The 142,666-nt window shown below is 40.0% G+C and overlaps 8 protein-coding genes and 1 long non-coding RNA gene across 15 annotated transcripts in view; 2 read left to right on the forward strand and 7 right to left on the reverse strand.

Moving 5' to 3' along the window:
* Positions 1-23,218: 23,218 nt before the first annotated feature.
* On the reverse strand, positions 23,219-25,289 carry org (oogenesis-related gene). The gene is made up of 6 exons (XM_020632158.3): positions 24,970-25,289; positions 24,788-24,859; positions 24,503-24,713; positions 23,800-23,957; positions 23,439-23,543; positions 23,219-23,345 (listed from the first exon to the last, which is right to left on the reverse strand). Exons 1-6 carry the CDS (start codon positions 25,024-25,026, stop codon positions 23,298-23,300), a joined length of 651 nt encoding a protein of 216 aa, XP_020487814.1. The 5' UTR covers positions 25,027-25,289; the 3' UTR covers positions 23,219-23,297.
* Positions 25,290-31,113: 5,824 nt separating this feature from the next.
* Positions 31,114-35,383, forward strand: peak3 (PEAK family member 3). The gene is made up of 4 exons (XM_020632151.3): positions 31,114-31,427; positions 31,738-31,877; positions 32,257-32,807; positions 33,124-35,383. Exons 1-4 carry the CDS (start codon positions 31,375-31,377, stop codon positions 34,165-34,167), a joined length of 1,788 nt encoding a protein of 595 aa, XP_020487807.1. The 5' UTR covers positions 31,114-31,374; the 3' UTR covers positions 34,168-35,383.
* On the reverse strand, positions 35,136-41,238 carry oaz1a (ornithine decarboxylase antizyme 1a). Its single transcript, XM_020632167.3, is given in 6 exon segments — positions 35,136-35,794; positions 37,132-37,217; positions 37,544-37,719; positions 38,261-38,347; positions 38,349-38,415; positions 41,057-41,238. Coding segments are annotated over 6 exon segments (666 nt in total). The 5' UTR covers positions 41,176-41,238; the 3' UTR covers positions 35,136-35,663.
* A 1,326-nt stretch (positions 41,239-42,564) lies between these two features.
* On the forward strand, positions 42,565-45,523 carry LOC109982779 (uncharacterized). Of its 2 annotated transcripts, XR_010666538.1 has the most exons (6): positions 42,565-42,713; positions 42,935-42,980; positions 43,069-43,203; positions 43,478-43,554; positions 44,993-45,180; positions 45,297-45,523. It is a non-coding gene; the product is annotated as an uncharacterized lncRNA (long non-coding RNA). The 2 variants fall into 2 exon arrangements; XR_002277937.2 differs by having other exon boundaries at positions 42,569-42,713; positions 44,993-45,309.
* amh (anti-Mullerian hormone) lies at positions 45,182-51,003 on the reverse strand. Its single transcript, XM_065955938.1, has 6 exons — positions 48,636-51,003; positions 48,181-48,489; positions 47,935-48,101; positions 47,722-47,833; positions 47,021-47,644; positions 45,182-46,003 (listed from the first exon to the last, which is right to left on the reverse strand). The coding sequence occupies exons 1-6, from the start codon at positions 48,730-48,732 to the stop codon at positions 45,597-45,599; spliced, it is 1,716 nt and encodes a 571-aa protein (XP_065812010.1). The 5' UTR covers positions 48,733-51,003; the 3' UTR covers positions 45,182-45,596.
* Positions 51,004-51,149: 146 nt separating this feature from the next.
* Positions 51,150-80,724, reverse strand: dot1l (DOT1-like histone H3K79 methyltransferase). 3 transcript variants are annotated; one of them, XM_065955937.1, is made up of 29 exons: positions 80,089-80,723; positions 72,805-72,848; positions 72,615-72,689; positions 72,254-72,317; positions 71,636-71,864; positions 71,361-71,455; positions 70,883-70,945; positions 70,699-70,754; positions 70,360-70,439; positions 69,255-69,323; positions 69,053-69,159; positions 68,306-68,347; positions 68,115-68,210; positions 67,731-67,950; positions 67,499-67,612; positions 66,188-66,279; positions 65,890-65,991; positions 62,207-62,344; positions 61,814-61,939; positions 61,157-61,590; positions 60,927-61,023; positions 60,672-60,818; positions 60,442-60,484; positions 59,603-60,231; positions 59,116-59,321; positions 58,859-58,932; positions 57,080-57,769; positions 55,486-56,316; positions 51,150-55,350 (listed from the first exon to the last, which is right to left on the reverse strand). In XM_065955937.1, the coding sequence occupies exons 1-28, from the start codon at positions 80,167-80,169 to the stop codon at positions 55,658-55,660; spliced, it is 4,872 nt and encodes a 1,623-aa protein (XP_065812009.1). In that variant the 5' UTR covers positions 80,170-80,723; the 3' UTR covers positions 51,150-55,350; positions 55,486-55,657. The 3 variants fall into 3 exon arrangements, with proteins under 3 accessions (XP_065812009.1, XP_065812008.1, XP_020487719.1); XM_065955936.1 differs by having other exon boundaries at positions 67,731-67,953; positions 80,089-80,722; XM_020632063.3 differs by lacking the exon at positions 55,486-56,316 and having other exon boundaries at positions 67,731-67,953; positions 80,089-80,724.
* A 4,812-nt stretch (positions 80,725-85,536) lies between these two features.
* ell (elongation factor RNA polymerase II) lies at positions 85,537-122,091 on the reverse strand. Its single transcript, XM_020632148.3, has 12 exons — positions 121,925-122,091; positions 105,322-105,366; positions 98,117-98,238; positions 96,496-96,659; positions 93,997-94,247; positions 93,753-93,877; positions 91,552-91,633; positions 89,552-90,167; positions 89,100-89,166; positions 88,373-88,544; positions 88,224-88,268; positions 85,537-88,139 (listed from the first exon to the last, which is right to left on the reverse strand). The coding sequence occupies exons 1-12, from the start codon at positions 122,057-122,059 to the stop codon at positions 88,041-88,043; spliced, it is 1,923 nt and encodes a 640-aa protein (XP_020487804.1). The 5' UTR covers positions 122,060-122,091; the 3' UTR covers positions 85,537-88,040.
* A 913-nt stretch (positions 122,092-123,004) lies between these two features.
* Positions 123,005-131,478, reverse strand: fkbp8 (FKBP prolyl isomerase 8). 3 transcript variants are annotated; one of them, XM_020632156.3, is made up of 9 exons: positions 131,304-131,478; positions 130,546-130,801; positions 130,188-130,357; positions 129,983-130,071; positions 129,547-129,767; positions 129,083-129,255; positions 128,923-129,000; positions 125,259-125,396; positions 123,005-125,006 (listed from the first exon to the last, which is right to left on the reverse strand). In XM_020632156.3, exons 2-9 carry the CDS (start codon positions 130,787-130,789, stop codon positions 124,920-124,922), a joined length of 1,200 nt encoding a protein of 399 aa, XP_020487812.2. In that variant the 5' UTR covers positions 130,790-130,801; positions 131,304-131,478; the 3' UTR covers positions 123,005-124,919. The 3 variants fall into 3 exon arrangements, with proteins under 3 accessions (XP_020487812.2, XP_020487811.2, XP_065812011.1); XM_020632155.3 differs by having other exon boundaries at positions 130,546-130,798; positions 131,304-131,477; XM_065955939.1 differs by lacking the exon at positions 131,304-131,478 and adding an exon at positions 130,986-131,269 and having other exon boundaries at positions 130,546-130,798.
* Positions 131,479-132,269: 791 nt separating this feature from the next.
* Positions 132,270-142,666, reverse strand: part of ssbp4 (single stranded DNA binding protein 4) — an 81,919-nt gene continuing 71,522 nt past the window's right edge. Inside the window, exons 7-17 of one of the 2 annotated variants that reach the window (XM_020632124.3) lie at positions 142,210-142,336; positions 141,904-141,971; positions 140,690-140,754; positions 139,708-139,753; positions 139,570-139,605; positions 139,383-139,437; positions 137,160-137,230; positions 136,956-137,034; positions 136,569-136,597; positions 136,376-136,477; positions 132,270-135,184 (exon numbers count right to left, since the gene is read on the reverse strand). In XM_020632124.3, the coding sequence (XP_020487780.2) occupies positions 135,104-135,184; positions 136,376-136,477; positions 136,569-136,597; positions 136,956-137,034; positions 137,160-137,230; positions 139,383-139,437; positions 139,570-139,605; positions 139,708-139,753; positions 140,690-140,754; positions 141,904-141,971; positions 142,210-142,336 (759 nt within the window). In that variant the 3' untranslated portion in view covers positions 132,270-135,103. Of the gene's footprint in view, positions 135,369-136,375; positions 136,478-136,568; positions 136,598-136,955; positions 137,035-137,159; positions 137,231-139,382; positions 139,438-139,569; positions 139,606-139,707; positions 139,754-140,689; positions 140,755-141,903; positions 141,972-142,209; positions 142,337-142,666 lie in introns of both variants that reach the window. The other variant, XM_020632125.3, reaches the window with a different exon arrangement.

Consider the following 142,666-nt stretch of genomic DNA (forward strand, 5'->3'; position numbering starts at 1 on the left):
AGTAATTATGCCAAAATTCAGAGTGCAGAAAGAAAACTGTTTATGAATATATGAATTTCATTAAGTTTTAGTTTTATTGCAATCCTTTGGTTAAATGGACCCATCTTTGTAAACTGTGGAAACATCTAGATGTGAAAGTGCAGTTGCTTCCATACTCTGGCATGTGACCTTTTTGTCTGCTCAGAAAACACAAGTTTTCAGGTCACCAGGTGTTCAAGCAAAGAGTGTCATTCTCCTGTTTTATCTGAGCAGTTGTTATATTGCAGAAGATTTTTTGATCATTTCTAAAGAAAATGAAGACTCAAGGGTCCAGACTTTCTGCAGTAGCTCTCTGGGGCTTTAAAATAACCTCCTGAGTCTACTAATTTCAGCTATTGTTGCAGGGCCCCCCATTCAACTTGGCTTGTTAGCATGCAAACATTTACTATAAGCACTGAACACCATGGACAAATGAAGCTCACGGGGATGTCGTCAGTTTTGCAAGCATTGTGTCATTAAACAACTTGTACGAACAAAAATATGTATGATGTTGGCACTAGAGGGATATTCAGAGAATTTACAAAGTTTTTTATAATTTATTCTGAGAGCAACTAAAGTGCCTCAGATCTAAAGGCAATCCAGGTTAAAAGCTTATTCAAAACAATTAATGGGAACCTGCTGGTGACTTGCTGCATGGATGTATCTAAAAACAAAAATTAATAAATGCCAGAAAAATGTGATCATAATATGTGATATATGTGTATTCAGTTGGCAACAACATAAATTTTTTCACATTAAAAACCCTGGACAATTTCCATCAAATCAAATCTTGACATAGTCCAAACTGACCCTGAATGAGAGAATGCGTCTCACACACTGTCTGTGTGAGACGCATTCTCACTACTGGAAACAGTCTGTTTCACTTACAGTAATGTGACGTTTGACACCTTATGTGAGATTGTAAGACTAGTACGATTAGCTGGAGTAGACACTACAGTAATGGTGAAATATTTTGCTTTGATATCACCTAATTGAATATAAGGACATTTCTACAATATAAACACAATAATGAAAATCTACAAAGACAACTGAAGCAAGCAGAAAAAAAGAGTTTGAAGCAGGAAACTTAGTGCAATATACAACTTTTAACCAAAATTTCCATACATTTATGTCCACTAGCTTGTTGTGAATGCTCCTGACAATTACCTGCTGATTTCAGGTCCACTGCAGATTAAATACTGTTTAGTGTCTGGATGAAGGGATGTAGCTACTTGGGGTAATCTTTGGACATTTTCAGGAGTGCAGTGCATGTGGGAAAGGGGATATACAGTACTTAAAACACAGAAATCATACTCATTGAGGTATGTGCTACTCCTGCAACAAGAATAATAAGAAAAAAGTTTAAATATTCTATATTTGTAACTAATTTTTCAAAGTTTTTGTAAACAAATCAGAAAATGCAAAAAAAAAAGAAAAGAAGAAAAACCAGGAATAAAATCAAAGCTCATGAAACAGTGACAAGGTGTGCGTGAGGCATCACATTTTTGTGCACCCATGTGTGTTATACCTGCTTTTCATGCACACCAGTGAGTGTTCAAGAGTTTGTCCTGCAGCCAAACAACGAGTTCCGTGCTGAGCCCATCTGGCCTTTGGCTGCTGTTGAAACTGGCAAACAGGCGGCCAACCCATGCTGCAACCATAGGTGGAAATCACGGGGGGGACAGGGGGGGGTCCGGACCCCCCCCAATCCTAGAAAAATAGATAATTGTCCCCCCCAGTAATGCAATCAGAAGAGCAACGAATAATGAATGTGAGTGTGTGTTTGTGTGCATGCGTGTAACTGTGCAGACGTGCAAGCAGAGTGTTAGATCTTCGTCTGTGAAAAAAGGCTGCGTGAGTAATCGTTGCTGCTCAGATCGTCTCCCTGCGCTGGACTCCCTGCGGCTGAGGGGAGCTCAGAGGTGGCACATGTACTTCACCAACAGTGCAGACATATTCAGTCAGTGAGCACATTCATCACGCTGCAAGTGTGAATGCACACAAACACACACGAATACACTGAGAAGCTCACATGCTGTGTGTTTCTGCTGGTGTTGTGAGCTCCCGATTTCTCCTCTGTGCTGTCGCTGGTGCAATTAGAAGGACAAACTGTACACCGTGAGGACAGACATTTAGTGACAATGATCCACTTCTAACACAGTGTGCATGATCCATCCAACTGCATTCTAGAACCATGTGAAAAATCTAATAATTTCAATATGCTAGCAACATGATGCAATCAAATGGTGGCTAAGAACACGTTTCATTAAAGGCTCTGCTAAATTTAACTTTCATCTTTGCCCTGTGGTCATGCTGTCCTCCTCCTTTAACTGCAACGTCTCCTCAATCACATGCCTCTCTGATATGTGTGAAAAGCTTTTTACTTTATTACTTTTCTTCTTAATATGATGTGATGACTTGAAGTGTGAATTTCCATGCTGTAGTCAGGCAGCGGCCGGGTGAGTAATATGCTGGTGCTGCAGCTTTTGCGTGACATGGGATTGTGTGTTAAAGTGTGTTTATGTTTATGCGTGTAAGCCGGACAGTCCCACATCCGCAGGCTCAGACAAAGGTTGGTGACTCACCAGAGCTCAGCGGAAGGAAGAAGAAAAATAAAGTGATATAGAGGAAGCATGGCACTTGATTAGTGGTGACTCTAAGGAGAGGAGAAGAAAATGGGAAGGGAAGACAGGACTGAGGTCTTCAGGGAAACCAAAAACCCAAGGGGGGAGGAGAAGGAGGACAAGGAGGCAAAAAGAAGATGTCTCCTTCTCCCTGCAGATTGATCTTCTGGGAGTGAGGGAAGGATGAAGTAAATAAAGAAGGGAGAGACCAAAAGGGGGAGGCTCAGCAGCACCCACAGAGACTCTTAGGGAAAGAGCAAGAAGGAAGAGAGGAGACAGCTTGCAGGATCTCTGGAGACCCCTCACACACACATTTTTTCTTTGAGATGTGGACAGAAGACCTTATTTGCTTGAGTAAATAGAGAGACAACAGAGTGTGTTTGCGTGTGTATATGCACATGGCACACTTTGTTTTCCTACAACACTGTTTACATAAACAGGAACAGAGACTGTGGGCTTCGAGCAGCTTCTGACATCTTACATTACGTCAAACTACTTAGCAAATCACTGCAGCCGGAACTGAGAAGGTGCTAAGCGTCCACTGGGGAAAAAGCCAAGTGATTAAACTGACTGTCTTGGAAAAATTTTCCTCTAACTTTCTTTGTTGAACATTTTCCTAAAGGTACCCTGTGGAGATTTGAAGTCTAATGGAGCTGTACTGTAAAGCAGCGTTTTGACGAGTGGTTCTCTGAAGGAAGAGAAGTGCATAACAACATGTCGGTTGTTGTAATTTAGGAAAATATTGTGAAGAGAGATCAGAGGCCGGTGTAACAAAGAAAGAAGAAGAAAAGACCAAAACTACTTTCAGGAATGTTTTATGAGGTAGTGTGAATTCAAGGAGCTGCCTCTGTGTGGTCTCTGAAAAGACCAATATTGGTCTCTGTGCTGTTGTGATTGTGATAATGATTTTTCCGCTCTTAAGGGAGGAACATTTTCTCTTCATTAAAAAACTTTCTTAAAGCTTTATAAAGAGCAATGCAAACTTGAAAATAATATTTCATAACTAAGCAGTTAAATATTACTGTAGAGCTACTGTGTGGTGGTTTCTCCAGGAGCAGTTCAATACGTTTACAGTGATCTACTGTAATGAAAAAATATGTGATTTAGGCTGCTACTGTGTAACAAAGTTTATATGCAGCAACTTCATTATTTTTTATTGCTCCATTTTAATTGATTTAGGCAGCCAAAACGTATTTTCTTTCATTAAGTAATAAAAGTATTTTAGCTTCAGTAACACGTTGATGGCGCGCAGCTATGTGTCTAACCTACTTTCTGTTCTTCAGAGATTCTCCCCATCACATCACTTGTCAGCGCTTCAGTCATGCTGAGGGAAAGAAAAACATGTCTAAGGCTTCAAGGGTAAAACCCTGCCTACATGTTTTACTACCACACACATGCAAACACACAGCCAGAGTAACACAAAATGGACCGCTAGCTGCGTGTTTCTAGGTCAGTGTCAGTCCTGTTAAAGTGAGAGGTTGGCGCTGCTCTTGAGAATTGGTCGCAGCCTTTAGTGTTGAGGGTCAACGCTTCCCAAAAGGGATGTGGAATAACTCCCCAACGTTGCCTTGCACACATCACTGCGTCAGAAGAAAAAATCCCAGCAGCCCCATTCCAATGTCAGGGACACACAGGGACATAAAAGACACCCACAGCGACAGCAGTGAGAGAAACCAAGAGAGACACATCTGTGACAGATGCACAAATATACTATTTAATTCTCTCTCACATAATTCTGCGTAGCTGACAGCGGGACGGTGAGCCGAGCCCAACAGATCCAGAGCCATGCAGGCGGCTTCAATGAAATGTGTAAATAATTGATCGTTGCCTGGCAAGAAGAAAGTAGCAGGTGTGTGTGTGTGAATGCAATTCATAGTATATGTCTCAGGCAGCATATGAATTCATTAATTAAGTCAAGGCTTCAGGACAAAACCAAACCCTGTAGATGAGAGTGAATTCCACTGCTAGGCTAGCTAATTAAATCACAGCAATTATTTATAAAAACAGCCATGAAGTAAAATTAATGTTTGATTTTTAAGCAAATGTAGGAAGGGCTATTTGTATGCATTAGAGAGAGCGGGGAAACACAGACATGAACACTTGTTTTCATATTGACGAAAATAACAGGTTTGTGGGTGACAGACACATAAATGAAATAAAACGGTACATAAAACATGGCCGCAGCTCAAGGCTAGTACACAACAGCTGAGATTGTCCATCATGTAAAGCTTTTAGCCCCGAACGAGCTGAGGCAGCAAATGAAGGCGCAGGTGGAAATCAGTCACAGATTTGTGCCTCAATAAAGCTTGGATCAGCAGAAATGAAGAGCAGGAGGCGAAGCAGCTGCAACGGAGGAAGAGGAAGTGACACGCAGTCGTCTGCAGGAATGTTGAGCTCATGGTGGTGACAGAATAAACAGCCTCAGATTGGATTATATATTAATCATGCTCTGTCAATGTCACGTCAAAAACTATTTGTGCAGGGCTTTAAGAGACCAGCAGCTCCAGGTCATCAACATCCTTGTCTCTCTCTCTCTCTCTTACTCATACAGACGGAACATCTCTGAGCACAGAGCTGGGGCATATACGTGTATGAGAGATGACTTAGTTTGTTGCACAGCTATGAAAAAGTGTAATGCAATAAGATACTTTATGTGTTATATCTCACATAAACAATGCACATGCAACTGGGTGTTTATTCCCAAGCTACATGAAACTATTGATCATTTTTAATGAAGGCGGAGCAATTATTTAATCTCACATAGATTTGGAGCTCTTGGGTCCATAAAGCACTGCTGTGTAGAGAGAGGATAACATGTTGTTTATACACAGGGGAAATGACAACAAAACGCTCATTAGTTTTAAATGACGTACCGGGAGCCGAATGTAATAGCTTCTTTCTTTCTTTGACATGCACATTTTGCATGTTTATGGATGACACAATGGTTATTTCGCCAGGGGCAACGCAAGCCTCTATCATTATTACAGCAACAACCTCACATTTTCTACTAAATGGGACTTTAAGCTGCGCAGTCACACTGCTTCTCTCGGCGCACAGTGAGTGACTGTTGAAGTTTGAAGGAGAAAACAGCCTTTCTATTAAATGCAAATCAAGTGTTGTTCAAAGATTCATATTTTCTCCTGGCTTATTTTGCTTCCTCCTGTTTATTGCTCCTATACATCTGGCTCAGTGACCTTACAGGGTTTTAAATTACGTGACATTGAGACAAATTTAAACAAGTCATCGATGCATTGTCGTGTGCACCATCTGCTCTTGCTGTTAGGCACACCTTCCACTGAGATCAACACACATCTCTTCAGTTAAATACACACTATGAATACACTCCCTCTTTTTGAAACCCCCCACAGACTAATTTAATAATACCAGTTGTGAAGAGATACTGATGTAAAGTAAATGTATAAACTAACTTTATAGATAGAAATACAGCAAACGAAGAAGTTTAACTCTCACTTGTTTTGAAATATATTTCATGCTTGGATTTGAGGCTTGGAGTGGCTATTGTCAAGCTCTTTCACCCCCTATTTGAACCTAGTGATACACTGTTTTTGTTTTTCATTACCCCTTTTATCTCTATCTAGAAACGTATCTTTTTTAATTCCTTTGCTTTGTGTTGATTTGTCTCAAACAGTGACCAACAAAGACGATGTACTTCCACAGCCGAAACAATTCATATAAGGAGGAATAGGCCAGAATTTCTAAAAACAATGCAATTTCATACACGCAAAAGTCCAAAACAAAAGCAACAACATAAATGCTCCCCAGATGAAAGAATACAATAGAAAAATGTGGCAAATCCAGCCATTTGGCTAAGTGCTCCAAGTCGGTAGGGTTTGCTCCCTGGAACAGTTTATCATTGACAGGAAAGAGAAGGAGACCAGACTCTGAATTTAAAGCAACAGTATGTAGGAATTGGGTTTGGTGTGCTTTGATGCAACTGCACTATAGTAAAACACAGTGCTGTAATGCCTCCCCTACTCCCCCTGACAGACACTGAGCTTTTATTGACAAGCAGAGGGGCGGTGTTGTGAAAAGCCAAAGACCCATGTTGACTGACAAGGTGCAGTAATATGACTGTACTTTGCACAAATATGACTCTGCAAGTGTCTACAGCCCGTTTTAGAGACAACTTTTGCCGTAAAATGGATTTATTTATATATTTATATGCAAGCCTGAGATGTAGTTTGGATTAGATGAGGTTCTGCACCCTGTAAAGCTGCTAAACATGAGACAATCACACCAGTAACAATACATTCGTACATTAAATTACAACATTACATCGAAATCTTGTAAATGAATAATATCTACAGGGATGTCAGTCAATCTTGTATACTCAGCTTCTTGCTCTTTCACTCTCTTTCTCTTCCTAACTTTATCAGTCAATGTCATCTTCTGTCTCTTAGCGTCAGCCACTGTTTCAAACAGTTAACTGGCTAACTGGCTAGTGCCATAAAGCTGTATGCACTTCTCGCAAGAGAACCACTTCCCCCTGCCCAACTTACGTAGTGCTATAAGCAGGCGACCAGGGTGATCTGAGAACATGGGAGAGATGCTATTCGGCCTGTGGTTGTACTATTAGATCAACTTGGAAACTACTTCTTATTTGGATGGAAAAGTGAAATATTGTTGCTGCGATAGCTAAGTCCCATTTCAGGAGCTGTTTCCTTTTCAGATCACATTTGAAGACCAATTGCATCACAACAGAGCAACAAAGCCTGTCCCATATCAAAGGCTCTTTCAAATGCGGCCAACAAATGCGTCATCCTTTCTTTCCCTGGCCAACGAAGGATCCATCCAGTGCATCCTTCTCTACCCACAAAGCCGAGAACTATTTTTAAATGTAACTGGATTCAACTCAATCAAATAGCTACCAATGCGAAGTTTAAAAACAAAGGGGGGACCTTGAAACTTCCACCGATCTTTAAAATAACATATTAAGTTAGGTGATGTTAGTTTTGGTTGTAAGTTCTGGTGCAGCTGAGGTTGCTAGTTGGCAGAGGTGGCACTTAGAAACCAAAGGTGACAGCAAGTGACGCATCCAAGGAATCCTCTGTAGACCTGAATGTCTCATTTCAGCTCAGCTTGAGCAGTCAACCCAGGCTAGGAATGCTGGGTCCTTCGAAAGGATGCTACTCCCTGAAATGTGACATATTTGACTGTCTACTTTGCAGAGTTGCAGTGGAAACCATTTGTGCTTTGACAGGTCAGTTTCCCCTGTTGGCCATAGTACTATCCTAAATATCTGGACTGCCATATACTGTGAGAACATGTGCATTAGAGGAGTCTTGCTGTTGGTTTGTGCCATAGCTTTGGTTCCCATGTTCATCTCTGTGTGCTCGCCCCCGTGCCAATGAGGCAGCTAATGAGCAATGTGAAGTCCAGCCAAGCGCTCGATCTACTGCCCGCAACATCATGCTAGAGCGAGCCTTGGCCCAAAGCCAGGACTCGAACAAAGTGCCTGTCTGTCACGGCCATCCCGTGTGTGTGAGCATTGTGGCTACAGGCTTTAGGTGGGCTCTCCATCATCCCTTTAAGAGCAGACGATGTGAATAGACACACATGACCTTTGGGAGATGTGTGAGCTTGAATCTGTGTGTTTGGAGAGAATCTGATGTGCTTTAAAGTAAACAACAGCTAACGGGACATGGATCAGTTGTAGTCCTTTGGATCTGGATGTTAGTGCCCTTTAGGTGTGTGTCTGCTTTTTCAGACCGAGCCATCTGTTACAGTCTATGATTTTAATGTATAGTCCTCCCTTACTGTCAACGCTGTAGTCCTACGATATTATCAAGTGACATTATGTGCAGCCATGCAGGTAAAACTAACTGAATTCAATTTAAAGGCTGAACTCAAAGAGTATTTATAGATTTTAGACTCTTGTTTTTAACAGTGACTCTTTAAAATGCAGCTTCTTCCAGGAGGACTACTCAGATAAATCTTCATTGCTTTAAGTACAAACAAGGTCCATTTCAGAGAGGGAGAGTACAGACAAACAGCCCATATTTACTCACCAGGCAGGAGCCTTTGCTCCCATCTTATCAGACAGTAATGACAAAACTGTCTGTAGCTGTCACCCTTTGATGAATCTACCTCTACCGCTTCTCTGTTCTTCTAATCCAATCTCAAATCCACTCTGTCTTTTTTTTCCTTCAATCTTAACAAATGGACTGCTGGATCCACAGTAACGGGAGGGAGACTATAGAGGAAACACAAACGATGTCAGGGTCAGCTATTGATGAATCCCTGAAGGAAGCGAGGCAGAGAGGAAGCCTGAAATACAGAGAGACAGGAAGAAAGAGATATCAGGAGAGAGAAAAATAGCTAGGGGGGAAAACTCAAGTTGGTTGACTCTAAAAAGAAAGCATGGGTCAGAAAAGGTGTGAAAAATGTGATCACAGTTTCAATTTGAAGCTGTCATGAGTAAATAAGGAGTGTGTCGCTGGAAGGCGTACAGGGCAGGATTACTGAGCCCTGCTCTGCTGCAGTTCATTTCCACCTTTACTACACCCCCCCCCCCCCCCCCCCCCCCCCCATAGAGTGAGGGACTTTAAACTGCTTAATGTCAGTGGAGGGAAGGATAAAACAAAAATGTATTTCAATTTTAAATGCATGATGGCGAAAAAAAACTAAATGTTGCTCATTATTAGTAGAATCGTGCATCTTTTCCGCCTGGTGCATGTGGGTTTCTTCATTCAGATAATCAGCTGCAGATGTGATGTGATGTCACCCTCTGCAACCTCTTGGAAAAGACAAAAATAACTTCAACTCCGATGTGAAAAAGTGAAACCAGTGGAACGAGTCAGAGGAGATCATAGGAGTGATATTGAGCAATACGTTATTAAATCATGCCAGTGCTTAGTGAGGGGCAAAGATCGAGGGGGGCGGGGGAGTTCACCAGAAAAGCTGTAAAAGCTCAGGGCTTTCCTCTCAGCACTTTTGTGGCTTATGTTAGAATCGGTTAGTCCAAGCCTTCAAAATGAATGCACATACAAAATCGAACATTAACGTAGTGCTTTCATGCAGCTGTAGGCAATAATTTCTCATGAAGTCTCCTATGAGCTCTCTATCCTGTCTCTTTTAAATACCAATCACAAAGATCTCAGTGTAGTATTAAAATAAAATAAAAATGAAACAAAGAAATGAAAGTTCCAACAGTCCATAAGTATCTTCACCCACATGGGCGATGACAACTAAAGTTTTTTTTTCTGATTGCTGAGAAACATCTTAAAACAGATCTGCTGACAGAACATTGGAGGTTATGCTAAACGCATGCAAATCGAAAGAAATCTCCTATACTCTGCACTTTATTGCAGGTCTTTCTTACAATTCTGGTACTAAATGATAGGTGGTTTAACGTGTCTGTGTGTGTGTGTGTGTGTGTGTGTGTGTGTGTGTGTGTGTGTGTGTGTGTATGTGTGTGTGCGCGTGCGTGTGTGTGTGTGCGCGTGTGTGTGTGTGTGCTGCACATATTTAATGAGGCATCAGATCAGTGAGTTCACACAATAGCCTCCCACGTTCTATGCAGATGGAGGCAGAGTGGAGGATGGTGGGTGGATTAGAAAGCTCTGGGGTTATGTTTCTCTTTCCGTCCGATTTCAGCTGCGCAGACAAGAGAAAACTAAATCACTGCAGATGATACAAGCAAAATGAAGCAGGCAAGATACAATAAAAACCAATTAGATGGACATAAAGGGAGACATTTTCCATGCTCGGGCTTGGCCAAAGTGAAAAGAAATATGGTATCAGTAAGTGTAGATTTCAGAAATTGGATTTTTTTTTTTTAAAGCTTTAAGTAGGGGAAGGGATCATGTTCTTCCCTTTGCCTCTGATGTCCTACTCATAACTATAAAACATACTGCTGCTGCTGATGCGTATAGCTATATTTATATGTAGTACGTCTTGTACAAAAGCAAAATCATCCAGAAACAAACAAAAGAGAACTTGCACCTTCTCATTTGCATACCACACACAGAAGCACCATCCATGAAGAAGCCCTCAGGTGAAAATAACTGTGACCGAGTGATTTTTCTTGCTGACCATCGCTCTGTTTGCCTTTAAGCTTGTTAAGGCTCAGGCCGGGAGAGCAGATTAAGATGGGTGGCCAGTTGAGTTAAGCTGCGGGTTCATATAAACATCACCGCAAAAGTCAGGAAGTGAGAGGGAGATAGAGGGTGCATAGGGGGAGGACAGCGGATTAGGGTGGAAAAAAATGGAAATTCCACCCATGGAAATCAAAAGTTATTTAATCTCCAAAGTCTGAAATGCGACACAGCAGGGTGCCGCAATAAACTAAACCCATCTTGATGAATTAACTAGGGCTAGTTCGGACTGAGATTATATTCAGCACAAAAGGCGACTCGGCTTATTTTTAGAGCTGTCAAATGTTCTCTGCTGTGGTGCCTCCTGGTATGAGGGGAGCGCTCGCTGCCCAGCAGTTCATCATCCTGCTTGCATGCCGCTGGCTACTCTCTTCATGCTTTTTATGTTACGCAAGGAGGCTGAATGCAAGCAGCACATCCACAGTTGCCAGGTTCTGTCACTGCGACTAATGCTTACAAAGCTACTCTGACGCCGCTCTCCATCGCAACATCTCCCTCGCACTCTGAGTCAGATTTTTGAAAAAGAAAACACTAACAAGTCTCTGCTTGCTTGGGATGCTTTTGTGTGTCATACCTCACTTCTGTCCTCATTTCAAATTCAAATGATGAACACTGAGGCTCTTTTATAAAGCTCCATCAGTGTGGGTGCACAGGCAATGAAGAGGCCAAATGTGTTTTTGTCCATCATGGCCTTTCGCAGTTTAATCAATGGCACAGCTGAAAACCCATCTGAGGGATCCAAGTTAGAAACTCTGCAACCAGACAGCCAGTTCAAGGAGAAATAAAAACTTCAATACTGAGGTCTCCAGACACCACTGTTCCCAAAGAAACATGTCACAAAAACAGCACGTCGGTGTAGAAATGTGATTTTCTGTGACCCCTGGCCCTGGCGACTTGTCTCAATCTTGAAGTGAAGGGTGACATTCTGGTTTCATTTCCTGTTGGCTCACCAATCACAAATATCATCAGCACCGACAGGAGCCTGAGGAGGTCTGAGGGTAACATTAATATACCACTAAAATCAATGGCACACAGACACACATTCACACACTTGTGTCCACATGTCAACTTCTATTTTCTTAACTCAAAATCAAGACCATTCCGTTGCAAAAATGATCACGTGTCTTTGTTCACTCTGCAGCCACAAGGGACTTTCACTTGCAAGGAGCCGAATAACTGATAGGAGTCCAAAAAACTAGGATGTACCTTTACCTTGAGTCGGTGTGTACGCATCTGTGTGTGCCTGTGAAGAAGAACACACACACAGAACAAGGGCTGTAGTTAGTCTGTCAGAAAATATGACAAATCTCATAAGGGCCAGTGGGCACATCAAAGACGCATGTTTAGGATTTGACTCTCTTGCTGTGTTTTGTGTTAGTGTGCATGCTCGTGTTTATGTGTGTGTGTGTGTGTTTGTCTGTGTGAATGTGTGGTCTCTCTGTGACTAAGAGGAAGCTTAACATTCACTCTGCATGTTATCACTGCTGTCACTCAGCTGTGCCTGGCACATTCTCAAAAAGCAGCGCAGGACTACAGAGACAGAGCTGCAGGGAAAAACAAAATGACAAACAACACAACAGCACACAGTGAACCACAAAGACCAACACACTGAAACAACCCGAAGCTTTGGGAGACGCAGAGCAACAGCATAATGTGTAATTTCTGTGAGATACATCAGCTCATCTAGCCACAAAAGTGCTGTTTTCATGAGCCAAAATCTAAAGCTCCTGGAAAATCCACTGGCGTAGACATTCAAACTCCCTTCCCGCCAAGGTTACTACAGACCCTCCATCCTTTTTTTCTTCTACATCCTGCAACAAGCAACACAAATACAAACTCTAATTTGCAAAGAGGCTTACACCATGAGAGAAAGATGCAGTGGAAAAAAATATGGGTTAATTGGAGCATATTAGTCCCTTTGCTGCCACAAGCAGTTTGCAGAGGGGACAGAAACTGGCTGATGTGGGAGAATCTGATCCTATTCTAAAAACCTTCTGCTATGATGAAGAGGGGAAAAAAGGAAGTTAGGCCTTTAGAAATGGGGCCAAATTATCATAATCCACAAATCACATCAAAGGAGCAGCTTGTTGCCACACTAGATTTAATCATAAAAGGGAAGGTCAACTTCAAACTGATTTAAACATCAGAGGCAACAAAGACAAACATTCATTTCACACCTCTGGAGTCATGTACAGTACTACTTCCCAGGGTTCCCAGGACCATGTAATTGGTAATAAGGTATTTTAATCCCTACAAACAGATCTATGAGTACAGAATCTGTAGGTGTGCGACAAGATATCATTATTTAAGTGTTCTCGTTTCTGTTTAGAGACCCATTGTAATTCCAGTCATACTAACCAATAATGGCTCTGCTTTAGTTCAGTTCCATGCAGAAAATCCACCCACGTGGGGTACAATAGTGGCAATCCTTATGCAAATGTAACTTTATACTAATCCCTAAAAAAACAGATTTCTTCCCATCTTAAGTGATGTCTCATAACTCAACCGCCTTCCTTGTGTCAAGTTGCTAGGCAACTCGAAACAATACAAGAGGAAGTCTTAGCTCGGATATCAATTCAAGCAAAAAATAATAATAACTTGCTGCAGAAAGCCAACGGAAACACAGCATATCACAGGAAATACCTGAATGATGCAAATTCTGAAACCTACTAAGCTAACTATTTGTGATGGCTAGAAGTTAGTAAGCCCATGTAGCCCTAAAAGTAGCAGCACTAAATGCTAACTCTGCCTGCCCTGGTAACTCTGAGCACCACAGGAGTGATGGTGTTTACACCTCTAAGCACAGGAGTCTCAGAGGTTGAGGTTATCAGGTCCAGGGCAGCAGACAGAAGGTCTGTACCATCCAGGGACAAGAGAGTAGCATGCAATTAATTAATACATTTTTTTTTTTTTAAACTTGTCCTGCGTTCACCTTAGCACAGTCAGATACTTTTAACCCTCTCAGAAATTTAAGATGCATCCACAATCAGGTCCACATTTGACCTGCTTACACCAGACACTCCCCTATGTGTCTGTCTGCTGGATACACATCCAGCTCCCAGAAAAGACCCCTGAGCCTGTGGCAGTGTGAGCTTGCGATCCTATGTATTGGATTTACAGATTTAAACTCCCACATGCTCTTTATCAGTTTAATGTAACAGCCAAGATGTGATCACCTATTAGCTTCCCTCTCTCATAACTATTCAGGGATGTGATTTATTACTGTAATTATTTGTGAAACTAATTTTTTTTTACGGCCGATATCAGATCATTTATTTATTTTATATTCTTCATCTATTTATTTTGGTTTCTATGTGATTTATCATTCATTTTTGTGTATTTTTGCTCTAACCACCACAATGGTTATTCTTCGTTGTAAGGAGTTTATGGGCTTGGTTGGGAGGAGTTAAAAATATATATGTTTATATATTTACTATTTGTAAAAAAGGAAAGACAAATTGAGTATCTTTCAACTGCAAAGTGTACCTTAGGCTTGGAGCCTGGAGGCTTGCCCTCCACCTTAATGAAGGGTACTCAGTTCAGCTGTGGGTGTGACGTCAGACGGAGTTCATTCAGTGTGTGAGTGTGGAGGGTACGATGTGATGAAAGGCCCCTCATAAAGTGCTGTCAACTACCCCTCATACTCCTGGTAAGACAGCTGAGAAGACGATACTTAATTGTTTTAATCACTGAATTTCAAATTCATTTTTTAGACAACTTCTGCCTTCAAAAAATAAAATGCTGTCCGGCACTGATAAACAAGCTACATTAAAGGCTTTTCAATTTGCAAGATACTTGTTACCTTGTTAATTGATTCATTAAAAACACAGGTGTTTTCAATTAATAAGACTGATTAAAGCTCCAGTCAGAGTTACTTTGGTGGAGCAATTTTACCAAATACTATGCAGTAACAGTAATGGTAACAGTATGTTCTTGCACCAGAATAAAACTCTTTCATAAGAGGCATTTTGATTGGCCACGGTAGACAAGAACAGGTGTAACAAATGTTATTAATGATGGCTCAGCTCCATTAGCTATGACAATGAGTCAGCAGGAACGACACCGGATTATTATCCAGCTCACCTGAGTGGAGCTGAGCAGTTTTTAATAGAACTAATTAAACCATGTGCTTTTCCTGCTATGACAGATCAAAGTGTCTGCTTTGAAAAAAATCTACACAAATCACTCGACGAGGGGAAGATCAATCAGGCAGAGCTCATGCATTTTCTTGTACAGAAAAGCAGTTCATTTGAAACACTGCTTACTTCTGCGTAAGTGTTTTTAGACACACAAATCTGTAGTTGAGTGATCTTTGTAAGAAAGAAGCTAGCAGTGTCATTAATCAAGCTAAACATGAAAGCTAAAATCATCCATCCACATGATATGGGAACAGGTAGGTACCCTGTTGACATGGTCAGAGAGAAGCAGCTGCCCTCACATTATTGCTCAAGAAACATGAACGCCAAAGATATCATTCACTTAAAGACATAACAGACACACTAGAGGCACTGCATGGTCACATAAGGCCAAAGAGCACCCTATCTCACTACCCCTAACTCTAAATCTAAATACTATCTGTTTTAAAACAAACCCTTACCTCTGAACTGGAGGTACTCTTTGCAAGAAGAGGAATTTAGATGGTAGGAGCATTTTTGCAAGCAAGAATGCTGCAGTTGAAGGTAACACAAGGCAGGAAGGTGCCGAGTTATTCAAGAGCAATACCTCCTGTCAGTACAGTTTGCATGTGCAGACTGAGTCTTGGATTTGTTTTTTGTTCAGGTATTGAGATTTCAAACAAGTTTAACTTTGAGACCCTTCTCTCTATCTAACCTATGGAACTTTATACTTTTAATAAGTGTCTCATAGTACAGTTTGAATCAAATTCAGACGATTATTGTAAATATTCTGACACATATTATGACACGATAATTTTATAACATATTTTACTATTTCCAAATTGTTTAACCATCATTTTCTTTGTTTTATGTTTAAAAAAAATGTTGATAACATGAAAACAAATGTAGGTGTTGAAAGTGATGAGGCTCCTTGTAAAACACAACTGTTTTGTGAAAACTGCAGAATAATAGACCTCAAAAACTTCACTTCATGCTTTCTGAAAGTGTCCTATTTATATTCAAATATTAAGTATTTCACAGTATTTCAGCAGAGGTTCTCAGATTCTGAAAGCAGCTTAAAGTGCTGCTTAGTATTCATGATTAAGACGAGCTAATTCAAGAACTACAGTAAACCTGTGTGCTGGGCCATTACACTTTGTGGTAGTCACTAGTTAGTACCATTTAATTTTTGGTATTTTACAATATTTATTTTATCTAAAACATTCTTTATACTCCGAATGTTAGAAATGTTGATTCTTTTGTTGCACAGCTCTTGTCCAATTATTTTGTCCAAAACAGCCACATGCTTGGAAGTGCACATTTTAAATCATGGGGGCCTTTGAAAACATTGATGTCAACAGCATGAACACAGATAATAAGGCCAAATCACTAGCTCTCCAGTTTTGATTCTTATGCTTTTAACTTTGTTGTGATAGTATGTTTCAAAAGATAATTAGAATGATTATTCATATCCATAGCAGCTCGCTTAATGGTGGACTGAGCCGACTAGAAGCAGCTAGCAGTTAGTGGTAACTTTTGCAACAAAAATCCATCAAGCTGTTCATCAGTGAACTACATTACTGATGAAATCTGCTATGAAGGTGACAGGAAACAAAGAGAACTCATCCCTTCGATCTATCTTTGAGAGATTTGTAGTTAATCAGGAACCTTCCCATATTCTCAGAGTATGAAGTCTTACCTTTAGGGAGACGTTAGAGCCAGCAGATATAAAAGTAATCGCTTCAAGCTCTCCTTCCACTCAACAGCCATAGCTCTGCTCTCAACAACCAGCTTACTTTAACAGCTTTGAGTGCCTTCTGCTCTTTTTTCGTCTTTTTCTTGGTGTGCAGTTTTATGGATTTGTTTATTCTTTATCTTGTTTTCCCTCACTGATTTTTATATTGTTTTCACCATCATATTTGCCCTTAATTCTTCCTTGTGTCTGAGCTGCTATTGTATATGTGGTACTTGTTGATATTTTATCTTTTTTTTTATTCTTGGGCACATTGGTATTCTTTCACTATTTATTTGTTGCAATTCATAATATGTCATTGAAGAGAGTTGTGTAGTGTTACAGGGCAGGTGCAATATAAGCTAGTCCATGTAACTTTCTCGTCATTAAGAATGTAACTTCTTACTCTGTCAGCGTAGACTGTCTTGTTTTTCTGTGTGTCTCATTTCTGTTTCGCTGTTTGATGGATGTACCGATTGTGATTGCAGCTTTGTGTGGCATGGTTGTCCAAGACAACTTTCCCTCAGGGGGCAATCAAGTTTCTCCTTATCCTTATTACACACAGAGAGTTTTAGCAAAGCAGCTTTTGTGTTTTCAAAAGGAAATCAGAAAATATTTCCACCAAACTCACTAAATTCACTTAATAAAGTTGTGCTATCATAGTTTGAAATGCATATTTTATTACAGTAGTCACTGAGGCTCGGTCACACAGAAAATCTTCCCTCATGCAGCTTCTATTTTTTTTTTGGTATTATTGAACTAAAGAAAAGTTATCAAATTGAGTGCCACATGTTGCTTTTCTCACACACAGCACAGCGGTCACTGAAGTGCGTGTGAGCATATTTCCATGTAAATGTAAAAGATTGAAGCATGAAGCTGGCCAGAGCGCACAGACATGCAAAACTGTTGTGTACAGAATGTAAAGATCTAAGCTTACATACAAATCACTGCACAACTACGGTTACAGGGAACCTCATTAATGTAATGGTTTATTAAACTCGATTACAGATCCCTTACCAAGGAAACCTGTTAAGATTACAACATATTTCATTGACATCATATCATAACAGTTGTGCAAGTAACTATGCAAATAATGCCTTCAAAAACACGTGGCGAGGAGGTTAAAGTTCCAACTTTTTGTTAAGAACAAGGCTATATGTTTGAAAACTGACACCTCAGAGTCTGTCACATCCAGAGCGCTGGATACAGAAAGTGACAGATTTCTGCAGTTGGTGTGAACACAATTAATAAAAGAGAGTCAAAGGTCAGATAAATGAGATGAGAAACCATCCACACAGCAGCTCCCTATTATAAATACAATTGTACAAAGAGGCACATAAAGAGAGTCTCACCATCTCTCTGTTTGCCAGCATGCTTTGGCTTCTCCATGTGTCATACATTGTCTCACTGGTCTCTGGTTTGTGTCTTAGAATAGCATTTTAAATGTGTTTGTGTTAATGTGAAGTCATTTGCTCTATGACATCAGCAAGGCCGTGCACATTTTGCTGAGAGTCAAAGGTGTGAGTGACCTTTGGACAGACAAGGGCATTAACAATCCCCGGTATAGCAGCAGAGCCTTTAAATTCTGCAAGATTGATCAAGGAGCAAGGTGAGACGTAAAAATACACTTGTCCAGATGAGAAGATGAGTAGATGCCCCCGGATGTTCAGGGGAGAAACTTTGAGGATTAAAGCTGGCGTTTGATAGTTCAGTGCATTAGATTTTTATGTCAAACTATAGGGGGATAAAACAGACTTTTAAAAAATGAACAACATTGAAATGTTAATTAATCATCAAGAATCATTTTTACTCCATTCTTTCCTGTTTTGTTTTGACAACTGACTTGATTTTCAGAGACAGCGCCCCGAGGAGGGACTTGCTCATCCACCAACTGTCGGTCCTCCAGTCACTCACATCACTTTGGGCAACATCGACTCCACAAAATCTGATTTCCATTCAGCACTCTTTTACCTTGAAACTATTGTTGGAGCCCTGATTTTCCTCCACATTCAAGTGAATGACTAACTGAGGACTCCACCTGTCTGCTCCGATTTTCATGCCCCTTTTCCTGTTCTACTTCTCTGAAGATGATGGATGCACTTGAAATCTTCAGGGACACCTGGTCGTTAGGCTGGAGGTAAAGCAAATCACATTGCATGACTGTGTTGGGAGAGGGGAAGAGACTGGGCAGCGAAGAAGGGCAGAGCGGATAAGTAACATGCAGGGGAGCGGAGAGTGAGGGCTTTTGTTAGCTGACATTACAGAGTCACATTGTAATGTAGAGGATATAGCCTTCAGGTCTGACGGGAGGGAGAGACCCGAGGAGCAGCCGGCACCTGCTGCCAGTCATTTAAGGTGACAGTAAGCCGTGGTCACCCAGTCCTATTGTTTGCTCTGCAGAGTGTTGAGTCTCTGGGCATGAGAGTGTGTTGGCCAGAGAGCTTTCAGAGCGATCTACACTCTGATTAATACCAGAAGTTCTCAAAAAAACATAGTTAAAAACAAGCTGTGACATCGCCTGCAAGAGCCCAGCATGCCAACTGATCACCTAAACAAATGACTGCATACAGAAATCCATTAACACATAACAAGACCTACACTACATTCACCACACGAGGCAGGCAGCCTATGTGCTATAGCACACCTGGGACTGAGCATGAAATTCATGGCCCCCATCAAGATGCTGTTTTCACCTTGCAGTTGAAAGGCAAAGGCAGAGCTCCTGGTTCCAGCTGGTTTCAAACACCACAGATAGAGGTCGATGCTCTCCATCGCTGCCTCTGCCGAGCAGCCTACCCTTCAAACGTTCAGACAGCTAAAAGAACCCCCAGAGACCAGCAGTTCCTCTTCTTTATACAGCTCTTGCTGCTGTTGCTGCCCTGCCCACAAACACAATCAAGCACTGAAGCTGTGCAGCTTCTCTAAGGTGGCGGTTTTCTTTGTACACAAGCATCAGAGCTGGAAATCATCTCGGGGGGGAAAAGAAAAAGAGGAAGTCAAAGTTTAGTGTCAAAACAACTTCAAGTGTTTTTCAGGAATTCATTTTAAGTAGCTGGGATCATAGAACCACTGCATTATTCTTATTTCTGCTGGGTTATGTCAACTTTGACTGATAAACACAGACACCATACAGAATAGTAGCCCACAAGTAAAGATTTTAATCAAGGTCATAATGCTAAAAGCATGCTTAGGCTGTAATAGGTGTCAACCTTTTTTCCTTCATTTTCCCGCCCACATTTGTAAGGAAAACTTGTACCAAACAACACAGTTGCAGTAAATAGGTACATCAGAACAATAATAAAAATAGGCTTTTTTCTTTTCTTTTTAGATTCTTATCAAAATGGTGTCTGAGTTGGAGCTACCTATAAAAATTGTGTCGAGCAAGGCCATAGCATTCTGACATGGTTTCAAAGTCTCTGAATCCCTGATTATCAAACAGCAGACAGTGTTGACTTTTTGTCTCGCCCATTGACTGAACCCTCTGTCGATAGTGGCCACCTTAAAATCTGGGTCATGTATACGCTACCTTAAGATAAAGATTTATCTTTGAACGTTGAATTGTTTCACTAAACTAGACCAGGTATCTTAAGGAAACCTAACCCACTGACTCTGGATATCATATTGTTTGGCAGCCAGTTGGCATCCTTGCAGGCCCATCAGACAGTGGCAGCTCCATGGCTTTCCATTTGCCAGATGTTCTTGTTTGCACCAGCATTAGTGGTCTCAAGACTTTTTTTCATGACACATTACAAAATGTAAAGGTTGTTGCAAGAATCATAACAAATTCAGGCATAGTGTATCTTTGCACCTCTGTAAGGTGTCTTAATTTCTGTCAGTCCATACCAGAGCAGAGATATACTGTTGATTAATATTCAACATAATTAAATTGAGCTTTTATGATTTACAGTATGCAATCAACAATACAAAAAGAGAGATTTGGATAACTGATACCGAACAACAACGGTGAAGAACAGTTGTCACAAACACACTCAACAATATTTAATAGTTTATTTCCTTAAAACTAAGAAAAATTGTACAACATTCCAGAAAAGGCTTGTTCAAGGATTACTTTACCGGAGCGGATAAATAATATTTTACAACTTTAAAATTCACAATTTGATACCTTCAGCACATTTAATCAAAATGCTCTTAAATCTCAATATTTATCTAAAAAAAAATGTGTTAACAGTCAAATCTATGTTTTAAACTGTGGTCATCCTTTTATGTTAATTGATGTTGTGTTTTTGTATTCTAATGTGTGTTCTTTTTAGTATGTTGCATTATTCAACATGCAGTCAGGTGCCCTTGAAACCAATTTAGTAATTAAAAAAAGAGTCAACTGAAGTATGCTAAATAAATATCATTCTTAGTTTCTCCCAGAAACATATGTCATGATATGCAGATAGTGTATACAGTTATACTCATTCATAGTTTATATGTCTGTGTGTAACTTTCACATGTTCATGCCTCAGGACTACCAGAGACATGTCTTTAAGCAGGTATTATGTTTAAGTATTGACCTTGCATTACTTAGAGTATAATATATATAAGGAAAAATACTTTTTTATAAAGCAGCAGAAAGTCTCAACACTGTATCCTTAATTTCCTATAATGCCATTCAACAGCTTCTCATACCAAGACAATTCTAGACAGTCTGGTAAATTGGAAATTGAAACACAGGTTTTCTGTTTAAATTGGACATCAAGGTTATTTCCTGATGAATGACAAAGCTACTCTGAGCCACAGAAGATATATAACAGTTTTCTTCTTGCTGAGTGATTCTCATGAATTATAAATTGACCTTTAAGAGGTTCATCATTGGAGTTCCCCTTCAAACTTGCTATACTTTAATACTTTCAGGTTATTTATTAAGATAATGAATGCATGACTTCTGCATGCAAATGACACAGAAAGTACCAACTAAACTAAAGACCAACATAAGCTCATCTTTTACCACATACCAGTAGTATGTCCTCAACCAGAGTGGGCGAGTGAGTGCTGACTGATGGAGGAGAAGCAGCAGTTCAGTCATTTACAAGAGTTTCACGTGGCTCTTCTCTGCCGCCTACTCCCTCAAACACAGCTCATGCTCAACAGGAGAGAAAGGCTGAAAGTGTGCAGGTGGACAGAAGGGGCACCGCTGTGTGGGCAGCACAACTTACAATCAACACCATCTCCAGATGCTGGTCATTAGAATGCAAAATGTCAGCAGCTTTCCCTCTCACCTGCAGCAGAGAACCAGTGGGATGGAGAGCTCAGAGATAACACCCATTTTCTGCCTGGATGAACTCATGTCAAACAGCCAAGTCACATGTTTAAATTCAAAAATAGCACTAAATCATCCACTGTCAGGGTGATATAGGTCAAAATCAACAGCCTAAGAATGAATTAGAATGGCCCATATGTAAAGTTTAATCTATTGAGTCATTCATGACAAAATGCAACCTTAAAATGTAACGGTAAAAGGTGCCAGTATAGCTAAGTGGGTGAAGCAGGCTAGAGTACTCGTTGCACTGGTAGCAGGTTTGACTCCCGGTTCTGATGCTGTTTGGAGCACGTCATCCTTTTTGTCTCGAGCTGTCCAATCCAATGAGGCATAAAAGCCCCAAATAATCCCAAGAAAATCAATTTCAAAACACACTGAAAATATCTTAAAATAAACCCTATATGTTCAAAAAGAGCAGATTAACAAGAAATACAGTGTGGTCTGAAGGAAGTATGAGGGCAGGGTTGGCCTTGCATCCATGAACTGAATTTCCCCTTGTGGGATTAATAAAGTATAAATTATAATAATGATGGCTGTAGTTCTCAAAGTGGACAGCCCAGGTTTAACCCTCTGCCCCTTTTCTGCAGGTCCTCCCGAACACTCTCCCTGGTGTTACTCTAGCCACTGTTCAATCCTATAAGCCTTAACACCAAGAATAGATCTTTAAATGTTACAAGAAACACTGATGAACAGCAAAGATGGCAGGTAGATCTAAAATGTATGTGCATTCCGAAAAACCTTTACAAAGAATCAGCTTCAATATTTATGGAACAAGTGTACTGTACTTCAGGCTCAAAGAAAGGTACAATCTGCCACAATGCATTAGGCAGGACAATGTCGATGTTTAAGTCAGGAGACATACTCATGAACGTTACCATGTTGTGCCACAAAATATCAAATCAAGCTCAAGTTCTTGCACCTATGCAATATGCAACTTCATGCCAAGATTCTTTTCTGCATTATCATGGTTTAAAAGATTTTTCTACTTCGGACGCAGCTCTCCTGACCCTCCAATATTCACGTATGACACTTTAAAAGCCCATCATTTACTTGTAACCTTAATATTGCATTTAATTTGTGCAAAAAGTCATGTTGCAAAATGTAACCTTGTTAGCATTCAGTGCGATTAGAACACACTGTCAATAGCAGTCAGTAACTAACCTAGAATAGCTCTAATCCCAGATAACTTGTAGTACCGTATTTAGATCCAATGTGATTTTGACATTACATCATGTGTATGAAAGATTTAAACACCTTTTCATTTAACCACCAACAGCCTTTGTTTCAGCCATCAGTGGCACAGTAGAGATACCGTTGCTGCCATCTAGTGAGAGGCCACAGCAATGTCAAAGGGAAGGGTTTTATTTAATAACACACAACATACAAAAACACTGAAAACATTAAACACATCGTTGAGAGAACATATTAAACTTCAGCCAATGGGACTTCAGATGGAGAGGATGGCGCAACAACCTATAGGGGGAGAAAAAAAAAAAAGTTAGTGCATCATTTACAGATCATAAAACCAAACGCTTAAAATAAAATTCACAGTGTCATGGCTCTTACCGGGTTCACTTCAGTGATGTCCTCGCTTTTCCACTCAACCTCAGTGTCACTTCCTGTGCCGTTGTGCGAGCAGAACTCCTCACTCTCAGTCTCTACAGTACTGGGCTGAGAAAAATTTGGAATTTGACAACTTACCTTTTTCCATTTCATGTTAAGGTGTCTAAGTTAAAATAACTGAAATGTGCATTTAAGTGCATCCTTTTCATCACTGGAATATTGAAAACATTTCTCATTTGCCATTTAGAGCAAGGCCAGGCCATAAGGAAAGGCAGCTTTACTCTCAATTTAAAAATAAAATCAAAACACTAAACTAAAATTAGTATGGGGATTTGGGGCATTTTCTGCACCCTCAAGCACCAACCTCATAGTCAGGATCCTCTTCTGAGGCCTCATCGTCAGCAAGCTCCTGAGTGAGTGCCTCCACCCAGGTCGGCTGATCCTCATCTTCATCCTCATCCAACTCATCCTGCTTTCTCTTGCTGCCCTTCCCGCAGGGTTTAGTAGGAGAGACTCTGATTTCTGTTCGTAAACAAAAATAGAAGTTTGTCACCATGCTTTTTTTACAATGTCATGTTCCACTGAAATACAAAGATAAATCACACAGTTGTGGCATTCGAACATCTGATTTGAGCCTTTATGGATACCTTCCATTTAGTTTTGGGTAAAATATAAATAAATAATTGAGAGGTGGATAAACATCTCAAACAAAGCCCATCAGCCTAAGAAAAGGTGTTTTTCCAGTCATTGAACTTGAACTGCTGCACTTAACATGGTTCAACAAACACCCTCCTTAGTCCTGATGTTTTAGCAGCAAGTTTGATTAATTTTACATTCAAATGACAATATTTGTTAAAATAGGATGTCCAGACTCACTGTAGGTATTCCTATCAGGTCTAAAATATGGGGGGGTTAAACTTCAGAAATGATTGTTTTGACCATTTATAAGTCCATAAAGTGATCATGACATTGCAATTTGATTATAATGTTAAAACTTTGACCGTACATACATAGTCTTGTGTAGCTGGTCATGGAGTTTGTCGACGAAGACATTATTGAACTAGTACCTGGGGACAGGGAGCGCCCGATGCTGCTGGACACCGGGTAGCCCAGGGCGCCCTGCACCCAGCGGGGCAGGATTGACAGCAGCAGACGGGTGACCCTGCGCAGGCGCTTACGGCCTGTCAGGCTTTGGCGGGCAGGACTGGAGGTCGCGGGGGCTTTCTCCTGTGGCTGACGGAAGCCCAGCACCCAAAACAAGCCGCGACAGGCGCGTACCTGTGAAGAGGATCCACGTTTAGGTCACATGTTAAGCGAGCAGGTCGGTACTAGACATTAGCTGCTGCTCGTACCACGACGCCGAAAGGCCAGAAGAGACCGCGCACCACGTATCGAACCACACCGTCTCTCCTTTCGACCGTGAGCTACAAAAAAAAGAAGTTGTGGGGAAAAAAAAGAAGTGAAAGCTTCGAAAAGCGAAACACACGTCTTTGTGTTCATTAAAGTAATAGGCGATTACTCCGGCCACCATTACCTCTGTGTTTTGGGCCTGCTCCTGCTCCATGGTGTCTCTGCTGATTTCACTCGCCATCCTGCTGCGGGTCGAAGCCTGGGGGGGGGAACCTGTTGGCTGCAAGCTGCACCGAGGAGAAGAAGCTGGAGGACTACACAGTCTGATGTTTAGGGGGTTGAGATGTACCCGGGGTTTCCCACTGTTTAGCCAATCAACTTGGACAAATGCACCTGGTGCAATCAGATCCGACCAATGGAGGATTCCCGCCAATTAACGAGCAACAGGACAGAGATGGTGACGGTGATGGTGAACAACTTGGGCTTCTTCATCAAAATGGAGAGCTATTTAAATCAGTAGAACAGGATGGTACATTTATTTATCATTCTACAGACTTAGTCAAAAGTCAGCTGCAGTGGTTTTGTAGAAAAATAAAATATGGATGAAATGACTTAAAGCTTTAAATATTTTTTTTTATTAGCAGTGCAAGAGGAAGTTACTGCAAGTGAAACTATTAAACTTAAAAATAGTGTTGAAAATGAAAATATCCATGTTAAAGATGCAGGAAAACACCAGTTAGGTCAAGACTTATCAACCATAACATGAAGTCCTTCTAGCATCACACAAGACAGCATTACTTTCACAGATACAGTTTGAGAGGCACTTAAAGGTAGGCCTATATCATTTCTAAACGAGGCTGTAGACATGAAGAATACACAGAAGATAACATTTTAATGTTTAAAACAAACTTGAAAATGTCCAATTATGCCATTGCCAGCCAATACAAAGTATTTTGCAGACTCGACTAAATAGCCAATTGTTGTCATAAGGTGTAACAATTTGACAAGGCTTAATTGTGTGTAATTTTTCATCAATGCGGCACAAGCTCAGTCTGTAGGGACTTGGGTTGGGAACCGCAGGCCAGGGTTCGCCAGTTCAAGTCCCGGTGCAGACCATAGACTTTAAATATTAAATTGCAGACCAAAATATTGAAGTTAGTCTTGTTGCTGGAGAAGTGTCAGGTCACTGTGGTGTGCTCTCTGTGTAGCAGCCCCACTCTGACATCATTAATGCATGTCCAAAGGTCCTGTTTGTGCATGAGTGTATTTCAATCAGGAGAGACAAGTAAATGATTCATAGACAAATGTATTTTTTATGTGATATTGAATGATTGTCAGAGAATCTTTGGCAATTGAAGTTGTCTGCCCTGAGCGACAGCAAGATCTATCCCCCCATGACGTCCAGACACTGGTGGTGGAGGTGTTAGATGATGATGATGATGATGTCATCTGAGGCTGATGGGATAAAAGCTGATCTAACTGAAGAATGGGGTTGACGAGAAAGGCTGAAGATATGGTCTGAGGATGAAGGGATGAAGAGGCTGACCAAACTGCGTAGACTGGGGTTGACCGTGCGATGGCTGATACTGTGATCTGAGGCTGGTGGGATGTAAAATGTTATGAAACTGCGATGGTTTGGTGGTGATGGGGAGGTGGAGGGTCGCTCGTAACGATGACATGAATGAACTAGTGGAAGAGAGACATTTTTAAACAAAACAGCAGCAAAATAATAGGCTTCTTCAAAAAAGCTTCTTCAGTTCTAAACTATTTAGTGGACGGAGCTAGAAATGTAAGCCTCTGTGGATCATTAGCTTGCTAATAATCAGTATTAATTGCTTATTGAATAGTTAATAATAGCAACCCCACTCCACACTGAACAGCAGCTTGAAACCATTACATCACAAACCGTAGCATGTTTACCCAAGACACTTTGAGAGGCAGTAAGAGGCTCCAGCATGGTTCGCTCCTTTGCATATGAAGAGGTTCATGAAAGAGGCCCATTATTTTGCTTCCATACTTGACAGGCTCCCTTAATTGGACAACATTTCCTGATTCTTTCGTCACATATACCCATCTGTTGATGCACGTTGTGGAGGACAAAATGCGGAAGTAGAGAGGTATAAAAGCCTGTCATCTCTGCGCTTAACAAACTACAACCGAGCCCCTGGCAAAGAAAGGGAAAGAGTGATGGATAAGACGGCAGTCACACGGACTTTCAGCATTGGAGGTATTTGCAGTAGAACCAAAGCTCAAGACGACTTCTCCACAGCACGCAGGCACAGCAGTGCGGGGATCCGTGCACTCTTGTGGGCTACAGGCAGTGCAAAGTCCCTCGGTTGCTCTATTGGCTCAGACTCTCAGATAAGCCAGCAGAACATTTTTCCAAATATCCTGACACCTGACAGCATACCACAGTTCACCATACCTAGACTGTCTGTGCAGAACAGCTTAAGATCATTAGACCAAGAGGCAGAGGATGATGATGTCGAAACAGAAGAAGGCTCAGGGAATTCTGGGACTGAGCCGGAGCCATCTTCTTCTTCCTTAGCATCGACTTCTACGCTCTCCTCATCCAGATCATACCCGGGTGCCAGTTTGGTCCTGTCAGACCGTAAGGCTGAGCGCAGTGTCTCTGACCCCTTAACCCAGAGGAGAGCTCGTCTTCAGAGGGAGGTTTCCAATTCCTGTTCCCACTCGGATGCCCAGCACTGCCTGGACCCCGTCAGCAGAGCTGCCCTCTCCCTGCCACACCTTACCAAGGTCACCACCCCGTACGGCTTCATCACCCTGAGCCAGAGCCCACACATGGCGAGCGAGGAGGCACTTCTCTGTCAGGGGATGCGGCGCTTAAATAAGGACGATGAGACCGCATGCTGTCTCAGCAAAGCTCCCGGGACGGGGACAGTAGACAACAAAGTTAGCTCCTCACACCTGTTGGGAGACAAGAAGAGACTCTTAGAAGATCCAACTGACTCTCAGAAGGAAGACGTATTGGTAAAAGGAGAAAAGGAAGCTTTCACTGACAAATTCGTCAGTGCCACAGTTTCATCCTCTTCTAAGCAAAGAGATCAGGATGGCAAACTTAAGCGACGCTTTTCTAATCTTATAAGGAAACACTTAAAACCTCGCCATTTAGATTGAACTTATTTGCAACCATTTCAATTTGCCATGTCCATTTGCTCATATATATATGAAGCAGTTATTCACACCATCATCTTGATAAATAATACAGCTTTTCTCTTGTGTCAGTACACAGAATGTCATAATGTTTTAGCTCTGAAAACCTGTGAATATGAACCAATTGTTGTCACTTGAAAAAAAATAAACCAACATAAACAGAACTTTGCAGTGTGTGGCGTATAATATTTAAGTCTCATATAGCCATGGAGTATTTTATTTCACATTTCCTGTTTCTTATGTCAAGGATCCCACAGGGTCACCTTTAAGATTCTCATCGGGGGTACAGGGATACTTCACTTCAGCAATGTGTTTAAGGTTAATGAATTCCTCCACCGCTTTCAGGGTCTTAAATGTCACAAGCTGCCTGCTCATATTCAACCCTGTGTGTTTAATATGTCTCTGTAAAGCTTTCACAGATCATCCTGCAGGAGTACATGGGTGCTGAGAAACTAAGCACCTCTCCTCTCTCCTTAGCATATGAAGAGCTTCAGTGGAGAGGCCCTTTATGATGCTCCACTAATGCAGCCTTGTATCTTGCATCCTCAACTCTCCCACGCACTGAAATGTAGTGGTTTATTGTTAGGATGACGCAGATCGCCGGCCTCTAATTAGAGGAAAAGGAGTATACAAAAGTGGGTCCCAGATCGCAAGAATAGATTATATTTGTGTATGATGTATAAACACCTTCCATGTTTGTTTATGCACATGACGAAGGTGATTATTTAAAAATGTACACAGAAATATTCAGAACAGAGTGCCAGTTTATATCCCTTCAACTAAAAAAAGAGTTGCTCAATTCCTCTATAGGTTTAACTGTGTTTACCTCTTGTGACCATAATGCTATTATATCTGTTAGGGTCAGTCAAATATGAGACACACTTTTCAACATGCAATTCAACAGCATCACAAACCACATCCTCAAAAATGATCAAGTCAACGCCCCTAAAAACAGGAACGCTTTTCCTGTTCTTCCCCGTAGAGTTTATGTCTGTAGTTCACACGACATCCCTCAGTAGTCTTATTTTAAAACACTTCATATTAAAGCATGTTAACTGCAGTAGACTTATTTATTTCAGGAGAAGCATTTATACACAGGTTCTGTTTGAACACCACACTTTACACCGCATGCAGATTGTTTTTGTTAATGTTCCTCATAAGCTCCTTATAAGGGTATTCTTGTAGGCTATACACTGGGGGTCACTTCCTATTCAGTCACAATATGTTCACAGACACGTGATGATCATCATCTGGTGAATGTTATGGTGTAAATATAGCAGAACTACAGGACCATGACTCTGAAAAATCATTAGTCTGTAGCCCTTTGGTTGCATGAGTCATTCTAGGGATTCAGTACTCTAGGATCACACACTCCTCAAGAATACACTTTGTGTAACACGACCACAGATATAATGATTCCAATATAAGTTTATCATATCACACGTCTGTGTGGGCGTTATCTCTGTGTCACTTACAGCACACAGGGCTTATTACTGACAACAGGATATCCATACTTGGTCATTAAACTGTGGCTTCGTCATAGTGTTCTTTGCTTTGGGCTCTGGTTTTAAGGCTTTATTTCTTTGTTCATATCCAATGTTTATGCTTTTTATTTTTATATTCAAAGTTCCTTGTAGGATGTACAATACATGCACCCTGTTTTTAGCAAAAGCAATTTGCCATACCTGCAGGAGGCTCAAGGAAATGTTGATCTTTTTGTTTTCTTAGTCAACCACCCTGATCCAGACTGAAATATCCAGAGACTATTGAATGGATTGCTGTGAAAGTTTTTATGGTCCCCAGAGGATGAACCCAGTTGGTAATTTAATTGATTTTTCCCCTAACACAAGTCACATTTATACATTTTTGAGAATTGTAGTTTTTTGTTTTGTGTTCATTTTTTGGGGGGGGCCTTTCTGCCTTAAGTGGAAAAGATAACTGAAGAGAGACAAGAAATGCGGGAAGGAGAGAGTTGGGGATGACGTGCAGCAAAGGGACAAGGTCAGATTCAAACTCACGGCCACTGTGACAAGGACTAATAGCCTCTGTAAATGGGGTGCGCAACATAACTGGCTATCAATAGGCCATTGGCGCCAAGATAATTGTGGTTTTAATTTTAAAAATCTATTCACCTGCTGAATGGATTCCATGACATTTTGTACCCACATTGATGTGTGAAGACCACAGATGGACTTCTAGCATCAAGTCAAATTATGAAGTTATTCAAAGCATTGGTTGATGACCTATGTACCTAAATCCCATTAGCCCCTTGCTGTACTTTGTGTTGAGTGCTAATTCAAGTAAGCTAACATACAAAAAATACCAAATATAACTTGTTAAAAATGTAAGCATTGCCATTGTGAGCATGTTAGCATACAGGTTTAACATTTAGCTGAAAAACTGCTTCCTCAAAGGACTGCCTCACAGACACAGTTGCATGGCTGTCGACTATTAGTATTTCTAGTTGAAACATTTCTTGTATTTCCATTGGCTTATACTGAGTTGTGGCACCGTATTCTCTTATCGGTTTTATAAACAGAACATTTCTAAACGTGGTAAAAGATGTGGATTTTCATTATCAAACTAAAACCTAGTCTGATTTGTCATGTAAAAAAACAAACAGTGTCTCTTTCAATGCATGGATGATTCAAATGTCATGTTTTAGTTCTTATAGGACAAGTAACTCACTTAAATCACACCCTTCACAAAGTTCCTCAAAAAGAGTTTACATTTTTCAGTGTGCTCTTTCCAGGGTTTCCTCAAGGTCACTTGTTATAGGAAATACTTAAACTAACAATCACTAAAAATAAGGCATCTAACTAGATACTGTGTGCAAGACATGCACATGGTGAACCATCTGTCTTTATCTGCTTAAATATTTTACCTTTCTTTTAAAGTCAGTGAACTCACATACAAGCACCAAATCCCAAAGAAGTCATTGCATGAGTTAAGGCCCAAACTGCATCATCTACAAAAGAGAAGTTCATGCTGAGGCTCCATGTGGCAAATGTAGACCAACGTTGACTGTGAGAAAGGAAGAATCAAGAGTGAAAACTCGAGCGGCTTTGCTGTAACTGCTCTTCCCCATTCTGTCGAGTTGAGGTTAGCTCAGCAAACAGTTTGCCCTCAGTAACACTTCTTTTCCGGTACCCACCTCAAGCTTTGACTCAAAAGAACGATTAGTGCAAAAGATTACGAAGTCACTTTGAATCATACATGATGAGAGGCAGAGGAAGAGAGGGAGAGAGAGGCTGAGAAAAAGTTGACAGGGGGAGTTGCTGATGTTAAGGACGCGTTTTTCAGGGAGGTACTGACCTAGCCACCTGTTAGATCACGAACACGTTTTTCAGTGAAAGCGTTGAGCTGTGAGACAGAAGAGGGAGCACGTTAGGTGATACTTTGTAGATTCCTGATGGCCTCTGGTCCTGGGGAACAGCCACCAGCGCTGCCTGTTAAACAGCACAGGTAAGAAGAACAAATAAAACATTTTGTCTTTTAGAGACTGTATTCATTTCTAATTATTCTACAGATTCTAATACCTGTTTTTATATCAGGTCTTATAGTCATATGATCCGTGTTAAAATAGCCTAAAACATGAGGACAGAAGTAGCACTGTCATAAACTACACCACAGAAAAGATAAGATACACTTCAGATATATTATTTGCATACTGAACATAACATTGGATAGCATTTGCAGTCTGTGTTCTCACTGTGCATATAGTCATTGTGTAAAGGGTAAATGTTTTTGTTAATCTGTGCATCTTCTGAAAAAGGAGCCATTCATCCAGATTCTCCAGCCTGGAGTCCGACTCTGTTCTGCTCAGTCCTGGTGGACCAAACTACACTTACACTGATGTCTTTCCCGAAGCCCCTGACTGTCATGCTGCACAGTGCCCCATACACCAGCAATATGGTAGGACGAAAGAATAATGAAATAAGTTCAAGTGAAGGAAAGACGTTACAAGCACTAAATAATATTTAAAAACAATTCTACAGCTGGTGCACACAGCTCATTGTGATGGGAGAATACACTAGTGAGACTATGATGTGAAGTTCATCTTTCTCAGTTCTTGTTTCCAATGAAAAGAGGACTGAAAGAGAGAACTTTTTGTGTTTACTATTAAGGCAAGGCACAATGACTTTCATTACATTCAGACAAACTTCTTCATTCCCCTCTGGATTCTGATCCCCTTTTTTTTCCCTCCGTAGACTCTATGTCTAAACTGCCGTATGTTTATCTGTCTTGCTCCCCTCCCATTTCTGACTTTGATTATTCTTCTTGTGTTTCTTAGATCCCTTCCAACACCAGGTGAGATTTTTCTCTGATGGCAACCCTCCACCTGTCCCAAAGAAGAGGCTAGCTCGCACCCTCTCCCTCCCTGAAACCCATGCACCTCCTCTTTCTTCTCGTCTTCATCTCCAAAGACAACCGCAGAACTTTGACAACCCCCTGTACATGCTGGCCCCCATACCTGACACCTATTTCCATGGGGTGACTGAAGAGTTTCAACCAGTCAGAGAGAGTCCTGTCCCCTTTTTGACCCTCTCCCAGCTGTCCTTCGACACCCCTGATAAACATCTGCCCTACCTCTTTGGCAGCTTTGACGATCAGAGGGCAGTTTTTCAGGAGATTCAGCTTCGCCAGCTACTTTTTTTGAGAAGTACTGTGCAGAGCGTGGAGGCGGAGATCCTGCTGCAAAATGAGGCCACAGAGGTGGATGTCAGCTCTTTCCAGCCTGAGGATTTCCTGCTGTGTGAGGGCAGCAAGCCAAAGCAAATCGGAGACACAGTTTACTTCAGCCTGCACAGCCCCAAACTCCCAGGGAGGGTGCTTGGTTTGAGGGTAATGTTACAGCTCTTTAAATGACTTCACATATTTAAATGACATTCTATAAGCATAACCATCTTTTGCTGTAGTCTAGCATTAGTTGCAGTAAGGTTGTATTTGCAAAAATCTGTGAAATGCACATTGCACACGGCAACCAGTAAAAAAAACATGATCGTTATCAACTTTGGCAACGATGACACTGCCTTGTGGTACCATAAACACTTCCTCTAAACTGTCATCAGGTGTCACAGCCACAACAGGAAGACCAGACCTACATTTTTTCATTTTTAACACATGATTGTGTCTGTTTTACTTGCATCTTTCTTCGCAGGTTCACCAACAGACGGATGAATGCTCCTCAGCTCACACCAAACATCAGCCATCTCATGTCAATGTGCGAGATGTTATTGCTCATTTCCAACCAAGAAACGCACAGAGAACTGATTGCAGTGAATTACAAACTCAAGACCCCTCTTGTTCTCTAAAGTCAGACTCTAATGCCGCTAGAACATGCCGAGACAGCACTGAGTTTGCCACAGATTGTATGAACATTAATCTGTGCTCAGTTCAGTCTTTCCTCCAGAAAGGACACCCAGTGAGCGTTGAGAGAGACCTGCCAAACGCCACACTAGAAGACTTTGTTCAGGAGAGTCTCTCACTTCAAAGTGAGGACTGTTTGGATTATGATAGGCAGGTATGTGTTTTGTTAGTGCAGGTGTTGATAGGCTTGCAACATCTGTACATTAGTGGGACTGCAGCTGAACTCAGACCTCAGGAGGTCCTTTTAGTGTGGTCCAACAGAGAGAAGGAAGAAAGTGCTTCAGGAGTCAAGAGAGGTTGCAGAACAAATGAGGTGGAGTGGGAAAAGACGCCGGGTAAAGGAACAATCCAGATGTTATGGAGGACATGCGGAAACCCTCGTGTAGTTTTAACCCCACTATCTTCTTCTCTTCCAGTATCTCATCTGCTCACTTACATCAAATCCCGAATCATAGCCCTTATTCAATACTGCCTCAACTCACAAGAGTCGGCCACATCCTCATACCGAACAGGGCTACTTCATCTGTCCTCTCTGCTCCAGAGTGAGCAAAGCGCTCCACAGCTGGCAGACATGGTGGTCATGCTCCAGGTGATCCTCTGGGGACCATGTGTCCCACTCTTTGATCGCAGAGGATCTGTGACGACCACTGTACACAACTGGCTGACGGTCAAGCGAGCCTTGCTGTTGATGAAGTTGGCCGAGAGAGGGCTGATCCAGGACCGGTCTGGTCTGGACTGGGAGGACTGTATGTGCTTGCAGTACCTGTCATTTATAGATCCTGAGATAATTGTGAGCATGGCCAGTCAGCTTTGGCTCACTGTGAACTTGGAATGACATTCGTTGTCAATGTATAAAAATTTGAAGTCCATCTAAATAGAAATTGTTGTTTTGATAATTCTTAGGTAGTTGAAGGTTTATACCCCAAAGTGCTCAAAATGTACAATTGTCAACAACATATCAATAAATTGACCTCTGAATGATGTGTGCACTGATTTTGCATCCTTCTTTAACATTTCTTGCAACTGACTAATATACATGATTCAATCTTACATAGACTATTTTCTTTAAGAGTCACATAAATCTTAGTAATTTATAAGATTTGGGGTTTTTTCTCGATGGTTTGAAGAGGCAAGACAAAAAAATAGGTACATGTTCCCATGTACCAATCAGGGTTTGAATACGAGCATCAAAAACGCCAGTCTGGGTGAAGTCAATAGCAGACTTATTAAACTCTAAACAATAATTAACAAGATCCATATTGTCGCCTGTTTTCTCATGAATAGGTGTAACAATTGAACTGAGGGTTGTAGATGAAGACCTTAAAACCAGGTTTTCAAGTGCTTGAAGACACCTACCGTTTCAAAATTGGTTGTCGTATAGTTGCTTTGCTTGTCCCACCTGAATTCAATACAAGCATGATGATGGACCAATAATGTTATTGGTAATCAAAGGACAAACACTCTGCTGTTTAAAACGGCTGGATTGAGATGAAATGTATTCTCACTGAAGAGACAGGACTGCAGAGGTGAAACAGAAATAATTTCCTCAAAATGTCCAGTGCTCGTTTAAAGACTGCTAATTAGCAACATGCTAAATTCAAAGAGAAAAAGTAAGAAGGCAGTGGGATGCAGCCATAGAGGTTATATGACAGCTAACTACCGAACTTGGCTTCAATGTTTTACTAAAGACTTTAATTTCCTCGTAGTAATACAACCTCAAATGTTCCTTTGCGGCCTCCTGATACCTTAACTAAAACAGGCTGCAGGTTTGTATGACTTCACATAAGCACGGACGCCACAAAGTAAGGTGAGCTCTTTTATTTAGTACAGTTACAACATGCAGATTTCTATCAAGTCAATCAAAGCAACAATTGAAAATCATGCACACATTACAAATTTAATAAAAACAGGAAAATCAAATGATAATTACTATGCAAACCATACCTACTTACATAAGTAAGATGAATTTAGATTTATCATAAATATCACACTGTGGAGATGATCACCTGTGGGGGGAGGGGGGGGGGGGGGGGGGGGGGTATCAGAGGACATCACTACACATCATGGGGAGTAATACAGTGGTGAGGACACAGTGCCCGGATATAATAAGGGCGTTTGCTCTACATTCCTGGTATGTTAACATCTTAACCCTAGTGCAATTATCACTGAAACACAGCACATGATAGGTAAAGGTAAAACACAAAGAAATCTCTGACAGGAAACCTCAACTGTACTTAACTCGGATAATATATACCTTTTCAAGAAATGATAAAGATGTGTGGGTATGGATTGGAATAAGAAGCAACATTTTGTTTTACTGCTCAGCCTCTTTTAATCATCATCAGAGGAGTCTCGCTCGATGCTGTAAGCCATGAAGAAAGCGTCAGGGCGGGAGGGGACGAGGGGATGACCCGGTCTCACAATCTCAAAGCCCAGGAAACTGAACGTACGGAGCAGGGGAGCTGAGGAGAAACAGGATGACAACACGTTTATATTTCAAAGACTCGATACAGAAAGTACAATGAACTGTACTGATTGAGTAAATTCATGACAGAGGTCAAAGGACGGTCAGGCATGCTTTGTAATGGTTGACTCTGGACTTTGGATTTAGGCATGCTAGATTAAAATAGACAACTAGTGAAACAGTGCATTAGTCTGTTATACTGTTAGTGGGTCAGGTGTAGCTTAAAGTTACAATTGTGCTGTTTGAACATCAACTTTAAAAAGGTGTGGGAACATTTTCTAGAATACTTTTAAGAGCTCTACTTTAAAATCTCCCACTCTCTTAGAGTTTACACTTTGTCTCTGTTCATAACTGTCAATCATGTGATCTCAATCTTTTTTTCTTTTCACTTTCTTTTACTTGCCTACTTATTTTTCTTCCCATTTTCATTTCTAAAAACATAACCTGACTTCCAGCCCCCTGCCTGTTTTATCAGAATGAGACTTAAAGCAGTACGAGACACCGTCAGGGAGATGGGGATTGAAGGAGGAAGAGGAAGTAGGACATTGATGGAGCCTGTTTCTTTTTTACATTATACAGTTAACCCAACATTTTTTTTAATGTGTAAAGTTCCTCATTTTACTTCACAGTGCTACATTGGATCAAACTAAAGGAGTGCCTGTTTCGTCCGGTCCACACAAGATTCCAATTTCAGGTTTAGATTCTGACTTTCTCAATGAACCTCCACATGAATTATTGAAGTCTACAACGTGTATGCCCATGAGTGATACTTTCAAAACATATCTCATCGCATTTCCCAAATGCTTAACTATTGAAAAAAACAAACTTAAAACAAAAATTAAATCAAGCTACTTTTGTTATAAGAATGAGCCGTTTAAAGGCTTTATATGCGATTTTTTGATCCAGCAGATGTCGCCCTTGAGCACCAGCATGAAACCAAAACAACTTGCGCTGCATTGTTGTGTTAGCATGCTAATGTTAGTGATCTTTATTATGCTCGTATCTTCACACTGCATGTAAATTTACCTGAAATGAGCGTGATCTAGAAACACAGTTAAGCAGTGAGTACAGTATGTTATTCTTCTTTTCTCTAGTCCCTCAATTAAACAACTTTTATACGCAAGGTGATGAGTTGTCCGGCTGTCCAGGCGATGTAAACAAACTGAAGATAGGACTCGGAAAACATCACCGACAGTGGGACTCGGGTGTTACACACATTGTAGACAGTCATGACTCACAGAGTTATTTTCAGAGGCTATACTTGATTTCTATTATATTTAAGTGTGAAAAATTGCATATAAAGCCTTTAAGAAGCTAATAGACAAAAGTTCTCACCTCTATCTTCACGGTTCTTGTGGAAACAGATGAACACGTGATCAACCTGCAGCTGCTCTTCAGCAAATTCCAGCAGAAGGGCGAAACTGTGAAAAACAAATAGTGTTCATGTTTGACAGGAAGGACGTTAGTAAACTACAGAAGAGTTGTTGACATCCAGATCACACTAAAGTTTGAGGTCTATGACTTGACTCTCACATATTAACATTTGATAAATGGTTAGAAGTTTCAGAACAGCTCATCTACTCTGAGGGTTCGTCTTTGCATCCACATTCAACGACATCTTTTCACGTTTACTTTCATTTGCAGCAAAACAATAAACTGGGTGTCGTTTCATTCGGTCCATGAAATAATAATTAAAATATAAAATGTTTGAACAAAAGACTTGCAAAATGTTTTTATGTCTACAGACCTGTCTTTGCTGCCCTCGGGCAAAGCTCCAGGGGGGATCTCCACATAAAGATTCCCTCCTTTCAGCGCCGCCCTCCAGACACAGTGCTTGCCTTCAGAGCGACGGGGCTCGAAAAGCAAGAAGCGCACTCTACTGTTTGCAGGGGGGGGCTCCTCAAGAACCAACAAATGAGTATCCTACAGGACAGAGAGAGAAGTGGGACGAGAACAATAAATTCACTAAGACAGATAAGGTTACAAATACAGGATACAGGAAAGGACATTAGTAAGAATTTAACACACCATCTGTAACTTTTCTGATTTACTGATAATGCAGAAGAACAGAATGATGAAAATGACAAAATTAATTAGAGATTTCAAAGTCACATTTTTAATTTAATACATTTCATCAAGATCACATAACTATGAACACCCGCTGCTCAGTCAAATACCCGAACATGTGATGCAGTAGAAAATAAAAAGCTTTAAGATCAAGTGCCTATGAGTCTAAAATCTGTTAATTTAAAAGAAACAAAAAAAACACTGCAACTGAAATATCTTAACACAAAAGCTTGAATGAGGTCAAACTGTGACATTATTCAGAACAGCTGCCTTTGTGTTTGTCTTTCAGTCAATAAGCTTTTCTTTCTGCGCTGTAAGGCCAAGGTTGGTCCAAACACAATCCTAACTAGAGAAGAGGAAAAGTGCTTCAAAAAATCAACTGTTGGTATTGACTTACAGAATAGAATAGCTTAGCTGAAAGATTGCGATCCCGCTGGTCATTCCCTCGCCCACCTGGGATCTTCAGGGGTGGGAGAGGGGCATCAGGAGCACCACAGAGGCCCCGGACACGGGTTACTGCAACAGCAGGAGCACCTCCTGGGACTGGAGATACTGGAATGTGAAACAAACGCACATATGGAAGGAGGCATTATTAGCGGTGAAGTCACGGGAGATTCTGCTACAATACAAAAACCAAACTGCAAATATAAACAGCTGGCTTAACAAACATTAACCAGCTGAGTTATTCATTTGTGAAAGAGTGAAACAGTTGCTTAAGGTCACGTTGCTTTAGTTCATTAACTGTCTGCATTTATACTCTGTGTGTTTGAAATCTATACTCAACATGTACCGACAGAGAGCAGGAGATGATGTGTCACTGGAACACATCACAGATGACTCATACAAAATGTCCCATCTTGTGTGTCACTTGTCAATCACATACTGACAACAACCCCACAGCCAGTCTTGCTCTATATCTGACACTGACAGACCACGTTCCTCATCACTGTCTCTTGTTTGTTGTAAGAAAAATTTAACTTCCTTTAACAGATCTGTGTGCCTTGGTTTCCGTTAGACAACTCCAGACTTGTCACATGATTCACAGAGGAGGGTCTGCCAGAGGAACAGGCTCAGTTTGTTTAACCATTAGCCTACATAAGCCCTCCTGCGTTGCTCCAGTTCACAACAGGCAGGAACAAACACCAGTTAAGCAAGTCAGATCAGCCATTTTAATTTAGAGGCCGGCTAATGTGCTCTATAGAATTAGCCTGGCTTGCTTACGCAGAAGTCTGTGTGTGTGTGTGTGTGTGTGTGACTGCATATATTTACAGTGTTAGGGAGTAAGCCTGTTCTCAAATCTTGTATATGGAACACAAGCAATTAGCAGAGGCAGCAGCACTTCCACAGCACACACACACTCGCAGATGCTCTCTTACGTAAATGTCACTGCTGTGCTATATGTGGAGCAGATGTGTGAAAACCATTGTCACTGCCATAATAACCTGGGCTGACCAAGTGAATACGTAACACAGAGCCTATTTGCCTGGTTGTGCAAGGCATTGGAGATATCCAACTAACACAGCTCGCCTAAATCCCATGATCTGATTACGTAAAACAGCCAATCAGCATCTTCATATTTAGTGTTCTATGCCAAAAAAACAAACAAACACGTGATTTATTAACGCCTGCACCATTTTTTTTTAAATCCACATCTCCACAGCAGAAAGCAACACAAAGCACCCTGGTCACATGGTTCTTCAGCTTATGCTTGCGTAAGCACCTTTGCTAGGTACGAGCGACCTTCTAAACAAACACTCGTCTCTAAACAAATACCATGTTGTTAACATTAAGAAGGGCAGAGAAGATATTTCTGATGGACATCCTACTGTTATCTCAGCCTAATCTCAACGTGGAACATCATGTTATTAGCTTTGAATGACTCAGTTTGAAAGGACAACTGCTTATGTCGACCGAAAACAAGGCTGAAAGGTTCATATAACATAGTTCACACAATCTTCCATCAATCTATCATTAAAGTGTTGCATGAAAAACATCTCTGCTTTGATCATGAATATATAAACCCTTAGTTTGGACAGAAAGGAGGGGGGAAGTAGGGATCTATTAAACAGTAAACATCTATGTACAAAATGTCATTTTTGGACTCCACGCTCCTCACGCAACCCCCCCCCCCCTCCCTTCAGTGTGCAGTGGAAATTTCCTACGAGTCCTTCACAACAGAGTGGCAAACAGCCTCGATGAAATTCTTGTCAGGACACGACGGATTTCGCTCGTTTCATGTGTCATATGATCCATATAAAAAGAATTCAAACCCTCTATGTTCGCATTTTACATTTAATCATCACATTCAGTCAAAAGAGGAAAAAAAATAAAACAAGTCGTCTTCTACAGTGTTTATTTTTAGATTAAAGCCCAGGGATTACCTAAAAGGTGAAAACGATATTGACTTTCTATCCAGTTTTAAACCAAATAAGAACATTAAATATTTGTAAGTTAAATAATTAATGTCATTGTTAAAGAAGCTGTAAATTATCATTTTTTTCCTACGTTGTCTGGCGCAAACACAACTTTACATAACATTATGTAACTGTTCTGGACGCCCACGTACTGCTATAATCAGAATATAACCAAATAATCTTAATTTGGTTTACGGTGCAATTGCACAATCAAAAAAATAACATCGGCGGCAGAAGGAAAGATTGGTAATCACGTTAGCCTCTATGCTAACATCTGTAGCAATCCCTGTAATCCCTCATTTACACTGAAGCACATTAATTAACTACAAAAATAATAATATGGCTACAGCTTGTCAAAAAAATAGGAAAACTATGTTAAAAAAATGCTACAGACAGCAGAGCCGACCCTTTAAACGACTGATGGCCCATTCATTATTATGGCGTTTCACATATTAGCTTAGCAATGTAGCTACAGCCGAGACATCAACAACAGCGCTTGTTTATCTGTTAGCTGAAAAACAATCATCAGTACAGGTTACACAATCGCGGGATATTTTTTTAAATGTGGGATGATTTATAGAAGATGTTTCGCTAATGACAAGATATAAAGCCACATTAGATTAGACTGATTGTTGTCCTGCTGTTATGTAAACAAGCACCGTGGGGGGACACAATATGCTGCTTCTCCGAGCTAGGCCGCAGGTTTAAGAAACACGGTAAGCTAAGCTTGCTAATGCAGTTAGCTGCTAGGACAATTCACGGAGACTATAACAACATACCTTTCACTTTCAGGTTTATTACTGGATTGCTCAATAACAGGCATCTCGGTTAAGTTTCTCTCTTTTTCTCTAACAAAACAATGACTATTCAAAATCGTCTGTAGGTTAGATTTAACCATCCGGCCAGCGTCCACACCAGCTGCTCGCTCTGTCCCCCCCTCTTCGCCTAATGCCGAGCGAGCTCGAGCTGAGCGCTTGGCAGGATGCAGTACTTGTGAGGGGCGTGGCCTGTGCCTCATGACGTGCACTGGGGAAAGTATGACGCAGTTGTTTTGGTAAATTTTAAATTCAGTGTTATGGCACACTTTAGTATGGAAGCCCATTTTCGCCAGTAAAAAAAATAAATAATAATAATAAAGTCTCATAATTTCTCATTATTATGACTTTATATCTCATTATTATGACTTTATATCTCATAATTTTGACTTTTTATGTCATTATTATGACTTTATATCTCATTATTTTGACTTATCTCATTATTATGACTTTATATCTCATAATTTTGACTTTTTATGTCATTATTATGACTTTATATCTCATTATTATGACTTTATATCTCATAATTTTGACTTTTTATGTCATTATTATGACTTTATATCTCATTATTTTGACTTATCTCATTATTATGACTTTTTATCTCATAATTTTGACTTTTTATGTCATTATTATGACTTTATATCTCATTATTTTGACTTATCTCATTATTATGACTTTTTATCTCATTATTATGACTTTATTATTATTTTTATTTTTTTAAAGATTTATTTTGGGCTTTTCGTTCCTTCAATACAGAGAGAGGACAGTGGACAGAGCCGGAAACCAGGGAGAGAGAGCGGGGGACGACATGCGGAAAGGGGCCACGGGCGGAAGCGAACTTGGGCCTACCGCTCGAGACGAGAGCCTCAACACATGGGACGCGCGCCCCTACCACCCCTATTATTTTCATTTTTATTATAATATTATTATTATTATTTAACTGGCGGAAAGGGTCTTCCATACTTTAGTTAGTATCAGTCACTTAAAAAAAAAGGTTGTGCCTGGGCTACTTAACCTCATGACACATTATAAAAATAATTAAAGTTCCTGTACTAAGAATGAATGCTCAATGCCGACAACCCCCATCTATATCTGACATAGCATGATAAAATTATGTGTTTTATTCTAAAATCGTATTTTCTTAATTGATAACGTTAGCTAAATAAATGATTAAAATGTTAAGTAGAAGTATGCCACAGCATTGGCCTCAGACAAGTTATGGAATAAATGTAAAATTGGAAACACTCATGTCAATACCTTAGTATATATGACTATATTAACTTATTTATGTCACTTAACAAAACTTTCCTAAACTGATTTCATAAACACACTGTCGGTAGTTGTTAAACAGATCATCTTTTGTGTTACTCTTCAACAGTGTTAGGTGGTTGTCTTATCAAAGTTTCATGATGTAACTCTAAATACATACGCTAGAGAAAACAGTGTCAGTACACACTATGACTGCCCCCCCCCAACATCTTCCATCTGTGCCTGTCAATCAAATATAGAGTGCATGCTGTTTGTAACACTGTCTCTGCTAGCTGCAGAAAAGAAATCACTATCCATACAGCCACATAAACCTTCACTTCATTGGAGGGAAACAACTAAGGGGTCAAATCAGGTACGTTTCTTTTCTCTGTGCACTGGTTCTTGTAACATTGGGCTAAAACGTTTTAACCATATTTGTCTCTTTAAACCAGCTACAAATGCCTATTTTGAGCTGCAGCAATTTCCAGTCTGTGACTTACAGTAGCGTAAAAGACTGTTCACATGGCAGTGACTTCAAAAAGTGGTTTTCGGTTGTTTTTATGCATGAAAAAAGTTATTCATTTAAATTCACAGCTTCATCAAAGATCCGACTAAAACATCAACCTACAGGGGCTAAAAAGTAAGAAATATGTCATTGCTAAACAATCAAGTTCGTGAGTTCAAAGGTGACTTGTCCATGCATGTGACTCATATTTGTTCATCTGCAGTGTCTTATGAACGGATTCTCTCTATCGAGAATCTGAGTGACGTCCCAAATCCATGGAAGGGATTCACTATGAACCGCTGTATAGTGCTCGCACTGGTGGTGCTGCTGGTGAGCTCAGGGGTCAGTGAGCTGCATGGTGAGTACTATCATCTTACACCAGGGATGAATTCCTTTAGTGAAAATGACAATTAGGCTGTTTACATTATATCGACAAAAAGTATTATTAGTTCTGTTCCAGAATTGTTGAGCTAATACAAAGTATGTCCAGTGCATAGATACTTCTTCTTATAACAGTACTTTAGTGTGAAATATTTTCAAAGCCACACACAATAAAAAGCTTTTTTTAGTAAACCATTTCTGAGTTTAAGTCAACAGGTGTTCACTGTTATAGTATTTTGTCTGTTTTCTAGATGCTATGGATTCTTTTGTTGAGGAGACAGGTATAAGGTCTTTCATTGGAAGTCTGCAGGATGGATCAATAACTCAGGTATTATCTGTCTATCATAATGAGCATAAGAACCCAACCCATTCGTTTCTATGTTAAGTCATACTGTTTTTCAAACTTATTAACTGATACAAAAAAAGTAGTGCTTAAGTTTGTGTCAACATATCATGATGCCAAAACTTTTCCTCATCTTGATCTTGAAGTCTTGATAAAATGTTGAAATGAACTGAAATGAAATTATTTGGCTGAGAATCTTCTAATTACTTTAGATAGATAGATAGACAGATAGATAGATAGATAGATAGATAGATAGATGGATGGATGGATGGATGGATGGATGATAGATAGATAGATAGATAGATAGATAGATAGATAGATAGATAGATAGATGGATAGATAGATAGACAGATAGATACTTTATCGATCCCGAGGGAAATTCAAAGCATCCAGTAGCAGGTTACAAAGACGTACATGACATGAAACATTTGTTACAAATTAAACCACAAAACCGACGCCCCCCTCCCATACAAATATATTAACCCGAAAAAAAAAGATTTAAGAATACCCTAGATGAATCTAAATTTGAATGGACAAATTTATATTTTTTATTAAGCTAACTTATTACTGAAAGATCATCGACACTTTCCTCCTTCAAGAATTTTTCTGTTTGTTTCTTAGTTATTTTTATCAGTTTACTCTTTTCCTTTTTGGCTTCAAATTGTCCTTCTACCTCTATGAACTTATTGCAATCTAGGTTTGTTTATCAGACTATTAGGCATATTAGATCAATGACTTAGCAATGTTCACCCAGAAAAAGTACATGTTCCTACATTTCTCTTGAACACATGTACAGAGCGAATGTAAGGTCAGTTGTCAATTGAAACAAAAGTCAGGGTCACTGAAAGATTTTAGGAATAACAACTGTTGAGGATGTTTTCACAAAGCCAAACACCTTAAGCAGTGCTTATGCTTTTAGATGAGGACAGACAATGTAATGTGTTGTGGTCAAACATAACAACACTTTGCAGCATCAAACTACAACAGTTTGTCATATTTCACACGGTGAAGGTCACATTTATCATGATCACTCAATCATTTGTTGATCGAAGTTTCAAAGATCTTAAAGCCGTAAATGGAGTTGACAAAGGATTAGACCTTAGGAGACATTATCACTTGTGTCTGTCTCTCTACTGCTCAGATACATGTCAGGCTTTTACAAATGGAAACTTTACAATATTGTATAGAATTGTTTCCTGATGTCAGGGTGCATTTCGATATTTCGATAGTCCTTGTAACATGCACACAATGTAAAGTCTTGTCTTTAGCTGAATAAAAATGTACTGAAGTGTTATAAGGAAGTGATGTATTATTTGACGATATTTTCTCTTTCTTCTTTAATGATGTATTAGTATCATCATGTTTGAAGAAATATATCTTTTGAACTGGACCGTGTGTGCTGTTTCTCGCTGTCTGCCTCCAGATTTCCATTTGGGACAGTTTCACGTGGTGGTGGGGATCTGAAGAAGTAGGAGCGATAAGAAGAAGAAAAAAGCCTATGAGCAACAAAGTCATTCTGAAACCCAAAATGAGAGACTGATGTGTATACAGCTGCATGAAGAAAAATGATGGTGGAAAACAGCAACAGGTTTCTGTGAGGAACACAAAGAAGTATTTAATATACCTTACTTTTATTAATATAAAGATACAGAACGTTACATCAATTTTCATACCATAATATATTTACTTTCAAATAACTTCTTGGATAAATACTTTTTTTTTAGCAGTGAGGATAATGTGTACATTCAAGACAAAGACAAAGACCTCTTGAACAATTTTGTGTCAATAAATGATAAGCTCTTGTGCTTGTGACAATGTGCTTTGTTCATCTACTGTGTAATAAAAACAATGTTTCAATGTGAAAGTACATAACTTAAAGCAACCTCTGTGAATAAATGTGTGCATTGACTACCAATCAAACCCTGTGACTAAATAAATTACATCTGAGCAATAATTCAATGAAAGTGTTTTTCCTCCTCCAAACATGCATTGATCAGAATTTTTACAAGATGTCAATAAAAATTGCTTCAGCGACACCCACACTCCTTTGCCACCACATCTGGTTTAATGGAGAGGTAAGTCCCATGTTGGTTCAGGTCCACCACCTCTAGGTGTTCGTAGGCCAGAGGCACACAGCAGGGCGCCCTCTCGTCCACATTCTCACTCTCAATGTGGATGTTGAGAAGGATGGCGTGGTTGTTGCCGTTGACCAGGGGGAAAGCACACGAGCCATGGCAGTTGTTTATGTTAGCGGTGTTAGGACCAACAAGTGTCCTTTCAAGGGACACAGTGAGGCTCCTCAGCCCACATATGTTGCCACCCATTGAGTTGTTGTGGCCAGCCCTGGTGGAGCGCAGTTTTTTCTCCACCTCGTATGCTCGGGCCACCGTCTGCAGGGCCTTCAGCAAAAGGAATGCACAGTACTGGCTCTCTCCTGTAAAAGCAGAAGTGGAAACAGACGCTTCAGTAAAAGAAAGAACTGGGACTAACTTTCTCAAACTCAATAGCAACAAAACTGAAGTTCTCCTTGTTGGCTCCAGATCCACTCTGGCCAAGTCTGACATTTTTTCTGTCTGACGACTCCACAGTCCCTCCCTCCCCCTAAGTAAAGAGCTTTGGTGTCATCCCCGGAAGCAGTCTTATCTTTTGAAGCTCACATTGATAATATTACTTCGTCAGCATATCTTAGTCATCTGGAACTCTGTCCCACAAACCATCCATGACATTAATTCTCTCCAAAAATAGTGAAAATAGTGACCTTATATGAATCTGATAGTTAGACTCATGTATGGACAAAGAGTTAAAATAGCTTGGAGTAATGTTTAAACCATTAGAATAGTTAGAAGTTTACACAATTACCGGTAATAACTGGACAGGTGTGACTTTGGAGAGTTACAAGATGGAAAAAGTCTCTTTAAGTTTAAGGTTGGACATGTTCAGGTCATCATCATAGTCAGAAAAAAAGTCTATAGAGCCAATGTCAACAGATATAAGGCAGAGACTTTAATCCTGGTTTAAGAATGCTGTAGGTAAGACTATCTCATTTTTGGTCATCTATAAGTGTAACAACAACAATTTACTCAACTTACTGTGAACAAAAATAAATTCATACAAAAATAGTTAGAAGTAATAGATAATATTAAATAAATCTCTGATGGGGTTTGAATACGTTACCACAAATTCACAGATAAGTTAACTAAGTATTGGGACATCTAAATCCACTCAAATTGGTCGTCATGTGTAGGTCTTAACAGACCTGAAGAGTGACAGACCAATTGTGTGATATAAAGTTGTAACATCTATGTTTTAAAGTATAAATGCTTGAACAAGATCACTTTTTGAAACATTCCATGGGTGTCATTTAAGGGATTGTGGGAAAGAACCTGATAAAAAAAAAACAGTTCAGGAAGATTTGCTTTATGAGACTATTTTCTTTCCGGCCACACATCACCTGCTTCTGGCTCCTTCTTCAGAAGTACACTGTGTTTTTTGAGCCTCCCAAGCCTCTCTGTGGCTTTGTGACCCACATCTTCCTCCCTTATTACCGCCATTATCTTCTCCACAGTTTGCTCCAACCTCTGCCTGAGCTCCTCAAGCAGTGCAGGAGACAGAGACAACTCTCCATGATGCACCGGAAACCTGGAGCTCCAGCTTGAGAAAGAGAAGATGGTAAGGGCAGAGGAGTTGATCAGACCTGCCAGCAGGGTCTCACTGGAGGAAAGTCCTAGTGTCAGAGGAGGTAGAGACTGTAGGGAGCCAAGCTGGAGCTGAGGGGAACCAGGATGGACCAGAGGCAGGACATCATCCAGAAACCGCTTCAGCTCGCAGAGGAAGGAGGAGGTACGTGAGGGGGTCATGGAGGAACCTGAAATGTGTGCATTTCTGACACAGAGAGTTAAAAAAATACTCCAAATTACTACTCTGACAGTAGTGTGGAAAAATATCAACAAAAGGGGACTAAAAAGCAAAGTAAACCTTGTATCAGTTCCTCTTTCCCCGGAGAAAAGCAGAAGTGGAATCATGCAGTTGTTACTTCCTGATTGTCCACCAATGAGGATGTCTTTCAGCCTTTGCTCTGCAAACAGAGGAAATGTGAGGAGTGTGCTTGGGAAATAAGACATTTTTCTGTATCTTACTCATAATAATTCTTACTCATAACAGGGGAATAGGTCTCAGCGTTAATCCTCCATGTGTTGTGGACTTTGCCCTTTGATTCTTTTCCTGCCAGCATTATGTATTGTGTTTCTGCTGAAAGGCACACAGTCTACACAAGACAACAGGAAAGCAACACAAATATACATGATCAAATGATTTAGGAACATCAGGGCGACTTTTAATCGTGCCTCACACTAAGCCTTTCCTTACCTGTGTGTTAGGATGCAGTGACTCACTCGTGAAAGTAGTATCCAGTTTTTCTCCTGCGAGGGGACTTTCAAAAGCTAAGAGCAACACAGGGCTTGGCTTGAGCAAATGAGAATGTGGGAGCTGGAAGGCCAACTTGAGTGATCCACTCTCTTCTCCTTCTAACAGCCCTGATGGAGAAAACAAAACATGCCGTAACATAACATCTAAACATACAATAAAACAGAAATGATTAGAGGACAATATTACCTCCAGATAGATCCAAAACCTTCAATCCATTTCTCTGGTTTCTTCTGACTTCCTTAACAAGATCTAACAACACAGAGCCTGATGTGTTGTCAGATTCTGTACAGATTCCAAACATAGTTAAGGTGTGATTTGGGAGTTCCCCATTGTGACCCACACCTTCACGTAATGCTGTGAATATATTGTCCACAAAGCACGGTGGGAGTTGAGGGGCATCTCTGGAAACTGTGGAGGCTGATGAGGTCCTTATTGATGCATTTGTTATTTGCAAACCATCTCCTGTCTCTGTGCTGCTTGATTTGGGATGATTTCCTTTCATTGAATCAGAAAATTAATAAATTACATTCCCAAGAGAGAAAGGTATTATGCTAAAGAGCTGGAAGAGCATGCAACCAATACAACAAATAATGATGCACAAATTTTCAGGGGTCGAGTTTGTTTTAATTGTGCAGTCTGACCTGTCATTGTGGGGTTGTTTGGCAGGATCAAAGCCATGTAGAGCCTGGTCCAGCAAAGCATCAACGCTCCACAGTAGAACAAATCCACAACCAACATATTTCTCGGTCGGTTTGTGTTACTGTGTGGTCAAACGCATGAGGATGAGAGTTTTATCTTCCTGCGTTCCTTTCTCTGGGATCACGCTGCCAAAAAAGGAATATCATGTGTCCTTGATGATTTAGCCAGTGGACTCTATTTGAAGTGTTTCCTGTACAGAAAGATGCATTCTTAGGTCAAATAACAAGAGATGATAGGCGAAAGTCGGTTGTGTTTGTGCAGACACACATTAAACAGCCCTGTGTATATGTATATTATGGCAGCGAGGTATTGGAGGTTTTAGAATTACAGAGAGACTCCTTATAACTTTCTCATGAACCTTTCACTGTAAAAAACAAAGTATGCCCCAGGCTGTAAAGTGAGCGGTGTTGTTGTAATCCTTTTTGGTAATATATCAAAGACACAGATGAGTTAAAGTGCTGTCATTTAAAAAAAAAAGAAAAGAAAAAAAAAAGAGCGCAGTGAAGGGATCCCAAGCTAAAATACTTTAAGTAAAAACACTATCTTACGCAGCTTTAAAAAAAAAAGAAAAAAAAGTGCTGGCTAAACATCAAACTTTGTGGATTATATACAGGAGGCTACCCAGTTTAACAGCAGCTAGAAATCTGTATTTTTAAAAGAACATTGCAGTGAGAGAATGATGCTCGACGTCAGGACACTAAAACTTTATCTCCAAAGTAGCTTTTATAGAAAAGTTCAACATAATGTTGTGATGGTTAGCTTAGCTTAGCATAAAAACAAAAAGTAAAGGGGAGGCAGCTAGCCTGGCATTTCAAGCCAAAAAAAAAAAACACACAACAAAATGATCAGCACTTCTCAACATAATTATCTTACTGATAGTTCTTATTTATATAATAATCCATATAAAAATCCAAGGCTGCATCCAAAGCTTTTACTACACGTTTAAGGTTGCTCTTCGGGTTAAGGGCCAAATAATTTCTTTGCTGGATACAGTTACTTTCAAATTGTCATTGAGGATGCCAGACATCTAGTACAGACTTCAGGAAGTTCCCGTGCCCACCCAACAAATAGTCTGACTCTTTTCCACAACATCTAGGCAAAAGGTATCAGTGTTTTGTAGCAAATGTAACATGTTAAAAAGTAAGATTCACATGTTTTATAAGACTGTTTCTTCTGTCTTTGTTGTTCTGCACTAGGTTAAGTTTCCCTCTGTTTTTAGCCTTTTAACTAAGCTTTGTGCTACCCTTAGCTAACAGGCTGCTAACTAGCTTTATATCTAATGGGCAGCTATAACAGTGGTAGCCTACTGCACATTTCTCACCTTAGTCCTTGACAAAACAGTGAATACGTATATTTTCAAAAGTGTTAAACATTATTTTAACAGAAAGCTTTTAAAGTGACTTTTACAGTCATGCTGTGCATTGTTTTCTAGTCTTATACCTCTCATTTATGCCATCATGTGTTTATTTGTGGCAGTTCACTGTTAACTTTCATTGTCAAACTGAGTCTTCAAACTTAATGGGCTCATTCATTGTGACACTTAGACCAGACACAAACAATAGACACTTTTTTTTAATGAAAATGTGATTGCACAGTGCTGAATAAAATATCAGAGTGGTTATCCTAATGAATGTGTAAAATGTATCTGTTCTCATTCATGCAACAAAAAAAAAAAGTGAAAATAGTGAGAGGAAAAATATAGACAGAAGATCCAACTTCCTCTCCCATCACAACTCTCACAGCTGCCGTCTTGTTTTTCAGACAGTCAAGGTCTCTGGGCTGGTAAGTAGCCATGAGTCCCAAGAGATAAAGCCAAGAATGACGAGCACTGTTCATTTTTGTCCAACCTCTGCTACATGTTATCAACAAAGTGTTTTCAAGGACATTTCTTGGCAGGTAACACATCGTCCCATTCCTTGTAGACAACAACCTGGTGTTATATATCTGTGTATACTGTGGGAATCAAGTCTTGGATTAAAAATAAATTTAGAGACAGCCTCACTAACTCAAGTGAAAAAAAAAAAAAAGGATTTTGGAAGAGTCAATCACTGTCCATTAATGTCAAAGAAAACGCAGGGCCATGTTTGGACATCATCCTTGTAAGTATTAAAGTATTTATTAACATTTCATCCTTGGACTTTTCTAAGTATTAAAGTAATCATTAACATTTCAATATGTGGCTGCAAGTGAAAGCTTCAGGAATCTGAACAACAAAGAAATCATATTGATTTTGATTGTTCAAACTAATCAACATGGTTGACGTATTTTCCTACTTTGGAAAATTTTAAGCTCATTATAAAGGACATTGTATGTCTTAATGTGTTTGGTTTTTTGCTTGTTCAGCTTCAGATATTGACGATTACATTTCAGAATGAAACACCAATTGTGATAAAAAAAAAAAATTGTAAACTTTTTTTTTTATACCAGACATAAATATGCCACCACACACAACAAGCTCAGTTTAAATATTATAAGAAACATTTTATTATTAATCATAAAATGCAGGAAAAAAAAAACATTAACTCCATTTGTTTCATTATAACATCTTAGGATAAAAGCACCAACACCAAACAGTTACAATTTTGTCATGAATACCCCCGGGCCTTTCGGAAAGTAGGTCTGCCGTTATTGCACCTCAAACCTGCCCTGGCTTCATTGATCAGAGATCACTATACACAAACTGTAGGTCACGTGTGTCCAGTGCTAGTTTACTCTGAAAATTACAGGAGCAATCCTAACAAAGGACAGTGAGCCTCCCTCTTACAGACACAGAAAAAGACGAGAGGCATTCATGAGATGAGGAAGATGCTGAAAGTCGTAGCCATTTTTAAAGCTTCTCACAATTTAAACCAACTCAAAGATTTTATAGAGCTGGATCTCACCGGACAGGCTGCATGTATGTGACAGTGAGAATTGCTTTGAGGAAATCTGACAAGACCACCAAGTAGTTTTTGCCTTGAAATTCACTTACTGCAGGGATTTACTGGTCCTGAGTTGGGTTAAAAAAAAGGGACTTCATAATGCCACAAGATGGGGAAAACATTTGTGACATGCAGCAGTTTAAATAAAGTTCTTTACATCATTTCAAGGGGAGTTCCTGAGTTAAGACCTTTGGCAGGATTAAGGGTAAACAGCCTCGAGTGCAAAGTGCTCACAGATTAACAATAATGTACCAGAATGGAGCACGCTGGAGATCTGCATAGAAGCTTTAACTCAAATCATGCTCATTTTCACCAAAGGACTTTAATAACAGCACCTCACCCCTTTGATTGATTGTACAAGAAGCTCTAAAACTGGTTGAAGTCTGTAATTATTTGCAATCTCAACCATTTCCAAAAACTATTGTCACATGCACATACACACAGCACCGCCAATCGAGATTAGAGAAACTTCCGTAGGTTTGACTGGTCCGTAAGAAAGCCATCAGGCAAGCTTGTGTTGAGGATTATTTACCCATAAAACCCTGCAGCAAACCAGGAGAAGAGTAGTATTGATCAATAGCTGCAATTTCCTTGTTTTAAGTGAAGGAGAGCACCGTGCTGTTTCTCTGACTAGTAGTATTATAAACTGACAGAAATCTGAAGACACAATTCAAAGCTCAACATGTAACTGCGATCGTATCAAACACCAAGAGTAAGAAAATCAAAACAGCATTAACAATAATTAAATAATTACAAAAGAGCTCTCAGTGCTGGTAACAAATAGACTCTAAGTATGTTCTAATATGAAGTTCTGCTTTTCACCTAAACACTTGCAGGTGAAACACACGTCTGCAGAGTGCACAGGACAGGACAATAAAGCTTTCATTATTAGTCTAATCTTCCCTTAGATATGCACCAGCTAGTGGGAAACAAAGCGCACACACAGACTAAGTGTATTCCCACTCTCAGAGAAAAAGGAAGCTTGGCTGCTCACATACACCCTAACACAAGTGTTTTTACATCTTTGCAAATACACAAATGCTCACATTGCAAGGTAGTAGAGCCTTGCCAGTAAGACATCTAAAGACAGTATGTGTAAGAGGATCACATGTAGTTTTGTGTGCACCATTCGAGTTTGTAAAATTGGAATTGCAATTGTTTGGAAACAGAAGCACCATTTTTCCTAAAGAGTCTGGGTTGGTATAAAATAAATGGAAACTGATGTAAAAACATTGGAGAAGAGTGATAACGACTCTTCTCAAGCCTCCTGTGTGTGTGTGTGTGTGTGTGTGTGTGTTTCTAGTTCTGTTGTGTGCGTCACAAGGATTCAGATGCTGTTGTGTCACCGTGTTGTTGCAGGCACCATCTGCTAAGAGCCTGTGGCATCAAAGCTTCACACTCCTTGGCTTGGAGCCTCCTGTTTAACAGGTTGAGTTTAAGGTCACGACGCCAGCACCAAACTGTTCTATTCACTTATAGATATACTCGTATATATAGACTGTATATAGATACATTTATATACCTTTCTGTTTATGATGGAGAGACATAAAAGGGAAAACAAAGAGTTATGTACAAAAACAGTGTGTCTTGTTCTCGAACAGATGAGCAGCTGACTTAAGTTTTACACCTGCTGTGTGAGAAACATGAACGACACGTCTCCTCGCACTCTGACCCGGCTGTCACAGAGTAGTTTTTATCTTAAAGGTGGTGTCTACAGGTGTACAGTAGGCATTCAAAGACTCAGACAATAGCATTTTTAAATATGAGAATAGAAATGCCCCCATCCAACCCTAAAAAAAAAACAGCTTTAAAAATGTCCCTGTGTACAGCACCAAGTATTCCATTTGATTTTGATGTTTTCACTGCAGAATAAATAAGATCAGGAACAGTCCAAATGTAGCACCATTGTTTTCAGACTGTGAGTCAAGTACACACACTATTGCATTCTACTATGTCAACACATTTCTGGATTTAAAAACAAAACAAAAGAGAGAAAAAAACCAAAAACAAGGCAAATTAAAAGACTGACAGCATAAATATAATCATCTAAATTATACACATCTATACAGAGAATGTATCACATTCACAGTACAAACATTGTTTACAAAAAACAAACAACACATTACAAAAAGCAAACAAAAAGGTGTGAAGGGTCCAGTAGTTCAATGTGGTTATGGTTCATTGTTTCTCAGTGTGTGAGGAGTTGCATGCATGAGTGTGTGCGTTTGTTTGAACTTTAACACAGTATTAGTCCGCAAACGTGTGTCAACACTCGAGTCCCAAGTATTTACTTAAAACTGGATTTCCCGACAGCAGAGATAAATACAAACAAGATTAGCTTAAGAGTTAAAAATTCCTGCAGTAAGAGTTTCCCACATGGTAGTGTAATTTACCAAATTGAAGAAAGCATTAATAAATAGAAAGAGTTGAATGACTTTGAATTTACTGAAATTGTATTTTTTACCTGGGTTCAGTTCGATAAAGCACAAAACAGTGTAGCCTAAACTGTTTGATAACACTACGTCTCTACCACAGAGAGGTTGACCATGTCAACACAGAGCACCATCTCAGTAAGTGAGTTTCAGGTTTTGTTTGTTTTTACACATGAAGATGCACTCGTCTTCGCTCAGTGTCATAAACCGTTGGATGTCACTTTGTCACCAAATATTCAAAGTTAGTCTGAGATACATTGTTCAAATGTATGTTTCCACATTCTTCAATCTACAGTTCATCCATTCAGAGAAGGTTAAATATGACTGATTGCTCCTTATAGAAGCAGACCTGGAAACTTTTCTTAAATGTGATATTAGAATGAAAACACTAGAGCACGGGGGAAAGTTATTTTCAGAATGTAAGTGCAACTGGTTTTACAACAGTTTGTCAAAAATAAATCAGTTTTTTGGCAAACACAGCAACCAGGACAGAATTTTTCAATGAGTGATGTTTTTGTTTTAAGTGAAGTGAATTAAAGGTTTTTTTCTTTTATATATTGAAAATAATTAGCATAACTTGTAAAGGGTGTCTATGAACCAGCCAGGACTTGTACATCTTCTGCTCCATGTGTTACTGTGTCTTACTATCCAGTGTGACGATAGACCAAACGTTCCTCATCTTGATTCCTATTTAAATGTTGCAGCGAGAATTGAAGATAACAGAGCGAGAGAGGGAGAGAGAGAGTCCATGCAGAGACATCAAACTGCATGACATCTGAGCAGAGTCCAGTGAACTGGTCTGTGTGTGTGAACCATGAAGCTTTGGAGGGTTCTGTGACATGTTAAGATTAAGCTCAAAAGTTGAAACCTTTGTGCTTCAATCTGTTGTTGGATGTAACATTAATGATTGAAAACAGATGATTTTGCTGGCTGAACCTAAGCTGCTATGATAGAGACTATGTTAAAACAAAAATCAACTACCACAGCATTGAGCACCTTAAGGTAAGACACAAGTTGATTCAGTTCTGGAGCAGCCAGCAGTGACTTTCATTGATTTAACACATCACACAGAAATGACCAGTACTAAGTGAATTCTGCTCAAGGTGACCATTAGTGGTGGTTGTAAGTGTGTGTGACACGATGTGTGTTTATCTGTGTGACAGAGTTCCCGGTACAGAAGCCGGTCTTGGAGGCAGTTGGGTAGCAGAGATGTTTTGAAGCACCGGTGAGTGAGGAGAGTGCCCTGGTCCACACCTGGACATTTGCATAGTTTATTTCATGTTGAGGTAGTTTTCATCAATTACCTGAAAGGTCAAAGAAATGAGAAAAAGACTCATGAGTTCATCTTTTACTAAACAAAAACAGTAACTAATCTTGACAGTGATTATCACCCAGTACAGTTTTTATACTTTGAAACTACAGCTCGAGAGGTGACTTACCTTGTTCAATCAGAACAACAGCGAGTGGGAGCACAGGAAAAATAAAACAGATATCCTGTGTCTTTCACTCCCTACCAGTCTCTTTTTCTCATTCTCTCCCTCTTTTCCACCCTCTGATTGCCCTTCGCCCATCCCCCTCTCCATCCTCCCCACTTCCGCTCACTCCCAAACCTTATCTAGGTCTGGAGCCGGGGAGCTGGGAGGCGATGTGGGTACCATGCATGCTCTGAGTCCTCCACATGCTCCCACCACCACCCGAGCTGCTGGCTGTTGGTGGAGGGGGCAGTCGAGGGGAGTAGTGCACTGCGAATGGACGAGCCGAGGAGGTGGACAAAGAGGAAGAGGAGGAGTGGGAAGCGGTAGCTGCAGCAGCAGAAACAGAGGCAGAGGAGGCAGAGGTGGAGGAGGAGATGGAGAGAGAGAGGGATGACTGGGCTCTCTGGTGGTGGAGGGAGGAGTGGGACAGACGTGAGGAGTGGAGGGAGTCTGATCGAGAAGATGGTGCAGCATCAGAGTGAGTGGTTGTTGAGGAGGAGGTCGATGATGAGGGAGCGCTGTGCAGTGGTGGAAGAGGGGGGAGGGAGAGCGTGGGAGGAGAAGGGCTGTGCAGGACAGACTGGATGCGGCTGTGCTGGGCCTGGGACATTGAGAGGGGAAGAGGTGAGGACACGGGGGCCAAGCGCGTGGAGGCTGGTTGGGGTGTGGTGTGCTGCTGGGAGGAGGTGGAGGAAGAGGAGGAGAGACTGAGCAGAGAGCTGAGGCCTCCAGAGTTGGGCAGCGTTGCCCCAAACTGATGGGAGGGCACTGTGGGAACCACGTGGTGAAATATACCTGCAAATCATACAGCAAAGATGGAGGGAGGGGGGAGGGGCGAGAGAGTGGAGACGGAGGGAAGACAGAGCAGACAGAGCAGACAGAAAGTGGCAAAGAGAGCAAGAAGGAGAAGGGACAAAGAGAGAAGGAGGGACTGAGCCAGGTTGTGCATAGCGCCAAGCAAGTCTTTGACAAGCACATAGAAAGCAGACCAGACGAGTCATTCCACTATGAGTTTAACTAAACCAGATTGGTTCGGCCACTCTTTAGTACACTATATTATTACTGTTTTTTTGTTGTTTTTTTTTCAAGTGAAATGACTCTGACATACAAATCAAACAGATACACCCACAGAAAATAACAGTGTAGTAATGTAATCATGATGTAAAATGTTATTTTTTCAAGGTAAATCACACATCTTTAAGGAACATTTCTGGTTCAAATTTGTCTATTTTCAGTATTTAGTTTTCATTCTCAACACTTTTTTTGTATTTTTTCCGTTAATATGCAACATTTTCCAGGGGTGTTTCCAACTGCAGCACTCAAGCAGCCAGTACATGTCAAAGCGAGGCATCTCAGAGAGTCAATCATTCAAACCGTCAGCGATGCAGACACATAGACAGCAGCACTGGACCTCCACTTACCTGGCTCTGTTAGCAGGCCCTTTCCCTTAGATTCCCACTTATATAATATCCAGATGACCCCAGGCTAAGATTAAGACCTCTCTACTGCTCAACAACTTTGGGTAAAACTACATTATAAGTTTGTTAGTGTCGCTCACCTCCAGCTGCTCCCCCCGCCAGCCCTGCACTGGAGAAGCTTCCCAGGGCCGAGTGTCCGTTGACGAGTCTTGCGGCCCCACTCACCGTGGGTCCGCCTGTCTGGGCCCCAAACAGGGACTGTAAGACTGAGGTCCCGCCGAGTGGAAACTGAGACGCAAGGTACTGTCCCACAGAGGACCCTGTGGTTGAGGAAACTGCTACAGGACTTTCTCCGACCTTCCCGCTCATAATACCTCCCCCGCTGCTGGCAGCAGCAGAGATGAAGAGGTTCTGACTGGCACTCGTCTTCACATCCCAGTCACGAGGGGCTTTCTGCTTTTGGAGGGCCTGTCGCTGGTCTGAACCACTGCCTCCCTGTGAACCACCCCCACCACTGCTGCCTCCACCCCGTGTCCCTACCTCCTGACTGAAGAAGGGGTTGGGGTTCATGTAGCTGGACAGTTCTCCATCGCTCCCTCTCCTCAACTGCTGATGCTGTTGTTTGTGGTCAGAATCTGAGTCTGTGCCCCGGCCCGACCCCCCCATGCCGAATGGAGAGCCCCCCTGTCTCAGTTCTGAGTTGGGTTGCTTGGGGTCAGAAATGGGTGAAAAGGTGGATTTCCACTTGCTGGTGGAGGACATAGAGGAAGATGATGATGAGGAGGCCTCACTGCCCGTGCTGTTACCACTACTGCTGCCAGATTTTCTGCCTGGTGGAGGAAAAACAAAAAGCAGTTTTCACAAAATAGTCACAGTGTAAAGCAGGGGTGCCCAACCTTTTTTAAACCAAGATCTACTTTTAAAGTTGCCAGTCTGCAGAGATCTACCAGTCCACATAGTGAGCCGTAGCCTTTACTGACAGCCTCCAAATGCATTTAATACTCAAACAACAAACAGAAAATAATTTCAGATATAATAAATGAGAGTTCTGTAAAAAATAATGCACATTTTTTAAACTCTTATTTTAGGGTAGGCTACATTTTAATATTACGTTTGTATTTATATCACATATGTTTTTCCCTTAATTTAGTTTACAACAAACAACTTTAATCTGTGTGGAGATGTTCACAGACTACAGCAGGCTGCTGTGAGATGATTTTGCTTTTGTTAAATTAGCTGCAGACACGGTGAGAGTGAACGGAGTAAAGTCCAACCGACCGTTTGACCGGGTCACGTGTGTTCACGCCTCGGTCCGTAAAGATCACGGATCAACTGTGTGCTGTAGCACTAAAAGTAAAAAGTAAAAAAGTTTGCGTGGTGGTTGGCGCTCCAGTGCAAGTGTGTGTGTATGTGTGTGCGTTTGTGCTGTATGTTGGTGTGCCCCACGATGCTCACAGTCATGACAGCAGAGAGGAGCAGAGAAAAGTAGCTGCAGCTTCATCAAATGCGCTTAATACTCGTAGCATAGTTTCTATATATGACTTTTTGGTAAAACATTTAGCCCCCCGGTTTTACCTGCATGTCCTCTCTCTTGCGCGCGCGCTCTCTCTCTCTCGCTCCCCCGCTCGCTCGCTCTCTCATGCATGCAGCAATTTCATGAATAAATGAAAAATTAAATACAAACAGGTCGGAAGTATACTTGGGCTCCCAACACAGGTATCGTGTGTGGGAAACAGTGCAATGAGATGAAATTGAAATCACTTTTCTATTTTACAATTGTATTTTATATTGACTAAACATCTCGATCGACTGAGAATCAGTCAGCGATCTACCTGTTGATCGTGATCGACTGTTTGGGCACCCCTGGTGTAAAGCTATGGTTTATATTAACAAGGGATATTTCCTTTGTTTTTTTATACCTCTTTCACCATCCCCTAGTCTGCCAGGTCCATCTCTGCCATCCAAGGATATAGTGGCAATTTTTCTTTCAATTCTAGTGAAAAAGATCAATCAGCAATCAAACAAACCAAAGAAACAGGTGTTAACATATTGTGTGATTATATCCACATAGAGCAACAGCAATCAAAACAGTTGTTTTTTCATTCAAAGCAAGGAAAATATTGCAAAAGATATCTTTCAAAAGTTATTCTTATCTACATGATAGTGAATGTAATACCGTGAACTGGAGCTGTCGGCAGGGTATCCTGAGTCATCGTCATCAGAGCTTGGGGCTGAAGAGTAACGACATGTGCCATTGAGCTCCAGGGGGCGCTCTCTCTTTAAGATGGGAGGCTGGTCTAAGTCAAGCCTGCTGGGGCTACGACTTGATTGTTCAGGGGAGGAGATGGCAGAGATCTCCAGAGGCTGGTTGATGTTGTTCACCTGTTAGGTTAGGCAGGTTATATACGATGACAACTGGTAATGAAAACAACATTTTGACAATGTGATTGCAACCTCATCTGATTGAGTTTATGCCCAGAAGAATCAAAGATGCATGGATTAAAGACGAAGCTCATCAGAACCGTAAATTGCCTCTAAGGTCTGATGTAAGAATTTCTGACTTCTTCAAATAACAATATAGCACAAATTACATAACATTTTAAAACTTAATGTAACCTATTTCAGGTTCCTAAATCTATGTTTTTGTTATGCTGGTGACTCACCATGGAGTTAATGTTGAGTGGCGATCCTGAGGAGTGGTTGTTTGAGCAAAGCCCAGGAAATGACCTCCTCTTTGGGGATCCGCTGGCTGTGAGGGACACAGCTGAGTTACGCTTCCTCCTTCCTCGCTTCCGTCCCTCCTGATGGCCGAGGCTGTGAGAGGATTGCGATGACGACGTGTGTGTGGGTTGGTGAGTGTGCTGCGTGCCGGGGGACTGGTGGTGGTGGTGGTTTCCATGGTTACTGTGGAATCCCTGCTTGGCTGAGTTGCAGTTGTGATGGTGGAGGCGTGATCCTCCACCTGCGCTGCCTCCGCTGCCGGACGAAGAGGAAGACGAGGATGAAGACGAGGAGGAAGAGAAGAAGATCCTCCTCCGCATTTCACTGTCCTGAGGCTCCATGTCCGATTCGCCTCCCTGGTGATCCTGACCGTCATCTGAAAGGATCCTCGGGGGTCCGTCAGCATACTGGAGCACCCCTCCAGTGCTGAGTGGTGGGCTCTGGATGTGACCTCCTCGGCCCATTGGTCCTGTCAGAAGAGTGTGGTTGTGTGGAGGTGATGATGAAGAAGCACCATTATGGTCCTCAGGATGGGACCCTCCATTCATCAGCCCTGAGCCGGATGAATATCCTACAGAGACCAAATGGTTTCACAGTTAACAGTTTAGGATTTATAGAAATTAAAAATATAGTATAATAAAGTACATATAGATACAGATTTACTGAACAATACATGTTTTGCACCTTTATTAGCCATAAAAAGTGACAGTTCATTTCAACGTAATAACACTGAATACAACATTTGAGCAACTAATATAAATCAATGAAAAGTAATCCTTACCATTGGTCTGACCTGTCTGAGACACAGGACTTGGAGTACTTCTCTGAAATGATTAATGCAGAAAATATATCAAAACTAACAACAGTAAAAAAAAAATTAAAAAAAAAGAAGCTACATTTACAAATCTAAAAAATATATAATTATGCAAGGAGCAGAGCAGGAAACTAATGTAGAGGTACTTCACTGTAGCATTGTAATGTAGGTATCGTAATGATACAGTATGCACTCACCAGTCTCTCAGCACGATTGGGCAGCACCACACTGGCTAGGGGGATGCTTACTGGGAGTTTACTTGGGTGGACAGTGCTCAGAGGGATACTTATAGGAAGGCTTGTAATGCTGTTGTCACCCTGAGAAGATGGGCTCCTCTCCTTACCCTGTATGCAGAGAGCAATGGAAAATCATTTGTAAACAGTGAGAGACAATAACACTGCAAGGAAAGTAGGAAACGGCGGCGCAGACAGGAAAAAGGGTTAAAAACGTACCCTCTCTGAACTTTTAGGAGTGCCCACAGCATCTGACACACAGGGAGAGGAACAGTTCTGCTTTGCTCCATGTAGAGAATTAACACCACCCATTTCCCTAAAATAACAAAAAGGAACAGAAAAAATAGTTTCAATTTCTCTAAGTGTCTGTCACCACAGGTAGTAACTCGGAGACATGAAAAATACAAAAGTGCAATCTTAATAACTGGAATCACTGAGTGCAAACAGACCTGTGTGTGGTCAGCCCTGGAGCTCTCAGGTGAGCAGAGGCAGTAGAGTCCTGGTTCAGGTGCCTCCGCAAGGCAATCTTGGCGGGGGAGAAGCGTGTGTAATCAGGAAGAGCGTGGGAGAAACTTTGCTGCCTCTGCCGGGCATCAGTGGAGACAGGTACAATCTCATGGTCCGGAGAAATTGGTAGGTATCGAGAGAGAAGCTCCCCTTTGGAGGGGAAACAGGGTGAGCTGGTGCCGTTGATAGACAGCTCTGGGCTGACACCATTGAAAGCTTGGGCTGAAGACAAGCCAATCTTAGAGGAGTCCATGTCTGTGGAAGAGCGTGATTCAAGGCTCTTTCTGTATGGGGAGCCGTCACAGGGGCTGTAGGATGATTTTAGCTGCAGCAGCTCCTGCTGCCTTTGACTTTTCTCCAGCTCCACAATGCTGATCTACAAACAAACACCAGAGGGAGCCATTACACAAGTGAACAGGCATTCTGCAACAACACTGACCTATCTAGAAAAATGCTTGTGAGAGCACTTCTATAACTCTTCCCAATAGCTACATTGTAGTCATAGTTTAGAAAAAGTACTGATATATTAAAGGGGTGGACTAGAGAGATTAAACATTTGGAACTGAATCCAATACATTGATGAGGTGGACTGTACATACCTGCAGCTCCAGGCAGTGTCTCTGTTTCTCAGAGATTTGTCTGCGCAGTGCCTGCTTCTCTTTCAATAAACTCTCAAGACATAAAGAGCCCCAATCCAGCTTCAACTCCTCACATCGAGACTTCAGCTGCAAAACAACATTGCTTATTCGTATTTGCTTTCCAGCGCAGTAAAATATTGATAAACATTTCCATGAAGTACGAGGCTGTGCAGAGCAAACTTCAACTACCATCGTAGAAGATTCAAGATTTTTATTTGTCACATGCTCATACAGATGTGCTGTAAAATGTAAAGCAGCATAACTGGTAACAGATGTGAATCTCTGGGGATGATGCTGTTCAGTTGTAACAGGGTGCAGATTACAAGAACATAGCATCAAGCCCTGAGCACTTACCAGTAGAAGGCTGTGGTCCCTCAGCAAGGCCATGTCTCTCTCGAGCTGCTTTGTCTGTTCTTTGAGCTGACGATTGTGTGCCGATATCTCCTTCTGAGCCTGCAGCAGGTCCTCCACAGTCAAGGCTTTCACCCCCAACTGGTAACAACACACACAAGCCATTTTCACATATGCTCTCCTGAAAAGGTCAAGAGAATTTCAGGAGGACAGCCTTTTCAGGGGGGTCTCTTGAGGCAAGACGTGACGTAAAAAGAATGACCTGGAAGAGCCGGACGGAGAAAGAGAGACGGCTATACAATGCTATAATGATAATAATTTGCCTTTCTATAAAAATAGTAGAGGAACAAACCCCCAAAAAAGGCTTTAGTTTTCGAGATAACCCTACTCGAGGTAGAACAAAGTACAACCATACTTTTTCATAACTTGAACATGTCTAGTTTATGAAACGGATGGTGGTATAAAAATATTTTACTGCAAAACGAAAATAAGCAAAATTAGGGCTTCTCCAAAAGGGACAGCTAGATTTGGTTCTGTTTTCTTGATTTAGTTGTGGTGTCTTGATTTAGTTGTGGTGTCTTGATTTAGTTGTGGTGTCTTGATTCAGTTCTGCTGTATTGATTTGGTTGTGGTGTCTTGACATGGTTGTGTTATCTTTGTTTGGTTGGTTGACTTTGTTGATGGTTATTTTGTGCAGCAATTGTTTTCCTAAAGCTCCTGGGAGGATTGTTTTAGTTGGTTATGAAGCTCACTCAAAGTTAGACTGATATCTTTAAATGGTTTAAAAAAGCAAACAAGACCTTAAGATAGAAGATATTTTTTTCTGTGAAGTTATTCTTAATCGTTACTGCTTTCAGCGGGTTGGTGTAATTTTCTACAGGCAAGATTCAGAGTTAGGGATACATTTGACGGTTCAAACTTGGCAGAAGGAGATTTTTCATCAGTAAACACAACTTACACAAGCACAGGACAAGATCAGCGAAGAGATAAGAGGTCAAACTTTGTCCCCAGGGGAAGCTTAGTGTGACACAAAGGTTTTTAGTTGTACGGTGTTAAGCTCTCAGGTTCACAGTCATTTTGTCTAAAAGTGGAAATCATCCTTTGTAATTAGCATTTAAAATCAAATGTCATTATATATAATGAGGTAAAATAAGTCTATAAAGAAGTTTCTTAAAAACCTGTCTGCATGATTATTTTCCTTATTCACCTTACACACATTTACGCCATCATAAGAATTGTTTTGTATCCCAGCTCCATTGGTTTCCTGATAAATCATTCAACAAAAATTGCTATTGTAGCTTTTTTTTAACACTTTATCATACTTAGGGTATTATAAAAACTATCCCTTCATCCAGTGTATCCTTTGGAGTAACTAGGGTTCTTCTTAAAAGCAGGAGATATGGTGACTACACGCCATCTTTATATGACTGAAATACATAAAAAAAACTACAACAGGCTGTATGGCCGATATACAAAAAGACTATATGAAGTATATTTAATTTCTAAGAACTCAAGGTTTTATATATATATATATATATATATATATATATATATATATATATATATCTCAATGCTGTTTTTAAGTTCATTAATATTTCACAACCGATGGCAAGACAATGCTTTAATTTTTTAGAATGAAATAGAAACAACGTCATAGGTGACAATATTGTTGAAAGCAGCGGGTTGACTCTGAGTGTCATCATATAAATGTAAGATAGAAAATATGAGAAATGTATTAGGAATAACTATAAAAATTGTAATTATATATATATATATATATTACAGAATACAAATATATTGTGTCTTGTTGTTAAGTCTTAATCTATTGTTTGTGGCCACCTCCTCCCACATACACATCCATAAGGCCGCATTGTACCAGGTCGCCCTGAAATCCTGGCTGCACTAGTTTACTGTTAGGGGCTGGTGACAGCATACGGTCGAGTGAAAAGTCAAATAATTTACTTTTATGTTGAGATAACAGCCTAAAGATAAAAAGAACATATTTTAATGTTTGGTGTCCTTACTTAAAAAATGACAGACTTTGATATACATACCTTTTGAATTTTTGTTTCAATTTCCGCCTAAACTACATGTGTGTGAAAAATTCAAAAATTGAAAATGGTATTGATAAAAAATTTGCTTAATTGTAACTAATAACTATCTGTGAACATCCTGTCCAAATTTGGTGAAATTCTGATTCCCAGAGATACATGTGATAAGACTAGAGCTGTCCCTTTTGGAGAAGCCCTAATTTTTACCTATTTTTGTTTTTTGGTAAGATGTATAAAACATCCCAAAAAAGTTATTTTGCAGTAAAATATTTTTATGTAACCATCCGTTTCATAAACTAGATATGCTCAAGTTATGAAAAAATATGGTTGTGCTTTGTTCTACCTCGGGTAGGGGTATCTCAACTTTTAGGGGCCCAAGTTCCTCTACTAAATCCTATGTGTAGTTCTACAGAATCACTTTATCAACAAAACAGTGGAGAAGAACATAATGGTCAACAGTAAACATAATGCAGCATTTTAGTTATGTGCACATCAGAGGTTGGGCTAGACTTTCTTGTTGTCTGACATTTTGACGGACTGGGTCGTAAAATTTCTGTCATAATCTATAATAATAATTTTCACTTCTTATATCTTTATGATAATGAGACAATGTCTATTTATGAACTATTTATTATAGCATTTGATTATAGAAACAAGTCGATCACAGGTTACGTTTAATTTGCAGAACAATTTGAGGGCGCACTCAGACTATCAGTCTTAAGCACGTTTGTTCCCCCTCCCCATTCATTCCGCCATCGGCCTGAGCTCACACCGCTCCAGGACTAACCGGGCCTGAGCACATTCATTTCTTGTACTTGTGCTTGTGCATGAACTGTAATGTGCAGAAGCACACCAGCTATAGGCTATAGCTTAACCATGCTATGAAAACAACCAGCAGCTGGAAAACGATGTCATGCACATGAGGTCAGATATCCTACAGGACAAAACAATAACTAATTAATTATGGACACTCGCCACCAACTGGACTGGGAGGTCTACTGCAGGTGCTTTACATGTGGTTAATGACAGTGCTGTGTGAGAATTAGAAAGGAGCGGTGGACACCCGGTGATTCTAATCTGTCAAAATGACAGACAGCTTTCAGATTCTTCTGTAATTGTGAAAATAATTCCGTAAAAGACGGAAAAAAGCCCAAGTGAAAAATGTAGCTGTTCACATTTACAACTCACCACAAAAAACTTCAGGAGTTTTGTTCAAGTGTGAAAGCACTAACAGATATCCTCAGTGTCTTTCAGACATTCAGCTTAAGAGTGAATACAAATATGTGTGTCCATGTTGAGCAGTCATTGTAGCGGATGTCATTCCAAAGCAGTAATGTAAAAAGCGTACAAGGGACATGATTTCTGTTTGCTTGTATGCTCTCTGTCAGAAATGTTGAACTTGTGTTTTACTGTCTGTTTTAACGCTGTCATTTACAAATGGGATATAAATGGAAATGAAGCCATTTAGGCTGTCCTTCATTTAAATCTATTTAAGCGATAATCATAGAATAGAATCATAGAACTACTGAATTTCTTCAAAGTGAACAAATGTTAATGACACTTTTATAAGAGGTAATTGTGTTGACTGTGTTTACAGCTTGACACAGAGAGAGAAAAAGTAGCAGATGTTCACACCTCGTCTAGTTTGGTCTGAAAGAGGCCTTTGATCTTGTCCTTGTGAGTCTGACAGACCGAGTGGAGCTGCTCTGCCTGTCCTGAGAGGTCCCTGTGTTTTTGCTAGATACAGAAAGGAATACAAGAATGCAGATCAGAATATGATTTTCATCATGACTTTCTTTTAGATCATCTTTTACGTAGATATGTGCTTGAGTACATGCCAACTAAAATGTGTTGGAATTATAAGGTAGTGAAAAGTTTAAGAAAGCTGCTGCAGTAGAAAACCAGGAAAGAGTGTAATGGCAGTTTGAATTACCTTCTCCTGATCTAAAAGCTGCTGCAGGTTGGAGTAGTACTGGGGAGTCTTCATGTAGGTCATGAACTGCAGGTATTGAACTTTGATGTTATCTGTAAAAAAATGTAGGTGTGGGGCAGAAAGGGAGCAAGAGAGCAATAAAAAGAGGAGAGATTACTTCATGTTAGGGCAATAACAGTCATAAGACGTTTTCACATATGCACTCCGGATAATATCTAGATATTTACAGGAGGACTTCTCCGGAGATTCTACCGACTAGCTGTTCACATATGCTCCTCACAGCGGGGGACTTTCCCTGTCAGAGGGGAGGGGGCTCGGGGGATTTCCTGAGGTAAGACGTGACGTAAATAAACAACGCGGAAGTAGCAACAGAGTCTGCTACACGACGTTATAATGAGAATATTTGCCTTTATATCAATGCTATGTGTAATCCAATGGAATGACAACATCCACAAAAGAGAGGAGAACAACATACTGACGAACAGAAAACATAATGCAGCCGTTTAATTACATGCACGGAGATCGTAGTGGTCGCGCGCAGACACTTTAGCCGGTCACTATATAAACGTCATTCTCTTCCTATTGGCTGAAAGTGAAAATCTCCGGAGTATATTCGGCCGCATTCAGACATCAGCTCCTCCAGATTATCTGCGGAAAAAATACTAGGGGTCTGGCAGGATAAACTCCGGGTAATATCGGAGTAAAAAATTTGGCTGTTGCGTTCACACATACAGCTCCTCCTGGAAATCTCTGGAGTTTTTCAGGAGATTTCCGTATGTGTGAAAAGGGTTATAGTGTTGCTGTATCTGAACAGGCTTTGTGTCTGCCCTTCTAACTTGACATTTATAAAATAGGCTCCTATCAATACATTACTTACATTATGATGATTTCAAAGTGAAGGCAAGGGCTGTGGCGGACTACAATTGGTCAGTTTAATCAGATTTGGCAGTTTAAAAAAAAAAGCTTAAACTATTCCTTCCATTATAATATTTTCTGTACACTACATTTTTGGTGTTAGAAGTGATGTCAGTTATCTCTAAGAACATTACTTAACCAGAGGAAGGATTCTAGCTAGCCAATCATGGGGCTTGCAGTGCCAGAGATTATGCACATTTTTTTGTGAACTGGCTGAAATTCGGCCCCTGGTAAAACTCTTAAGTGTCATTAAGTCTGCCATGCTTATTGCTCCCAATAGATTATAGTCAATGTTGTTTTGCATAAAGACTTGAACAGGATCTGGTATAATATCCACAACTTCCCAAAAATGTTCTAAAGCTGATTAGCAATGTTACTTAGACTTCATTATCTCACCGAGCAGTTGTTGCAGAGCAGGAGGAGTCGGGCTCAGCAGCAGTTGACTAGAGGGATAGTGCTGGACCTTGGGAGGTAGCTGGTAGAAGGGACTCAGAGGTGGCCGGTATGCATCTGTACACATAAGACCCATATTCAGACAAACTATTCAGTGTATATTTAAAGAAGACATCAGTCCCATTATAAGGTAACATCTACAGAGTTGTGCATGTGTTTTTGTGTGCCATCTGACCCTGAGTGGGTGCTGCAGAAAGGGTCTTGGCATGCAGCAAATCCAAAGCGCTCTGGTTCTTCTTATTTTTCTTCTCAGCAGCTGGGGCAGCTTTCTTGGGTCGACCTCGTTTCTTGTTGTTCAACTTGCGACCTTTGGTCAGGAGTCGAGCTCTTCTGGGTTTTGGGGGGGGCTTGACCACTGTCACCAAAGAAGGACGCTCGTCCTCACCACAGGAGTCCTGCTGTTAAAGACAGGGACAAACACACAGGATACATTCAACTCACACACAGGTGTATGAAGTATATCAGTGAGAAGAAAAACTGTGACAAAAAGGCACACAATTGTAGGAAAATGTAGGAGATGCGTCCCACATGAAGTCTTGTAAACATGAGCATATTCTACCTTGTTTTGTTCCTTGGGTTTTGTGGGCGTGGTGCTGTTGCTTTTACTGTCCTTTGTATCCTTCTGCAGACGTCGCCTAGCTGCCTCTTGCTCCTCCTGTTATAAGATGATGAGCCAAATGAATGGATTTATACAGAAATATATATAAAGCACAAACTATATATCTAATACAGGAAGATGACATGACTTACCCTGAGTTTAGGATTTTTGAGACTTGCAAAATAGTTTTCAAGCTGAAAGACAAGACAGGGAAAACAGGAGCTAGTTTAATATTTACATTAGATAACATCAAGGGCCACTTTAAAAACCAAGTTCATACACAATACATTTTATTTCAACTTTAACAATCAGATTTACTTTTTTCCATTTATTCCATATTGTTTTAGAAATGCCATTATAAACAAATATACTAGGGTTCACTTGATACCATATGACCTGTTTTTTTGGAAAAGTAATCAATATCTTTCATAAGCAGTGTTTACTTTTTCCTAAAAGTAAACGTCAACTGACTTACAACACCAAAGCACGTGTTCCTTTTTACTGTGGTACCCACAGGCAGATCTACTTGAGGTGGTTACACAGAAGAAAGCTGTCACTGGCATATCAAAGGCAGACTTGCAGCTCTCTTACAGGGATTCCGAATGATAACTAGTGATTACTTTATCCAGTAACGAAATACAAAAACACATCAGTGTTATCTAGGGTTGACCCGTGTCCTCTGCTGAGATTGTCTACTCATGGGACTGACTACTCATTACAATCATACCAGCTGTTAGAACAGCAGCCTCTCTCTTGAGTTTAGATAACTCTTGGTCTTTAATTACATCGAGACTGAAATATATGATTTGCTTCTGCTGCTTCAGCAGCCATTTAGCATTTTTATTTTATCAAGCTGTCAAGACAAATTCTAATCTCTGCACTCAAGTGATCCTCCTTACTATGGTGCGGTCTATGGTATGCAGGTAGTAGGAAACTGGCTTCCCAGTCCAGGACACCGAGCCCCTGAGCGGAGAGAGCTCCACCACACGCATTATTGTGCCAATATCTGCAGGACAGAGAGAAATAACAGACCCCTTTGTCAAAAGTATGCACAAGCATTACAAAATACAAATCAGATTTTTAACTGATTCTGGTACTTACCACTCAAGTTTCGACTATTAATTCTAAAATTTAAAGGTGCAAAAGGTTTGGAGGATACAATTTTCCCGCCTGGAAAAAAAAGACAAATGAATTAATGCTTTTTGTAAACATTGAAAGAAATCATCAAAAGAAACAATCAGTATTTAAATTAAAGACAGTAATCCTACAGAATCAGTCATGTTGTTCTCGTAATAATTTAAAACTGAAAATAAAAGAACATAGTGAGGCTGTAAGATCAAAAGGTCAAAGGCCAAGACGTAGTGGTTACTGGATACCGTCACCCATTGTTAATTTAATCTCCAATTAAAACAGCTGAATAAATATCTTTCCCAGGGAGTCAGGCTGTTACTCTCAGCGCTACGAACAGAAGGCCCAAATGTTTCCTATAAAGAACTAACAGGACTGTGAAAAACTAACAACAAACTAACAGGACTGTGGTCTGAATCAAAGGCTGTTAGCACCCGCTATACAAAAGCTTTCTTTACACCCTTTGATCTCGTATCTCCCGCGATAATATAAAAAGGCTCCTTTTGTTGCAGCTCATTAACAGTAGAAAATTAACATACCATACTTTTGAGGTTTAAGGGAACCATGGCATGAGAATCCCATCAGTACTTCATCTGATTGTATTATAGAAAAATTTGATATGTCTGTCCTTGTAAGCAGCACACCTCTATCAGGTAACTTATTTTGGATGCAAGACTTCTTTGTTCCTTAAATAGCCTCAAGTCAGCCTAGATTTGATTGACTGCGCAGCTGTTTGTGGTGCTCACCGCTCTGGCTCAGTTGGTAGAGTCGTTGTCTAAGTAATATTTAAGTAAATATAGAGAAGCAATTTTTAGCTAAACCTGAGCTACCTATGGTCATATTGGACAACTTGTGATACGAAAACTATTTCATAATCGAGAGGTGATGAACAGCCTAGCGTTTATGTGCAGAGGTTATAGTCCTCATCACAGCGGCTGTGGATTACAATCTGTCCTCGGCCCTTTGGTGCATGTTATCCCCTGCTCTCTTCTCTTAACGTCTCAGCTGTCCTATCCAATAAAAGGCCCAAAAAATCTAACTTAATAATATGTGTCATGATAAGCTGAACAATACCAACCTTCCTTCATGTTAGCAAAGCGCTCCTTCAGCTGGTGATCAACCTCTGGACCAAAGGCAAAGTTATTCACAAAAATAATACTGCAAAACAAACAGAGAGACATATTTTAGACCCAGGGGTTTGCTGTAAAACAATTTGACCATTGTTTACATGAAAATCATTAGTGAGAGAAACACTTGAGTTAAAGGAAAGTTCTGATGATATGGATGCATCTGAATGATGAACAATGTTCTCTATACTGATGACCACTCCAACTAACAAATGGACACTAATTCATCTTTAATAGGAAAAGTGGAAATAGTGTCCTCCAGAGGGTCAACATGTTCTTTTTGATATCACCTTGTGGTGGCGATCCTTTCCCTCCACTCTTCAGACAGAAAGTCCCCTTTCTCCAGCTGAAAGACACGGAGCAGAGGAAGTACTAGTAAACTTTGGATCTGCAGAACTACTTTGGATCTGCAGAACACACAATAATAATCGTTGTGCAGTATAAAGAAATGTTCTTCACTTAGAGTCAACTTACTGTGTACTCCCCATGTTTCTTCCCATACCATTTCATCCACTTTTTAAACTCTTTATCCATAGTCTGAAAGAAAAAGAAAAGTATTCAAAAAAGGTTTGTCTTTTCTTCCTGAGGCTGCAATAAAGTGAAGGATGGGCCAGTCAATGCATCCTGCTGCCAATTGTTGGTGCACAAGGTAGCATGTTTATGAATCCAGCATGATTGAAAGCTTCCTCTTTTTCTTGAGTAATTAACGCAAAGCATTTCTAATGACTGGCAGGCAGTTAGCTTTAACTATTCATGCACGATGTTCACAACAGTGAACTGAAATCTTTTTTATTAAACCACTTAAATTGTTGTCAAATATCTCAATCACCACATAACGTACTCATAAAGCGTTACTTACAATTCCATTGTTAACGATATTTAGTTCTCTGTGTATATTGTTGCTTGTGTGGGTGGTAATAATGAAAGGATGAACTGATATTTCTATAGTTACCTCTGCATAGGTAGATGGAGTGTCTGCTTTCTCTACACCGAAGTAGTGTTTACAGTTGGTTGCTGCTGCAACCTGTAGCACCACCTGTCCCACTCCTGCAAAACAGACACAAAGGGTTCATTTCTTACTCAAAATAAATGTTGGCTGCTAAGCTTCCTTGTTCCTGCGTTCAATTTTTTATTTTATTTTTCACTACACAGCGGCATTTGCGGTACTATGTTAAGGCAGAGTTGGATCAATTCTCGGTTCAACATCCTAAAATAACACAGACTTACCACTGCCGAGGTCAACAAAGGTGTCGTCTTCCATCATTTCCATCTCGTCGATGATCTGAGACACCAGGTCGAAAGAGGTTTCTCCGTACACCTCAGGGGAGAAGGGCTCGTAGTTGTTGAGCTTCTCTGGGTCGGTCACTGAGTGGTTGTACACCTGCTGCAGGATGTGTCTCAGCAGCCCGTTTGAAGGACGCTTGTTCAGCTTCATTGGCTGAGTTGTCCCCTTCCACTGGAATATGGGAAGATATATTTATTAACAAAAAAAGAATCAAATCAAGGCACGTTTTATTTACCATCCATCAATGGCCGATATAATCAGTGGTATTGGACAGAAGGACAAACAAAAATATTGCATATTTAAGATTCAAATGTAGATTCCATACGTATATACTACTTGAACTTATTTCATCATCTTGGAAAAAATAATTAATTCTAAATGGATATATTAATATACGTATATAAGATATATTATATTAGTCATGTAAAGCAGTGTTTAGTCATGTATGGCAAAGCTTTAAAGGAATACTCATATACACGCAGTAAGAAAATGTAGTGTTAACATAAAGTGAAATGTGTTTTCACATTCACAAAACAGAAACGTAACCCATGTGGACTCACCAGCTGGTGAATGCTGTCAATGGCTCTGTTGTACTTGTCACACAGTCTCTGCATACTCTCAAAGCTGTGAGATTTAGAAGACATCAAATCAATTAATTGTTTTGTAATAAATGAACTCAAACTTATCAGTCTCACACCTATGACTGAACATATACAGTATGTGACTATTCTTGACTTCACAAAACATTTTTAGCAATAAACAAACCTCATCTAAATTCAGACACGCAGGCTGTTTGATTCAGGAGTAAAGTATGACACATTACTGGATGAAATTGTTCAAGTCATAATAATACACCTATGTCCTGTGTTGTGTATCTGTTTGTTTTTCAGAATCATTAACACAAACAGAGGGTTAGCTCACCTCTTGGTATCATAGTCAATGAGAACGTAGTTTTCCATCGCCAGTTTGAGGTCTGGAATCTCCTCACACACCCACCTAGAGAAAGCACATGTATCACCATCTACCACCACCATCACCATATCATACAACTGACAGAGTCACTTAGAGTCTGTGTGAATGTGGGAGAGTACATGTGGTAAAGTTCACTTACCGGATGGTCTCGATGATTTCATGAGCTGCATCATGGTGTTTATCCTGAAAACAGACACAAATATAAAACAACTCTCAGTATGACTCATTTACTTTAAGAGCAAAACAGCTTTCAAAATGAACCCTCAAGTTGAACCATCACTTTTAAAAATAGACACAACATAAGTCTTTAAGCCTTTATGATGTTTGGCTTCATTGCAGAAGTGTTTATTACACTGCACGGCTACAGTACAGACAACTCATTAACTGGTCACTGAGTGTAGGAAGCCCAAATCAATATCAGATTGATACCAACCAGGTAGCACAAAACAGAACATGAAGATTTGAAAGATTAGAAGAAGACATTAATTTAAAACTAAGACCAAGAGAAACAAAAACGGAATTTTACACTAATGTGACCGCAGTGTGAGGACCAACTATTAGGATTGATTTATCCAGTTAATATAGTAACATCTTACAGATCTAACAACATTGGTAGAAGACATGGAGGAGGTGAATGAAGTTAAAATTTAAAGCAGGAGAAGCAATTTCACCCGAGAACATTTGAAGCTGAAATAGTATTTTCTCAGAACATAATTCTGGAATTTTATAGAGTTGTATTTATTTATGAGTCTAAAGAAACAAGATCTGATCATTCAAGCCGCATTCACAGGGGGGCTAGGACACACACCGTCATAGTCTTTCAGAAGTGTGTACACTAATGTGTCCTGGGCCACATAAATGGACCACCTTCCTGTCACTCTTGCCAGAATACATCTCAGCTTGACTCTGGTTTTACTATTTCTCTGATCATTCGATGTGAAATGAAAATAAAGCACAGAAATAAAGTATAATACTTGTCTGATATTGATCCAGAAAGACGGACAGACTGATGGATGATAAGCAGGTGATTTTGTGTAAGGCAACAATGTAAGAATAAATGGAAACAGAAGCCTGAACTTCAAGAGTTTCAAGAGTTTAAGTTTGGGGATTTTAGTTGGATTCATTTTTCAATCACTAAAAGGCAGTCTCATTTGAGGCAGCTCTATTTTTGTACGCTATTTCATACTGAAAAGCAAATTGGAAATGAAATATGATGAAGTACAGTTTATATTTTTTATAGTCACCATCACAGTGATAAAAAATACAACAACCTTGATGGAAGATTTTGGCTATAGTGCCCACCCTGACTACCATGTGGATTTATTAACACAAAAAAGTATACGATGGTGGATTTCCGAGGAAACTAAAAATTTGGGATCTCCATCTTTGTGGCAAAAATCAGCAGTGAACTACTCTTAATTGTGAAATAATAATAATGCCTTTATGAATAAAGCCTTTGCCAAGTACTCAAAGACACTGTACAAAGATAAAAGTTAAAACAACATAATGTTGGAACAAAGTAACAAACATTGCAACATTACACACACACAGGTCAAATACATTAAATATAAACGACACATCAAAACACTGAGCACAAGCACAATAAAAAAGCTTGTTTGGAAAGGTGAGTCTTGAGTAATGGTTAGAATGTGGATGGGTCAGTGTAGTCTTAAATATATTTGTGGAGTACGTCCCAGGGGGAAGAGTAAGCTATGGAGAATGCTCTGTCCCGCCAGGTTTGGTTCTAAATGGTGGAGACAAAAGTTTGGCATTAGACAAATAGAGGCTACAGGAAGCAGTGTGACAGTGGAGGAGGTCAGTACAGTAGCAGTGGGCCTGGTGATGAAGGCTTTGTGAGTGAGCGGAAGGAATTTTAATTGGATACAGTAAGGGACATGGAGCCATCGAAGAGGGGTGAAATGGTCACAGGAGCGGGTGAGCAGACGTGCAGCTCTGGATGCATGGGACTTCATAAAAGGACTTTGGATGATGCGCTGTAAAGGATGTTGTTGCAGTAGTTCAGTCTGGATGTGATAAGCAGCAGAGAATTGAAGTAATGGTGGAGGCGGGCTATTTAATGAAGGTGGAAGAAGGCAGTTCTAGTGAGCCTGGTGACGTGTTGATCAAAGGAAAAGTGGCTGTCAAAAATGATTGCAAGATTGCCAATTTCAGTGTTTGGGGGACTGAACTGGAGCTGAGGGAGGCGTTGATGATCGTTGTTACGAGTGGTGGGGTTAAGAATGCTGGTGGAGCTTTTCATGCCTGTGGTGGAGGTGGACAGTACAATTAAGGACACAGGGGAGAAGTTATATCATAAATGTATTTTTTCTTTTTGGTTGATTTGAAAAACCGATCTGAGCCGTAATCAAAATCCGTGATCCGATTCCGAACCGTGGGATTTGTGATCCGTTACTCCACTCTTCGTTGTAGAAAAGAGAGCCTTGTGGTTGGAGGAGGCAGAAAATAATCAATTGAGTTCAGGAGTGTACCAGGGTGGAGTGTGAATGAGACAGCTTTGCCTTTGATGGGAGTCAGTTGATCAAGACAGGAGGAAGGCAGGGATTTTGCTGGTGATAGAGGTCCTAAGAGCAGAGGGAGAGTCTGATTTGAGGTTTCTGATGGAGCGTTTGTGTTTTTGTTTTGGAGTGGGAATAGGGATATCAGTGTCCATAGTTAAAGCCAGATGGTGGGAGATGTTGAGGTTTGGACTGGATAGTTGATGGATTGTAAAAATAGTGGTGCAGACCCAGTCCAGAATGTGACCACGGCTGTGGGTGGGGAAATGTTGTATGAACTTGAAGCAATGAAGTAGATTCAGGAATTGGCAGATTTGCTGTGTGTGTCATTAATATGGAAATCAAAACAATTGAGGAGGATAACAGAAGGGGAGACATAGCTGGGTTAGAAAAATCAGTAAAAAAAAAATGCAGAAAGCCTGTGGATGTCCACTTTAAGGCTGGTAAGGTCTCTTTAAGTGTGTGTGAGAATCAGACAGCCTTCACAGCAAACGGTCTGTTGTCTGTATGATCGGAGCAGAAATTGTGTTAGCAGTCTTGGCAAGCGAGATCCAATGCTAAAAACAAGTAGCTGGTGCTGGGAGCCGTTGTCACTTCACCACAGTTGGTTCAAAGTGTAACGCGAGTTAAAACGTCTAAAGACAATTCAGATTTTTCCACGGTGTTCTCCTTTGATACAGAACGACCAACCTCAGTGATCAGGACTAAACGCTGGGCGAAACAATAGTTCACTGCAAAGTCATTATGGTTTTGATGTTTGGGAGCAGCAGCTGCCGCCGCGGACATTTGTTCAGTTTGTTTCAGTGTGTGCTGAACATCCAGAGATTTGATGAATTAAATCATTCAATCAGCAAAAAAGGTACAGGTGAAAGCAGTCAAGCGCCAATCATGAAAATGTGACTCAAAAAAAAAGGGGTAAAATCAGTTTATGAAAGCGGGCAACAAACAGGAAATGCACACTGGAAGCCGAGGTAAAGATATTTAAATAAAACAAATTTAAAATATCTTGTGTTCTAACTTGAATGTAAAGGCAAAACATTTTTTCTGTCATGTATCTGCAAAGTAATTAATTTGCTCATTTATTGTGAAGGAGAGTTAATAAAGTCCTACATGTCTATTGTTGGCTTTGAGTTCATTTTCATCAGGAGTAACTTTTTTTGAAATCAATAAAGTTATTTCAAGATTTTGCTCTATCGGACTACTCCAAAACATGTTTAAAAAAAATGTATTCTGATCATTCACTGTATAATGATCTCATGCATCTATAGTTAGCAATCCAGCTGGCGTGTGCTGAGCAGCTCTTGGAGTCAAGTTACACCCAGAGCGCAGCCAGCTCGAGCCTGTTGCCTGAGCTGACCCACTGACCCACTTTCTGTTTCCTGCTCCAGCACACTGCCAAGGAGAACCTCTGGTGGAGGGAAAGAAAAGACCGAAAATAAGTAAGGAGGAGAAATCAGAGTGCAAAGGAAAGAAAGTGAAAGCGAGAGGGGACAGAAAGTGGGAGCCAGAGAGGGGTAGCCTGGTATTAGTCAGCTGTTTAATGCCTGGCACAGCAGCTAACTGCTCCCAGCTTGGAGCTCGAGCTTCCCGCTCAATACTGCCCGCCACTTCTACACAAACTTCCGGCAACGCTCAAACATGCATGCGCACACATTCAAATATGCATTGTTAAACAAAACAGGAAAGGTCCTATTTCTGGCAGCACAGAGTTTGACTTACAGCTGTTTTGCCAGGCTAACGGCTGGATCTGTTGCTACGGTAGTATGCCGCATTCATTTCAAGTAGTCTTCAACAAACATGAGAACAATACTGTGTGACATTCAAAAAGGGAAGCAATATAAGGCGTGCAAGTGTGTGAAAGAGACTGTGAGCAAGGGAATGAGAAGCTGAAGTGGGGGGAGGTCACCTGCTCACACAAAGACTGCACACAGCAACACCAGCAAAGCGTGAGTGCTAAAAATAAACACTGTCTGCAGCTAGAGTCAAACAAAAAGAAAAGGAGACCCTCCTCTCTCCCCACCGTGGGCATACTGACGCATATAGGACTGCTCCTCTTCAGTCAATCTCTCCTAACATGTTCTGCATTGTGGGTATACACATCACTCTGCTCCAAGTGACAAAGTCAAACTTGCATGTAACACCTGTGTACTTACTAGAAAAATATGACTAACTAACAGGGCATCCATCCTTTCTCTATAATGCTTATCCTGTTGGGGGTCATGAGGTCTGGGGCTGATCCTTGCTGTCACTGGACTAGAAGTGGGTTGCTTTCTGAACAGGTCCCCACCAGTCATTCACAGGACTGACACAGAGAGCATGTTTACTGCTTGTACCTATAATGCAAGCGACTGCACACTTAGCACAAGCTAACCACCAGGCAAACTCTGCATCTGCAGGTGAAAGCCAGCCTAATGTTCACTCTCGTTTTGGAACAAGCCTTATCCGCATGGCGTTACGCTGAGAGCAGTGTGCATTGAAAAGGCCCTTTACTGTGATTATATTTTCTCTTCCTTGGCGCTATGTCCACGTCCGTCATGTTCGCCAGTTTGAATCGCATCCACTCCTAAAATCACCTGCGTGCTATCATTAGCTGGGACAAACAAACCAGCCCCCCCCCCCCCTGCAGAAACATCCTGTTTCAACCAAAACAAATCAAAACATTAAAATACAGGCAGGGGAAAAGGTCTCTGCAGACACAGTCACCGCCACACATGTACGCCCATTGGTGAAGATTGAGCAGCATTACTTTTGTATAATAAATACATTTTATTTTTTTAGGAAAAAGCTACTGGCTCTGTCTTAAAACTAATTCTGTAATCATGACTGCAGAAAAGCAAATAAAAAACAGTAGCCGTTTGTTTTCTCTGGTCTACTGCTGCAATCAATTCTCAATTCAAATAAGTAGAGAGACCAATAACTCGACAACATAACTGCAGTCGTGTCGTTATAGATTAAGTACAAAGGAGAGCATCTAGCCCTTCAGCTGCAGTGTCTTTCAAATGCTGTGGGCCTGCTTAGTGCCCACACCCAGAACCAGATGGACTAAGAGCTGCACCACAGCAGAGGTGCTCTTCATATGGAAGCATTTACAGATGCACATATGTGGGGATCTGGTGTGAGATGCAGAGAGAGAGAGAGAAAAAAATAGAAAGAGCATTTTATTGGATTCACTCTGGGTGCTACATTACAGAAACAGCACGCCTTATATTTAACAGCCAGCACAACAGCCATGTTGTGTGTATCAAAACACAGACAGCACTGTGTTCATGCTCTGTGGGTGAGATAAGAAGTCTTAATGCTCTGTGGGAGTGAAGAATGAATCTTCATTTCATGGGATACATGGCTAGCAGAAAGTATTTCAACAAGGGTGAAATCTGACAATAAAACATGACTGAGAAAAAATAAACTTGTGCAGATAGTGGCACGCGCTTTTGAATTCTATTAATGTAGCACTGCTGAAAGGAAGCAGCCCTCCTCCCTGTAGAGTAGACCATATGGACAGAAGAGGAGGGGAGAAAAGAGAGGAAGTGTTTCCCTTTGAAAACAGGAGGAGAGCGCTTCATGAATAGCAGAACTCCACACGCAGGACCATCAGCTGTTTCTAATTCAGTGTGTGACAGCTAGTCCCAGTATAAATAGCCATCAGGTAGGTCGACAGTTTATTCAACAGTATAAAATCCTGGCATGCCTGCTCTTGTGTTTATCCTCACAGACCATAACATAAGGAAGTGGTTGAGATAATAATGCAGCACCACGGGGAACTGCGAGTGTTATCAGGCTTTGGCCTGGTGTAAAGGGAGCGTCAAACTCAGCCAAAGCATAGAGGAACGCCTCTTTACATCAAGAAGCTGCAATGACTCAGTGACTAAAAACTAGCACAGCTCATAATGCAGTGACGAGATAAACAAACTAATAGATAGAATTGAAATCTCCAGACTGCCAGTCTACGTTAAGTGTGGGTGGAGGTGAGTTTTTTGAGAAATACCCCTTCAGACATTCTGAGAAACTGAAACTTTTTCTGTCGGCACTTACTATCTCACCAATAAAGCGAAAGACAAATTTGTGCACCTTTAAAAAGACCACAAAACTTGTCACCGCTTCCCTTTCCGTTCCTATTCTGAGAGTCAAGAGTGATGAGCCAGTGACGTGTTGACACGATGCGACATGGAAATACAACTGAAAGAAGGCAAGCATGGCTTTTTCACTGAGGGAAACTGACAGACAGGGGATCCAATGCACCTATCGACCTACAGGGCAAAACATTAACAAAAAAAAAAAAAAAAAATTAGATTTCCATCATCCTTATGACAGCACTCGAGGAATGCAATTCAGCCCTTCATATGCATGTTACATGGAGCAACCTGGACACAGAAATACAAATACATTGTTCCTAATCAACATGAGGATAATCAGAAATAACTATCAGAAATAATCAAGATAGACCTTGTCATGTGTGAACATAAATAATCATTTCCAAGACAAGTACTTCACTCCAACACTGACTCTGTGATCTCGGATGAGAAGAAGCATGGTCTGCTGAAGTAGCTCCAATTTTAAAAATGTGTTGTTACTGAGTGTCACTGTCTGAGGAGGGGGGGGGGGGGGGTCACTATTCAGTACTGTTAGCTTTTTTACTCAGTGTATCGTAGTGTGTCAGATTCTGATTTCTAACACTCATTTATAGAAACACAGGGAGGCAAAACATAGCGAAATGTCCGATCAGTATAGTAGCTGGCGGATAGCCCCGTGTCTGTCACCAGTACGACCAGTATGACCTGATTCACCGGACGAGCGTGCTATGTGGCTCCTTCTACTAGCCAATGTTAGCAGACAAGTAGCTAACAAAGACACAAACAAGAGGCATAATCCACATGTCAAAGCGGCGAGTTTATAAATTTAACACTTACATATACTGGTAAAGGCCACGGATAACCAGCAGGTTCTGCTCCGACCGGCGATTTGAGCTTGAGCTCCAGCTTTTCTCCCATCCTACTCTCTCCGCGGCGGCTCGGCTGTGATAGATAGCTTAATGTTAGCTCGTCACAGCTCTCTGTTAGCCAGCTGGTCGGTTAGCGAGCGAGCTACAACCTGAACATTGTGTGTGTGTGTGTGTGTGTGTGTGTGTGTGTGTGTGTCTGTGTGTGTGTGTGTGTGTGTGTGGGGGGGGAAGAAAAAAAAAACCCGGTTGAAATACAAAAAAATTTAAAAAAAAAAAGACGTCGACCTTAGTTGCGCGTTGAATACACACACAGAACAGTCACGTGTATTTATGTGTATGTCTCGGTTTTCTTTCCTTTTGGAATATAATGCCTGTTTATGTCCACTGGCGATAACACCTCGTCCGTAACGCCGCCATCTTGCCCGGCATGAATATATATGGCAGGAGGAGGAGGAGGAGGAGGGGGTGGGCGGGGGGGACGCAGAGGGGACACTGACGTCACCGACGGGACCGTGAGCTCAGCGCGTGGGCCAGCGCTCACGAGTGTGCTCACTGAACACCCGTCCCACGGCTACACAGCGGAGTCAGACATGACGACTTTTCTTTTCTTTTTTTTTTTTCTTTTTTTTTTTTTTTTTTTTTACAGCTCAAGAGACAGATATGTTGGCACGAAACACTACATATTAAGCTGAAAATAAATTGACAAATAATAATAATAATAATAATAATAATAATAAATTAGATTTATATAGCGCTTTTCTAAATACTCAAAGACGCTTTGACAGGAAACAACAACAACAACAACAAAAAAGAAGCAAAAACTAAGAGAACAATACAAAATAGAAATAGTGTCAAGGGAAGAGGATAAGAGTCAGTGGTTGTTGGCGGTGATGGAAAGGTGAGTTTTTAGGGATTTCTTATTGGAAGTGAGTGTGGGGGAGTCTCTGATGTTTTTAGGGAGAGAGTTCCAGAGGGTGGGAGCTGCAATGGAGAAGGCCCTGTCCATCCCAGGACCGAAGGTTACATTTCGCACCTAGACAAGGACTTGCCAGGTAAAAAAAAGATAAATACTTTCCATCCTTAAACTAAATTAGAAATGTTAAGGAGTGCACTCTGTAATAAACCTAGCCATGTTTAGGTCGCATTCAGGACGTGACACGGCATACACGTCTTTAGACAGTGCCAGTGCCAATTTAGTTTACCTTGGCAATTCAATAAGTCTTCATGTTATATATTGGTAATTGTTAAAATCACCAGTCGCTTGCATGGTGGACTATTGCATGTGTATCGCTAAGTTGCAGATGAAGTGACCAACATCCATAAACTGTTTGTAAACTTCATTTCCTGTTTCGTAATTATCTGTAGAAAGAATTCAATTACTAAATAGCCTACATGAGTAGACGTAGAGCCACATCTCTTTTGGGTTATTCTATACCATTTAGACGTTCAGCCTCAGTCGTGTAGCAGAGATCAGTTTGTGCCAGTAAGAACAACACATGGGTCCTAAAACTGGCATGCTTATGTGAAATGCTCATTCTGATTAATGCTGATTACACTTGAATGTGGTGAGAATAAAGTCAGAGATAACTGCATTTAAGCTGTACAGTGGCTCAATGCTAAATGGAGTTTCTCCTTGTAATTGGGATTGTGCTGTTTCAGATATGAACGTGTGTTGTAAAAAAATATATATTTATATAGATAAAGGCAAATAAATGAACTCTGAGCTCATATTGCAGAACTAATATTTAAACCAGAGAAGAGACTAAATGCTGACAGCTAGAACAAACGCATTGAAAAAGTTTTAAATACAGAGTACTGATTACTAAAATGTTTATATAATATTCTAATAAGCAAACCTTCACACCAGTCACCTTGTGACAAAGACATAAAGCTGACCTTTGACATTAACTTGCTGCACCTATGTTCACACACACACACACACACACACACACACACACACACACACACACACACACACACACACACACTACAATATGATTATGCATTGGAAAAATAGTAACACTATTCGTGTCTAACCTTTAAGATTGACCTTTGCAAAACTAGAAACCCAAAACAAAGTGAGACTTTCCGATGTTCTACCATTTTTTATTTAATATTAAGGGTGGCTGTGGTCAAATGTTGAATTGCATCAGTTTTAGATTACACTTCTTTTGACAGAATTTCCATTTATATGTAGGGGTTAAGAATGATGTGGTTGCGTAAAGAGAGCTGTCCTCAGTTCATTCATAAAAGTAGGCTGATGGAGTGAGGCAGTCAACAACAGAGCCAGGAGAAGGTTTAGTCATGCGAAGCCTGAAGTTATATAAAACATTTATAGCACACACAACACCTGACTTGTTACAGTAAGTGAACTTTGTTTTTTCTAAATGATTTTATTTTTGTATTGATTTCATTTCTGGAACAAGGCATTGCTGGCCTTGTGTGAATCAAATATTCTCACGTATCAAACGATGCTTTATATTTTACAAGGTCATAAACATTTAGTCTATAAATCTTTCTTCTTTGTTATGACATGTGCTTTCTATTAGTGATTAATAATCAAACAAATAATCATGCTAAAACTTAAACTTCGTCTGATCTATATTTCAAGGGAATATTTGCCATTTTCAGTAACCAGAGTACATTTTTTACTCCATTTTCCATCTGAGAGATTTCTCATCATTCCCTCAGGTCTCATAGGGCTCTCTTGCTTTTGAGGTACTATCTCTCCCTAAGGAGTCTGGTATGATTTCATCAACTTAAGAGCTAATATGATCACTGGGATGTCTCATGGACAAATTGAGTCATATATCTCGAATCATTTCACCTCAGTGTGTTAGTGTTTTTTATAAACACAAATTTTGTATGTTCTTAATTTTTGCAAATGTTGTTAATAGTTTGTTTTGTATCTCGACATTGTAAAATGATTTTCAAAGCTTAAATAAAGGTTGATGATGATGATGATGATGATGTGGAACACCCTCTTCTTGATTAAACGGATGTATGGTTAGAGGAAACTCTTTTCATGGTTATCACGACATCTTCACGTGCACATTTAACTCATTCAGCTGAAGGTTCTACATGGGATTCACCTAACAAAGGTTTGGCTTGCCTTCTGTGATAGATGTGGTTTGTCACCGACAGATCACACTCGTATGTCTTTTTTTTAAATATTTATTTTCCAGTTAAAAGTATTAAAAAAGTTAAACTTAAGTTCACAGGAATCAATATAAACCCTAAGCCCTTTTTTTGTCTTTTAATAATCCAACATCCCATATAAAGGTACAAGCAGCAGAGATCTCTAACATAGACACAAGCACTCACAACTGCTGTACTCTTCATTTCTGCTCCATGAAAAAGAATAAAAAAGAGATTTATTCTCTTTTTAATAAAAAATATCCTGTTAACCTTTAATAAACATGCAAAATAAGTCATTTGGCTCTTATATACTCCAGTTCTGAGGTCTTTACATTGGCTCCCAGTCTGTCAGATGATATATGAAAATATTACAACTGGTTTATAAATAAATACACATTTATTTTAATACTATAACTTTTTAAACTATCAGTGTTTTTTCTTATTTTATTTCAATTCATTTAATTTGAATGGATAATAACTAATAGGCATTTATCTATTTATTTTAACATATTTTCAGATTTGATCTTTTCTGGGATTGTTATTAGTTTGTTTTAGTGACTTTTGAATTTTCTATTCTAATGTTTCTGTTTCCTTTAGTCATGATGCCTTGTGGATGACGCACATTGAGTTGCACTGTTGCTGAAATGTGCTTTATAAATAAATGTGCCTTGTCTTATTTTATGTACTGATTTTTTTAGTATTCTAGCTATAAATACTTTTTTTTTTGCACTTGCACTTTGGTCCGTGCTCTTCACAGGTTTCATAGCTGCCCACAGTTCAGGTGCTGAGAGTCAGAAATGTTCTTCTCAACCTACATGAATGATTCATGAATCCTGGATCACTTGTTTTTCCATGGATGAAAACAGAGATGTGCAGGTTACGTTATTAGTTGAGGCTATTATGAAATGCCCTCATTTCAAATACAAATCAATTACCTCAAATAATTGAATGACCCTTGTTTCAACCATTGGCCTACATTGTCACATTGAATCACTAACCCGCAGTGTTAACAGAATCTTAAAGGAAGACACCACTCTACATTTCAATGAAGAAGTCTATTTAAAACCTTTAAAGCACTCAAGTGGTTGGTCTCTCTGCTGTGTGTGCAACAATGTCAGTGTGTACGCCGCTGTATGTTGAAGGGAAGGGGAGATGGCAGTCTGCCACAGTGAACTCACTGACCGGGCCCCCCTCCAGCTCCCTGAGCAACACTGAGGCCAGCTTTGGGATGGGAGCCAGTAGCAGCATAGCGAGGCTAAGGCACGGTTCAGCCAGCCAACTGGAACACAGTCGCTATGTAGATTTCTGGGGTCTTTCACAGTGTGTCAGATTACAGCGAGTCCTGTCCTCTCTGGTGCCTCACAGGAGCATCCTCTGTCCATGCTGCCATGCCAGGATGCATGTTTCTGTGCAAAGCATGGACTGCCAGTTACACACTTAAATGAGGATCCATAGACACAAGAAACACAAACAGAATACTCATGCAGAAACCCTTTTAAACTAAATGTAAGGGTTGACCTGGGCTTTTCCATCATTACTGCGGATGTCAGTGAGTGTACAATATAATTTACTCCCAGGAGAGACAATGCAAACTGAGGAGATCAGAAGCTTTTCTATTAAGTTCCATGGTTTTTATACACACATAAGGAGTACCAACGTCTCAGTGGAGGCTTTGCAAACAAATGGAAAGAAACTGGTGCCATCTAGAGGACATCCTCTTTACTACAAGCATTCAAAAAATAAACAATTCTCAAATACATTTGTCTGTAGTTTTTATAGAATGGCTTATCCAGAGTTCATGAGTCAGTTCTTCCAAAATCCTGCTTATGAAAAAAAGTGGTTTAAGTATTTTGCAAAAGAAAAATAAATCTTGATTTTTTTATCCTCTAAAAATATTCTCTATACCAAAGTTGAATTTTAAACCATTATATTTAGTATGAGAATATAGCATTAATACAAAACATGGAATTTATTTATTTTAAAATTTATTTTTGGGCTTTTGTGCCTTTAATGAAGAGATAGGACAGTGGACAGAGTTCGAAATCAGGGAGAGAGAGAGTCGAAGGACATGCGGGAAAGGAGCCACAGGCTGGATTCGAACCTGGGCCGCCGGCGTTGAGGACTATAGCCTCCATACATGGGGCTGCGTACACTAACCACTGCGCCACCACCGCCCCCAAAACATGGAATTTAAACCAGAACTGTTATTGTCTTTGATGTAGTAGCAGACTCTTGAATTCAGCGTTAGTTATGGAAAATAATGGACAGCAACAAGGTGTTCAGAATTTCACAAATAAGGATTTTAAGAATTTTATTGAAACAAAGATCAATTTCAGTCCCAGTCCCTTATGGTTTTCAAAAAGCGTGCTTTGGGTTTTTAGCGCCAACATTTCACGACACTTGTCCAAAGCCCTCTTTGCTTTTACAGCAGCTGTATATAGTCAGAAAAGGAAAAAAAACCTTTACAACAGGTCATTTTGGCACTTTCAACTCAAAACAACAAAACTCCTGTGCTGGCATGTCGTTACTTTCGAACACTACCTGATGAACTCATTCACAATGGATTTTGACTGTAATAAGAGATGTAATACAGTAACCATGTCAAGAATATGTGTAGAAAACAAGAAACATGAAGAGCAGTGAAAACTGTTTTTTCTTGTTTTTGTTAAACAGGACCAGGCCATGGCTAGTGTTGATTCTGTATGAAGACTTTCCCCTTAACGCTACTCGCCCAGACTTCTTCAAATCCCAGGTCCAGCATCAGTCTAGACCCAGCAGCATCACTGTGACGGGTCTTGGACTACAAGCTCAGATGTAGTGTTTTTATTGGGAGAGTGATATAATCTGAAACCTGGCAAACACATTGTGCAAAGTTCTATAAATCCAATCTTGGGAAAATGACCGGCCTGATCCTTTATACAAGAAAACACAGCGTTTGAACTGGATGATAAATAATGAGAAAACACATAACAGAAAGTAGAGAATACTGTGACAGGTTCCTTTGCCATCATTTGGTAGAGCGTTTGGATTCATCCCACCCGGTAAGCACTTTGGTATACATGCTGGTCAGTCCCATGGCGGACTGATTACATACTGATTCAGGTGAACTAGGCGCTTCCTTGAATTTTGAGATCCTTGGGAAGTTTCTTTTCTCAAGTAAAGATACAAAGACTGTTCATTGTAACACATTCATAAAGCATGCACTCTGATGGACAAAGAGAAAGGTCACTGGACAAAATCCCCAGGTAACAGCAAGATCAGGAGAAAAAGTGCTGATTTTTCATATTCACATAAAAAGGTTGATATAAGAAATGCGTTCGCTGACGAAAACTCGACTCGCTCGTTCGTCAGGTACAAGCTCTGAAACAGCATTTCTAATTTGTAGTCTTGACGCCTCTAAGAGAGGAGAGCTGACCGAGGAAATAGATTGAATGAATATCTGACATCACATTTGAAAAGGCAAAAACTGGTCTCAGGCGAGCCCTCCTTCTCTGAGAGGCTCGTCCTGGAAGATGATCAAGGATGGCTTCATCTTAACAGTCGTCTCGATAGACCAGCATGTGGGCCGATGAGCAGACAAAACATTTGGTCTTTTTAAAGACACTGTAAACACAATTTTAACACGACTCTTAAAGTTTACAATGATGGTAGCTTAAGAGATAACAGACCATTAGCTCAACCTCATTTTTGAACATTTTTAAGAAGAAAAAATGCCTGCAGATTGGCGTTCCCTGTCTGCATCATCTTACAATTCAAGGATCTTCTGAAGCATGAAGATAATTTTGAACAATTCTATTGCTACAAAAGCCATCATGACCTAGACTTCAAAGACAACCAATTAAGAGCAAAATCTAGCTCTTCGCTCATACAATTTAATGAACCATAACAGAGGACCACTGCGGTAACCATTGAAGAGCACTGCAGCAGGCCACGACTAAGTGAGGGGACAGTGTTCAAAGTAAATCAACAGCTCAAGGGCGACTGGAGACTTTCTCACATGTCCGCTCAGTTAAGACATCTCAACATGACTTTAGAAAAGAAAAGCCAGGCACAAAAACCTGCGTCTGGCTGTGTGCATTTAGAGGCATCGTTTTTGATTTGATCAATAGTAATAACTGCATCTCTTTAAAAGAGAAAAATAATCAACGCCAACAGATGGACAGTTAGATGGGCAAGGCAGCTTCTGAATAAAATACTGACTGACATTCAAGAGGCGAGGACAGAAAATAAGAGTTTTTAAGTACTGATATTGAGGAGTGTAAAACAGATCCAGTACCCCACTGTTAAGTGTCAAAAATAAATAAAGAGAAATTCAACGCCCAAATCACTGGATTCAGTAGTGGGGAACTTCACTTATTTTTTCTTTACTCAAAACAAATTGGTTGAATTTTGAACTAATAACTAAAAGCTCATCTCCCAAGAAAGTGGGAAAACTTCTATGTGTGAAACTAACCGACCTCTGAGCAACATTAGCAGGTTGGGCTGTCAGGAAAAACAAAGCCAAACAACTTATTTTCATCAATGCATTTGTAACTACACTGATGGACCTGGCCCACCTTTCAAAACGAAAAAAAAAGAAAAAAAAAAAAAAAAGGAAAGAAGAAACAGATTTTGTCCTGCTCAGTCCTCACTAGAGCCTTTGGCCCCAATGAAGGAAACTCCCTTCATGGCATCTTTCTTGAGAACAATTTCATTTTAGCACAAGTGGAATCCACAGTTTTCCGTTATCTGTCTGGTTTCCAGAGATAACAGGGAAACAATGTCTAATAACTACCTCTAAAGTTACTGTAGATCATACGCGGCGATAAGTCTCTTTATATGTGCCAGTTTGTTGTGTAAATATTCACAGCGGTTCTTCTCTTGACTATAGTTTGGATTAGTCTGCAAGAGAAAAAGTACAGTCACATTCTGATCGCATACTTCAGATTGTTCCATAAAATGTGTTTTAGTGGGATTTAAACTTACCTTTTTGATTTTACGATACTCTTCAAGTATCTGATTGTGGATTGTCTGTAAAGGAAATAAACCAAAAAAGGAACACGGTATATGGTTAAACTTGATATACATTATAATAAACCAGTAAAATAAAGTTACTCAAAATATGAAGAGCCTACCTGGTACTTGTCTGTGCCCTGCTGAAGCTGTTTGAGCTCATTGTCGAGAACAGTAAACTGCCGGGTGATGCCTTCTATCCGAGCATGCAGGTCCCTGTACTCGCTGTACTCGGTGTTGAAATCGTTTTTATACTTCTGACGCTGCTCCGGAGAGCCGATCACTGTGTACTTCCTAGGAGGGATATGAGAGCAAAAGTCAGTGAAAGGGAATTGAAAATAAAACAAAACTTCCAGAGTCGACATTAATGACCTTTTAAAGCTAGGATTGTTTGGTAAATGGAGGTTGGATATATCATTTCTGATGCTTTCCAGGAAGTCGGGCAATCTAAGCGCTGACTGGCTTTTGAGATGCATCGTGAAGCAGACAGTTCGCTCGAGTTGAATTCTTCAATCTAGAATGGATTGCTGGATGCACTTGCATGAAGATATCAGTATACAGAGATAAATAAACTGTCTTCAGACTACAGTCGATGGGAGCCTGGATGTCTTTACTGCTGATTGTGTCATTCTGCTTTCACTCTACATTAGGACTTTTCTCTGGCATACACCAAAGCCTGATGATAGGTGATAAGATTAGATTGTACTACAAACAGAAAACACTTCTCTTACCACAGTGGGCTCCTGTGTGGATGAATTCTACATTTGTATGTAGAATCTGTAAATAGAGGTCACTTAGGCATTACTATTACTGTTTAATCTATTAAGACCTAAAACGGTAAATACTCACGATAAATAGTCTGCCACCTCGGGTGTTGACAGAGAAATACTGGTATTGTTGCACATTCCATTCAGATCTGAAACAAGGTCACAAGATAGAAAATTAATCTTATATCTACCATGTCAGAAGTCTGTAGTGGTGCAAGTAGAAAGGCAGCACACCAAACAAAATAAAAAAAATCCTTATTTGGAGTAAGTTCTTGTTAACATCTTTCATTTCTGATAAGTGTAATCCTCTAAAGATGCCATCTGCTGGCTTATTAAATACATGAAGCTAAACAGCAGGGGTCTCCATTCATTCAGTGAGTCACTTAATGGTCACATGATGCATAACCTACTCTAAGTGATGACTAACTGCATCAGATAAAGTGAATAAAAGTAGCACTTGGACACCAAACACTGGGGACACTGAGTATAGTAAATTAAACATTATGTTAGCGTATGTGTGTGTAATGTGTTCACCTGTGCTTTTGTGTGGAATACTGCTGCTGTTGAGGTTTCCTTGGCTCAGCTCACAGGCTCTGTTCGGCTCAGGCACACGCTCCTCACGACTCTTCTTCTCCTTCTCTTGCCCCCTCTCTTTCACCCGCTCCCTGTCTTTACTCTTCTCCTTGTCTTTATGTTTTTTCGACTTCTTTCTTGATTTGTTGTTGATGGATGAAGAAGTCTTGTCTGTAGGGGCATCCAGGCCTGTGTGTCTGGGAGATGGCGTGCTAATGCTGGGTGCTGTTAGTGTCGTTGGGCCCAACAACAGAGAAGGAGGTTGGCTGAGCCTCTCTGACACGGCTGTTTCCTGAGAGTCACAGTCTCTCCCGTTGTGGCTGGAGTCATTACTGACGTCTGACAATGCCTCGAAAGGACGAGGGATGTCCAGCAAAGGCAGTTGCTGGGAGCTGGACATCATGCCCCCGTCGGACATAGAAACCACCACTCCAGCTTGAGCTCCAACTGACTCTCCTCTGCCGTTGGAGGTGCTGAGCTTGCCATTAACTGGGGCTGTTGCAGCCTTGCTGGCGAGGTGTGATATCCTGGGCTTTTTGTTTGCAAGAGGGTCAATGAAGTCTGCAGCAGGCCGTTTCTGGCAGAAAAATAGCAGTGTTAGACGCAGAACCCAACAAAAGGTTTGATAGGATTTCAATCCACCTTTGAGTGAGCGAGAGAAAAACTCTAGGTCAGGTCAGAGCAAACAGTCTGAGCTGTGGAGGACAAAGGAGGGAGCAGAGGTGAGGATAGAGTGAAAGTAGACAGACAGAAAAAGCAACACCACGAAGGAAGAAAGAGTATCAGAGGAACAATGTCCTCCATAACACTGGGACTATGACGACTGCTGTCTTTTCACAACAACAGGAGTTATATTACAGATGAGTCCTGTTTGACCCAGAACACACTAACGTCTTTAGTCACGGTGAGCCAATGACTGTGTGTTGTCCAGAATTCTTTTGGGTTGATTTCTATTAAGGCCTTTCAAGGCTCTTCAGATTATATATTAAAAAACATCCGTTGATGATCTGTACGCTGCTGCTCTACCAAGATAATGCATACTTTAAAGGACATTTAGTGTTCTGTCTTTTCTGTTTTTCTCTATTGTTTATGACATTAATTCATTTATTTTCCGTTTACAGGTCATGCCTTATTGAGAGGACAAGACAGTGGATAGAGTCAGGAACATTGTTGAGAGAGTGGGAGATGACATGTGGTAACTGGTGGTGGGTGAGAGTTGAACCCTGGGCCGCCTCTTTGTGATATAGCCCATGTACCTGGGACACACCATCTAACTGCTGAGCTAAACCTGCGCCAGAGTTCTAATCCTCTAACCCAGAAAATAAAACTGTATGACAAAAACTTGCGGAAATGGAAATTGTTTCAGATTTATCCATCCAGATTTATCTTTTTGTGTCTGAACCTGTTTGCCTTGCAGCTCTCCCTGATCCTTCGGTCACCTATCTCAAGTTTACACACAGCTTTACCTTTTATACCTATGAATCTCAAAAAGAGCCCTCGGTAGTGTTTGCTTGTGTGTTTGTGTGATGTGTTTACTGAGGGAAGGAGTGGAAAGTTAGGGGCAAATAGTAGGTGTCTGATGTGAGGAGAACCTGAGAGGAAAGAGCTATTAATAAAACAGAGCAGCTTCTTCTCCATCTACCTCATGACGTTTGAACAGAGTTCAGACTGACCTAAAACTAAGCTGTAGGACAAGCGATATGAATGAATAAATAATGAAATAAGAAGGGATCAGAGTTTCACTTGGAAATTTTGAAAAACCCCAAGAAATGTACACAGTTATTAAAATGTTGAAAGTCACAAACTTTCTTCAAACATCAGTTTACTTTAAAGCATATGGTTAGGTTTTACAATTCTGAAATATCAGCCACAGATGAAGCAAAGTCACTGTTAACTGGAAGAGCAAAAGCAGAGTAAAGGTATGCAGTTCGGGACAGGTAGAGAAGGAAATAGAAGCTCACCTGAGTTGGAGAGCTGCCGGCCAGCTCTTTGGGCGGGCTCTCCAACGGAGATGCAGAGCTTTTCTGGGCCTGGCTCTGTTTCCTAGGAGCACACACAAAACACGATGAAGGTAGAATACATTTCTTTAAAATATTTTCTAAATTTAAACCAGCAGTACAGGAGCACTACCGTTTCTATTTAACTTACTCTTAAGGTCAAAGAGTAGGGGAACATTTATTTTCGACTGGATATACCTTCCATTGTAAGCATTGCTAAATTGTTTCATAGATATGTCAAAGGCGAATGCCATTGTGGAATTCATTTGAAGTGATTTACACTCTGTGGTATGGACATGGCACTAAAGCAAAAACAACAACATTTCTGCCAATTCTTCATGAGGACATTGAAAACAAAGTACAGCAGCAGATTTTCGAAGCTAAGAGAGTAGCTATGAGAACCGAGCAAATGAGGGCCTCTTTGACGAAGCAGCATTTTATCAAAGTCTTGTAACTTGTTTTTAGAAGACACATTTTCACAAGCAAATACTCCCATTTAAAAATTTGAATTTTTGAACGGCATCTCGTTTAAAAGTTTACCAATAAAACAAAGAAGCCACTGCAGCAGACATGACATTATTATCATAGATTTAGAAGAACACTTTGCCCATGCTGTGACGCTGCTTCCACAGCTGACAACATTATCAAAAGAGGGCATATAGGTACAGCAAGTCTTGTCAACACTCCACCCTAGTTCAGTCAGGGTGTGTGTGTGGGGACAGTCAGATAGACAGGAAGGAGCTACGAGTGAGACTGCAGTCCGACAGATATGGCTGAACCTTGGACTCATGCCATCTCACACACGGATCAGCATGTGCTGGAACACTGTTACATCATGTGCGTTCCAGTCGTGTTGCTGTGCTGCTCCTGCGTGACTGACTGCATTAGCTCAAAACTGTGGAGGAGCTTGGGAGGGGGAAGTGGTGCTAGGTGGGAGGCTGTGGTTGTTAGTCAGCTGATAAACTCAAAAATGAAGCTTTATTAAGGACGGGAGTACAGAGACAAGATGATAAGAGTCCAAGCATGTGTTCATTTATACGACTTGACATCAAAAATAAAAAACAAGTCCACCCTTTACAGTGTACACACAAACACAAACCCAGAACTGTACAGAAAAAAACAACAACTGCAATGTAAAGCAACACAAATGTCGTCACTCATCTGAAGTAAAAAACTTGGACCTTTCAAAAGTCCCACACACTATAAAACTGACCAACCAACAGTCTCACATAGAGCTAGATATTTCAGGCAAGTACGGCAGTTTGTGGCGCAGGGTAATTAGATTGTGTTTTGAATCTTTTGGTCACACATTAGTTGTCTTCAAAATTGTTAGTCTTTTTTTCTTAGTTAGTAGAACCAAGCTTATCATGAATAAGAGCTATTCTCGAGTCCACTACATAAACACAAACTGAGACTGAGTGTTGCAGCCTGGTCTATATTTAGCTGAGAGGGAGCTTGCTTTCCTTAGTGTCCCAGATCCTGAGAAACCAGATTTTTCCACAGGGGAAAAGGCCAGCAGCTCATGTTCTCAACAAATACAACACTTAGTAATTTATGTGTATTCCTCTGAATGTTGTCTATTACATAGTCACATGATTACAGGAGCAACAGAATGGCTCCAAGCTGGCCTTATATTTCCAAATCATATCTCATGTACCATAATCATATGCATACATGTCTTTCCTTCGAAGATGTACATGTCTCTACAATGATTAGCAGTTCTATTATTCTTACACAGCAGAGCCCTCATCCTGTGGCCTCACTCGTGTCAGAGAGTCAACACAAACACAAAGCAATGACTTTTGCGGTGTCAAAATTCCAGCTTACACAACACCTTGATTGTAAGTCAGGAAAATCTATAATACTTCAAGAGAATGTAATGGAAGTATACTGGACATACCAAGTACCAAAAAGATCTTTTATTTAGGAATTCCAATCCTATGTTACAGAATCAGCCACAGCTGCTCAGACGGTACGCTCAACTGATAAACCAACACCAACTCACAACAACATCTGCTTTAAAGCATGATTAAAACAAACAGCATAGTGCAAATTAAAAAAAAAAAACAACAGTCACATGTATGCAGGTTAGCTAACATTAGAAGACAAAAGTCATCATCAAATTACGGTGACGTGTGTTTGCATTGTGCAAATCTCTAACATACCGAAATAGGATTCTCTTGAGCAGCTGCTGGTCTCCTTCTGTGTAGCCTGGCCAGTCCTTCTGAATCTCCTTGTACAAAAAGTCCTTCAATGTGAAAGTGTTGTCTTTCCCATTCAGATTCGCCACCTAGAAAATGAAAGAGAGACATAGAATATCAGAAAAGATAACTTCACTGTGAGGTCAAAGTGAGTTAATATGTGTGAAAATACTGAGGTAATAAATGTGTGTGTGTGTTTCTTTGTGACCTGTTGCAGGTGGCTATCCAGGGAGTCCTTGTCTAATGGTAAAAGGCCGTCTTTCTGCAGCCTCAGGATCAGCTCAGCTTTCTTATAAGGCTTGAGGGCCAACAGGTGTAGCAGGCGCTCTCTGAGTGGCCTGTGCTGAGCTGTGCCTTTCTTCAACGTGCTGCTGGAGATGATGACGGGCCGAGATGTCCTCCTTGACGGGGCGACGTCTGACAGGCCAGGTGCAGGTTTACGGATCTGAACCTTCTTACCTGTTGGTGGAGGAGTTGCAGAAATGATGAATAAGAAATCGTTAAATGGACCAGGGGGGAAAACTATGAAGGGTTTGCAGTCACGGAGGTAACTTCAGTGTTTATTCTGGGTTTTTCAGGACTACGGAGGTGTTTCCCTTCTTAACGGAATAGATCACAATGGTAACTTATCCTGAACATAACCTGCTCCGAAGCAGGTTAGGTGTTCAGCATAGGGAACAACCTGTATAAAATTCCCCCTACCGACCAATTACACCCCTTAATCAAGAAGTCTGTCAGCCGATTGTGAGAGGGGAAGAGGGCAGAGACCCCCGAAAACACCCCTTTGATTTTACATGAATTATACTAATGAAAGATATTCATAATGCTTTACTGATATCATTACAGAAACTGATCAAAGCACCAGGCCTTGTTCTCGTTGTACTTATAAGATATAAAATCAAGTGTAACCTACTTACTGCTTTGATTAACAATCATTGGTTCAGCAGCTTAAACTGTCACACATGCCGCAAGAACACACCTGCGCAACACATTTAAAAGAATTAACAGAAGTTATGTAAGTCTATAGATCTTTTTCATGCACTCATGATAGGAAAATGTTATTAGAAGCCTTAATTTGTGCATTCACACTCCTTTATCCTTCCTGAATTTGTTGCTGCAGCTCTGCTGATTTTAGTCTGTGTTTAATTTCTTCTTATTTTACAAATTTCACAGTTTGTAAAAATACAACTATCTACTTATGATGACAGGCGTGATAGGTAATACGATGCTTGCACTGCCCCTTTTACGTGAAAGCGCTCATAGAAGCTGTGGGATAATTTATCAGGCTGATAACAAACTTGGCAATCTCTTTGGTGGGGGTTAGTGAAGCCAGATAATCATAACACACCTAAGGTATGTTAAAAGCTGTTGACTTTGAGTAATAATGGCTGCACAGCAATCAAGTCTGTTTCTTTCATAAAAGGATTTAATAGATGTTAACAATGATTTTTTTGTGTTTTATTTCCATAATTTAAAGGAAGACTTGGGAGGGGGTATGTTATCATGATTAGAAAATGTATAATTAGGTTGTTAGGTCGCTTAATTAGGTAATTCAGTGGTCAGGTCGTGCTCCATATACGGAAGCTACAGTCCTCAAAGCGGGCGACCCAGGTTCAAGTCCAACCTGCGGCTCCTTTTCCGCATGTTATTCACCACTCCCACTCCACCATCTCCTACTCTATCTACTGTCCAACCTAAATATCTAAACAAAGGCAAATACATCTATATAAACTTATGACCAATTTGAAGAGATTAACATAAACCATAGGAGGAATTACATTCAACAATCTGACACTAAAAAAAAAGTGCTTGTAAAGTAGGAAAAAAAGATACTAATCACAAGACTTATTGGCTGACAGCCAGTGCTTGAAAACAGAAAATATCTGTGATCCAAGAAATAAATATATTTATTTCTGTCAACATCTTTCAACCCAGTGAGTGATAAAGGCTGAGAGAGCTTGCAGATGAGTCACAGATGATGTATCGTGCACTGATCTTTACAACAGCCACATTCACCCGAGCTCACCTTCTATTACAAACAACAGCTATTATCACCTCCTCCAACTCAGCCTTTTTTTTTTTTTTTTTTTTAAAGGCGATTCAGATTCCAATGATTCTTGTTTTGCCTCCTACTATGACCAAAACACTGTTAAGCTCCACAGCATTCATGGAATAAACATTTTAGACTCGTCATTAAAAAATGAATAGGCTTTCACTGGATTTATTTCATTGCAGGCAGTGAGGCAGGGCTATTGTGTTTCATAGAACAGGTCAGACACCAAAACGAGACGTCTCAGAGTTGATGAGTTATGCAAGGGGACAATTACACCTCTCTTTGTTTAAATTTGGTAAATGGAAAGTCAGTGTGCATGGGGTGCTTTATATGTTTGACCACATGGAAAGAGACCACCATCAAATTCAATAAAGTCCTGGCCTCATACGTGGAGGGCGAGCAGCGTGCTGGCCCTCTGCCAGCCCCAGACTGAAAACAACCTGTGAACCCATTCACATGTGGAAAAGCTACACAAACTCGTGCTGGGTGCAGAAACTCCCCCAGTCCCCTCATGCCATATTTCTAACAACTTTATGGTGTTAAACAGGGCATATCTGTTTCCCGTCACTCAAAGCTATGTTTTCATACTTGTCTTTACAAGTTCTACAGTAGCATGATCGGTGGTCTGCATATTCCTGTACCATGTGTCCTCACCTACGTATCTTCCCCCAGGCTTGATGACGATGGCACTCCTACTGCGAGTCTCCTCTTCAACTTGGGCCATGCTTTCCCTGGCCTTCTGGTAGGAGTCATCTGTGGCACAAACTGTAATCTTGTCCTGGATCCCACCCAGACAATCCAGCTGAATGCTCCCTTCACTGCCAAACCAAAGAGGAGAGGGTGCAAGAGGGAGACAGTGAGTTAGAGACAGACACAAAATAAACACATCTCATTCTCCTCAGTTAAGGTTGAAAGGATGCTCCCTGAAAATGCTTAGAAGAATATGAAAAATCTTATTCTCAGGATTAACCTTTAATCTCTCAAAATTTACAAGAACCCATCCCTTAACTGCATTCCTTCCCCAGATGAGATCCATTAAACACCCTAAGGGCACAGCTATTATTTTTTCAATTTCCATCCAACTGTGGGTTCCCACAGTAGAACTTACTTCCGCATCAAATCCCATGCTTTCCTGATTCTCCGGCTCTCTTTGATTTGCCTCCACTTTGATGAGGATTTGGCAGAAAAGGAGATGGCGCTGGTGTAGCCAGTGGAAGCTCAGTGCTGTCATATGGGTTTTATACTGGATTTCAAGGATGATTAGGATTCAATCAGAAATGAGGATGAACTCCAATTGAACCATTGGTTCAAAATATTTTCAAAGAATGGGGTCTAAAACTTAACAGTCAAGAAGCAGAAGAGTCCCGTTTCCCATTTTGTTTTTTTGATTTCCTCCTCTTTTAGCACAGACATCTGGTCCTGGCCATTTGTTTAGTCAGCATATTCAGACACATTGGGTCAGAAAAAGCGTGCAGAATGAGTTTAAAGGGCTTGATGCATAGGATATAGACTCACATCATAAACAAGTCTTGTGTCATCACAACTGTTGCTTCAGAAAAAGACAACTTTACAAAGGCAATATAACACATAAGCCAGATCCTATGTAAAACCAACAGTCACGCACTCATTGTCTGTATAACGTTTGTAAGAACTAAGCACAACAATATCTTAAATAAAAGAGACAAATGTGTTGTCGTTTAGTTTGGGATTGAAGATTATTTTTGGGCCTTTTGTCTTTAATTGATAGGACAGCTGAAGATAGTCAGGATATGTGGGGAGAGAGAGGAGGGGATGGGGGATGACGTGCACCTGCAACCTTTGTGACAAAATGGGGTGACTGATCTACTAACTGTGCTAATCCAAGGCCTGGGTCTTAGATTGTAATGGACTGTATCACCATTTCACACTTTCTTTCATATTTGTTAAATCGAGAATATACAGGGCAAGTACATTATCTACTATTGTAATGCCACTAAAGCTGAAGCTTGGAGAGAAGTCCCAATGTGTTCATCAGTTGTGACTTTTAAGCATCCAACAGATTCACCTCAGATTCTGAAGTTAAACAAACTGATAGTTTGCTTGGAAACAGTTATTGGGTAACAGTCCAAAGACTGTTGATTATTTGCATGGAGCTCTAAGACAGTTTCCAACACAGACCCACAATACCTATTTCCTACATAAGCCTTCCTGGCTTTATGTTTCTGAAGAAGAAGCATCATTAGCATATTTGAAGAAAACAGTGAAAAGTGAGTGAGATTCTGTTTTTTTCTTTCACCTTGTGATGTACTGCTGGATGCAGTCGAAGCTGCCCTGGGGGTTATCTCTGCCCACATTTGATAGGTAGAAAGTAAACGTTTGCAGTTCACTGGAAGCTTCTGACCGCGGTATTGAAATTTTCTGTAAAAGAAAGAGAAGGAACAAAAAAATTAATTTGAACAACAACATTTCTCACAACATTTTTTTGTTTTGTTACAGTTTTGCTGTTGTTTGGGGGTCTTTTTTTGAGGGGGGGGGGGGCATTTTTGCCTTTACTAGATAGACAGCTGAAAAGAGAGCTGGGAGGAGAGAGTGGGAGATGACATGCAGCAACAGGCTGAGGTTGGATTCGAACCCACAGCCACTGGGAAGAGGATTATGGCCTCTGTACATGAGGCGTGCAACCTAACCTGTAGGCTTATCCAGCGCCCCTAAAAAAAATAAAAAATAAAAATATATAAAAGGTGCAGTTTTGACCTTTTTACATTCTGTGATAAATGTGTTTTCTCTATTCCTTTATGTAACAGTTTAGCGTTCACATTATTTTAATACCTTTCTGACATGTTGTAAAAAAAAGTACAACTCTGCAGCCTATTTTCAGACTACATTTATTTTGGACTTCTTTCACTGCTGTATAGCTCGACTCAAACACCTGGCCATGACTTAGCAGAGCTGTGAATACGCCACAGGCATTTTCATGCTGACTTCAAAACAGAATGGAAACCTCAAAAAATGCAGCTTTAAATCTGCCAAATATCTTTTCTTCCAGCATATTTAAACTTAAGTAGTCAATGCATTGCAAAGTGTCCCTCACTATTTCCAAAATTGTGACTGGAGAAACCACAGGTAAATGACTATAACAGAAGAACTATGCTAGGTAATTCGGCAGCATCTGGCCTTCAACACAGTTATGCACATTCTTTTCCAATCCCAGAATAAACTTCGTCCCACACACTACAGGTGTTTATTTTAAAGAAGCATAGAGGAAGAGGAGTTAACCACTGTCAACATGTGCTCCTAGTCTCTGTATGCTGCTGGACACTCTTTAAATGGATGAAATTAATTCACAAGTGGGTATTTGGATTCCCCCTTAAAATACAAGCAGACACGACTGAGATGAGGCATTGGAGGAAAATAGGGATTATTTTTGATTCAGTGCATAGAAGTTTAGAGAGAAATGTGAACAAGAACAGTGGAAGCACAGGGTGACAGTACCACATTGTCTTGCCACTCTACCTGATACCACCTTTACGTGTCATACCATTCTAGCAGCAGCGAGCGGCGTCAACAGTAAATATCTTTGTCATATTCTGAAGAGAGAAACTACACTTGAAGCTCCTGTGAGGACTTTTTAACGGGTTATAAAACAGACTTTAATTAAAGCATCACTATGTAGGATTTCGGTTTGGTGCACTTTGGCAGAGTTACACAGTGCTAATAGCAGGCGACCAGGCTGTGCTGTGGACATGAGACCCTATTCTGTCGCATGGAAGTCATTGTACTATTAGATCAACTTTGAAACTATTATTTTAAGGTGGTAAAGTTACATACTGTTGCTTTAAGACTGATTTCTCTTTGTGAAAAGACAAACAGCATAAGCACTGACAATTTCTATAACATTGTTTTTCATGTCTGAATCTGCTGCTAGGGAGGGGAAGGTGTCAGATGAAGTGATGAACATTTTGACTACACTTTCCACAGCAAAGGTTCTTGTTGACTGACTCATTTGACTGTTAAAAGGAAGTAAGATGAGTTTTTTTGTTTGGATTGTTTGTTACCAATACCTACACTTGTACAGGAGGACTAAAACAGCAAATAGATAAGAGGTAACGGTATCACATTTTTACAGGGGGTGTCAAATTCACAAACCATAAATTCCTCACAGGAGCTGTAAAGTACTAAAGGATGGTAAATCCAGGTACAGGTAATGTTTTTTTTTTTGAGCATTCATTTAAGTTCTAACACGTGATGTGTGTCACACTGAGCCAGGGTAACAAAAAATAGCTTCAGTTAGCAATTAGATTAGTACCCTGTATAGGTCCTTCTGACCAGTGCCTTAACTAGACCAGAGTCTCGGCCTGTGACTCAGTGGCTCCTTCGTCAGAACTCGGACTGAAAGTGGTCAGACTGTGTGCAGCTAAGCTGTGTTTACCAAAGGTCCTGACACATGTGAAGGCTGCGGGTGGCTAACTATAAATAAATACACTGTTCTTTATTTGCCCTACTTGAAGACCTGTGCTCTCATTTATTCATAATACCCCATTCAGGTATAACACAAACTTTAACTTCAACCCAGTGACAAAGGACTTCTGAAAACTTAGTTATGAGCTGACGACCTGCTTCCCAGTAACAACATACATGAACAATGTATGTTCTGAATATGATACTATTCATTTCTACTGCAGCTCCATACAGACAAAAAACAACAGCATTCTTCACCAGTTTCTTGATAATGTTTGAAGCAAAGTTGAAGCTTCTGAGGTCAACCAAGCAGCAATGTCCATATGTAAAAAGTGAAGCCAACATGTGAGCAAAAAAATCAAAGATTATCAAATGGCCATTTGCGGATGAGTCCTAAAGTGTCAAAAACGCTGAAATTGTTGTTAGCTTTTTCCTGCAGAGGAGGTGATAGACCGAGTGATGAGAAATAATAACGGTTATTTTAAGTAACCTGGTTGTAACATAAATACCACTTACTCTCCAACATGACATATTGCAGCCAAATGGCATTCCTCTACAGTTCTTGCCTGTCCTGTCTAAAAAAAAAAAAAAACGGTTTACTAAGACCTCAAACAGCATTGGAGTGGAGACCCCTTTTTTCCTGAACAGAGCTCCACTGTTGTGTGGCTGTGTTGCTGTCCCAGTATGCTTTGCTTTGCTTTGCACAGGTAAAAGAAGTACTGCATGTAAACAAACAGCATCACATACAAATTCACAGTATATTGTCCTGCCAACTCCCCAATTTACGTAGATATAATTACGCCTCTGTTCTCTGTTACTTAGCGTGACAGGGAAACAAATTCACCCACCATTCCTCCTTAGCACATTATACATGGACAGGTAGGTGTTACAGAGGAGTAATAGTCCTGTCTTGCAGAGAGGCTTATAAATTGCTGCAACCAGTAGCAACAGGAAACTTGTTTTAAGTAGCCGAGTCATAACAACATTAGATATTCACTTTTTTATAAATCTGCTGTAAAATGTTCAGAGAAGGAAACAAAGCAAAGCAGAGAACAACTTGTGTCTCAGTCACACAAGATTGAGATTGACATAAAAGAAGAGTCTCACTGCAGCGTCATCGCAGCATATCGCTTGATGCAACACTGAGTCTGAATGGAAAAAGCCACATTGTAGGAGCATAAAACAAAATGTGGCCATTTAATATATGTAATGTTTGCATTTGGGATGAGGATCAACAATGACACAAGCTGCACCATTCCATGGTGTTGTTAATCATCCCATCACATTTAAAAGGCGGAATGAACTCATTACTGTAGAAACAAGAGGAGAAAGGTCAGTGTGTGAATCCAGAGCTGATTAAGAGGCAGAGAAACTGGCTGAGAGGCAAAGCACAGGGGAGTGACTCAGTTGACTCGCATTGTAGAGGATGAAAGAGTGAAAAGACAAAAAAAAGGCTCCTCCACACCAAATGGCTCACACTCCAGTTCAACAAACTTATGTATTGAAACCCTGACGTTCATCCATAAAAAGAACCCAGTTTCAAAAGAAAATGTCTCATCTTAAAGAGGAGAGCTCACGCTCCCCTTGTTTATCCAAAGTGTAGTCTGTTTATTCTGTGCGTACAGACTACACTAGAGTCTCATCTGCACTTTGAGACATGGCTGACAGGCTTAGCTGTCAACACTAATGACTTGAAAAGAACAAGTAACTGGATCATGTTGGCCATGATATAAATGCATTTATATATCGTAATGCTTTCTCATCACAACAAAATCTAAAATTTGTTCAAAGCTAAAAATGTTATATTTGCTTGCAACAGCCTCTGTTAAAGTCTTTATTTGGCTTCAAGAGCACTAGCCAGCTGTTGTCACAAAATCGAGACAAAGGAAAGAAAGCTGAAGAGCACATGTAAAGCAAGGAGAGGTTACTTAAAACACGGGATAAAAGGCAGGGACAAACAAACAAAATATCTCTACTAGTTATCATAATGTCCTTTTCTAAAGGGTGGAAGCGGACTTTTAACAGGTAACCACCCCTCCTCGTTTTGCATGCAGCTTGCCCTAACTTCTCATTCTGCATGGCATCTAGCAAACAATGCCTCTTTTCAGGTTGGGGTTTGTTGGAGAGGACCGACCCCCACACACACTTTGTGTAGCTCTCTATACAAGGCCAGAGGAGAGATAAGGAGCAAAAAGAGAGGAGAAACTCAGCAAGCGAATGCAAGCTTCATAGCCCATGCATAGATTTGTCTGTATCTGCATTTGCTTAGACAGGTTAAAAACAGAGACCAAACCAACATCTCACATTTTACTTATTCAATTCTTCCTCTTCTGTCAAAACTTGGTATGTCTGCTCATACTTCATACAAGATGAATGAATATGATGAATGGAAAAGAGGATCTCATTGCGACAGCCAGGCCATCTGCTCTGCAATTTAGCCACTTTCACACTTCTGACTCGCATTCAGATCTCCACACTAACAGCTTTTCCTCCTCCATGGTAAGCTGGCTGCATCAGTGAAAAACAAGCATTACTTTACAACTTCAACAGTCTAAAATATTTCACATAAAAACATAGGTCTGGTACATGATCTGCAAAAACTAATTTGCATGATCCCACAACTAATATGTCTATGTGTACACATAATAACATCCAACGTTAACCAGTTAATTGCTACTCATTCTGCATCATATCACAATAAATTGAGCCACAATGAATTATCTATGAAGAAAAGTCAATTTACAAGAGAAGAGCTGTTGATCATTGATAGTGTGGATTGTTGATGAACAATTAAGCAGAAGAGTAGGAAAACTTGTGTCTTTATCCATGCAGGATTGCAGTGCTCTCTACTGTAGTCTAGACATTTTAAATCAAAAAATACTGACAGCAGGAGAGAAGTACCAAATTCTTTTTCAGAGATATAGAAGAGGTTGTTAGGGATAAAGTTTGGGAATGAAAACCACTAATGGCATTTTGTAAACACTGAAAATACTAACTCTTGGAAGTGGAAGTATAGGTTAAATAATGACTTCCTATAGGAATAAAGAAGACATCAAAAAACTACACAACAATTACATATAATATCCAAAAGTAAATTATTCAAAATAACACGAATGTGGAAGCAATGTATGAGGCTACTGCTGCTGCTGCAGTAGTGGAAATAGATCTCAGAGCTTGGAAAGCATTCAGTGGATTACCTGAGCAACACAACAAGCCTTAAAACTACATTTTAACAACAAGCTGTGCGTGTATTACACTGCAGCATGGTATTGTACTATGATGTGATAGTGCAGCTGTTTCTACTGTTTGCCTGTTATCCTTTTGCCTTAGACACAAGAGTTCCAACTTTAGGAGTAAATTGAAACAGACCACTGATTCATTTATTTTCTATTTTATTTATTTATTTATTATCAGTGGCAATTTACAATTTTGTTATTGAATTACATAAAAGGAACAGCTGCATGTGTGATCTAATCTTTTTCAGCGGTTTTTAGACCTTACAACAAAACTTCTCATTTGCCTTTTAAGAATTAAGTTTTCCACAAGGATGCACTAAAGGGTAAACAACAAATTGAACCTCCTCAGCAAAGATGGAAATTTGCAAGTTGTAATGCTGACATTTGGTGCAAGACTAGCGCAGCAGGCAGCACTTCTTTAAAATGTAGAGGCCCTCTACATTTAATGGTCACATTCCAGCCTTATTTCTAGATCTGTTGCAAATCTAGGCTGCAGCATTATGACATTTGATAACTATGACAACCAAGTGGCAAACTCTTGACAAGACAAGGGCATGGTTGTAGAGTAGTCAGTAGACCTGAGCCTAAGGGTGCAGTTGTTCCATACCATGCCGGAGCATGATAGCAAAATAATGTTTGACGGAACAAAGTGTGTCCACTTGTTGTTGTTGGAATTGAGCTTAAAACACGACTGACTGTATCACAGTTCTCTCTAAGTGAACATGTGAGCCTCATCTGGCTCTGTTTATCTTTTTGTACCCACTGATGTTACTCTATCACAATTGCTGTGAAATTTAAGTTATTAGAGGAGAGTGGGCATTACAGAGGACGAACAAAATCTTATCCATGATCCATGACTATACTTTCTTTGGACTCGTATGCCTGGATGGCTGGTTATGCGCTTTTTCTGGACTCAAAACAAACAAAACTGGAAGGACATTTGTTTTTATTTTTTACTAATGTTGCTATGCTGGTGTATTTACCTGTCTGCTCCAAATAAAGATACAATTAAAAAAAAATTAAAAACCTGACTGACAGTTAGTCACCAACAATTCAACAGCAACAGAGAGCGCCCTTTTGTGTGATCCAATTCCAGAGAGAAAATAATCAGTGCAGCATCTGCTTTTCAATTCACACCGTTAACACCCTCTTTTAAAAAAGGTTGAAAATCTATTTTCCTGCAAGGCAAGTTTTGTTAAGGGACCCAGTTGACATCTGGCGTGTTTGGAAGCCTGGGCTAAATAAATAAAATCTCTAGGCCTGTAGCAGGAGTATCTGGCAAACATTCCCCTAATCAGGTCACAGTGACAGGAGTGCATTATGATCTGCATTCTGATCAAGCAATGCTGACAGAGGACACGACACGGAGGATAAAAAAGGTAAAAGAAAAGTATGCCAGCACCTTTCTTGCTTCTTCCTACAGCAGTCCCTATAAGACATCGCACACAGGCATGATTTTCAGGGGGGACAAACTGCTAGCTTGCAGCTGGCACCATTGTTGGCATAATCACATGTCTTGTGAGAAAGCTAGTGTGTGCGTGTGTGTGTGTGTGTGTGTGTGTGTGTGTGTGTGTGTGTGTTTCTCAGTTGGTGTTTAAGCTTAGAAATGAAAACTGAAAATGTGAGTTTTTGTGTATAAGGTTATAAGAAAATAAATAACTTCTGATTTTGACCGAATGTAATAGCAATATATCTTAAAATAACTCATATCTTTCTATGATTTTATTTTTTCTGAAAACTTAAAGAAGAATTGTATGCAGTAGACAGGAGAAGAGTGAGGAGAAAATGGTGAGAAATATGTTCTTACCCCTTGGTTGCCATTAAACCTGATCAATGGACACGATGACAGCACCTATAAAAAGACAAATAAGAGTGTTGTTAAATTACTGTCAAGGCAAACACATAATATTTTTATTTCTGATCAATCTCCAGACAAGATTCTTTAGGTTCCAATAATAAATGGATTGTTTAAGGGTTTATCATAAGTCTTCTTTGGGATCTTTGCATGTAGAAAGACCCGCGCTAAGCTTTTCCCTATAGCTTTCAAGAGCTGCAACATCAGTTTATAAATTGTAACAGGTTAAACACACTTTCATTTATGAATTGATCAAGGTAGTTTCTTCCTTTATTTTTTAACAATGGGAGAGCAGACCAGACATTATTACTATTCATTAAGCTCATGCATAAACAGTTTTACACAGGCTGGAAAAGGACACACAAACCCCTTTGTTTGAAAGGAGATATTAGCCACAAAAAAAACACAAATATTTTATTTTATTTTCTGCTCAAAGCTGTGAGACAGATTTCAGCTTCAAATTTGCATTTACTCAATTCAAGAACTGTGTATACTCTGTTTCTGCAGTTCAGGTATATTTTGTTTTTATTTGCTCTAGCAAATCAGGTGTCCGAAAATCGGAGTTCTTTAATGTGAAGTGAACATATTGTATTTCCACTATATGTTAGATCAGTTAGCATGTCTGCTATCATATTTATTGACAAAAACTTAGGCTAAAACGAAAAACAGAAATCACAGTTCATAAGTGAGTGTTGTTGTCCAGCCAGCACAGGCAGCCAATCGCCCAGTAGCTGGAGCTCAACGCTGACATTTTTCAAATATTTCCACACACAATAGCCCCAAATAAGGCTCAGATAAATTGGTCATCATATGAGGGAGAAATGCAGACATTCAATTTGATTAAATTGTTGTTGTTTTTAAACATCTTGATTGCCATGTCTTATATTAGAGTTGAAATTATCATTTAATTAATTGGTAGATCTTCTTCTTTTAGAAAAATCAAGCAATAGTCCAAGGATATACGACTAAATGTTCCTGATTGTAAGGATATGCTTTTTCCTTATGTGACACCAAATCTGAGGTTTTTGGCTTATGGACAGTTGATTGGCCAAACATGAATTTTGTCACGCTTTAATAGGTTAATCCAGTGTTTGTCTTTATTTAAACTCAAAAAGCATTGAGAGCATTACAATGACGTCGAGCAAAATAAAAAATGAGAAAGAAAATAAACATAGGCTACATATACATATACTGTATATACACGCACACATACATGCATACATACATACACACATCATGAAAGAAGATCAGTTAAGACCGAAATGCAATTAATGAGCAGTATTGAAATCAAAAAATAAATTCAAACAAGTGCAATGAATAGTTAATAATTAAGGATCTAAAATGTCCATAAGAAACCAGTGTCTTGATCTTGAAAGTGCTTTGCAGAAAATTCCAAGCTGATGGTGCATAGAAGCTAAAAGCAGATCTTCCAAGCTCAGAATGAGCTCTAGGATCCTGGAGTGCAAGACCTCCAGTGTGACAACACTCCTAACATGTGTGACACGTTTTTATAATGTGCATAGAGAATATGCAAGACAAGATCACCTATTTAATCTAATGAAAGATAAAAGCAGAGAAATAGCCTCCAGCATGTAACAGCAGTTTTGGAGATGCAGAAAAGAGGAAGACCTGGGACAGGCTTCAACTTTGCTTTCAGTTGTTTTCAGCTGTTTCAGTATCAGATCTTTGAGTCCTGGGGTTACTCTCTGTTAGTTTTAGTGAACCACTTACAAAAGGGGTACAATAAAAAGACATAACCCTTCTTAGCAATGATTCAATAGAGAGACAATCATTACTGAAGTGTTTGTATTAAACACAGATGATGAGTTGTTGGAGGTCAACTGAACCTGAGGGGTCCCATTATGAAGCATTCAGACAACAATTAGTTTGGAGTCCCGTGCTCTAATATAACTACCAGCTCTATCTCTTATAGAGTAAACCCGATGCTGGGTAGCTGCAAAGCAACAACAGTAAGCAACATACAGAAAGCACCACCCAAAACGAACTGTCCTCAAAAAGTCTACCTAAACTTTCTTCAAGATTCTTCTAGTTTTTTTCTGATGTCACACACATCAAGCTGAAAATAATTCAAAACATTCAATTAAGAAATTCCAGCAACAAAAGGACACATTGTGAATTATGAGATAGATAATTTGGGAATTCACTAACTATTGAAATGAGGAAGTGCTCAATGAACCAGCTTATTATTGATCGAAGAAAATGAGGGGGTCAAGGAAGTAGATGTTTTGTTGAAATGGCAATGCTGCTTAGCTGGACGACAAAGAGTAACGGTAAAATAACTGTGACTATATAGGAGATTTAAAGGGAGTCCGGCCTGGACTTTGGGTGAGACAGCTGAGCAGATCTTCTGTCAAGGCAGCCCTGGGATGTATGGAGCTGGCGCTATATGCAGGGCTAACTGGGCTCTGTAGCTAACCCACCCCTCTTTACTCTACAACAGTCATTTTGGCTGACCCCTGAGACCAGATAAATCAAGTTTGACTGTAGAGAGAAAAATAGCGCAGTGGTTTTGCTGGGTTTGGCTCCCAGCATTCCAGGGCTGCTCTCACCAAACCCACGTTCAGGTCTCTGGACACTATCATATGCAGGAGAAAGACAGGGATGTAAATTAACTGTTAGAAACACAACAATAAAAGCTGCAGGAGCAGTGTGCCTCCAGGGACCATGCCCCAGTGTTTACTATGCAACAAAACAACCTTAAAACAAGGGGAAAAAAACTCACTTGAGAAATGGCGTCTGATGGACTGATACAGCAGATCTACTAAATGAGTGCAGCAGCTAACAGTAAGCTCTATGCTGACGAGGGCATAAGACTTCAGACTGCTGGGTATATAATGGTTATTTTATTTTGAATATTTTATCCATCCAAAAGTTCAACACCATCCAGGGATTAATTAATAAAACAGCCAACTATTTAACTTCAAGCAACACGTGTCCTAGTATGGACTCAAAGAACTGCTTGTTTTGTTGTAGACTGGTTGCCTCAATTTCCACATAGTCCCTGCACGCTGCATTCATTCAATGCCACAGTTTTGCTCCGTCTGGCAGAAGACATCCTGCCCCACCAGGTTGATTCTGAAGCGTGAGCGCAGACCCCTAGCAGCTGTACAAATGGTTTCACAAGATCACAGGAGAACTACAAGATCACGCGGGAATAAAGAGGAAAAACATGCAAACAAATGTTGCTTTGTCTTTCTGTGGATGGTTTGCTGATCATCCTTTGCATGTGTCGAAAAAAAGAAAAAAGAAGAAACATACGATCCAGAGGCTGTATTTTGTTTTATTTTGAAAGTGTCTGGATGCTCTCTGTTTCCCTGTTTGATTTCCTGTCTTTGTCAACCTATTCTGTTCAGCTTGACGCATGCTTGCAGCATCTCCGTCAAAAACAGACGGTGCGTATTTGAGATGGATTGGCGCTGTTGGCACGCTGTGTAGACGAACTGCTGGTTTGTGATGTGGAAAAAGGAGGATTGACTATGTAGCAGAAGGACCATATGAAAATTGCATTTGGTTAGTCTTGCTATAAAACATTATGTACAACCATGTAGAATTTCAACAGACCGGAGACTTTGTAAACTCTGGAATAGCATTCACCTCATCTTAATCCTTTTGACCGAAACAATATTAAATCCGAATCAAAGGTAGAAAGCCACCACATATGTGTCAATTTGTCCGTAGCTTCAAACTCCCAGGGCCTATCCAGGAACAGCAGACCTTTCATGGAGCCACACGCCCTGTTCTACCCCTGCAGTGTTAAACACAGCACCAGTTTTAGCACTCCCACCCTTTACCCTCTCCCTCCCCCAGCCCGGCACTGCTAACATAGTGCTACCCTCAGCCTGTTCATTTGAATGGGCTGCTGACATGTCACTATTCTCTGGGACCCGAGCCCAGAATGTTCCACAGAGCTAACCTTAGGGACAGAGTGCGGGTCCCAACCGTGGATCAATGACAAGGCTGTAGATGTTCTCACACTCAGCCACCCAGCAACAGACTGAGCCTCAGTTGGACGTAACATGGAAACAGCCCATGTTAAAACTGAATTCATGAAACTGACTTTAACATTGACTGTACATTTTGATCAAGTATTATCAAAGCAAATGTTGATTTAAAAATGTTGTCTTTTTATATGGCAATTCCAAACTGCTCTAACACACAATCTTACAGTAAGCCAAAGTATTTTACATAATTACATGAAGTTACTTTAACTTAGAATCTGTGCTTTAACCGCTGCATTAGCCAAGCAAATAACCACTACTAGGAGTTTATTACAGTACACCAATACCTGGACTTTACAGCTGTTATAAAAAACAACAACTGTTGTCTAAACTTTAGATTGAAATATCCGTAGTATTCACCTTACAGCTTTTACACTCACCAGTCTTAAACATGATGCGCCATTTTCAGTTTTGTAGATTTCTGTCATAGCCTGCAGCTTAGTTGTTAGAACTCTGCTTTCTTCTTTTCTCCACAGTAAAAGACAAACGTCACACAGTGGACTTTTTTTCTATATTTATGTGATTATAGTTAACCCCAGAGTCTGTGATTAGGACCTTGCCCCTCGCAAACGTCTGCTTTTCTTAGCAGTGGTTTGTTCTTCTTCAATCTGCTGTTGAGGTATATAACAGACTGTTCCTATGCATAAAAGGCCAGCCAGAATCAATTATTAAACTCAGTCTGTAATAAAATTATTGATGATGGCTGTAAAATTTACCAGCTAGGATACATTCTACATCAACCTTTCAGAAAACAACCCCAAAGCATTCAAAAAGCCAGTTAATTTTAACCTAAAAGAAGCTATTTTGCAATAAAATTCATGCTACAACTTGTCAGGACACTGAATATCCTTTCCAGTTTGAATAAAAAAAAATGTAATCGCTGTAAAAAACTTGAGTAATCTTTATTTTGTCTCTCAGGTGTCACTGCCAGAGGATTTCTTTGTTTTAGACGCACACAGGAATAGCACTGTCTAAATCCCTAGGATCATGGCTGTGGAACCCCACTTGTTAGGTGTTTAGTTGCATCACTGCCATGCCGATGTTCCACAGTGTCTAGGATTTCAGAGGTGGAAGGCCACTTTATGCCATGTACTCTGCAAGGGTGAAGTTGTACTGGGTGTCCCTACTCTCTGTACTGAAATGCATCATTGTGGAGCATGTAAAACCATGGTTAAAAATATCTGTGGCAGCTGAGTGTGAAAGGTGGTTTGAGAGAACTCACAAGCACAAAGGTTTAATTGGATCTACTTGTTGGTGTATTGACTGTAAATTGCTCCTCGCTGCTAGCAAGAAACCCTTTGAAGCTTTCTCAGTTCTGCACCCCCTTAATGCTGAGCTACCTTTGATCTTGTTCTTTAAATGAAAATGACTTGTGTTTGCACACTTGCTTTGTTGTTGGGGAAAGATACATGAAGAATGTATAAAAAGCAAAGCATTGGTTGTTGTGAAAATGGGGTTTCAATGTATATTTGACTCATCAGAAAAAAAAGATATTGAGCAGAAAATTGAAGTACATTACTCCTGTAAACTTTCAGACTTGCCTGAAAAGATCGAAACATTTAAAGTTGAAATACTCATACAATCCGAGACAGAACATTTTAGCTCTTGATGCTAGCATTGACCCTCATTCAGTTGTTGATAGATATTTTTAAAAAAGACAGTAAAAGTTATCCTATTATTACTGAAGACCACATTGCACAAACTTTTGTGTCATCCAGACGAGTGTAGCCTTCTGCTTTTGTTTGTTGACATGGGGGAAAAAAAATTACTCAAAAAAAGGTTGTTGCCAATAAACTTCAGGTGGTGCATGGCTTTATCTGCAGTGTGTGCATGTTTAAAATTAGAGGAAGGTATATCTTTGAAATGTTCTCGTTTTGTGTGTGCAGTGCTGTCTACAGCTCCTCTAGTAATCTTGGGCCTTGACAAGATTGATGAATGTTGACAATAGCCATACAAAGCAAGTAATGTAGTAGTAATAGTAGTGCTGGATACGTGATGTTTCAAATGTCTAGTACTTGTTAAGGAAACCTGCAAGACTTGTGGAAATCTGTATGCCTAAGGGATGATTTTAATCCACAGAAGTTTGCTATTCACTGTTTTAACTGTTTAAAGTATTTCTGCACGCTTTCATTCCCTCCCGTAATTTTGCAGTCAAGCAGAAGAACCTTTTATATTCTTTCAAAATAAAAACAGAAAATAAATTAATGTAGGTGTAAGGCATTTAAAAGGCTGAATAAAAGCATCATATATAACAAATTAAAAATCCTATGTTAAACCAAGCATCACAAATCACCATGAGTTCAGTATATCATTACATCCCTGTTTTAAATAAATTGTGACTTCCTGTTTGGGAATCCTGGGCAACCAATTCTCTAAGCTAAAGAGAAGAGGTTACATGATGATATATAAAAGGTTTTAGAGCAACATGTACTGCTTAATAGACAATTTCTTTTTTAGGGAATGCCTTTCTTAGTTCAGCAGGACAACGCAAACATTCTGAATGTATTACAACCTCATGGCTCTGTAGTCGAGAGTCCAGGTGATAAACCGAGCTTCCTGCAGTCCTGACTTGTCACCCAGTGAAAATGTTTGGAGCATTATGAAGCAGCTGATATCTAAAAAAGAATGATAAAACATTCTACTTTCAAAATTACAGAAATTAGCCTCCTCAGTCCCCCCAAAAAACTAACAAAGAACTGTTAAAATGAAAACTGATGCAACTGAGTGGTAAACATTACCCTGTCCTAATTGTTTTGAGAGGGTTGCTGGCATCAAATTCAAAAAAGACATATCATTTTCCAAAACAATGACAATTCTCAGTTTCAACATTTTATATGTTGTCTTTGTGTTATTGTCAATATGGGGCATAATTTAATGTTTTGCAAATCATCAAGTTCTCTTTTAAATTGCTTTGTAAACTGATATTTCATTGGATATTTTAAAGATAAGATATTTCATTTGTTTATGGGAGTCAAATAGCTTGTCACTGGAATGGACTAACTTAAAATGTGCTGAAGGTGTATAAGCGAGAGCACTTAGTGCATGCATTTGTACTGTGCAGCACCCCTCAGCGAGAACATGTTCCATCATGCAAGTTACAGGTGTAGTCACCCTACTGCACCCAAATATTTTGTGACTGGGAGGGGGGTTATGATTCAAGAGGCTAATTTAATTTAAAAAAAACAATGTGTTTGTACAACGAAGAAGAGTCTGTGTATTTCAGGGTATGTGGTGGATTTGCGGAACGGGTTGGGTCAAGAGCTGAAACAGACCACAAATATTATAAAATTAAAATAAAAACTATACAAACAATATATTTTAGAAGAGTATATGGAAGTGGGAGAGTTATTTTAGGGGTATTCCTTTATATATATATATATATATATATATATATATATATATATAGTAACACTGGGTGGATATTAGGTTACACTGGGAATGTTATTTATTTATGGGGCAAATGAACTGGGGACAAGTTTGTTTATTTGTTGTCAATAATTTATAAACTAACAGAAGAAATGGAACATAGGGGTAGGGAAATATAAGTTTTACTTATTCCTACTCCTTTACGGACACTGTTACTTTTGTCTTTTTGTTTTCTTTTGTTTATCTTATTTTAAATTTTGGATCGAAATGCAATTCTTCTCTGGTGGCTCACACAGGGTGGGATACAAAAAGCCCTGTCCACAAAATAAACGTTGCCGTGTTCCAGTCACCAATTTTGATAAATCAGAATCATTTCACAGCTTCCCAATTAATCAGCTACTGAAATGGCAATGGACTGTGACAATCCTGAGGGACATCAGAATTTATCTTGACGTAAGAAAACAACAAAATATTTATTAACCAAATACCTTTGATAATTGAACAGCTGAAGATGGCATTCAGTCATTGCACAGCTAATATAACCATTTAATAGGAATTAATAGTGTGTAACACCATCAAATATAAAGGAATGGAAGTTGTGAAGTGGCTGTCTGTAAAGCTCAAGTCCACAAATGCTGATTTACCTTGAATTGTGGTTTCCAATAGTTATACAACTCACGACCTGGAACACAGTTGTACAAATGTATAACAGACTTTGATCTTTCCACCCTTAGCTTGACATCATAAAAAAAAAAAAAAAAAAGGCAGTTTGTAAATATGTTGAATGTTCTTTTACGGGACGGTGTATGATAGGCTGCAATATAAAAATGATAACTAGCAATTGTTGGCCTCAATAACATTTTAAAACTGACCTGACTCAAAATTATAGATCAGCCATATTCAACTAATAAAACCTTTGTTTCCCAACAAACCTGCCCCTATCATTGAGCAAACACGTATTTTCATGTCAGTATAACAAAAGTAGGTGAGTTTCAATCAAGGCGCCCTTGTCTTGTTGAGCTATCTCCATCTGCGCATGCTCAGTACACTCCTACGGGGTTTCCTGGACAACGCTGAATGGACTGCACATGAACGAGTCAGATAAACGAGTAGGATCAACAGGTGGTCAGACATATTATCGGGAACTTCACGACGGAAAATTGCGGATTCTGTGGATAATGCATTTCAGTCTTGAAAATTAAGGCTTCCCTGTATCGAAGCGTGGTCTCCGCCTTTTTGTGTTTACTTGGAGGACATACAACCGTTGTAGCTGGGTGCGATGGAAGCCGCAGACTCAGTCTTCCTAAGCTAGTAAGTATATTTTTTTAAGAAAACGTTTCCTGTAAAGTGCAATTCATTGTTTTAACCTAAATGGGGATTAATGTTGTTAATTTTTTGGTGTTGTTTATTGAATATGGGGAAGGGGTGGATAGTCGCAGGCTTGTTGGCTTGTATGGTTAGCATTAGCAAACAAGTGTGTATGTGAGACCAGCCCCTTATCACGGATAGCAGTATAGCTGTGGACGTAGCCGTCCAGTATGTGCACAGGCTAGGCCATTTTAAAATGCTTCAGCTCAGGGCGCTGGTGGCGCAGTGGTTGGTGCGCGCGTCCCATGTAAGGAGGCTGTCGTCTCAAGCGGGCGGCCCGGGTTCGCTTCCCACCTGTGGCCTCTTTCCCGCATGTCCTTCCCCTCTCTCTCCCTGATTTCTGACTCTATCCACTGTCCTATCTCTCCATTAAAGGCACGAAAAGCCCAAAATAAATCTATAAAAAAAGAAAAATGCTTCAGCTCTTGAAGTAATGACTTGGTAGTGTGTCTGCATCATGCATGTGTGAGCTTGTGTCTGTGTGTGACAACAGTCCGTAGCTTCACGTTAGGAACATTAAAGCCGAAAAACAGATAGTTCTTAATATAAACGGCACTGCGCCGCAGCGGGCACGGATGTAAGGTAAACAGAGACACACGAATACGCTTAAGTGTGTGCGTGTGACACACATACGTGCATGCGTGTTCATGTTTATGTCAAAGGTCATACTAGTAAATAAAAGGTTAAAAAAGATTAAAACGATCTCTGTAGATAACAGAAGGTTTTTTATTGATGCAGCAACTATTCAGACATGAAGTCTGAGTATTGATTCATAATGATTCCTTCTGCTGAGGGATGAAAAAAACTGAATAAATGTATAAATTCATCCTTCAGGCTCCAATACATATACATCACAATACACTTTTTTCAGACCTCATTATCAGGTTAGGGTCAGAGAGTCTGCTCTGAGACACCAGGTTGACATGGTCGCACATAGAACACCATGACATTTAGAGTGATATTTGGCATCGGTGGTTATGGTCATCTCTTGCAGTGTCCCGTGATCTGCTTAAACTGGGGAGTCAGCATTCTTTAAATAACCAAAGCACTGGCGCAGGCTGACCAGCTTCATGCAACTAAGTCTCCACCCAGTCTCCATTACTTCCCATACCATTCCCATAGGGGTCCAGACAGGAGGTAAACTGCCATCAGGAACAAGAGCAGTACTGACTGAGTGTAAACTGACCTCCTTAGTGAAGCCTGTAGCCTGTCACCACAGCCACTTAACTGATGATGGCTCAGCGCAGATACTGCTTTAGATGTTTTGTTTTTTAAGGAAGTCTTTGACTTTCTAATAATACACAGTATAAGGGAGTAAATGTTTCATTGATGAAAACAGAAACAATCTATTTGTCTCCCTGGTGAAGAAACCAAAGTGAAAAGTGAGTGCATCAGAGGACCAAATTATCAAAGCACAATCATTCCTACTTTAGTGTGGAGATGGTTTGAAATCGTATTTAATAGGCCTGAGGATATCCTCCACACTCAATGTCAAGCCACCTAGTCAGTGTACTTTACATCTTTTAAAAAAATGCTTTAGTTTCCTGTAATAATTATTATTTTTTGCATTGTTAACATAATTGTTGTGTTGTTTATCTGGTTCCATTAACCATAAAGTTTAGTTTTAAAATGCCTGTTATTAAAAAACAATATCATACTAAAGAGCAAGCTTAAAGGCTGCATCATTCCAGGGCTTTAAATATAATTGCAACACAATGGATCACAAAACACAAGATGGGTGCCACTACTGTGATGCATTACCTGCAACATGTAGGATTCATACTTGAGGCTTATAATCACTGATCCATGACCTCACCACAAGACAAAAGTTGTGACCTGGGCTAGCAGAAGGTTTTTACATTCATATGTGGCTACTAATCAAGAGGCGCATTTGCAGTGCACAGACACTTCATATGTAATCTTCACTTTAATGCAGTAAACAAGCTTTATCATTTTGAACAATATTCATAGTTTTTTTTCCCACAGGCTTCTGTTTTTAGAATTTTTGAAGCAGCCTCATCTCTCACAATGACAAAAACAAGAAAACTCTTTGAACTAACAAATACAATCTCAAAATTTGTCTATGAAGTCTTTGCTGAAACCAAAACAATCATCCGGAGACACAATTGACAACTTTTATCAGTACTCTTCATAACCTTCAGCTTGATGACAATAAAGTAGCCATACTCATTTCCTTGCTAATGTCAGTTTAGGTCCTGTGTAGCAGGACTTCCAGTTCACTCTTGTCCTTAGATGCACCAAAAGAGGAACCAGCTGACAGTCACATCGCATCCAGGAAGCAGTCAATACACTCAACTATTGCTTCTGGTCAACTGGTAATGCATTATGCAGGTACAGATAGTAATAAAAAGAAATACTCACACAGTTTTCTGAGACTATGTATATCTAGGACAAAGTTAAGTGTTTGGCTTACATTTGAGTAATATCAACAAGCAGTAAAAGTTTCTAGCTTTCCTTCGGCGAAGAAGAATGCAATGACTTCACAAAGACTACTCCAGTAGGTCTGGTGAAATATATCCAGTTTTTAAGATCAATTGATTTTCAAATGAGATATAGGATAAGACAATATTGTTTACATCAATACAGTTTATTTTGCTTTAAAATAACATATTTGACCTTTTCCAGTTTGCTTGTTTTTCCTCTCTGTCTGTCCCTCTTAACCCTGCTCTGCCTCTTTGAGAATGTCTTTACCCATTCACAAATGGGTCGTTTATTTTTGTCATTTTTCATGTACATGTTGACATTGTGCAGCTGGCTGTTAATAAAAAGTGCCTGTGCGACATGAGGCCTGTGTTCATTTGACTAAGAAACTAATGTCTTTTTGTATGTCTTTACAGAAAAAAACATATTGCGAAATATTGTGTATTGTCATTCAGCTAAAAAATATCGAGAGAAGATTTTTGGTCCATATTGGCCAGCCCTACTTAAGCTGTGAATATTGTTGGGACTAGCTCGGGTCTACACTTTCTAAAAATACTTAAGCCATACAGTGGCCTAAAACAGCCTGAATTTAGCTTCCTTATGAAAGTAGGGGTCTGCCAAGTTGTATAAACTTTACAGTCGAACAATAACAAAGCTGAGGTCATGAACATGTATTACATCCCAGATCACACCACATCTCACAGTTGAAATATGTGTCACTCTGTTGTTCTTCCTTTTCCTTTGCCGAGTCCCACCTCAGCCTTGATCTTGGGAGCTAGCCAGTGTTTGAATTATGAGGAAGCTGGAAAGGCTCAGCCTTTCTACAAGATACCCGAGCCACACTAGGAGCAAGCGGAGATCAAGTTTGGGGTAGTGGCATGCCTGATAATGATTCGCCTTTAATTTTTTTTGGTGTTATGCTTTTTTAAGCATAACACCAACTTGATATGTTAATAAAATGCTGAAAGAAAGATAATGGGCTGACTCTGGGTGAAGCTTTAAACAGCAGTTACCCTCCTTCAGCTCATTTTAAACAATGGTCATTTTTTATGTTTATGGCAAGAAGAATACAATTTTTCAACGGCTTTGAAATTTTCAATCAAGTAATATAATTTAGTTTTGGGTTGAAAAACCATGTTGAAGTGTTGCAGTACCTCTTTAATGAAAGATTAACACTTTCAATGAAAACAGATGAGATTTTAACCCTCTCCACCAAAGCAGCAGATGAGTTGTTCTACTATAATAATGGTGTAAGGCAGTGAAGCAATACAAGATTGCATACAATTGAGATACTCTGCATTATTCTCATATAAGGTTGTGAAATACAGTTCAAATCTACCCAGGCTAAATGAAGAACAAACGGAAACTCTTACACAGCAGAAAATAAGTGGCCCAGAGTTCATGTTAAATGTATCATGTAACAAACTGATAGAAATCTGAACACATTTTTTTCTATAAAAAACATGGAAATATATTTTGTGTAAACCTTTGTTTGTGCACATGTTTTAAGTGTAAGTTGACGGCGAAATGTATATTTGCACGACTGCTTGGTTAAGTTGTAAGGCTTTCATTGTTGTCTTTGAATTTCAGTGTGCTACTTTTAAATAAGCACGGCTCTGAACTCTTGTGGGTGAAGCTCACTGAGAAGACGTTTGTTTGCATGAAATGTTAAGTTTATAGATACAGCTAATATGATTCAGACAAGCGGCACACCTATGCATGATCTCTTTCTGCCAGAAAAGTGGTTTGATGTAAGCTCCTCGTTTGACTGTGAAGACAGTGAGACTAGGCCACAATAAGAGCTCTTAAAGTCATGCTAACAGTGCCTGTTTAGTTGTGCCGTATATCACTGATGTCTGTTTGATGCAGAAGGTAATTAAGAACAGAATGTTAAAATGAAAAGTAAAAAAAGATGGTACAGCATATTTTTGTATCCCCCATGCGGCTCTGAAACTACCACAAACCAAGCTAACACTGCTACAACATACAGACACCTTTTACACAATGGCCTAGAACTGGTCAAACCATGATTACGGGTTTTTAACTCAAATAACAGAGAAAAGGTGATACAGTAAGCATACATTGAGCAATGCAGCTTCAATTGGCAAGTAAGCTGTAGCATAAAAATCAAGTAGACAGGGACTTTGTTTAGATGTTCTTGTCAACTTTTGAATAGTTTAATAAAGCACGAGCCATAAATTATATTAGAAAAAAACATGACTTTGAAGAAATAGAAGAATGGTGCTTAAGATGGGGGAAAATGATTCTCCTTAAGGTGAGCACTGCCCAATATAACTCTGCAGAGACCATGATGCTTAGACAGCTAACCCTGTTTTAACCTGACTCCTCATGAAAAAACAAATCAAAATTGACATGAGCAAGCAGGAGTTAAGCGTACACAAGATAATCCTTCCGACCAAAGACAGCACATGCCTGATTTTCTGATGGTTCCAAAAATTACCTTGCCAGAGTCTGCTGTGGTGTGAGGTGTGTTAAATGTGATTTTAACCTCCCCGATCTGCTCAGAAGACGGTCGAGGCCGCACTGATTTGAAATCGTAAATATTAAATGTGTTTGATATTTACGATCGGATATCCTGTTTTGTGGGGACAACACCGAGGATGGCCGAGTACGGACTCTATGAGTTGTCACATGGAACGAAAAAAAAGAGCCAATCAGTAGGCAAGCTGACTAAAGCAGGAAGCCTAACAAAAATTTAACATGGCGACAACAGCAAACGCGAAGCATAGAGTTAGATGGACGATATAAATTAAGGACCAACTTGTTGTTTTCTGTCAACAGCACAATGTTTATACAACATGACCTGTAAAACTAACCACAATCCAACTGACAAGGAAACTAGTTTGACCAAAATGTTTACCATAATGGATGTACCAGCTAGCCACATTTAGCTTGACCATCATCATGGTTGTTTAGTCTTAAATCACGTTTGACCGCGTTTAGATAGTACAGACTCTGGTTGATGGTGAATGAATCCTTAGTGTGTGTTCTGCTGAGTTGGGCATCTCGTTGCACACGACACTATAAGAACCGAACTGTTTAACGTGTCATGATTGTCGTCATGTGAGGGCTCTCTCACATTTTACAAATATTTTCTCTTAGTGTGTGCCAGACCTACGATGATAAAACGTACTGTAAGGTAATTTAAGATTGTTAGCTATGCAAGTTAGATGAGCACAGATTATATATAATCCGACAACCAGACTCACTCAGCTGACAGTCACCAGTTAACATGGTCACTCTTTTAACCGTAACACCGGCATGGACTTTGCCGTTTCTAACAATATAAATAGTGTCCCGTCACTGTGTGCTGTTAAAGTATCACAAGTGCCCCAAACTTACAGTTTATCTTAAAATCTCAGTTTTACTTTGGTTGTTAGGTGATGTAAACATAGGAGATGTCAAATTAAAAGCCTGTGCTGCAGTTCAACAGTGTTTTCAACGGTGGCCGTTACTTTCCTGAGCATTATTTGCCCTCTGCGCTGGTCACGTGACTGAAAGCTATGAATATGGATTACAAAAAGCATTATCACTCTCCAGAGTGTCAAGTGGTGACGCACGTACATGCGCAGTAACTTTCAAGTTAAAAGACCATCTTGTCTATGATGTACTGTATATTTTTTCCACTAGTGTTTGATAACTGCAAATTAAGGGATCAACGCAGGAAATGTGTATAGATATCTATCTCTACAGATTTAACATTGATTTAACATATATATATATATATATATCTCTCTTTCTTAAATCAATGTTCAATCTGTAGATATATATATATATATATATATATATATATATATATAGGATTTTTATACTCCCCGACATTGATATCGGCCACAAAATCCCATATTGGCCTAGCCCTACCATTATTTTCCCACGAATACAAAAGCACAAACAAGACAATGTTGAAATGCTCAACAACAAACAGAAAATTATTTCTCAAAACATATTGCATAATCTGACCACAGACTACTTCCATCAAAAGCAAAGGCCCTTTAAAAACTTAAAGAGATGAAGTCACTGCTCTCCTGTAGCAATATTTCTTGAGTCACAGGGGTGTGCTCTATATATTTCAAACATATCCTGTGTGTCATACATTGGGTCTACACCTAGTAGTCCCTGAATTACCTGTGAAAATTGTATTGTTCAGGCTTATTAGCTAAAGGCCCGCTGCAGTGCACACAGCAACAGAAGCTTGAGATACGGCCCTGTCCTGCTGGCCTCCAAGGTTTTCCCTGTCAAATATTTATAGAAGCTGAAACGTTAGATGGCCATCAACAGACTTAGGCTATTTATCTAGACCAGAAGCTACAAGAAGCACCAGGAGCAGGAGTAAGATTTTAATGATTACAAGTAGAATTTCACCTTTTCCCCCGAACAAGAATAGACACTAAAACCTGTTATACTGTTAAATCACTTCGACGCACCTTTAAAGCTATCAAATGAACATGAGCCTTTTGGTGACAGTGGGGGGGGGGGGGGGGTTGGGAAAGGAGATGGACATCTTGAACACGAATACTGGGTACTTTTCCACACTATTCACGGTGTTGTCATGCAATTCTCGTCTTTAAAAAAGAAAAAAAAAGAAAAAGGTCTTTCCCCAGAGTTAACAACCGAAAAAGACAAAAGTCAGGGCTTATATTCACACTATCATGACCCTTTAACATGAAATGATCGCAGCCGCTAGAATTATTTTTTTGACAGCTTAACAAACTTTCTGGAAACATTATGTACACACAACAAAAGTTACTTCGTATTTTTGGTTAACATTTTTTAAGGTCGTCATAGTAATTTGTTAAGACAGTGTATCAACAGAGCCGAGTTTAAACTGTTGCGCAAACTAAAAAGCAACCCCCCCCCTTTAAAAAAACAAAACAAAAAAAAAGGAAATAACTACCAAAAGGCTCTGTTTTGTTTCCAGTAGCACCGAGCAGACAGCTCGCTAAAGGACTGAGGACGATTTTAACACTCGGTGGTGAGTCTGGGTGTAGCTACCAAACAGCTACATCCACCAGCAGACAGCCTGACCAGCTGAGAGCAGCTAAAGTAGACACTTTGAAACCAAACTAAGCAGCCTGTGTGAGGGTGCTGTGTGTGTGTGTGTGTGTGTGTGTGTGTGTGTGTGTGTGTATCACAGCATGAAGGCAGCAGCAGCAGACTGAGAGGGGGGAACTGACCTCACTCTGCCTGTCACTGACACACACACACACACACACACACACACACACACACACACACACACACACACACACACACACACACACACACACACACACACACACACACACACACACTATCAAATCATATCTAAAATGTCGCGGTACTGGAAAAAGGCCATTTACCTTGCCGCTCTGATAGCCTTCAAACGCTTTCAGCGCGCTGTCAGTGAGTTTCACGTGAAACACGGAGACATTGCTGCCGTTGCTGACTCTTCCACAGGACAGTCCGTAGCACTGCTCCTCCTTCAGCGCCGCCATCTTGCTACCGTTCCCACCACGCGCACGGACGCACTCTGTCGTAAAGCGAGATCTCCCGTTGCTTTTCAATGAATATTCAGTGACCGGTCACTGATGATGAAGTCACTCAGCAGAGACACATCTATACGAGAGAGAAAACTACCCTACACGACAGTAAACACGTCACAATTTTATATATATATATATATATATATATATATATATATATATATATATATATATATATATATATATATATATATATATAAAAAAATTAAATTACTGTTAAAGGGGCTGTTAAAAGTAGAAACTTAATTTTTAAAACTAAATCTTTTAACTTCGCCTCCTTTGACACAGCACGTGATTTTCTCACAGGCAATGTGTGTATTCGTGGTTTTCATGTTCTTTTTTTTTTTTTTTTTTTTTTAAATAGAGACTAAAGGGTGAAAGTATTGTGTATTAATTCCACAGAGCATTTCAGAATTAGCACTGCACGTCGGTAATGCGTAGGAAGAGGGGAAACGATAGGTCATCCGATTACGTCAGTGAAACGTCAATGTCTGAAAAAAAAACAAAAAACTAACTAGTTGGGGGAATATCCAAAACATCATTTGGGAATGTCCTGATCTGAACAAATCAAACACGATAAATGTAAACGCCGAGTATATTAAAGGCATAGCTGTGTTGTTTCCTTGAAAATATGATTGCTTTATAAAGTTACAACACATTTATGATTTTAAAAAATTCCAATGAAAGATGTCTCATATTGAAGCACACTGATATTTTTAACTCAGTCCAGACATAAAAGCAGCAGAGCCGTTTTTATTATAAGTTGTACCAAGACCACTGCAAGACATTCAGATTTCAGAGAAGGAAGGTTTAAAAAAAAAAAAAAAAAATCAATGAAAACCTTGTCAATGAGGCACAAAAATTACATTATGAGAAATGATGACACAATCCAGAAAATAAACTTAAGTGTGATACATTTTATTGTTTTATAAAACCAACAAATGCTGGGAATGCCAGGATATGCAATGAACACTTCATTTTTCATTCAGTTAAGAGTTAAAGTGACATTTTGGTCCGTGGAACTTTCATGTACTCTGAAGGAGCCAGATATTTGTTGGCAACATATTAATTGTTATTTAGAAAGCAATAATCAAAAACTGTGAAATAAATAAACACATAAGGGATAATAATCAAAGGAAAACTACACCGGTGAAAAAGAAGGGGAAAGAAAAAAATATACAAACCCAAACTTGGACCTGAAGGGACTGCCTTCAACATTTGGTCTCAATCATCAATAACTGAGGTAATAATGACTAAGATTTAATAATTAAAATAAAGCATACTTCAGCATATTTAACAGCCACATTACTGGAAAAATACTCTATGAACCATTATCTGTGAGTGCACAGGTAACTGCATCTCTGTCAACAAGAAACTAGTTATAGAACAAATGTTGAAAATAAAGTAAATCTAGCTGATTCTGCTTTGTATATATTCATGATTAACCAGGATTATATGACTGCTAGTTCCGACCGAGTATTTTGATTGGACAAGAGGAATTCAATGAGTCAGTAGAGAACAACATCACTGTGACTTTTGTGTATCACCAGATGTTATGAATACCACAAGTAAACATTAGAGCAGACAGAGTTTGTCCTGATTTATGAAGCCGGTACTTCTGAATCACAAAATAGACTCTTATTTCTCTTGCAGCATGATCAATAAAAGCATACAGATAAATGTACACAAAATATATTGCTGGCCAGAAGCAACCATGGACACAAACAAAGTAGCATGACTGCAGTAGATTGTTGGGTTGATGTGGAACTAGTTGAGTTAATGGAGCCAAAAAAAATTATGTAGTTATTTTCTAATGTTTTCTGTTATTTTCTAATGTGCTGGTAGTATAACTGTTGTATAAAAGCAATATCGAGCTTTAAGTCAAGATGTCGTTCTGAATATTAGCCCTGCTGTGATTATCTTTGCCTTGAGGCCATGACCAAATCACAGCAGTGCTCCCTCATCCTCCAGCTATGAATTGAAATCAAATACACACCGTCATGTTTATGTATGAAACAGTTTTGTTGTTTAGGCTGTGTCTGATTGTCATTACCCTTTCAGGCAGCGCATTTGCTTAACTATATTGTTGTGAGGTTGTTCTTGTAATTTATTTTCCTTTGTGTACATTTAGAAAGTGGATACAATTTTAGTTACAGGTTCAAAATATCTGTCTGCTGTACTGTATAACATTGTTTGGGTGTTTTTTGTCTGGTCTAGCAGGTTATATGTGATGGTTATAGAGAGGTTGTTAAAGCGAGAACAACAGGCCAAGTAAAAAAAAAAAAGCATCTTCATTAAGCCAGAAAACATAAAACATTGTACTGTAAAGAGAAAAAGTGAAATTACATTTTCTTTATGGGAAATTATAAATTAACTGTACAATATTTTGCTTTTAAACTATAGCATAATATAAAACAGAAAAACATAGCTATTTTGAATCGGAAAATTAACATTTAAACTCCCTCTATCTGAATCTATGGTAAACTATTTTTCATTTAATGCAAACAATCATTATCTACCAAAGACAAATACAATGGCAGCAGAAGAAAACAGTGTCTGGCATCCTTATATATATATATATATACGTATATATATGCATAAACCTTAATGTTCTTTAAGTGAGAACAGTGTTCATATGCAAATATTGATGTTTTATTATTAGTCACACAGTTCTCAAACATAGCAGAGAAAAGAGAGTGACAGTGAGGAAGCAACTGACCATCTGACATTTTACCCCCTTTGGCCCACATTCAGATGATGTGCTTCTGTGTTTCTTCTCTCACATTGTAGCAGCTTGGTCAGGAAAGTTTGGTTAATTTCTAGCAGCTATGACAACGGACAACGCTACACCACCAATGGCTACAGCAGTGGCACCAAACAGCCACTTCCAGCTGAGACCCTGGGGAAAGAGAAAGTAACACAAGTAGAGAGTAAATGTTTAGTTGGTTGGATTTTATCATTACACATTAAAAAAGGTCAAGCAATATTAGATTTAACCTTTTGATATATGACTGAGACTCCTTATTCATTACACAAAGGTTCCTTTGACTCTAACAAACATATCAGCTCTAGTCATGTGATCATGGACAGACATTTCACTAAAACGCAATGTGGTTGTTTTTTTTTTTTTTTTAAGGGATGACTTTCTCACCCATGAAGACTTGGCTCTGTGTTTCTGTGTGCTGCTGCCACTGGTAGGGTTACCCAGCATCTTTTTATACATGGCCTGCTCTGCTCCTCTCTGCTCTGAGTTTTTCTTCACCAGCTTGGAGAGCTCTGCGTGGATGGTCTATAAAGTAGAAACAAGACAAATAGGCAGTTCAATATTTAATCTATACTAACAGCTATTACAACAAAGAAAACAACATTTGGACACTTTACAGTCTGATATTCTTCATTTTAGGATTGTCAAGATGACAATATACCCTCATAACACAAGCAGCCACCAAGTGGCCTGAAAAACATATGGCATTGATCCAACACAAGAAAACATTTCCGGGATAAATGGTATGTCAATCCTTGTTTCCTTAAAAGAAATTGCATCACAGAATGATTGTTTGATGGAGCCAACATGTCCACATGCTTCTCGGATAATGGTTCAGCTATTGTTTCATCACGGTCTAAGATATGAGTCATTTAGATCTGGTGAGTGACTAAGCAAACCAGTGCTTTCAGAGACAACTAAAATATTCAGCTACCACAAATGTACACTTAATATTGTCATTTTGGGCACACTCCACCTTTATAGAAATGAACACTATTACAGTGACAATGTTACAATTTCTTTAAGCAGACGCTTATATGTACAACACAAGCAAGGACCTAGAATGAAGGAAGTACCAACAAACAGCTTCAAGTTAGATCAGACACAGGTGCCGACAGGCAGTGAACAGGATCAACAATAACATCAACAGCTTTGTCATCAATATCATCATGGTCATGTATATTCTTATCAACACCATCCTCAGTATTATAATCATTAGTAGCATCAATATCTTTAAGTGCGTTGGTATTCATGTAAGAGCTGGGTTTTTAGACTTTTCCTAAAAACGGAAAAGGACTCTGCAGATTGAATAGAGTTTGGTAACTGAGTGTGCATGCAAGAAGACCTGCCAGTGAGGAGTTACAGTAGCCAATGTGTGATATTATAAGAGCCTGTACCAGGAGCTGTGTGTTGCATTCTCTGACAGGTAGGGTCTGATCTTACTGAAGACGTGCAGATCATATAGACACATCCAGGCAATCGTGGCCACGTGAACCTTTAAGTTTGGCTGGTCATCAATCATGACGTTGAGCTTTGCTGCCCCAAAGCTCTGTGAGCATGAGTTTGGTTGGATAGTTATCTGTGATTGTAAAGAGGGACTGGCTGGAGGATGACAAGGAGCATATTTTTGGATAGGCTGGGGTTCTTTAATCCATGTAGAGATATCAGCAAGGCATGACCAAACTCGGGCAGACAAAAATGTCATTATGAGTGAATGACAGACAGATAGAGCTGGGTATTGTCAGCATTGCAATGGTATGAGACACTGAGGGAGCAGATGACTACACCAAGTTAGGTGATGAATTGAGAAGAGAAGGGGATCGAGCACTGATCCTTGAGGCATCCCTGAGGATAAACTTTTGTGTTTGGAGGATTCTCCCTTCTAAGATACTCTAAAGGATCCCCCTGAGGTAGGACATGAACCAGAGAATGAGGCTCTATTAATTGGTGCTTGTAAGCTATGTTGGTCAGCGTTAAGGAAACTGGTTAATGATTGTAAAAAAAAACTTATGATTAAACATGTTCGGGCAGAATCAGTTAGTGTCTGTTCAAGTTGTTTTCCTCAAAGACATGAGGGTTCCTATCTAACGTAAGGAGTAAGTCTGTTACATTCACAGCCCTGTGTTTGAACAGAGAACCCAGGGCAAGTTGGCACCAATATTCTGCAATCAACTACACATTGAAATGACAAAAATACACAACACTGACTTGTCCCCAGGGTGAGGATAAAGTAGGCTAAACAAATATGTTACATATACCCTGTCCTAACATAAACCGTGTGCCCAAACACAGCGATGAGACAGTTTGAGGCTGTCTGAACTGGAACTGTCAAGTCTGCATTACCAAGTCATAAGTAAACAAAACCCCAGACAAATAAATCTCCTCTCATCCATTTGAGGAAATGATAGTGGGCGTAAACAGCTGACATCAGTGTAAAACAATGTAGACAGCATGTCTGTCAGTGCCTAGAGAAGAGAGCGATGGCTTTTTCATCCTGTCAGTCTATGAAACCTGTGCCTGTATGAGACTGGCTTTTTGATTATACGGGCAGCATTCTGGTATTGTCACTGACACGCAGGCTCAGTTCTTGTTGTTAGAATGAAAGGTTCTCCCTTATAGTAAGAACCTATAAGACACCGCTTGGAAGTACCCGTTGGCACATAGATAAATGAACACAAGGTTGATAATTATGGATCGTCCCAATACTACCAATAATCTATAGCATGCATTGTTGTACTTCACAGGAATGTCAGAAAATTGGACATCACAGTCGTGGTTTAATTCCATTATGATTTACACTTTCATTAAGCAATAAAAGCAGCTATAGAACAAGGATATTCTGTTGGGATAACTCAAATAATGCCTTAGAAAATATACATAATTTCCCTGTTAGACATGTGGAAACACAAGGCTTCTCAAACTCATACGCAGTTTGCAAGGTTGGGTTACAGCAGTATGCAGGGCTGCTCCTAAAAACGGTAACAATAGTAGAACAATCATTTTCATTTGCCATGCAAATAGATATACTGATAACTTTAACATAAATTGAACTGACTTTCAAGTTTCACCAGGTAGGCATATGTAGTCACACTAATGACTTTTAGGAAGCAGGAGGATTCTCCAGTACTAATGTAGTTGTTTCTTTTCTTACTCTGTCATCTCAGGCTTAAGCAGTGACATGGTATCTCCTTAAGTGGTTCTAAGGGCTATAGGTTTAGCTTCTTCATTGTGCTTTTGTCTTTGAATATTTGATCAATTGAAAACTTATTTCCATCACTTTTCAGTGTAGAATCGAAAATGTGACACACCAAGTGCTTACAGATAGAACAGATTACTTGGACAAAACAGGCCCATTAAAACTGCATAGCTGCAAATTCTCGCCCTTGTTGTACTTATAGCTTTATTTATTTTTTAGACTGGTCATTTGATTCATATTCTATTTATAATACACCTATATATTATATTGTGTATATGAGCAACTGTAACGACCAAATTCCACCCATGGATATTCAAGTATTTTTGATCCTGATATCATATCTTTTCTTGGTACATGAATTAGTCGATTGTCTCTTCACAGTAAGTGTTGGATGTGAAGATAAAGTGGTGGCCAGGCCATGTGCTGTTTGACAGATTGGTGTGGGGGTTCTAGGCATGAGCACCATCCGTCTGCAGCACACAGCTGATCCAAGAATCCCACACACTATGACCAATTCTGTCAGATGGCCTTCTATAGCAAAAGAACCTCAAACTCCTGCCCCTCTGAACAGTAGAACAGTAACAGTGGCTAGGTATAAGATATTGCTGGGGTTCAGGCCGACCTATTTACAGCCACAACATGGAAACAGATCCTCTATAATGATGAATCAGCAGCCCACCTGACCTTGCATTACAAACTTATTGGAATTCTTATCCTATAGCACCATCTACTGGCCATAAGGAAGAACATTTCCCCATACATCAAGCCACGTTTTACAATTCTACAATTCACTTAGCAGACACTTTTAGTACACAAATGTAGTACAAAAATGTACTATAAGTAAAACAAAGGTACCTTATTGCTGGGTTCCAACTTTAGTGCTCTCCTCAAAGTTTGAATGGCTTCTGTGTATTCCCCTTGCAAAGCTAGTACCTTGAGGGAAAAAACACAATTATAGATTAAGACATTCCACTGAAAAAAAGGGCCAGGTAAAAAAGATTTAAGAAAAGTTTACCTTGCCCATGCGGAAAAGGGCTTTTATGTTGTCTGGCTGGTGTGCCAGTGCTGAGACACAAGATTTGAGTGCTGCATCATAGTGGTCCAGTTTCAGCTGAGAGGCTGCCATGTTGTTTAAACATTTCACTTTTACATCAATCAGCTCATTTTCCTCCTCAGGATTGATGTCAACTGTAAAAAAAAAAAAAGAAAAAAGTAATCTTTTAAATATATAAATCATCCGCTTGCCACACTGTAAGGCAAGATCAATGTAAGTGAGATCAATTACATTGATGTCAGATAGATTTGATAAAAAGTAGTCTTGTTTTTGTGGTGAATCTCAAATGTTCAAAAATGCATTATCACAATAAAAGCATTAACTCTGTGATTGCAGTGCTTCCCAACCTGGTCAATAACCACTAACCAAAGTTTTCAGGGGTTTTCTTCCGCCCTGACCCCCTGACCCCCTGACCTGCCTCTCACCTTTAGAGCTAGACTCTGCTACCTGCAGGGCAATGCTATAAGAGTTGACTGCAAAGGCATAATCTCCACGCTGATAATGAACGTTGCCCTTCTCCCGCTTATGGCTAGCAAGTGCAATCTTTTCTGCTGGGGGCAGCATTTCCAGGTCTGGGGCATCAGTAGCTTCCTTCAGTTCCACTTCTAGGCACAGCGGAGCATTTGGGGGAATCTCAGGTTCATAGCTGGAAAGAGGAAGAAACTGAGCTAAGTTTGACAGTTAAAGAAATCAAGAAACTTCAATCACTAGATTTCACGAGGGAAATATTTTTTTGTAAAACAATCTGAAAATAAAAGATACATTTGACATTGGATCTTTCTTGGGGATTTAGATTCCTTCGTTTCCATGAAAGCTTAAATGTATGAATCCTTTATCAGTTAAATTAAAACATGTATCTACCTGCCCCGAGCACCGTATGCATATTTTGCATCAGTCTGAATCAGGGCCTTCTCCCCCTTTTCCATGAGCTGCACTGAGAGATCCAGAGCCTGAAAGGACAACAAAGCCTTATGATATATACGACATAAACCCAAATACTGAAAACAGGGTGACCTCTTGATAAGTCTTGCCAATTCAGGAAGTATCTCAAACTGTCCATTTTTACCTGAATAACATCTCCATCTCCAAGAGTGAAAGAGAGGTCATGCTGCTCCTCTACAAGTTTCCCATCTGTCAGGGATGTTTTAAGATTGATCCTAACATTTTGTCCTTTCTGTGGTCGACTGTCTCTCCCTTCTCCATCTTCCAGGACTTTTTTCTTCAGCTGATCATTACCTGGACACAAAACAATCGTGTTATTATCAGTCGAGTGCTGATCAGTGTTTAATGGGTGCAAATCAAACTCTTTTGGCTTATTGTTTAACAAGGGGATAGTGTGTGGATTTTAATAGAGTGCCACCCAGTCAGCGATGTGACCAAGTAGAGATTGTTTTCTGCAACTATCTTAACAATTCGTTACCCACCTAATACATCCAGCCACTCCTCCACAGGGGCAGAGGGATCTGTCTCCTCTTTTTCCTTTTCAGATTCATCTGCGTGTTTGCCCTTCCCACCACCGGCATCTTCCAGAGGAGGGGGGTCGTCGTCAATGTCTTCTTCATCTACCACCTCAAAGTCTTCCCCGCTGTCCAGCAACGAGGTTCGTCCATTCTTCTTCTCTGATGGCGGACTGTCAGAAACCTCCATAGTCTCCTCTTTGTCGGTCATTAGTAGAGGCTGCTAAGACACAAGATTAACCTTTTTTTTTAAATGCAACCTTGTTGATATTCCAATTCACGGATGAATCGGCTGCTCGATCATATCTGTGAACTTATAAACATCAAAACGACAGCCATATTAAACATCTAGAACTGAGTGGCCTATACGTCAATGTCAACAAAAAATGATTACATGTTTCACTCACATGACACTGTTTGCTACGATAGTTTCTTTTAGCGATCAGCTACCATGCTAGCCAAACATTTCCAGAAGTTTTTTGACAAGTTATCCCCCCCCCGCCTGCTTTCTTCTCAAGCGGCTAGCAGTGGCATGCTAACAGGCGCTAGCAGAGGAAACTCCTGAAGCAAACTAGCGTTAGCTGTAATCTTTGCTATGGCTCGCACATCAACCTTTTTTTATTTTGTCCTTAATAAAACCACTGTTCATATCGACTTCAGATAAAGTGACCTCGTCAGAGTGTCACATGTTAAAGGCCCACTTATCAAAATTAACAGAACATTACCTTCTACCACTTTCTATGCAGAGGCTTGTTTTGGTCCTGGACAATCTCCCCTCCAATTCACAGTGGTGAAGTCGGTTTGCTGTTGGTGTGCGTAGACCAATAGAACCTCACCGTTCTGTTATTGACACAACATCAAACTGACTTCGTCGCGGTCCTAGCTCACCCCAACCGACTGCTTCCTGTTAACCTTGAGCTACTGGACATCTATTGGTCCCTTTGTTGTACATTAATGTTTGACCCTAGAGGCACCATGTGGAATTACACTTTGTTTCTTACGGTCGAAAGTGGTCTTCTCTGTCCTTATTTTCTAGTTTAAAAAAAAAAAGTCAGAATGTGCTGGGTGATACTGTATCGGATAGCTCTTTAATTCAGAAACAGTGAAATCAAATACAGCCATTTTTGCTTTTTAGTTATTTTAAAGCAACATTTAGTAGATCAATTTCCAAATTTATTCATTATTTCGCCATTGTCTCACAAGAATGACACTATTGTGTTTGTTTGTATGTATGCGTGGACCCCGGGAACAGTAGTTGCCACTTAGTACTGGCTAAACCAAATAAATAAATAAATTGCCAATGATTTAGTTCTGATCTTTTATTTGAAGTTATAATCGCTTGAAATAGAATAGCTTATCACTAATTCAAAATTGGAGGCAGAATCATGGATTGTGGATTAAACTAAACCAGATCTGAAGGATCAAGTTTCATGTTGCCTAAAACAAAACTGAATCATTGTCTTTTTGTCAGCTGTGTGTAAAAGTAGGCGGAAAAGCCATAGTTTGTGCAATTCTATCCTTTTCAACCATTTAGTAAGAGGAAGTCCCTTGAGGTTCATCATACATCATGCCGATGCTTAAATTGTCATTATTTACATTTCAGGCTAATGTGATTATACCTGCTTTGTGTAGAACTTCTCTTTTTGTAAGTGGAGGTGAAAAGCAAAATGGAAGAGAGTCAAACAACAAGGAAAAATCAAATGACATTTATTATTGATGCATTGTTTCTTTTTGATAAGCAAATTATCTGTTTTTCTTTCAGTCTAAAGAAACTTTACAATATAAAGAAACATACAAAGAACATCTTTATTACCTACACAAGACACCTAAGTCCCTAAGACAAGTTTCTGAACTATCCAACCATGTAAATACAAAGCAAACCCCAGAGACAGACTGCTTCATATTGAATACTGCCGTGTCATCGGAAAGGGCCATGAACGGTACAGGACAGTCATTCATTTCCCATTCCCCTGAGTCCCCCATCCCTCCCCGACTCAACATAACCACCCCACCCGACCAGCAAATCTTTCTAATGGTACAGTATTATACATCACAATAGAAGTACAGAGATGGCCAACGATCGATATACACAGAGGACTGAGAGAGGATCAGTGAGAGAGCTTCAATCTATACAACGCTATAACAGGAGCGAATAGCAAAAGACACAATTACTTTTTGATCTATTCTTAATTTAAAATGAGGTTCTCATAAGTATTTTTACCTTTTTAAAAGTTTTTCTTAAATCGATAAAAATCCTTCATAATAAAAACTGCAATAAGAGGTCACATGTTTTTTTGTGAGACGATGCCCTTTGGAAAAATGGTTCGAAATAATTATTGAAAGCCAATAGCAATATTGAACTAAGATATAAGGAGACAAGGGCAGAGCGAGGACGCCACAGTTTGTTTGCTTCTCTCTGTCCTGTCCTCTCTCTGTCCTATCCTCCCTAACATACAAATCTTTAGCATACAGTCTGCATTTATTGTGTAACTGTATTCTATACATTTTTATGGAAATTTTAGCCACATGAGCCAAATAGTCAGCGCATCCGTTCTCTATGAAAAACATGGACAGATTTATTTATAATTTACTTTCAGCTGTATTCATTGGTAGTGACTGACATATCAAAACATGTCAATGATATCAAAATGCATTATACAGTATTTACAAAAAAATAGGAAATTAAAGAGAAGAGAGGGAGAAGTTTTGGGGAATGGGATAAGGAGGAAAGAGGGGGAGGCGTGTGTCACTACACCGAAGGAAAACATGAGAGAAAAGTGTTTCCCAGGCAACCCACAGCCAAATCCTGGAGACGTCCCTGTTAGGTACAAACTGTTCACATTGATATCAGAAAATTGATAAGTATATCACCATCACCCAGAGAGGCTACAATGGTTTTTTAATTATTGTTGGTTTGAACACAGAAGTGCTGCAGTGTGATACCTCAAGCGACCATTAACCCCTTTGAAACAGTGACAGAGAGCACATAACGTACAGAGAGAGACAAATTAAATAGCGTGATATGTCACTATGCTTCTCTTTGTGTGCAGATTCTATGGGCTTTCCTTTTATTCATTTGAATAGTTTTTAATTAAAAACAATCTGCTGAAACAAGCCACAAAAAATGGACATATATCCTTTTAAAAAAGTATCCCATAATAGTTCCTCTTCTTGAGACCGACGAGGCTGCATGGTCAGTTCCCCCCTCGAGGTGCATCATCTGCACCCATCATCAGTGCTGCTACAGCCCAGCAATACCCTGATCCATTATCCCGTTTATACAGGACTCGCTGAAGGAACTGGTCGATGTGAACCCCAAGGATGCAGTTATTCAGTCAGTCTCAAAGTGGATCCCACATTGACTTCGGCTCGAAGCAAGAAAATAGGCTCCAAATAGGCTCGAGTGAATCTGACGTCCCACAACATATACAGAGTCCAAAAGGAGACCAGAATGCATCCTGGGAGGTAAAGCAATGCCGCTTGGAGTCAGCAGTGATGAAAGGGAAGGAACCACGTTTTTTTGGGATTCACAGACAACTTGTAAATAACAAATAATAAAATAACTACAATACAAGCTAAATATGTAATATTTACAGACGAGACAAAAATGCACGGAAGAGATGCTCTCTTGCTCTGTCTGTGACTGAAAGAGAACTGGCCCCTGAGCCACTTCTAGACAATATAAACATAGAAAGCTGTGAGAATGAGGCTTTTTTTTAAGACAAGATAGCAAGACATACCATCATCAGCAGACACTTTGTACCAGAACAGCCTGTTTGTAATGTGTGGATAGTTTAAACCGGGATTATAAACCTCTCGGAATATTCTACTCCGATTATCCCAATCAGTCTTCAAAGTTTTGAACTGGTGCTACAATCATTTAAATGGCAAACACTCGAGCTACAGGTACTGAGGAAGTTTAAAGGAGAAGTATGAGAAGTGAAACCCACTGACACAAAAGCAAAAACAAACAACAATAAAACCTATAATCATGTAAACAGAAAATCATTGTGCATTTTTCGAGTGTGTGCTTATTCTGTCATTGTTGATGCTGCTGCTGAGATTAAATGTGCCCTTTAAAGGAAACCATAACTACATTAGTAGAATAATATCAATTATGAAAATTATAACAATAATATTACTATCATAAAACAAAAAATACAAACATTTAATGAAAACCATTCTTGTCCTAAAATAACTTTATCAGTTCATCTTTTTCTTTTCCTTTTTTATAAACTATTCCCGTCAAAGGAGAAGAGTTTTTGAATGAGAGTTTTTTGACCTCTGTCAGTCAACAACTGCATGCCCTCATAAGTTATGATCAGCATGATTTATAGGAGCGTTGGTTGATGCAATGGGCAGTTGGACTGGGTTTGAATGCCACCAATGGGCGCAGGCTTTGGGTTTTAGGAGAGACAGGCTGTGAGCAGTTCCGGGGCTCTTGCTGTCCTAGGACCCGTGTCGAGGCCCGGCAGGCGATGAGAAGCCAAGAAGATAAGACCCATCCTGTTGCGTGGCGGCCTCTTCATGTTCTTACACCCATTTTACAGGCATTGGGGTGGGGGGCCTTGAGGGGAATCCTGCTGTCCAGGGGCATCCCCAGGGGCTGTGTGGCACAGCACACCGTACACAAGGAGGAGGAGGAAGAGGAGGAGGAAGGAGGGTAATGCAAGACGCACCAGGGTTGGATGGTGAAAGGAAGATTGGGATAAGGGGAGATGAAAAAGAAATAAAATAAAATAAAAAATAAAATAAAAAAATCACACACTCATCGTCATGTTGGGTGAATACTGTAAAGAGAGAAAAAAGAAAGGGAGGGGGGAAAAGATAAGCGAAAACTATGTTAAACTTCTTATACTTCTGAGTACAAGATAAGAGTAGTTCAACTGACTAAACTCCTTCTGCAGCATACATTAAACATAACCCTTAACCCTTTCCTTTTTTTTTCTACGTCAGTAAACCAGCAGCAAGCAAAGCAGAGTCCAGCCCAAGGAGAAAATGTTAAGGAATGTCAGATCAAAGTAAAGACAATGTAGCAAAATGTCAGTCTCATATTAATCACTTTATGACAATCTCTCCATGCATCAGAGAAAGCATATGATGCGGTCTGTTTCCATGCCGGTGTTTGTGCATGCTGTGTTTTTTGTATGTTTGATAAAGCTGGGAAAACTGGACTAAAATGACTGACTATCAGCATGGTTTTAAGCCTGGTTTTGAATGATTTTTTTTGAACTCATGTGCTGCAAAGAGCGCATGCAGTTTTTACAGAGTGAGATTTTTCACTACTGGTCAGTAGGTTAAGGCCAGCCCTGATTTTATCCTTAGTGCAAGATAAGATGCCAAAGCATCAAAGCTCTGGGATTTTACACTATAAAAAGTGTTTTGTGTTTGTAAACTCATAGCAGAACTTTCTCTGACCTTTTAAATGATACATTTCCTAAAAGCCATACAATTTATGTAGACGAGCTTGGTCCAAGAGACAAACTTCGACACCCATACAAAGTCTGACTTTTAGTTTGATTCAAGCCATATAGGGAAGGGCTACGTTTCTCCACACTTGCTCAAGGTCAAATGAGCACACACAAAAAAGGAATTGAATTTCTTGATCTATAATTATATCTATTAAGCTAGATGAATGACATTTTTCCTCCATCCTTCCATCTTCTGTGCAGATTCAACAGTAATCTACAGAATGAAGTGATTCAATTTCTGATTTTTCCCTTGTCCAAGCTGAATATGATTTTATATAGTCTTCAAGTAGTCCCAGCTTAAGTGTTATAGTTCATTCTATACTTACACTTTCACTTTGGAATGGGTTTAAAAAGTTGCCTGCCATCTCGCCATCGTCCCGTGGAGTGCCGGGAGGATTGTTCATGCCCGCCATGTTGTTGGGAGAATTCTACAACACACATGAAAAAAAAACACAAATAAGAGCACAGATCTTCTTACATAGAGACAAATACACAAACAGACTGAAAGGCAAGTCTTACCTTTGGCAACCCGTCCATGTCACCAGAGCCTGTGATCACAAATAGAAAAGGGAGAAATCATTATGAGGTAAAGGTTAGCTGCTAATCCTACATGTTCAGTACGTACAAGCCTTCCCTCTCACATGTAATGGCTTTTAATTAAGCTATTTGTTTCGGATACAGATGAGCACCAGCCTAACTGATCCAACATCCAGGGATCAATTGGCCTTCTCACTGCTCCACTGAGCTGTTTTAGCCTTATTCAAAGGAGGAAGAACAACACTTCCCCTACAGGCCATAAGAGGGCAGAGTCTTCCCTCTAATCACCTTCATTCAAAGAAAGTAACAGGTTTCCCTCAGTGTACTCATTAGATCATATCAAATGTTACTCTATCTTTGTCTTCTCACCTAGTGATCCATTCATATGATGCTGCTCCATTGCACCCATTCCACCCATGGGCCCATCAGGACCTGGTCCCATTGGGAACTGAAGAAAAATAGTGAAGTTAGATAGCATGACAAAGAAGTATATTTTTAGGCACAAAAATCAAATAACGTCCCATGCTGTAGTTATTGATTGTCATTTAAAGCTGCTTAACATGTATTACTTACATTAGGTCTATTTCCACCAGGGCCAATTGGGTTCATCATTGTGTAGATGTTTTCACTTGAGTTTGTTGAATCTGTGAACGAGGAGCAGTAGGATACTGTAAAGCAGTTTGTTTTGTTGTTTGTCTGACTCTCAAATAGAAACAGATATCTCTGACTTCTTATATCCAAATATTCTGAAAAATTGAAAATGTACAGTGGGTTTGGGTTATGCAAAGCTGCACAGGAGGGACAGGATTGACACTATTTTTCACGGTATTTGACTTAGTTTCAGTTTAATTTCATACAATGCATTTTTAGTCACAGCCCAGACGTGGTCTTATTTCATCTGTACAAGACAGATACTTCCTGTATGCTCTTTTAAGTGCCAGGACACGATTTCAGTGAATCTGACCCTCAATCACTCTACATGTTTCTCTCTGTACTGTGCAGTAAAAGAATCCCATTATCTCCTCTTCCTACAATCAGGAGATTAGACAGAGTTCTTATGTGGACAGCCTGGCAACTTAGCAACAACCTGAACAAGCTGCATCGCTCCCAGTGCATCCGACTGTCTGTCCTGAAACGATTCAGAAGGATGAGGTGACCTTGATCTGACATTGTCGACAAAAAGTTGCATGTGAAGGACCAACAATAGCAGGAGAAAAAATAGGAAATAAAAGAAAGACTGAAGAGGATATGGATATAGTAACGGGGCAGTGATGTCTTGCCTGTTAGTGTCCCTGAATCCAGCTTGTGTAGTCGTGACAGGAGAAGGGAGGCAATACTGAGAACGATGTATGAATTTTTGTAGGTTTGTGTCTATGTACGTATGTGCACAGTCTTGGCGACAGTGCAGTGGAAATATGTTTTCCCCTCCCAGTGTACGTGTGAGCTGGAGCGTTTTGTGCAAAAGGTTACCCCGGCAACGTATCACAATGGAGGTATGTATATAAATAATAAATAGTGGACACAAAAAGAAGCTCTCCACAGGCCAGCAGAAGCAGAACATTTACAAGAGATTTGCCAGAAATGTTTTGTTCTCAGCTAATCCTCTACAGAGACGCTAGTTTGATGGGTAAAGGCGGCGATGGATCACTAGTTTGATTACAGACTGACAAAGACAACACAGAGCTCACAACAAAAGAATGCTGTCCCCAGGCCGGTACTATAAAATGAGCTCAACGTACTCAGGTGATGGCTACTTGGCTTCACTAATCCTAACAAAGATCACATGAAGCAGTCACTCGACGCTGGTTATCAATGTGACAGGTCCACGAAAAGTTTCTGTGAAATCAACACGGTTGCATTTGCAACATGCATGAAGGAATTTAAAAATAAAAATCTCTGACTGTGTGAACACACAAATTAAGGCTAATAATATAAATTTCCACCATTAGTGCATCATAGATCTCACGACAATATCACCAGTTTATTCCAGTACATGAAGTAATTGCTCAGAAGTCTTTGTTAAGTCGTGTCTGACAGTTTTAGATGTCTCAGCTGCAGCCTCGACATGATCAAACTGGGCGCTATGGAGCTAATAAAAATGGGAAAAAAAGATAATACAAGTACAACAAATAGACTACAAGGCTTTGGTGCTTTGTTCGGTCTCTGTCGTAGGATTATGTCAGTAATGCACAATTTATATTTTTCATGAATATCTTTCATGTAAAAAAAATCAGACATTAAAGTCAATGTTTTTGCCGGTTCCACTCCCTCTCTCGATTAGCTCATAGGCCTCTGTGATTAAGACAACTAACTCATAAGTAGATCATTTTTGTACAAATTAATCTGTTAACCCAAACATAACCTGCTGCAAAATCATAAACTGGAAGAGGATAGATGTTCAGCACAAGTTTCCATAACATGTTGATCTTTTCCAGAAAAAAAGTGAACCACCTTCTTAGTACTGAAGTTATCCTTGAAGTTACCTCGCTAACTGAAAATCCTGCGTCGTGGAATATGCCTCAGAATGTGGCTTAAATGGAAAACTAACAACACAAACATGCAGGAGCAAATTCTTCATCAAGCTTGAGTCATATTAAATACTAAATTAAGCTAAGTGCAGTATTGAACCATTTTTACACCTAAAAGCTCAATTTCTTATTTGAATCCTCTTTCATATCTCTCCCCCTCCCAAAGAGACGTGTGATTCTGACAGAGATCAGGTTTGATGTTTCTACAGCCTTTCTTCACTGAATTCTAGATAAAAGTATCAACCAGAAACAGGAGTGTATAAATCACCTCCAGGGCTAGGCATGATGGGAGTTCCTGGTGGGCCGCCTCCCCCAGGAGGGCCCTGAGGGGTGAAGAGAAAAAAGAGAAATGAGCTCTGAGTGCACTTCAGATGGCAGCGTGCCGGTAAGATATCACTGCATGACATGTAATTTATGGCCTGTGGTGGAACACGAGTCCATGATGGGACACTTACCACGTAGTTGCCTGGAGATGAAGATGAATAAGCTATCTGTGGAGAGAAAAGACCCGAGGTGAAACAAAACATGAGACACAGTTATCATAAACAGAGTCAGTCATGTAGGAGATATAGGTGTAGGAGAGAGTGACTCACTGAGTTGCTGTTGGGGTTTGGCCATGGACCTCTTCCACCGGGGCCCCTGGGTAAAAAAAACAGAGACAGGTAAAAGAAAATATTTGGCAAAGAAGACACTTGAGCTGTGGGGCCAAGTTAGTGCATTTAAAGCAACAGTGAATCTTTTAGCCGGTTCTGAAACACAGACTTAAATTAAGCCTGATGCGTCTTTATGCAATTGAGACTATCAGGACTTACAACGATTACTTTGTACTTAGGTATTTTTAATGTTTATAACCACTGTAGGTGTCAGATGAGGTTTTGTAGAGCCGTTCTTTACATTGTTTACTAACAAAGTTTAACGGTGATTGATACATTGGATGTTTAAAAGAAAGGACTCACTTGTAAATGTACAAGAAAAGATCAGCAAAGAGCTAAGAGGTTCCCATTTGTCCACAGGGGGCGCCAAAATCAACATAATAAGGTTCAAGACAGGAGCTTTGAATGTATATTTTAAGAGACCAAAATCCTGATCCAAGTTCTCTTTATTTTCCCGTCTTTTCAGATACTGAATGGTGAGTAAATACTACTAAATACTATTCAAACAAGTAGCAACACTAGAGAAAAAGTGATAGAACTGTTGAACTAAACCTTTCTGTGACATTTTGAGAAAAAAAAGTATTTTTCTGTTACATACTGTTTTTTTTTTTTATCTCTACATTAATGAAGCGGCTGTGTGTTTTCTCATCACTTATTTATTTACCATTTATTTATGTAAAAAAAATAATAATTTCACATGTTAACATTTATGTTGAGAACCTATGAGTAATGTTTGCATATTGTAATACGGGTCAATAACATTGAAAGAAATTGCTAAAAAAAAACAAGACAGATCTTTGTTTGTTAAAAAAAAACCAACAACAACCCTAATCACTAGTTTTTCTCTTGCAACAAAATTATAAAAACATATATTTATTTTAATCAATTTGATCTTTTTTTTTCTTTCTTTCAATTAACTCACATGTTCATGCCGGGCATCCCTGGCCCCATGGAGTTTGGAGGGGGTCTCATCCCTCCGCCGTAGTTCTGCAAATTAGAGACACAGTCAGCATGCCATCTCACACCTGCTCCGTCTAAAGGTTTGAATCTTAATGAAGGCCAGCGACCATCATTTCTCCCACAAACTACTGTTTAATTGTGGGATGTTTGAGCTCTATTAATGTGTTTGTGTATGTCTATATGTTGTGTGTCTCTATGTGTGGATGCTCCCCTCTGTGTGTTTGCATGTATTCTTTCCTGGCTGCCCAGCAGGCAGGTTTGGCACACTTACATGTCTGTGGATGCGTTTGAATGCGTGTTAGTGTGTGTGTGTGTGTGTGTGTGTGTGTGTGAAATAGATATAGAGAGGGAGAGAGTAGGGGGGCAGGCCAGAGAGCAGCTTCACTCAGATGAAGAGTTTTGTTCAGCAGACGATTACACTTGTCGAGCAGATGCCACACCAGCTGCTGGTGCGCTAGCTGCCAAAGTCACCGAGCCAGGGTGGCACAGAGAGGGGCCGAGGGGCACAGGGAGAGTGTGTGAGTGTGTGAGTGTGTGTTTGTGTCTTTGTGTGAGGTGATGTTGGAGCGGTAGGTGGTTGGGTGCATGATGAAGCAGCTGGCTGGTAATAGTAATTCAAAGAGACACTGTTGTTTAAGCATCTTATGTATAACAACGACAAAAATTAAAGTGATAAAAGGAAACCAACAGTGCCAAACTTGGCAGCAGTGTTGAGTTTAAAATTCGTTGGTGGCGGCTTGCTCAGCAGCCAGAGTTTTCCGCCTCTGTTTGTCCCCAAGGTGGGAGTCGACAAGTAGGATTTAACATGTAGAACGGCTGCTGGCAGTGGCTAAGGGCTGGTCAGAGCCAAGCTAATCATCCGAGCTTTCTGATATTTAGTGGTGAAATTACAAGGCTGACAGAACCAAAATGTGTCTTCAGCAGAGCAGGATTATCTGCATGCATTTCCCCCCCAGCTGGTTTGATATTATAGCTGCTTTTATGGTAGACCTTAATGAGGGGCAACCACACAATGTTTTTGTTAATAAACTGACAATCCAATAAGCAAGTTTTTCTTTCTGGCAGTGTCAGATTTTACTGAAGGACATCATCCAGTGTCCTAACTTTCTCTGATTTATTTACAGATCTGTGTGTTTTACTCTTAAGGACTGTTTGAGTAATAAAAGTGTTACCTACCTGTGGACCCATGCCTCCCATGCCTCGAGGGGGATTCATTCTCATTGGACCTCCCATGTTTGGATGTCCTGTGGTGACACACACACACACACACACACACACACACACACACACACACACACACACACACACACACACACACACACACACACACACAGAGCGCAGCTTGTTATGGCAGCTCTTTTTAGATCAATAATGGTTCTTTAAATGAGGAGAGAGCGTTCTTGTTCAGAGGCCAATATAAGATTACTTTGCAGAGCGGAAAACTGCAGCCTCTCTGAAATAACACCACTTGTTTGTCCATACCTTGAGGTCTAGTGGGGTCCAAGCTGTTTGGCAGGAGGGGCTGTGACCCTGGGATGCTCCCAGGAGGCTGATTTGGCATACGGAGGGAGGGCCTGGGGCCGCCCGGGTACCGTGGAGACATAAAGGGCTGCAGGAAGGACAAGAGAAGGACAACGATTCCTTTATTTAATGACGATCAGGACAGGATTACTTGTTAGAAAATGAAATTTCTTTTTTTGAAGTACATCATATTGAATAAGCAACAACTAAAATGAATGAAATCAATTACGAAAGTGAATCATTTTCACTAATGATAGTTGTAATGAAGAATTAATTAGGTTTGTTCTATTACACAACATTTGATGAAAATGAATTATACAAACAATGTTACTGTGTAGAATGGTTTGTGAAATAAATGCAGCAAAAATCATTTAACTAACCATCAAAGGCAATCAACAGAGATAGAATTAATACACAA

The sequence above is a fragment of the Labrus bergylta genome, chromosome 6, assembly GCF_963930695.1.
Source record: "Labrus bergylta chromosome 6, fLabBer1.1, whole genome shotgun sequence".
NCBI lineage: Eukaryota > Metazoa > Chordata > Actinopteri > Labriformes > Labridae > Labrus > Labrus bergylta.

What these genes read in the sequence shown, in the direction of transcription:
- amh (XM_065955938.1), bottom strand. Translation starts at nt 48,732, where the DNA reads ATGTTGGTTGTGGATTTGTTCTACTGTGGAGCGTTGATGCTTTGCTGG. An exon ending in AAACAACCCCACAATGACAG is followed by an intron (nt 48,490 to 48,635) that starts GTCAGACTGCAC and finishes ATTCAATGAAAG; the next exon opens with GAAATCATCCCAAATCAAGC. An exon ending in GAAGAAGGAGCCAGAAGCAG is followed by an intron (nt 46,004 to 47,020) that starts GTGATGTGTGGC and finishes CTGCTTTTACAG; the next exon opens with GAGAGAGCCAGTACTGTGCA.
- fkbp8 (XM_020632156.3), bottom strand. Translation starts at nt 130,789, where the DNA reads ATGACCGACAAAGAGGAGACTATGGAGGTTTCTGACAGTCCGCCATCA. An exon ending in GCATACGGTGCTCGGGGCAG is followed by an intron (nt 129,768 to 129,982) that starts GTAGATACATGT and finishes TCCTCTTTCCAG; the next exon opens with CTATGAACCTGAGATTCCCC. An exon ending in AGTTGGAACCCAGCAATAAG is followed by an intron (nt 125,397 to 128,922) that starts GTACCTTTGTTT and finishes TCTACTTTATAG; the next exon opens with ACCATCCACGCAGAGCTCTC.
- dot1l (XM_065955936.1), bottom strand. Translation starts at nt 80,169, where the DNA reads ATGGGAGAAAAGCTGGAGCTCAAGCTCAAATCGCCGGTCGGAGCAGAA. An exon ending in AGCTTTTAGATCAGGAGAAG is followed by an intron (nt 65,992 to 66,187) that starts GTAATTCAAACT and finishes TTCTGTATCTAG; the next exon opens with CAAAAACACAGGGACCTCTC. An exon ending in ACTAGGGGATGGTGAAAGAG is followed by an intron (nt 57,770 to 58,858) that starts GTATAAAAAAAC and finishes TTCCTCCACCAG; the next exon opens with GCAGAAAATCTGGCAGCAGT.
- ell (XM_020632148.3), bottom strand. Translation starts at nt 122,059, where the DNA reads ATGGCGGCGCTGAAGGAGGAGCAGTGCTACGGACTGTCCTGTGGAAGA. An exon ending in GGTTTAATGGCAACCAAGGG is followed by an intron (nt 98,239 to 105,321) that starts GTAAGAACATAT and finishes TTTCTTTTACAG; the next exon opens with AAAATTTCAATACCGCGGTC. An exon ending in CTCAAGAGAATCCTATTTCG is followed by an intron (nt 91,634 to 93,752) that starts GTATGTTAGAGA and finishes GTGTGCTCCTAG; the next exon opens with GAAACAGAGCCAGGCCCAGA.
- org (XM_020632158.3), bottom strand. Translation starts at nt 25,026, where the DNA reads ATGGCGAGTGAAATCAGCAGAGACACCATGGAGCAGGAGCAGGCCCAA. An exon ending in CGGGCGCTCCCTGTCCCCAG is followed by an intron (nt 23,958 to 24,502) that starts GTACTAGTTCAA and finishes GTTTACGAACAG; the next exon opens with AAATCAGAGTCTCTCCTACT. An exon ending in ACATCACTGAAGTGAACCCG is followed by an intron (nt 23,346 to 23,438) that starts GTAAGAGCCATG and finishes CTCCCCCTATAG; the next exon opens with GTTGTTGCGCCATCCTCTCC.
- peak3 (XM_020632151.3), top strand. Translation starts at nt 31,375, where the DNA reads ATGGCCTCTGGTCCTGGGGAACAGCCACCAGCGCTGCCTGTTAAACAG. An exon ending in CCCCATACACCAGCAATATG is followed by an intron (nt 31,878 to 32,256) that starts GTAGGACGAAAG and finishes TGTGTTTCTTAG; the next exon opens with ATCCCTTCCAACACCAGGTG. An exon ending in GGAGGGTGCTTGGTTTGAGG is followed by an intron (nt 32,808 to 33,123) that starts GTAATGTTACAG and finishes CTTTCTTCGCAG; the next exon opens with GTTCACCAACAGACGGATGA.